This window comes from Perca flavescens, chromosome 5 (genome assembly GCF_004354835.1).
Source record: "Perca flavescens isolate YP-PL-M2 chromosome 5, PFLA_1.0, whole genome shotgun sequence".
In the NCBI taxonomy this organism is placed as follows: Eukaryota; Metazoa; Chordata; class Actinopteri; order Perciformes; family Percidae; genus Perca; species Perca flavescens.
This window is the reverse complement of record NC_041335.1, coordinates 25,224,004-25,367,623: the sequence shown is the minus strand read 5'-3', so window position 1 is coordinate 25,367,623 and position 143,620 is coordinate 25,224,004. Positions and strand designations below refer to the sequence as shown.

The following is a 143,620-nucleotide window of genomic DNA, read 5'->3' as shown; positions in this document are numbered from 1 at the left end:
TAAATCAAATTTGCAGTCAGAAACATTCAACAGTTCTGTGGTCTGGTGTGTTCTGGGGGATATATATGCATGAAAATCCCTCTCCGAGACGCATTAGAAATTATACCCTTGGGATTAGCAGGCCAGACTATGGTTACGCGTATGTACGTTACATAAACCATAACTGACACATGAGGCCCATGTATGGTAAACTGCCGCAATAATTTGTCCAGATGTAGCAGACCTTAAATCACATCTTAGGCGTGGATGAGCACAAAAGGTTCTTCATGAATGAGGGAGGATGTGTCAAAACAAAAGCTCTGCCAAATCACTGAAAACACTCTGCTCATTATCTGGCATTGTTTGCAAAAATACGAGTCTAGACTTCTATGATACTTGCATGCATTACACTGAAAGCTAGGAGGGTTATCGGCATAACAGACTCACCCACAATACCCGGATTCACAAAGGGAATGATTGGGGCTGGAATGTGGTGTGTTCCCAGGAAGACTAGAGAGGGCCATCACAAAAGGAAAACCCACTCGGTGGGCACTTTTTCTTCTGCCACGTACAGGAAGCAAAATGAGAACTATCAAGTTTGACACTATTCACAGAGCCTTCACGGGGCCCTACAATACCTGGCTGGGCAGGCAGAATGCTGGGCTTAAGAAAGGGGGGAAAAAGGCTGGCAAAGTCTCCGTCACGTGAAAGCGTGTCGATATTTCTGACACCTCCAGGCTACGTGCCAAATAAAGAGCATAGGGGCTTGTCGCTGCGGGGCCGCTGGGCCCACCAGAATGCTGAAAGCTGGTACCCCTAATGCTCCAACAGAGACCTGGGACAGAAGATTTCGGTGTACACAAGATTCAAAGATCTCGATATGCTTAAGTGGTGAAAACTGAAGGAAATAACAAGATATCAAAAAGCAAGGAAAGTATAAGGAATAGTTTTCTTGGTACAGAGTTGCCTCTAAATCAAAACATTTGTGGAAGGAACTGCATTCGGAATAATGTGAATGAAACATATCTTTTTCAACTTTTCCATCTTGCTATTCATTTCTCCACTTACAGAAGTTTCCTTCGTATTTGTAAATAGATAGATAGCAGATCGGGAAAATCAATTAAACTGATTACAAGATGTGATATCCATCTTATTCCACTTGGTAGAAACCATTTAACATATTTGAAAAACAAGAGAAAGCTATAATGCTATAATCAGACAAAATTACTATGTTGTTTCACTTAATTATTCAGCATAACGTCCTATCCATGTAAGCTTTTTCTGTTTGAGTTGTTACCAATAAGCAGTGGATGACGAATATTTCCCATCACGTCAGTCAAAGAAATATGCTGATATACATTTTGTGAAATGCATTTGTTGGCTTTCTGGGCTAGAGTTAGATGAGATTATTAATACCACTGATATCGTTAAATATGAAACTACAGCCAGGAAACGGTTAGCTAAGCTTAGCATAAAGACTGGAAACAGCTCTACGCAAAAGTTAAAAAATACAGCTCTAAAGCTCAATATAATAATATAATATATAATTAACATGTTACATCTTAATTATTAAAACCAAACAACATAAAAACGACAGGTTGTGGTTTCACAGGTAGTTTTGTGTTGGGCTATTTCTCGACCGGGAGCAGTAACTACAAGGAGTCTGGTTGTCATGGTGGGGTTGCCAGGCAACCCACTGTTGTTTCACTAAGTCAACCAACAACCTGTATAGCTGCGTCAATCTCATCCATGCTGGACAAAAACAGGGGGCACAGGAGGGTGACATCTCTATTCTTAACCCCGCCTTCAAACCTCATTGGCTCTTGTTTGTCAAACCAGAGAAACAGCTGTCAATGAGCACAACACACGACCAAATTGGGCTGAAAGATAGAAATCATCTTCCTCTATAACTGTATGTGTTCTTCACTGGTCTCCTAGCCACTACTGTACCCAAATAGTTTAATACATTTGGTCAAATTCAGATGATATGCAGGTAAATATTTACCTTTGTTGCAGTTAAAAAGTGGTTTGCCAGTAAAAAGATGTCCCTAAATAATGATGCATCATTGAGGAAAAAAAAAAACATGAGCGTTTCAAGCAGACAATTTTGATGAAAATATTGATTGTATAGAAAGGTGAGGATAACAGATCATACCGGGTACTTGAGCAAATGTAGACGAGGACTTGAAAAAAGGCGGATATCAGGACCTGGTCTTTTGAATACATTACTGTTCATTCACTTAGTGAATTGAATATGCCTGTCTTTTTCACTAAATCACCTGATATTCCCTTTGCACCTATTTAGAAAAAGAGGATAATTTCAAACCTAAAATAAACCATTAAAAAGAAAATTCACATCTGTTCTTGCAATGATCCTGGACGGTTCAACTAGGATTAACTCCCCAATAAACCAGAGAAGTGAGACTGTGTGAGGCAGACATTAAGTTACATTAGTGACTTTATTAACTCATTCTTTGTTTAAGTCAGTTAATGAAGCAAAAACAGTCTGTGGTTACAGCTTCTCCAATGTGAGGATTTGCTGCTTTTATATTGTTGGAAACAAATATTTTGGGGTTTTGGACTGTTGTTTGGGCAGAACAAAACATTTAAAAGACATCACCATGGGTTAAGGCGACAATTTCTTTTCTGTTTTTACTATAATTTTTTTTCAACAAACCAAATAATCAATGAATTGAAAACATAATTAACAGATTAATCTATATAATAATGAAAGTAATCATCAGTTATAGAAGTATAGCCCAGATACAGAGTGAAATTGTCTACTCATCGGTACTGGTGGTCCTTTTTTTAAGGCTTGTTAGGGTTTACAAATCTAAACTTGAGGTACAGAGTGTATTTCCCTGTTAGTACAGTAACCAAACAGTATTACAAATAAACAAACAAAGGATGTCTGTGCACGACTGGCTCAGACAAAACTACTACCACATTGTTATGGGTAATGGTGGACACCGTGACAGCCGTGACACAAGTACAGTGCAGCCTATCTTAGCACAAACACCCGTATGCCAAAACTGCAGCTTGGCAGCCAGGAAGGGTCATAAGGTCAGCCGAGCTGAATCATGTTGAGTCAGCATGTGGTGAAAGCCCAAATACATCACCCTTAACCCCCCCACTGTCCAGGCAATAACCAGACCAAGAGCCTCACTCATCAGCCTCCGCCAGTTCCCACCTTCAGACATCTTTGAAGTGGAGAAAGCGTGCCAATTACTGATTGGACAGAGGGGGCGTCTCTAATAGAAACAAATATTATGTTGCTTCCTCATGTGTGGGAGTGGTTCAACACTGGAGAACGAGAAGCAGCTGGCCTGAGGGTCATCTCGAATCTCACATTACGCATACCAGCGAGGATCGGAAAGGACAGAGAAGGGGGTCATTTATGAATATGTTGGATGCAGACACACTTGTTTGTTTGTGTGTTGTACAACATTGCAAAGACAACAGTTATGTCTTCTTTTTTTCTTTTTTAAGTAAAATGCTTTATAAATAACCCCAAACTAACATAATGTATCAAGCAAAAATGGCAAACATTCTCAGGGTTCAGCTTTTCAAAATTGAGGATGTGCTGCTTTTCTCGGTTTTATATCATTGTAAGCTGAATATCTTTGAGTTTTGGAATGTTAGTCAGACAAGCAAGCAATATAAAGATTTGTCACTTTATTTTTACATTTTATTTTCTAAATGATTAATTAAAAGAAATAGTTGACAGATTAATTGATATTGAAAATAATCATTAGTAAGAAGTGCAATGATAGTACACATTTACTTAGTAGTGCACATTAAGGCTGTTACTAACGACTATTCTCTTTGTTCATTAATCTACCAACTATTCTACCAATTTGTCAATTAATTGTTTGGGCTATAGAATGTCAGCAAAGTTCCCAGAGCCCATGATGTTTTTTTTTGTCTGACCAACGGTACAAACCAAAAAGATATTTAGTGTAATATCATAGACGACAAAATCTCCTTGAATTGGCTAATTGTTCTAGCTTTAGTACACTTGTTAGGTTGTGAAATGAAATATCTGTAAAATCATGTAAAGAATTATTACATTAGCTTTTTGTTGTTATGATTACCTACAATGAAAAGGTTACTTTAGAAACTTTAGAAACCAGACTTGCGATACTAGTTTGTAAAATTAGAAAAAGAGCTGCTAGCTTACAACGAGCATGAATAAATGGAAATGTAGGCAAACTGAAGTAGCAAGCCTTTCTTTATCTGCTCTGCAAACACAACACTTAGCAGCTAGACACTTCCTAAAACTACCCAGCGCTGACAGGGCTAGAGTCCTCTTAAGAGGCTTAATCTCTATGGAAGAGAGTGTTAATGAATGAAATACTATTTAGTGGATGATACATAATAAAGCCTCTTGTCTGGCACTCTTCAAAGACCAACATCCTCTGACCCACTACTCCAAACTTGAGCCGAGAGATTTTTTGCACAAGCGCGCCGTATAAGAGGGCAACCAGACAAAACAGACACTTAAGTTGTCTATGTGCGAAGGAGGGAGAAAGGGTGGGAGAGGAGGATGAGAGGGAAAGGGGGTGGGGTGGTGAATGTGGTCTGTTCCACTGTAGGTCACTCTGTGTCTGAGGCTAGACAGGCTTAGAGAATATACACCCCTGTACTGCAGACTTAAACTGCTTGTGCTAAATATATCCTCATAGTTGGCATAGCTGGATTTTATTGTGGTTCTGTGTCTTCGTTGTCCTACACGCTTATTTTATTGCAATTGCCAAAAGTGAAAGCAAATACCTGTCTGAAGTCGCAATGGTTGAGGGTGCTTTGCCCAATGACACTCTAAAAACATTTAATTCTGCTGAAATTGAGTGTCACTAAGCAAACTGCAAGCTCTAAGAGGGAGATGATCGTATGTTAACCAGCTTCCTTTGAGTGACTTCTGTATCAGGGAAGTTTCTGATACCGTTGCATGATAAATCTTGACTGACAAAGTCAGGCTCTTTTAATCTGATTTCAATTTAGGTTTTTAAAAAAACAGCCAACAACAACCTGCCTTCAAACTCCACAACGTTACCACAATCAAAACCGACATCTTTTGTCCAGATGTGATGTGAGCAAGCAAGCAAGCAAGCAAGCACTGTGCTATAAAAAACAAAGATTTCAGATTAGCAAACTTAACATGCCAAGGATCAAATGGTCCAAATTTAATACTCTCTTCCTCTCCCCGTCTACCTCCCTTCTTCCCCCTCGATTCCCCGCACTCTAATAACTGTCCTCCTCTGTCTCGTAAAACCCTAGTGCCTTTAGAGAACTCTATAACAAGGCTTCACAAGCCCTTTAAGATTATGGTGTTGTCTTTATGTCGAGAGAGGGAGTGCACTTGGCCACAGCTGAAGCAGGAGTAGATGTTCAGGCATAAGTGGGAGATGTTTTATTATCGCATATTGAAGCAGCTGCTAAGGTTTTAACCGCAGTTGTTTCTGCAAAAGGCCAGAGAGTAAGGCGAAGGCCTGACTCTAATTGAAGGAGGTCGCAGACATTCCGTGTAAAGCCGTGTATCAGTGGCCAGCCAGCCGGACCCTGGGAGCTGCCCAGCATGCTTAATCAAACAGTAATTACAAACAAAAGCAGTGGGCACTGTAGGGAACCGCTTTAGGCAGTGGAGCTCCATCACGCAGGTCTTTTTATTCAGGATTATATCTGAAATTCAGACAATGCCTTTAAAGTTTTGCTCGGACAAATATCAAACTTAAGATGGCTTGGTCATTCGTGTGAGCTTTGAAAAAAAAAAAATACAATGGAAGAAAAAACAGTTGAGAAGCGCAGTAGGGCTGCTATAAATGATTGTCCCATTATTGTTTTTATCTGCTGTCTGCGATCTTAATAATCTATCAATTGTTTGGTCAATAAAATGTCAGGAAAAAGTTTAAAAAAAATGGTCATCACATGGTGACATCATTAAGTTGCGTGTTTTTTCTGACAAACAGTCCAAAACCCAAAGATACTTAAACATACAATATGTAATTTTCCGCTGCTAGGGTTCTCTCAATCAAAACAATAACAAAAGACGGAGCAATGCCGCCAGTGCAGTCAGTTTCTCTCCCGGTAGGAATTCTTTATTGGTCATCGTTCAAGAAGGTTTTTGCTTATGCGCAGAGGCAAAAACAGACCCAGGGATTTAAACCATTAAGAACACAGAATAAAGCTGTTTCACGTTAAAAATCTGTTTCTTTGACGCTGTCCGAGTCGGGTGATACTTCCCTGTAGTTATATCACTATGAGCAACAGTAATTTCATCCATTGCTATTCTAAAAACATGTAAAGACCCGTTACTGACTAATGACAAAACAGTTGGCCGTTGTGTCTGTAGCCTCCTGAAATATTGTTCACAAATGCCATTAAAATCCTCTTCACTGGATTTGTTCAAATGTTTGACCTGCAGGAGATTCTTGCCCTCCATAGCCTAAATTTGACTGTAATAGAGAGGACCAAACAAACTGTAGAGGCACAAGTTCCTGCAAGGTTTGCATTTTTTGGGAAAGACGAGAACTAAGGACAACAATATTAGTGACACACAAACATTCAGACAGAGGTTTTTTTGGAGTGAATTCAAAATATAATTTAGCCAGGCCAAATGCAACCTCATCTAAATGAGGTTATTTAGAAATGTTCACTGCACAACAAGCAGCACACCACATTCTCCTCGTGCTACTTGAGGGGACAGCGTGCAAACCCAGCATTACCTATCTCAGTGGATCGAGACTTTTGATTGGTCTAACCAGAAAGCAATTCACACTTATTGACAGCCTGATGAATGACTAGCGTGCCGACATATGCTGAATTCCCAAAAGGGAGAGTGCTCTCATTGCCCTCTTCCATGTGAGACGGAGACCACTGTACTGTAAACAGCTGAGGGCCTCTCTTATTGGTCTGTCTGGGTGAGAATTAGAGTACTTCCCGCTGTCGCCAGCAACAGCATGCCACAAAGGAACCTCTGTGGCCGACAACACTGAAGTGGCCACTGTATTTTTCGTGAGTCTCAGGGTGTCTCACAAACTTTTTTCCATGCAAGCTTCTTTTCTTTCACCCCCTCCCCATTTTTTAGAGGCCCTTTTTTTTCCTCTCCTCTGCTGTTCCTCTCAGTGGCCCCTACTGAGAGGACAGAGACAGACACTCCGCCCAGCCAAAGGTTTGTCTGCCAGTATGGTCAGCTTTGCTTTGGAACAAAAGCACACTGATGCTGCCCACACACAGCAAACCCCCCCAGACAAGTCCACAACAGACTCCCACATTCTCCCCAAACTCCCTCTTTCTCTGTTATCTCCTATCTCCTTCTTTTAATGACAAAACATTCACTCCAAAGATCCTTCGTTTTGTACAGTTGGTACATTTCTAACCATGGCCACTTCAAATGCATGCTTATTGCTGTTTAGGCTGTGCTTTATCACTTCGTCTAATGAAAAGAGGCACCAAGGAAATGAAAAATAAAGCTAAATACAGCTGTGCCACATAATTAATTTGAAGGGTATTTCAGAACAATGGCTTCATAGTCACCCACTGACCTGTGAAATAGCTTTGATTACACATTTTTAATTGAAACTTGTGCCTCAAGTGATTTGGAGCTACGCTGTGCCCAAGCCATGCCAGTTGACAAGAGTAAGACTGCTCTCTGAAAGTCATGAAACAAAGCCACAGATGTTGTCTCCAACTTCTATGTAAATGGACAAAAATACAGAATTTTAGCTTCATAGGAATTTGTGTCAAAAATCAAAAATGTTTTACATGGACTTAAATAATTGGTTACAGTTGGCTTTATCCAGTTATTTTCATACACATAACAGTGTTATATGCATTCAACTAGATGATTAGCGCCACTGCTTTAAAAAAAATCTTGGACTATAAAACTTCGGAAAAATGTCAATCCCCGTTTGTCAAGGTCCAAGGTGATGTCTTTAAATACCTTGTTTTGTCAGTCCCAAAACTAAAGATGTTCATATGTATAAGAGAAAAAAGCAGGAAATATCCACATTTCAGAGGCTGAAAACCAGGTTACTACAGGGCATGTAAACACATTTCCCAATATTCTGTGTAACACACGTGTACACATACAAATTTATTTGCCCTCACAAGATGGGTATATAAATGGTAACCTTTTTTGATAGGGGTGGATAACATATTTTACAAAAATTTAGCATTAATATGTATATGTCTTGGGTAGTTCAACCACATATGTGAAAAAAAAGTTGTGTAAAGCCTTTTGTGGCTACAGAGGTAGCTGTGTGAAATCTGAGAAATTGCTTCAAGTGACGTAACTTCGGTTGGGGCTGAAGACTAGTTTGAAAATTAAACTAATTTTCAAAAAGTGAGGTTACCAGACTTCTGTAGCCCGCTCTCATCTCTGCTTGACGCTAGCAGCTTGAGACTAATAGCATTACACACCTGAACCTCTGACAAAATGTCAACAGTCAAGTTAAGCGTGAGACCAACAAATTCATAGAAGTGCCGTGGAGTACTCTTTTGATCATATTTCATTATTGAGGAGTGTACACAAATCAAAAGAATAGCTACAATGCTAAAGTTCTTGGCGATTCTGGACAAAATCACCAAGTAAACTAGATAATAAGAGCCCAACATGTAAGATTAAAAGGTGCTGTAGGTAGGATTGCAAAGATCCAGGACTTAGCCAAAAACATTTGAACATCGACAACTTCTCTGTCCCTCCCCCCTTTCTGCTAAAGCCCAAAACGGTCTCCTAAGCCCCTCTCCCCACAAGGGAGAATGAATGCATGTGCATTAGCAGTGATTGACAAGCAGTTAGACACCCCCCCTGGCCCTGATTGGTGCATCTGAACAGGGAGTGGTGGATTTTTGCAAATCACACTACAGGCTGTAGGTGGTGCCAGAGGAGCCAGATTCTTCTTTTTTTTATTACCTGCTTCATGTAGTTCTACTGGAACATAGGGTCAGTTTCAGCAAATATGACAGAAAGTTAGTTTTATAAGTCTTACCTACTGCACCTCAATTTTGGGATTTGAATATTCTTTTTTTGGAAAAAAAACATGCATGCAGGCTGAGTTATACTGTGGTATCTTCCTAAATGCACGCTAGCTGCTGGCTAATTTATGCAGCACTATGTCATCCATTTCAGCCAAGAACGGAGGAATGTTGAGTTTCAAGCTGTTTCATGCTGCTATGTTTGTAGAGGTCTGTATGATTATACTGTAGCAGCCTGGTGTCTTTTTTAGGCGATTTAATAAAGGTAAAGATAGTAAGGCCGTGCATAATGCCAATATAGTCAGGCACTGGCAGGCTGAGCATTCGTTCACACACACTCGGTCGTCACTTCTCAGACAGTCCGGCAAAAACACAGGCATTTACGTTTGTTTTGAATGCCTGCGGCAGAAAGTTGAGTCTGATTCAACTTTTGGAGAAAAGCAACCCAACGTCAACCTGCTGTGGGCAATCATGTAACTTTAACCAGCTATCAGACCAATGGCATAGGCAGAATTGTAATTTGGATGGGCCAGTACAAAGTGAGTGGGCCATCTTTTCCCAGAAAAGCAGCACGGTGGCTCAGTGGTTAGCACTTCTGCCTCATAGCAAGTTGGCACTGCAGAGTTCGATCACCGATCTGGGAAGAGTTCGATCCCTGGCAGCCTTTCTTTGTGGAGTTTGCATGTTTTTCTCGTGTTTGCGTGGGTTTCCTCCGGGTGCTTTGGTTTCCTCCCACCATAAAGACATGCATGCTAGGTAACTAGGACTACAGTTGAAAATTAGCTGGCTTGCAACATTTACAGAAATGTTGATTAATGTGCATTGTCCCAATCAAACAAATACATCTTAACTCTTAAAAAAAAAAGACTTGTCTTTTATATCCTATTCAGGCTAAAATATATTTAGACTGGCAGAACCAGTAGCATCGTCTTTACAGTGCACAGCACTGTTGATAATTAACCATTTTATTGCACAAAGTGGCAATTTAACATAAACCCAAACAGCAGAGAAGGTGTTAACATATTGCATGACATAGCATACATCAGACAGAAATCGCACATGTAAGATATCCCTTGTGCATTCATTACAGCATTGTTGCTTCAGTACTATGGTCAGCTCACAAGCAGCCAATGCGCTACCTGATGTTTACACACATCAGCAGTAAAAGAAAATCAAAGAATGAAAACTTCCAGTCGAGCATTGTTTGAATTAAGAAAGATATAATGAAAAGTAGGCCGCACAGCTCCAAATCTTAGACAATGTATTTGCTGCATGGCAGTGACAAGGATCAAAGAAAACAAAGACTCTGTCACTCACAGATAAGTTATCTTCTTATTTAATGTGGTGTTTCAGCTCTGTCATCAGCGTTCACGATTTCTTACTAAACAGGAAGATTACTTACTTACCTGTGAGTGCCGGAGTTTTTGTTTTCTTCTAATTAAGAAAGAACACATCAAACAAACTCCTCTCTCACTGATGGGCTGTCAGCTCCGCTGGGGAAATTTCTGCACATGCTACAGAAAAGTGTGTCCTTATTTACGCTGTATTCCAACCAAGAAAACTGTCCATACCACTTTGAGGAGAAGCCATTGTTGTGTCAGTAACTTTACAGTACATTGTCTGAAAAGCCGGCTAGCTAGCTGCTGAAGGCAGCCCTGAGCCTGTCGGAACCATAAGGAGCCTCATCTCCATTTTCCTCTATTCTTTGCTAATGGTCACTGTCTCTTGAGTGAATAGTAGATATAATTTGACGAACAGCGAGTTGGAAATGTGCAGGTAAACTCAACATCTGTTGCTCCAAATAAATATATACCGTAATTGGTCCGAATATAAGATGTTTTTTTACCTGGAAATACGTCTGAAAAAGTGAGGTCGTCTTATATTTGGGGTCTAGACTTTTTTATGTTTAAAACACCCACAACAACAGATGAAACACGAAACGAGTAAAACCCGTGTCGCCCTCCTAACTGAAGCGAGTCACCGTCCCTCACAGCTAGCTAGTGCCAGGGCCTGAAACATGCAGAGACACAGTGATCGTCTCGAACAAAGTCTCAGCTGGACTCAGGCCAGCTGATGGTCACGCTGCGACTCAGCTGTTCAAGTCGCAGAGGCTGGTTTTAGAACGTAAGGGCCATCACCTGTTTCAACAGCCAATAGAGAAGTCAGCTGGTAAAGTCAGCTATAAACTACAGAAATGAAATGATTAGAGCCGGGACTTTAACGCGTTAATTACGATTAATTAATTACAGACTTTAATGCGTTAATTAATTACACAAAAAATAACACGTTAAATATTTTTTACGCATTTTAAATCACACTTATTTTTGCACCGCGGGACGTTTCTCACTGGATGAGTTTCAGCGGACCGATTATACTGGAGCACCAACTAGCGTTCATGGCTTCAGACCTTTTATATATGTCAAGCTATGCAACAAGGAATTCGCATATCACAACAGCACATCGAGCCTCAAGTATCACCTCGACGCAAAACATTTAGCAGCTAGCGTGGACGTTAGCCCGACTCCGAGTACAAGGACCCACACCCAACATACACTCCACCAGATGACTGGTTTAAGGACCAGGGTAACTAAGTCTGAATGTACTTGAAAGTATTGTGTTTTACTTAAAAAAACATAGTTTACAGAAGGTCTACCTACCTATAGGCTACCTGAATTTCTGAAATGTACTATATTTCTAAATATGCTATTGCTACACTTAATGGCAAAAATTGCACTGGTCTGCTGGACTTGGTTGAACAAAAATAAACAATATTGTGTTGCTTAAGCTTATGTATTCAGTCATTATTCAATGGTATACTAAAAATCCATGTGAAAAAAAATTACTTCTCACTGTTCTCAGGTCTAATATTTATGGAATTAAAATGCGATTAATTTCGATTAATTAATTACAAAGCCTGTAATTAATTAGATTAATTTTTTTAATTGAGTCCCGGCCCTAGAAATGATCCATAATCCATTTTATTTTAATGTTACAAACTTAGAAAGCTGGTCGAAATGACAGAGTTTTAGACGGAGCCTCAACGACCGCCCAAAAGCAAGGTAACGTTATATGGTCAAGCCAGATAGAGACTGAAGAGAGAGAGAGAGAGAGCGCCCAGCGGCGTTAGAACAAAGCAGTGAATTGGAGAAATAAAACGTGTTTTCGCCGATTCGTCACTAGAAGTGTAACTGTAGCAATTAGAGATGGTCCGATACCAATTTTTTGCTTACCGATTCTGATACCTGAACTTGCGTATCGGCCGATACTGAGTACTTATCCGATACCAGTGTGTCAAATATTTTATTATGTTTTAACAAATGTATACTACTATCCTTGTATGGATGTGATATGATTTCTATCTTTGTTGTCGGTCTGGCTCAGGTTAAACTCTCATGAACGAACACAAACAATGAATGCCGTAGAACTTTCTTTTGTTATCCAGTTTGACAGTCACTTATAACAGAAAAAGAAGATAAATAAACTACTTTAATGTAGATTTTCTTTAGGGCTTTATTACGTGGTATCGGATCGGTGCATTAACTCCAGTACTTCCCGATACCAGCGTTTTAAGCAGTATCGGAACATCTCTAGTAGCAATCATCTCACTATTACTAACATTATAGACATTCATATTTAGATGCAACAAATGATATATCCAGCTACAAAAAAAAGCCTAAAAGTTGGAAGTTAGAACGGAAGTACGAGACGATGTCATGGAGATGATACACAAAAAATGCAAACAGCCAGAGAAATCTTAATGATGCCCATTACCAGAGCTGAAGGCCTTTAAAAGATGATTATTCAATGTGTTTTTATTAGAATTATTTTCAAATAAAATTTTCTTCATAAAAACAAGATTTTGTCTTCAAAAAGTATTTTTTTTTTCTTATTTTCAGACCGATACGGTAATTAAAAATTTCAAACCAAATGCTGAAGGTTTTTTTGGGGATGGTTCAACTTCATGATCATTTTGGAGGCTGTAGTTTGGGGTATTGTTAAAAATGTGGTGTTTTATAACATTAAGTGTATCCTCATTGATATAGCTGGGGGAATAAATATAAGAAAACAAAAACCATCATTAAAACTGTACACTGTAACCTGATTGTCTATATTAGTACGTAACTGGTGGTCTTTGGCCAGTGGATCCATAAAATGTACAATATGGGTATGCATTCGTTACTGATCATGAAACTGTTATGTTGGTCCATGCCGCAAATGTTTCTTTTTGAATTTAAATTAAAGCTGATCTGAATTTCAGTGGCATCCAACATTGTCATATTAAACTAGTTTTTCACCTGAACTGTCATTTAGTAAACTGTTTAGTAGTTAGAGTAACTTCTTTAATAACTTCAAAATCAACATCAACAGTAAAAGTTGGGAAGAGTGTGAAGAGAGGATAAATTGGAGCTGGCGAGAACACAAAAAAACAAACAATGATAACTTTTGCCATTAACATCTTATTGTTACAAAAGCCTACTGTCTAATACAAACTCATTTTGGCACGGGTTAGGAGCAGGGGGTTTGTTACAATTTTTCCAGGAAGGTAATTGGAGGACAGTAGATCAGACAAACATCAATCTCTGTGTCACGTTGACCATGGAGGGATCCTTACCAATTTCTCATCAACGGTAATAAGTTGCGTGTCTTGTCCTGGTTTCCCTGCCAGCCTCGATGTTGATGTGCTTGTAGACCTGAAAACCATTAGATAGATGTTACACACAGAGCACAAACCGCCAAAGGCAGACAAGAAACAAGGAAGTAAATTACACAAACAAGTTGCACTCTGCAATCATTGACTATCTTAGAGAAAGTGATGGGTTGAGGATACAGTGAAAAGGAAGAGACAAGACAAGGAGGGAACCCCCCCCGCCACTTATTAGTTCTGTCTGGTGAATCTCTGGCAGACTCTCGCTCTCATCCTAATGACAGGACGTGCTTAATGTTGGCTGTGGTCAACTGTCAGGCGAGGACTGTGCAGCTCTTTGTGAATGTGCAGTCGTGTCCTGTCACAAAACGGCACTGTGCCGTCAAAGCTCAGACAGGGAATGGCTATTCCAGATAATGCTTTGATAATCGCAATTTTACATTTATTTCAAATGTATGACTTTAACATCAAGAATTACCGCTACATAATCTCATATTTCAATTAAAACATGAAGAAAAAAATTAGAGCGGTGGTCTACTTCTTACATTTCATAGTTTTATAAATGAAATGCTTGGAGCTTTTGGTTGATGATAGGATGAAATGTATCATTATACAAGGTTACTTAATATTTTACAAAGCAACTGTTCAAAGGTCAAAGAAGAATTGACTGATCAATAATGAAAATAGTTTTTAGTTGTATTATTCTTCAAATAGGGACCACGTGCAACAGTTTGTTACAATATTTTCTATTGATCTGCCTTTTGCCTTACTTCGCTAAAGACATTTTGTTTCAAAAGCCAACTTTCTTAGCCAACAAACTGTCTCATTATATAAAGGCATCCATTTCTTACCATCAGTATCTTTATGAACTCACATTAAGGCCATGACAACCATAGGACTACACCATGTATCTTTTGGTTAAGCAATGCAATTAAACCGGCAATTAAATCTATTATTCAATTAGTCTACCTCATTTTGTGCAAGAGGAGGTCAATGACTAATTATAAAAGCTGAGGAGGCCATCACTTGTATTGTGTAAATAGAAAGCCTCACAATGTTACATCCTGTGAGGCAAAACAAACCCTAAAAGTAACACAAACTTAATACACGTCTTTCTGCAGCATGCACTATATCACACCTTGGTAAACTGAGTATGAAAAACTGCCCTGCCTAAATGTTCACTATTTAAGGAACCTCTGTACATGACGAAGATCCACTTTAAGCTTGAAATGTTTAAAAAAGATGTAACTTCTTATTAGAGATGCACCGATAGACCGGCCGGTGCCGTTTTTCACATGCTTGGCCATGACCGGCAGGTCAGTCTGACATATGCCGATTTCATGCCGGTCAATGCTACAATTAACTGACAAAATAAGTTCTCAAGGACGCATGGACACACGGACGCGATAGCACAGTCTCTTTTTCCTTTCTCTCAACTTTTCCGCCATGTGTCGCGCGTACCCAATCGCGGTGTAAAGCGCGTGTCCGCACTATTCACGCACATATAGGGAACCTCATGAATTAACCTGCAACATTTCAGCTGTTTGGAAATTCTTCAGCATGTGTTCAGAAGATAACAAGTTTGCAATATGCAACACCTGCAAGGAAAAAGTAGGGCGTGGAGGGACGACACCAAAAACCAAAATCACATTTTTTTTGTTGGATATTGGATGTGAAAAGAAGGAAATGGTTCTAACATTGCACTTTAGATGTGTGTGAGTTTCCCACACCAGGAGTCATTTATATAGTTCTATTTTATAGTGATCCATTATCTGTTCAGAAAATGTTTTATGTTCTGTGCAAAATGTTCTATTAAAGAAAAGATAGAAAATAAATGTGTGTGTGCTGTAAAGTGGTTAGAAAAAATGAAATCGGAATCGGCTAAAATTGGTATTGGCTGGCCTAACTCAATGAAAATTGGAATCGGCCTAGAAAGTTGTTATCGGTGCATCTCTACTTCTTGTAATATAATACAATTAGTATTAATAATTCAACAGTGGCAGGCAGGTTTATAATCCATGAAGGTATATGTCTGCCAGGCCACATGCTTAGAGCTGAGATATACTGACAAAATAAAATATTGTTAATATTCTTGATTCAGTACCTTAATATAATATGGCAATACTGTGGCTAATGTTATTGCTATTGGTGCTTTTTTCTCCAATATTTTGTTTAAGATTAAAGAATTATAATGTGGACTGCAAACTAAATCTGTGTTGATATGATAGCCAAGCAATCACTGATTATCTCATTAAGCTTGTAAAATGAGTCAAATCAGATTTGAAAACCATAATTTAACTGCCCTTGCTGCCAGGAAAACATGACATTGCTGTATCCAAGCAACTGTTTCCCAAAGTCACAGACAGTATCTACTGTCATATAATTATATCAAATGTTATATGGTGTATTTCCCTACTCTATACCAACCCCAGATAACGCACATTCCTATAATGTACCTAAAAAAAATTTAAAGGTAAGTTTTTATTCTTGTCACCAACTCATTTACTGCAGCTGACTTCTGGGTGGTTGGCCTAACTTTTGATTAAATAACGTCTATTTTAAATTAGATAAGATTTTTTTGATTACTGTGGGTAAACCTTTTGGAGCAGCACTGGATAAATTTGTACAGCAAAGGCAAATAACATTACTATGAACAGATGTAATTTCAAGACGCATTTTGCTGGAGCATTATTATTAGTACAGTAGTGTGCTGTCATTCTAAGTGCACATTACACAATGAATAACATAGAAAGGAACAGAATAAGGCCAGTAATGTTATATATTATATAAAACTGTGACAAATAATGCAGGGTTGTGTCTGTTACTGCAAGAAACAATGGATGTATTATAAGAACACGCATTGTGTCTAAACATAACAAGCGTAGACTGTGTCGTGTTATTTTGATGCTAGTTGTTAGCTTCCTCGCAACCACCAGTGAGCCACCTACATTTGACTCTAAGGTTAGCTGTTGAGTTGAAGTTAGCTGTAGTAAAACAGCCAGAGACATTGACCTTTCCAGTGAGGTCTGTTTTTCAAATACAATTCCTGTCTCGCTGAATATATTCGTTTTGGTATGCAGCACATGTGTGGAGCACTGGGCAACGTTTAATTGCGTTAGCTCTTAAACTGATTTCTAGCTAGACCTAGCATTAACGTTAGCTAGCTAGTTAGCTGGCTAGCCGAGTGCTGTAAGGACACGGGATATCATTGACATCAGCTAACACCCTAATCACTTCAAATATTAAATATGCGAGCAAGAACAATATATATGAAATTACCTGATAGGATTTAAGACCAATTTATAAACTGCATTGACCGCAGATAAACGCCCCAAGCCGAGAAGTGACATTGAGGACGCCATGATTGTTGTCAACAATGACGTACGGAGTCCGCGAAGGAACAAACAGTACGAGGAGCGGGTGACGAAGACAGCTGGCAAAGAGATGGAGGACTGATGCCAGCGGCTAAAATTACTTTACATGGATGCGTTACATACAGCGAGACATGTCCAGGCATATCTAGCGTCTATTTACGGATTGGATGTTTGTTTCATATCACAAATAACGATGGGGATGGTGTTAATGGAAATAAACTCAGCACATCCAGAGGAATAAAATGTGCTTCATACTTCTAGAAAGTCGTTTCCCTTCTTTTTATTATTTGCTTCCGTTTTTGCTTGATAAGATTATTAATTAGCCAAACTGTGAAACATGGTTGATTATCAAAATAAATATGAGCTTTCCCAAAAAAAGGGTTCTTCCATTTGGTTTTGTAACTACCTGAAAATGAAATTTTAAATGCATATTCACAGTTTATGGAATTATTGACTATCTATTATTTAATGTAGGCCTAGTAGGCTACCACTAAACATTCTGCAGTACAACATGCAAGGTCATTTTTGTAGGCTGTTTAATCAGTGTTTTTATTGGAACATACAAATAAAAATCCTTTATTAGGGCATATGTAATTTTCTGTAACAATATTGATATATAATCATGATTCTGGCATATCAGTTGAGAAACTGTTTATGAACAAAACCACCGAATTGTTAGCAATGTTTGTTTTTTGGCTCATCCCAATTAATTAAATACTTTATCACATTGATGTGATTTGAATCTATTCCCACCCGTATATATAAAAGGATTGATTCCACCGTATAAATAGGATTTGTAAAATCTCTCATGGTAGATAGATGTATCTTATCTTTTGAAGTAAACACATGCATTGACATTTTGACATGTTAAACTGTTATTTACAAATCAATAATGCACAGAATCAGGAAAAGTATAAGGAAAAAAACTTTTATTGTTTCACTCTTCATATCTGTACAAATACCATCAAACTTTGTATGTACATATGACATTTACATAAAAAATACAAAACTATATATTCATAACAGAATTTTGTATTTCTCTTGTGATGTTTGAAAATAAAAATGCATTCTGAGAAAAAAAAAGAAACAAAGTGATGAAGTCTGATATTGTCAAGAACCGCAGTACGTTAGTCCTATTTTAGCTCTGCGAGAGCAATATGGAGCACATTGGCAAGAAGACAGTACACAAATGTCAATGGCACATTGTTTCCAAAATAATCAAGTATAGTCCAAAAGTTATCTCTGCTCTAATGTGGTGAGACAAAATAAATGCTATTGAATGATGTCTAAAGTTGTCGTCTCTGTGTGGAAACAAATCTAAAGGGCTAAAATGAGTAACCAAAAAATAAGAAAAGAAAATCAAATGGCTCTTTTTTTCTCTTCTATTTCATCACTGCTGTGTTGCAACTTTTACAATGCTCTTTTGAAAAACCATTGAGATAATCCCTTTGGTCAGTTATTATGAGTTGTAAACAAACCAGAAACACTTCTGTACATAAAATGATTGATATATTCCCAATAAATAAACACACAGCCTAAACATGCATTTACGTATGTGTGACATAAACATCTGTGATAGAGATTTGACAGAAACAAGCAGAATTTTACAGCTCAGGGAATGCAATTTACAGCTTGTAGAGGACTTATACTTACACGGTAACATGACAAATAAATAACACTGCTTCTCTTTGGACAAATATAGTTCTTCATGATAAAAAAAAGAAAGTAAAAGGGACAACAACAAAAAAGGGGGAAATGAGTGGTAACACAATATATCATGGTAGATAGTAAGCCTGACATTGTAAATGTATAAATTATAAAACACAAAAAAGTATAAATAAACATCTAGCAGACTGAACTATATGTATACTTCCTTTTTCTTTAAAAAATAAATAAGCATACACATAATGTACAGTATGGACATGATTCCATGCCCTAGGACTGTTCCCCTAGTGATGGGGGCCTATCCATCCAGTATAGAAGAAATATGGACATAGGCCATGTAGTCTGAGTCCTCATCTTCCTCATCCTCCTCCTGGTCTTCTGTAATGGCTATATGAGAGAATATATAGTAGCTGTTGTATGAATATGGACCACAACAGCGCAGAATATCACTGAAAAAAGCTCACAGCAAAGCCACTGGCACACAGCCTCCCTTTTGTTTCTTATTTTGTGTGTGTAAATGTTTATGTTTGTGTGTATGCATGTGTGTGTGTGTGTGTGTGTGTGTGTGTGTGTGTGTGTGTGTGGCTTGGCATAAATAATCACTGTGGCCTCCTCAATTATGCAACTTCCATTTACATAATCTAGCAAGTCAGGGCTGCAACAAGAGAATAAAGTGGGATGATGGAAAAGAGGGTTTGAAGTTGGGGGGGCACAAGGTGGGTTAGGGGGCTTGGTGGCGGGCATGGGGGCAATGGGGCTGAGGACTGATTGTTCCAGTGGCTCGGGTCTCTTTTGGTCAGATTCCTGAAAGCAGACACACATAACACAGAAAAGTGCTCTTGTGTTCCTCGGATTTGCGAGTTTTCTGATTATTATTTTCTGGCTCAAACATACAGGGAGGGAGGACTCTGTGTCACAGCCTGGCCTTAGCAAGCAGGTCAGAGATCATCAACACAGTTCTGAGGTATTTTCTTTTCTTTTTACAGAAGAGATTTACATCGGACACGTAAAAAAAAAGCACACAAGCGAGAGCAAGAGTGACAAAACATTAAAAACACACAAAAACAGACAGTCCCTCATTAATCCAAATAGATTTGTCATTTCTGATACATATTTTGGTAGACAACACATTCACTGGAAACAGAATGTACAATAAAAGTTAGCTGGTAATTGTTAACTTTTTTTCTAAGGATGAGATGAGAAGTAGAGAGGGTGGTTCTACAAGCTTCTGATGCTTAACCTGCACACTGTAAAGTATCACATTTATATTTAGCTCATGAGGTGATCATAAAGTTGGTCCCCAGATTCCATTGCATACCTTAGGCACATCCCATTAAGGTACTCAGTCAGGAAAGAGAAACTAACAAGGAGACACTCTTTAACAGAGCAACTTGGAATGTAAATCTGATACTCCCTTGAGGCTATTGTTCAATTTGATGGTTTACCTCCAGATTTGTGAGCGTGTGAATGGCTCACTCTGGTCTACAGATAGTCAATGTTAAAACCCACTGTCATTATCACTAACATGGCACCAATATTACAATCACCTTATGCACATCATATGAGTATATTCAAAAGTATTCTGTTCTTATTGACATGTTGGCAGTGTGGTGTATGTCACAAGAGGCAGTGCATTTTGAATTGATTGATTACAGCCAAAAGCAACAAAAAGAAAAGAAAATACAAAAAACAGATACACCATTACCATGAAATTAGCAATGTGACCATGGAATTTACAAGCTGTAAATATATAAACACTATCATAAAAATAAACCATTACTGATAAAAAAACAAAACAAAATAAAACTGCATGAGATTTCCGGCAACATAAACTTAGACTTTAAATATCAAGATTGTTCCACTGCAAACAAAATTAGTCTCATTTATTATTTGTGTTAGTTTAATGGAGTTAGCTTTTTCAAGACTCTTACATGGAGTCTGCTGATATATAGCTATGTTTTTTTTCATTCACCTCTCTATTATTTTGTTTTGCAGAAAAATTGAAAATAAGTAAAATTAAAAAAAAACAACAAGAACACAAGAACAAAAGCCAGCGACAAAGACGTCATGCAAGTTCTTCTATTCCCAAGTCCTTTCTGCTTGCTTAAGCTGTGCTTGGTGGTGTGGCTGGGGTGGGAGTTTGGGGGAAGTTGGGATGGGGGGCAATTTCAGGGGAGGTTCTTGTTGGGAAAGCAACATGGAATATTGTCTTTTGCTTGGAGAGGGGGGAGGGTGTTTTTTTTTCATATTTTACTTTTGTTATTTACTTACAGTTGCAAGATCCCGAGTGCTTGACTTCCAGCAGCACCCCCATAGAACAAGCAGCTTGCTTCATGGCACATTCACTGGAATATGTGGTGTTGTCGCTGGCACACACCGCTTCATCCGTCCTGCTCTCCGGACAGGTCTCATCACACAGCGAGCAGCGTCCCCGGCTCATCCGAGCATCCCACAGACACTTTTTTCCCTGTGCTGCACTGGATGTCCTCACATGACTTGGCCTCTAATAGGAGAGAAGAAGAAGTTAGCACGGGAAATCTTTGATTAGTTGGATTATCATGAATGTCTTTCAAGCAGGTGACTGCTGAGTTTTTTGAAGAACTAAGCTAGGAATAAAAATTAAATCCTGTTTTATAAGGTTAGGGTCTTTGGGCGGGGAACATAAAGTAATTTTTTAGTTTTCATTCAAGACTCAGATTGACTGTTTTCTGGATAAGAATCCATCTGACTCAAATATTAACTTGAAGCATGTCTTCATGGCCCCCAGCACTCTCCTGTTTGGCTCTCTTTCTCCCTCCCCCTCTATTTCCCTCTCTCCCATATGGGATAGTGCTGCCAACATCAGGAAATAATAAGATGTCTATCATTTCTTGAGCAAACACAAGCAACTACCAAACACACTCGCTCTCTAAGACCCCCTCCTCAATGGAATGTTGGCAAAAACGAACAGTGAATAACTGCAGAGCTGGCCTGGATGAAAATGCACTCAAACAATATTCAAAGTCAGTGGCTGGAGGCGCTTTCAGGGAGTAAGGTCTCGCACTCTCACGTCTCTAGTTGCAGACTTACTGATGCATTTTCCCTCATATGCCACTCCAATAGATCTGCCGAGGAGACACGTAGCTCTTCTCAGGTGACACGCACTGGCGTACATGACCCCGTCGTTTCCACACAGGTACTGCTCAGGCGACGTCAGTTCGGGGCAAATCCGATTACACGTCACACAATATGCGTTATTAGTCTGGTCCACGACGCAAGTGGAGCTGCCGGGGCACAAGACGTCACGGCACGTTTCTGTAGAGACAAAGAAATTGGAAGATTTCATGAGACATGACACGAAATATAAGAACAATAAGAACAAACTGTTGGATTCTTGGCACATGCACTTTAAGAAATGCAGAATCTCATAAGTGAGCAGAATATAAAAAATAATATTTACTTACTCTTGCACTTTCCCTGGTACTGCACGTCCAGGTCGGGGTGGCCTTTACATTTAGCCTTCAGCAATGCGCATTCGTCTTTGTAGGTCTTCCCATCTGAACCGCACACCGGTCCTTTCCAGGTGATGTTGGAGCAGTCTGGTGCGCACACGCAGCGTGGCTTGCTTCTTCTGTTCATCTTGCATCTCTTTCCAGGCCCACAGTCAACATTATCGCAGGTTTCTAAAACAAAAAGTCTGTGTTAGGTGATGCTGGTGAGGATTTTGGCCTTGTGTGTAAACTTACTCATGTGCATAAAGTACACACTATAGTTTACGCACTTTTGTATGCGTAAATCAGATCATCACGAGTATTTATTAAACGAAATGGCTGATGATGTGAATTATGAGAAAACCAAGGGAAATGAGTGCACCTCCACCTTTGCAAGGTATGCAATTGGGAGCTCCGCCATTGAAGATCATCCACCTAAAGAGCGTGCTGTTGGGGACGTCCTCCTCGGTCCAGGACGTCCCCAGTCTTCCACTCCGACAGCACTCCTCCCTGCTCATCCCGGGCATGTAGAGCACCTGGCACCTCCCGTTCTTCCCCTGCTGCAACCAGCAGTTCCCAGCTGTAAACAGGAAAACAAAAAAAAGCTCAAACGTCGCATGTTGAATGTCTGAAACCGCTGACCCAGACGCACTAGACACACACGCAGCCCGTATTATCCGAGACACTCTCTCCCTCCCTTTCGACCTCCTGGCAGTATTCTTTTTTTCTCGAGACTGTTAACACTTGCCTATCCCATCTGTGACTGACAGCCCTTACAATCCTGCCACAAACCAAAAAAGTAAGAAGAATCTTTGGAGGGGGGGTTGTCCTTTATTCCTATAGCCTTCTTGTTATCAGTGGACATGAAGTGAGGCGTCTAGACAGCGCTAAATAGCAGCCAATCTCCTTCAGAAAACCACGGTCATTAGCCAAACAAACCACCGTCACACCAACGCCTCAGAACAATATCCCAGACCCACCAGACTATGCCTTGCTTATTAACAAACCAGTGTAAAGTTTAGGGTTAGGGTTATCCAAATATAAAGGCAGAATAGTTATCCTATTATTGTGGAACAAAAATATCCTTTAAACCGACACAGACAATCATGACATGAAGTGTGAACTGGTGTTTTTTTCTTAAATTGAAGACTGATTTCAACTATAAGATCCCGAATGAAATGATTGCAAATGTCTCCAGCTTTATTCATCTGTCAGAACTAAAGATGTGAAATTGCGACCAAATAAATCCATTTTTTGCACACAATGCTGAGTGGATGTGTACGGAAAAGATATAGCCTAGGCTAAATAACACGCCCATAAACTCACGGGGGATATTCTGAAGTTTGTTATAGGTTTGACACCATCGTGAGACACTAAACGCTCATACAAAACTATCAGAATATGCTCAGGTATTATGGAAAGCTGGCGCTGCCAGCAGCACGGCGTTGCGGCTTTGCGCCTGGCGAGGGCTGCAAAACTTGCCATATAGTCGCACTTTGAAGTGTCCCATATGGCACCTGTTTTATGGACGCTTTACGCAAGCACTGTCTGATGCATAGAGAGTTTTATCAGCGGGGGAAAAAGCAAACTCACTTTGAAAAGTTTCTCTGTTGCAGCAAGTATTGGACACTCGCGTTTTGTGGCTGACAGCATGCTGAAGTTGATCAAAAACGGAAAGAATAAAAGAAAACTGATGAAGAGAGCTTACCTTGAACTTTTTGATGTTCCATGAGGTGACAAAGCCATATGAACAAGAGAAAAAAGCCCGGGTGAAGGTGGTGTTTCAGCATCCTAAACATGATGGAGAGGCAAAGTGAACTACGTATTTGACACAGGCAGCGCAAAAGTAATCTGCTTAAGGTGGCAGTGTTGAATAAGTGTCAGTCTGAGAATGCAGCCTCTCTTTTTAAATCTATAAGGGGTCTCGGGTTGACTGTCTCTGGTGGGCGGTCTCCTCTTCTGTGGGGGTGGGGAGATTTTTTTTTTCTTACCAAAGTTCTTTCAATCCTAATCAGGTGACATGGTTACAAGCAACTTTTCCTTGCCACAATAATCAAAGAATATAAAGATATGTCTGAATTTGTGCAAACACCACACTTCGGAATTATGCCGCTTTGCAGTTAAACAAAAGCAAAACACAACAGATCAGGCAATATGTTTCAGCTGATATGAATTTGTGTATTGATGATGGAGAATAATATTATTATTGTTTCATTGTAATGGTTTTAGTTTTTTCATCACATTATGTCAGTATGCTGCCAACAGCTCTGTTTTACGCATGGCTAGGGGTATGCATAGTTAGAGCTATAAAAAGAATAATATCAATAATAATCACAATAATAATAATAATAACAATAACAAAAAACAATACAATAATAATAATGAAGGTCATGCTACTCATAAATCAAGGTCTTTATTACTGTATTATAATCAAACCCACAGCCAACATGCCTATCCGGGCATACCATCAGTCTTTCAAATTAAGGGTACTACTTGTTGGTAATTGATATATTTTCCACCAACTGCGGACAAACGTGTTAATCTTTTGGTGAGAGTTACCTTTTGGAATATATCCGAGCCCAGACAATAATAGAATTCATATATGTAGTCGCAGCCACACTGCTAATATTAGAACAGACAGTTGTTTGGGTTTCTCCCGGGTCAAGCTTTTAAATATAATCAAACCTGTTTCCGAAGAGGCTTCAGACAGAGGAGCGGGGTGTTGCATTTCATTGAATGAAACACACACACACACACACACACACACACACACACACACACACACACACACACACACACACACACACACACACACACACACACACACCCTGACGCACAGGCTGGACTCCGTCAGAAGTCCTTGCGCGACCTCTTCAGCGGAACTCTGGTTACAGCTCTCCAGAGCAAAGTGTCTGCTGTGGGAATCAGACACCAGATAGTTCATTATCTGTCGGTCAGGAAGCAGACACTGTAATCCTTTTTTTTTTTTTTTATTCAATACCACTTAGATGTCGTTGATCCACAAAATGAGAATGCAATAAACTATAAACAATAAAATTACAATTTTTTCCTATTTTTTTTAGGTTTGTGTTCTTGTTAGTGCATTTTTCATTACAAACAGCCCTGGGCAATAACTTTAGTTTTATTAGGCCTATTGATGTTATTACAAATGATCATTTACACAGAGGATTACTGTAGAAGCCATAACTGAAACAGGAAACAAAGTGGTAATTACACAATTACACAATAAAAATGGCATTTCTACAAAAACACACATTATTTACAGATATAAAGATAATCAGACAGTCTAATACATGTTGCATTCATAGTCTCCTGTTACATATTGTTCATTCAGACCACCCACCTTCAACACCAAAGGGATACTATTTGATTTATAGTGCTAGTGACTAATTTTATGGCTATAAAAAAGAAATTTCAATCAAGGATGCAATCTTTTTTTTAAAGGTCTTAAATACCCAGACTATGAAACTATTAACACATATTCTCTCCAGTACTTACTTTTTTGATTCTTTGTGGCAAATATTTTTTACATTTTGCCCTCCATACTGTACTTCCAAAGTATCTGGAGTGATCTTTTGACAACAGAACATGCCTATTAACATTATTTTCCAGATCCTGTTGATTATGAATCAATTAGACATTATACAATTAAAGAAATTTCACATTTCCGGATTTAGACTGAACAGTGTTTTGATGTGAAAGCCAGTCCGTAAATGTCTTAGGGGCACATCTTCAGTAGACTCATACTTGAATGCCACACTTGAAGATGTCTACTCCTTTATTAAGCTTTTTTAAAAATCTAATCAAGCAGAGTAAACCACATGTTTTTTTTCCATGTTGCCCATGAATCCCTTATAGTGAATTAAGAATCTCACTAATGTCACAACAATTGAATGTCTCTCAAATTAGTGAACAGGACCATTTCTGAGCCAACCGAAAGCTGCACGAACCTTAATGTTTTCATGTCACTTGTTTTTGTGACGATTATTTCTTTCAACAAATCTAAAAATGTTTATTTGATGTTGAGTTATGTTTGGCAAATCCTTCAGCGTGTGGTATGTGTGATTTGTGATATCAGAGTCTTTGAAGAGCAGAAGCTTCCAAAACACTTCCTGACATGCGAGGACATTTCTGCCCTGCTGTATCAACTTTAAAGTGCTGGCTGTTCTCCTGAAGCCATTAATGGCATCAGCAGGGGGACAACCAGTGCTCCCTGTCCCAGGCTCTGAGCTGAATTTGGTTCGAACATACCCATGCAGCGAATGATTGATGAAAGCACTGATAGGATCTGTTCGCAACTATAAGTAAAATCACTGTCACAGATTATAATACAGCACTGACTGGTTGCACACACCCCTGATGCCATTGGGGATGATCATTATTTTGTTTTACTTTGATACAGATTTGTTGTATTAAAAAAAGTCTAAAAAAAAGTTTAGGCTGTAGCTACTCCAATCTACTCTGAACATGCGTAACAAATTGTTCCAAGTTTTTATTATCAAATCAAATACATGTCAAATTCAGGACCTGTCAAGTTAATGACAATAGAAGGAAAAGTAAAATGTCTTAAAAGTAGTTACAATGAAACCGATAGGTAACACTAAAGGTCTTTCAAAGTGCAAAACAAGGCAAACAGATATTAAATAATTTGCTATGACATCATTTTTGATTTACAACAACATTGCAGCAATTTGTGAGCAATCATCCCATTGTGGCATGGGTCATTTTGGCTGGAACTGCAAATCATCTGCAGGAAACCCAAGAGGGATGAATCTACAAATGTGTTCAAACTCTTCCATTGTATCACATTTCATCGACCATTTCCACAAAGCTCCCTGCACACATATAGATAGAATCAAAAGGCTATTTCACAATCAGTACATCAGTAATTGTGAAACAGAGGATTTCAATCATCAAATTCTATATCCCCTCCAACAAGAAAAGCTCAAGCCCAGGCTCCCCAAAAAATATGCTTCTTATGAGAGACAAATAGTATATTCCACCTTGCCAGATCCAGAGAAATGAATGCTAAAGACTCTGCTGGGTGCTGGAGTTACTTGGCTCATTCAAAGGAAAAACATTCAGAAACACATTCCAACATAGTCAAGGGAAAAGCTAACCTGACTGTGGGAGAACACGACAGTCAAAAATGTGAGAGGAAATTAATTGAGTTTGAGGGAAAACTTCAATTGTACTGACATTTGGAAGGAAGTGGTCCAAGTACGGTTCCTTGCTGGGTCAGGTTAAGAGAGGGGACCAGAGAGGAGAGAAGAGGAGAAACACAATCCAAAATGGGTCATAAATTCGGATGCATTAATTGATAGGGGTATGGAGTGTTTAAGTAATCAACAGAGCAGTGAAAAAAATACTCAACAGTACCAACATGTCATCTATATCATGCTACCATCTAGTGGCAAAGCTGTGCCAATACAGTTAGATCCTGGAGGATTCACTTCACTCTCTCAAACTGCCTACTGTAAGAAAGAAACAAAGGTACAGATTAAGTGTTTTTAGGGAGTAAATTAACCTGGTTGGTGTTTTGGCAACCAGCATGCACCATCTATGACACTTTTTCTCTGTAGTGAACAATACTTGCACATGGGGCACTGTGTCCTTTTGGCCTAAAGATAAACATTACTAGAGCTGAATCAATTAGTTAATTAACAGAAAATGTTTCTGCAACTATTTTGATAATCAATTTAATGGTTAGAACCAAAAAATCCCAAACATTTGCTGTTTCAAATTGCTTTCCTTTGTCTTACAGTACAGGCCAAAAGTTTGGACACACCTTCTCATTCAATACATTTCCGTTATTTCCATGACTATTTACATTGTAGATTCTCACTGAAGGCATCAAAACTATGAATGAACACATATGGAATTATGTACTTAACAAAAAAGTGTGAAAAACATTTGCTTTTTTTGATAACTCTGCAAACCCTTAGTTGTTCTCTCAATGAGCTTCATGAGGTAGTCACCTGAAATGGTTTTCACTTCACAGGTGTGCTTTGTCAGGGTTAATTAGTGGAAGTTTTTCCCTTATTAATAAAAAAGCAAAGGGTGGCTACTTTGAAGAATCTAAAATATAAGATATGTTTTCAGTTATTTCACACTTTTTTGTTAAGTACATAATTCCATATGTGTTCATTCATAGTTTTGATGCCTTCAGTGAGAATCTACAATGTAAATAGTCATGAAAATAAATAAAAACACGCATTGAATGAGAAGGTGTGTCCAAACCTTTGGCCTGTACTGTATATGGCAGTAATGTAGGGTTTGGACAACAAACAACGACCAATTTGAAATAATTCACCTCATCAGGAAACTGATTTTTAAAAAACTATTTTCTGAAATTGAATGGGCAAAACCATTAATCGATGACTCAAAAAAAAAAAACAGCATATTATAAAAAACACAATATGCTACTAAAATATTCATACTTGAAAAGCTGTTCCATTAGTGGTGAAAAAAACAACAAAATATCAATATCACAATCAATCAATAACAACAACAACAACAACACCACCACAATTAGCTAGCCCATGGACCCATATCACCTCTAATCTTTTCATGTATTAAACCCAAGAAAGATCATTTTATCTTACAGTATATACAGTACAAACACAATGGAACAGAGGAATGACAGTTTTCACTCTTTCCAGGATAGTTATTGTTTCCTATTTGCATTTAAAATACTGATATCAATAGTCTTAATGCAAGAAAGTGCCAGAAGTGACAGTTAATCTCAAGGCAGTTTAGACAGTTTTGACAAATGAGCTATATTCAATATAAGATTGTTTGATCATTTTGCCCAGAAGTTGTCAAAACAAAAAGCAATGGATGAATTAGATCGCTTTACAGTGTAAAACTCAAGTACAATACAAGTACTGTATATGGTTCTGTCATGTTGGGAAAAAACACAGTTCTTACAATTATTCAAAGTCAGTGCATAACAGCAAGTAGTCAACGTACAGGCCACAAAGCTTAAAAATAAAGACTAATAACATTAATCCTCTCTAAAAATGGACAGAGTATCGAATCCCAGTTATCCTCAAACTGAACAGCTTCCATTTTATTCAAATGTCCAACTTCCAGTGATTGAACTGTAGTCCATTTGTACTTTACGAGAACCAGTGACAAGTACCAGTATCCACACTGGAAACATTCCAGTGAAGAGAAAAGGCAGCAGGTTTTCTCTTCAGTTCACAGCACTTCGTCAACATGTGCGTGGCTCTGCGCGTCGTCATCAGCCTCCCTCTGAAGCTGCTGATACTTTCTTTTGAAAAACCCAAACTAGAACGTAAACAGATTCAGTTTAGACACATTTTATAGTTTTATAAAAAAAACAAATCAATAAAACAAGTATTTTACAAGAGATTCCAGTATATGGTCAATTTTCTTTAAGAATATATCCATAATGCACATTACGTAGCCAATTTTTATTGTATCCATAATGCATACTGTATATAAATTATGTTGCATAGTAGGTGATAAGCAAATCAAGTTATCCTGTCAATCTATCCAGATGCACATTTCTACAGTATGATAACAAATCAGGTTTATTCCCCTTTCTCAACTTGTCAGAGGTAAACTGTTCAAAATTATCTACTGATGTTCCTCTCTATGTTACTATTACTTTCACCATATTGTAAACAGACAGTTACCTTCCAAAGCAGTCCAACAGCCAGAGCCAACAGCAGCAGTCCGGCAATGACGCTGCCAACTACCACTCCCACTGGAACGTCACCTTTCTCTCCAGGTTTACTGACTGTCACCACCACCTGGACAGCAGCAGCAGGACATTAGAGGTCATTACATGGTCTGTCCCACTCAGATATGGCATGATTAACAAAAAATAAACAGACACTTCACACGTCAGACTATGCCAAATGAATTTGGAAAAAAAAAACAGAAAAGGACAGAAAAAAACTGAAATATCACAATGGTGTATGTTACAGATAAAATGCGTTCAATATCACAAGTCTCTTCCTTCTTCAATTAATTTATGTGAGACATTTAATCCAAATCTTACTGGCAAGTGTTTGAGGTCGATAATGAGCAGATCGGGGTCGGAGGTCTCGACATCAACAGTGGAGGTCAGCTCAATGGTCTGATAGGTGGCCTATGATACATTTATACAAATGAAAAGCATTGGTGTGAATTCATTCATCAGCAACATATAAGAGAATTAATGGTAATAAAAGCATACAAATCCACCAGACCAGTATTATAAAATGAATTATTAGTGAACATATTTACCGAAATAAATGTGCCACTCCAGATCCTTGTTTTAACTTTCACAAAGTAGTCACTTTTGACTTCAGTGTCCTTGAGGATGCATTTTATATACTCGCATTTTGCGCTTTTGCAGTCCTGTCAGTTAAAAAAAAAAAATAAACAAAAGGAAATTAATGTATATATTTAATATTTATATTACTAATTTCTTCTGCATTTTGGGATATTTGAAAACAAAAAAACAATTATATTCTGCTATAGATACAGTCAAAATTATATGAGTTAGCTGATTTAGAGGTACAAAGTAAAGTACAATATACATTTAAGGTATTATGTTCTATTTAACACACAAAACAAAAACATAATAATTTATGCTTTTTGTAGCTTTATAAAAATATAAAGCTACATGAATTATGCATCAAATCACAAATACATGAGAGACTGAAACTATTTATCACATTATTATATTACATGCTGAATAATCTAGGCTACATTAGGTACCTCATTGTGCAGATTTAGATTAGTGCATCACTAGTCTGGATCAACAGAATTAAATTTCCAGGATAATTGCCTAACATCCAATGCGTGTTTCAGGCGCAGGACTGTCCCTCACTTTCCCATCTCTGTGTGTTGCTGTTCTGAAACTCCGTTTGCTTCGGTGAAACAACAACAAACTTTGCGCTACACACTGAAAATGGCAGGCCTGCTTGGTTCTTTGGGGGAATGATTGTAAAGATTTACAAAGAATGTGTTTACAACATTTACTCTCTAACTGGGACGTTTTGGGACCGATTGGTGTGAACTGCTGTGGACGAAGTATGCACGGCAATACACTGGTAAGAGAAAATTACGGTAAACAATGTATCCAGTTAATTTAAATAGCTGACGTTATTGTATTGTGTAAACAGTTAACTTCACTTATTTTTGTATGTGGCGTTTTCTTTAGCAGGTTGCAAATGTTCCACCAAAACAAGGTCCTTGCAGAGCCATCGTCGCTGCGTCCGGAGCTTAGCGCCGCCCAAGACAATTGTGATTGGTTTAAAGAAATGCTAAGAGCATTTTTCTTCTCCTATTTCAGAATGTATGTGTGGAGGAGCCAGACCTTACTTCATAGCTCTGTGGAGATAGGACTGGCAATGCAAGACTAGTGCATGACTAGCTTCTCTAAGATGCATGTTAAAATGTTACACGAGAAGCTGTCTCCAAAAAAACGTCTCAGAAAGTTGACATGCATAAAGAGAAAAATATGCAAAACATTAAATGACTGACCAGTTTCTGCATGCCTCGGAGACTCTCCTCAGAGAAGGACACTTTGTGGCTCTTCGCTCCGATCTTCAAAGGATCAACCAAGCTGCTGGAATCACAGCTGACAGCACCTCCCTACAGGTGGAGAAGCCTTGGGTCATTTATTCTATCGATAATTGACACACTCCGAATCATACAGTACAAGGCAACTGAGTACTCACAGTTTGTGTGTCCACACTGGTAATATAGAGGAGCTGATTTCCACCTTTAGTGGTCATTGGCAGAGCAATGGTCATATACACGAGGTTGATGGGGAAGTTACTTGTTGAAACCTTTAAATACAATTTGTTTTAATACATTTTAAATATATATATATATATATATATATATATATATATATATATATATATATATATATATATATATATGTATATTTTTTAGTTTTTGTGATTTGTAATTATTATAGTTATCTGTTGATTGTTGGAGCAGACGATGCAAGAAAATGTTTTGTGTGAACGGACAATAAAGTTTTATCTTTTCTAATGTCTTATGTATTGCACCTTCACTGTAAAGTTAAACTCTGGGCCGATGTCATCTAGACTCGTCACCGTTGTTACCACGGGAACTGCAGCATCTGCCACGTAGAAATCGATATTTGACTGCCTAGGACAAAGACACCATAAAAATCAATATTTTAACGTATTTGCCATCTTCAATTGTCAATTTTAGAGTGCGAAAATTATGTTAAGGTGACAAAATAATGAAATCACCTAGATAAAACAATCCCTGCATCATATCGAACAGGAATGGATATGTCCACTTTGTTGTCTGTAGGTCTTTCTTCTTTACCATCACTGTAAAGAAAAAAAAAGTACAGAACATTATTACATCTTGATCATTTCAATTAAGAGCCACAATTTTTCATTGAATTTCTAATTCATTCAGTGTACCTCTTGGCCTCAAACTTCACCTCGGCTCGGTTTTGCAACTGATCAAGATTGTAATCAAAATTTATCCGAAAATTCACCTGGAATTAAATAATAGGATGTTTTGCATTGTTTACCATAATTAGTCAAACAAAGAATTTTGTATAGGCAAGTCAGTCCAAAATAGTTGATATACGTAAAGATCTTTGCACTTACCTCTTGGTCTTGTTTTAATACTGGGTATCCCACTTGGCAGGTGACTGCTTGTGTTTGTGTTGAAGTGCATTTGACTTCATCCGTCTGTAAATTTTACAGTTCAGAATAGTACATAACTGCTATATGGCTTTATTACACTGACAATACATTACCATAAGGCTGAACATATTTTAGTGTTATTCAAATAATAACAGAAAAGTACAGAAACTCTTTCATTTATCGTTTTAGTAAGTAATAATGGGTTGGATCAATTAAAATTGTTTAATGATATGATAATGAAGCATTTATTTAGTGTAAGTGTGATTTGGTGACTGTTATGTTGCAAACTGCCGAAAAACTCATTAGCATCATGTCAACTTAGACAGTTTTCATTGATGACTCTTTTACTCACAGGAGGAAAGACGGAGGAGTAGTAGAGGTTGTCAGAGTAAGTGGCCAAGACCTGAGTGTTATACGCGTTCTCCATTTTGTTCTTCACAACAACTTCAAATGACAGTTCTCGGTTATTAGCGCTGACCAGAACGGGAGCTGAGCTGCAACACAAGAGCTCAAATTACTGTACTCTGCATTCACATGATTGTGTGTCACTGATTAAAGGTGCATACTCACAGTAGGAAAGTTGTCTAATGAACAGAGGGACAGGAATAAAAAGGAATTTATTTATATTTTTTAAAAGATCTCTCTTTTTTCCGTAACATCTACAAATACAGTAGAGACATACAGTACCTAAAAGTGAAGTTATCTAGATAAACACTATTGAAACTACCTCCACCTTAAAATGCACAATACAGTCTTTATGTAGGAATGGATCACATGGCCTTACTTAAGATTGAGAAGCAAAAACAGAAGCATACAGCCAAGTCTACAAATGTGAAAATGAATAGCAGTTGCAAAACCACAAAAGATCAAATGTGTGTGAAAGTGTTTAAAGTCTCTGAAAAGTCCTTGTTCTTATCCTTTCATCTAAGTTCATTCTTTGGGCACATATCACCTAAACATTGTAAGTTCTTTCCAAGCTCTCAAGTCTGACCCGACCATTTTATGGGCTATGAAGTTGCTGTGTAAACTGAAAAACTAATTTTCTGCAGCTATTGGCAATTAAGAGAGACTCATAAAACAGAGAAAATAGAAAATAGTGTAATGGTTGTTAGGAGTTACCAGGGCATAACATTACATTTTCAAACATTCAGCCAATTTGGTCTTCACACAATTCTTTTCTCTCTGTTAGATAAATGTGTACACAATTAGCTGCCTTTATGTGACACTATAACTATTTCACACTTGTCGTCAAGATTTATAGCCCTGCTAGGAAAATACAGGGCTTTGAGGATGGTAGTGTAGACGGTAGTGCTGAGAACAGCCTCCAGGAGCTGCTAGAGGGGCTTTTAGGTACATAGTCCTGTTTAAAAATATGTGACAGAAACAGTGAGAATTTATCATTATAGTCTCTGACTTTGACTGTAAGAATCAGTTTCACACCTTCACATCAAAGGATTCAAGCCCAAGAAAACTAAGTCTTCATAACATTAAATATTCAGGTCCAACAATCAAAAGTTAAAGTTCAGAAAAAACATACTTTATTCTCTCTAGTTTTATACATTAAGAGTTTAACACATAAACCTTACTTAATTTGTCTTTTTCAGAGCTGCACCACCCAACTGTCGTCAGCTTCTGATTAAAATATTATTACATTCTTACTGGTTGACGGATGTACAACATAATTTCACCTTTCTTCAACAGAGCTCTACCCAGCTCAAACTTGTGCGAAGAGCACAGATTAAAACATAACTACAGAAGTATATCATGTAAAAGAATCAAAAGACTGGGTTTTAAGGCCTCATTCCTTATAGTAAGAAGCTGATTGAGAAAATAGGTCCTCAGGGTCTGTAAGTTAAACGCTTATGCTCATTTCACAAATGACTCATAGTACAGAAAGACATTGTCATTGCCAGAGCTTGTTCTCTCATGTATATCATTATTTCTACTCTCAACATTAACCCTGAATGAACAACAAAATTCTTTATCCTGAAGATACCATCACACATTAAGAGAAACCATGAAACAGAGAATATCTTCTAAAGAGTACAATATACATATAAACTGTATGTTGTACATGTAACGGACAGCAGGTATGACATGTTACATCTTGCATTACACACAAACAGGTCAGGGATTCTCACCTGGACGCCTTTGTGGCTGTCTTCACACTCAGCACCAGATCACTGACACACACATCATCAGAGCCGCAGTCTTTTGTGAAGGGGATCTGAAACAATAACATTATATTACTATACTATACTATCTATATACTATAATTATGTTAACATTGTACAAAAACATAACATTCTTCAAAGGCTGTATTTTCAACAGAGGTCTATTCTTCTAGAATCTCTACACATAAAGGAAATGTATTATATTTTACTGCATTGGGTGAACTTTAATCTTGTTGGTGAAAAACACACAGTGTGTAAATCTGAGCGCTTGCGTCACCTAATCTGTTTTCCTGTAGACCTTTGAAGGAAAAAGACTATAAACAAATACACCCAGATTCAGAGCTACCATGTATTGTATGTTACAGTCACTTACAAAGAATTCCCAGGCACTTGCAGAAAACACATCGAGGACGGGGTTCACATCTGCATTCTGCTGCTCGATTTCTACTTTCAGACTGAGGGAATTGACAAAGTCTGGTGCCTCCTGTTGAAGAACCAACACATGGACAAATGAAGCTGAAGTAATTTCTCTACAAGCCTCATCATTGAAGACTGCAAAACAAATGATTTTCATCCATTACCTGAACATAAATCTGGTAGTCCCGACATAGGGACGCAGATGATATTTTTGCCTTTTCTGTGAGGAAGCGTTCGTTGTTTTTAGTGAACAGTCCTCTTGACGTCACTCGTGAAGCCTGCAAGTCCGCATCCAGAGTCAAAGTGTAGGATATATCTAAAAGAAGAAGAGTACAACATTTTTTTTTTTTTGTAAAAACTATTAAGAGTGGTTTTTGAACATCTTTCAGGAATAGTATGACATTTTGGGAAAAATTTGATTTCTTGTCGAGAGTTAGATGAGAGATTGATACCCCTCTCATGTCTGTACGCTAAATATAAGGCTATAGCCAGCAGCCAGTTAGCTTAGCTTAGCATAAAGACTGAAAATATGGGGAAGCAGCCAGTTTGGCTCTGTCCGAAGGTAACAAATCCACCTACCAGTAAATTGCAACTTGTCATTTTTGCACTGAGCTTTAAAAGCTGTTTAAAGGTGGATTTTTGTTACGTTTAGACACAGCCAGGTTTGCTGTTTTACCTGTTTTCATTCTTTGTGTTAAGCTAACTGACTAGTGGCTGTAGCTTCATATTTACCGTACAGACATGAGAGTGGTATTGGTCTTCTCATCAACTCACTGCAAGAAAGCAAACAAAGCAAAGCGCATTTCCCAACTATTACTTTAAGTAACAAGAATGTACTGTACTTATTCTTGAGAAGCCTAACAGCTAATCAGATTTACCAATGGGTCCTACAGGGTTCTTGGGCCTGAATGCAGCACTGAAACAGAGGTTAGTGGTGAAACATGAAAGCTTGCGTCCATTAACGTCACAGGGTTTGTTGAAAATGTTGATTTTATTGGGGTTGAAAGAAGCTTTAGCCGAGACAGACGCCACACCTCTGGACCTGGAAACCAAGTGGAACTTTAAATTATCACCAGCCTTGCAGATTCTATAAATAATGGGTTAATTTACTGAACTTGATAAAAATAATATAATGTGGTAAATCATTACATCATTTTTAATCATTCACAGTTTATTACACATTGCCTTACTTACCAGAGCTGCACCACTTTGCCATATGCACCAATGGAAATATCAGGGAGTGTATCATCATTCAGATCCATGTAGCTATCCATGGACCTTCCAAAATACTGCAATTGAGGATCCAGTTTGGAGCCAAAGATTCTCTGAAACAGATGATCAACAATGACGATCGCTCTCATTATTACAGAGTTTAATGAACTAACTGATATACATTCAGTTATTAATTTCTCTCTGTACCTGTGAGAACTGTTTGTTTAATGCCTTCAGCTGCCCGTTGTAGATGTAGATGACACCTTTACCTGTGTCTTCTAGTGGGGCTCCTACTACAACATCATTGTAACCATCGAGGTCCAGGTCAGGAACGGCAGAGATGGCCATCCCAAAACGTGCGTTCTCAGTTGGGGGCGGACCGTTGAGGAATCCTTGCTCATTCAGTATACCCTTCAGATCATAAGACAGGGAACATATGTGGCAGGTGGAGCTACACATCATGCTACACTTCCTTTAAATTCAAGAAAACTACAAATGTAATCCAGCTTTGAGTACATCTCTTTAACCTTTCTTACAGTACAGTCAGTGTGTAACATGTTTACCTTGGTGACAGAGAAGAGGTAGACCCTGCCTTCCTCTCTCTTCAGATCGCTCATGAACATGGGCGCACCAACCAGCAGGAGGTCCGTCACCCCGTCTCTGTCCACGTCCAGGGGGCACAGGACACTTCCAAAGTATGACCCGATCTAGGACAACAATTGCCAGCTGTTTTAATGATGCCGAGTTAAATTTGTTTCTATATGTGTTTCTGGGGAAAATGTGAATACCACATCATCTAATATCACTACCTGTTTTCCTCTTTCTGAGTCTATGATGGCAGATTGCTTCTGGGCATTGACGGTGTACACGATAACTTGTCCAGAGTGGTTGGAGCGAGGTGCACCAGCCACAAAGTATTCTGTAGACCCATCGCTCAGTGTGGTGACAGAATAACCTGGAAATTACAACAAATAATGCATTTTACTAGTCGACATACATCTGAACTAAGTACATTTAATTTCATTGTACAAGGAAACTTGTTTTTAACCATGATAATGACAATAAACGCTTTGACTTGACTTACTCAAGAACTGTACTCTGCTGTAGAGTATTTAATTTATTTATTTTTTGCTACTTTTACTTTGCTACATTTCAGAAGGAAATATTGTACTTTTACTCCATACAATTATTTGAAAGGTATAATTACTAAAATACTAAAATCAGGAAATATATCAGGACAGGAAAGGGAGATATGGTGTGATGTTAAAAATGTGAACTATCTAATGAGGTTGACTTATTTCTAAATTTCAGTTACCAGGGCACAGGAAACATACTGGCTTTAACTATGTAGCATCTGCTACATAGTAAAAGTAATACTCAGTATAGAATGATCAACATCCTTGACTACTATTCATGAATTGTTTCATGCAAAGATTGGGGCGTTTTCACACATGAAAGTCCGAACCAAGGTCCGGACCAAGGTTCATGTTTTTGTTACATTGTATACATTTGATCGGGTAAGTTGTGGTTTCACACTGCAGTTTTGCAAGCGCACTAAAGATCTATACATGACAAACCTACGTCCTGCCGTCATCACATACGTGAGCTACGTCTCCAGATACTTCTAACTGATTGGTTTGTTGAAGGGCTTCCTCGTCCTCTCATATGCACGCCCTTACAGAATCAAAACTTGGTCAAATAAATGCAGAGGACAACTGTAAACTCATACCCAGTAATGAGCTGTGGTTTCTGTCTTGAAGGGTTCCCTCAAAGGCTGAGAAAGGGAGAATGTCTACTTTTGACCCTGTTTGATGGACGACAGTCCCGCTCCAAGCGTAGGCTCCCACTGCTCCCAGCATCATCACATCCTTAAAAAGCACAGGTCAGAGACCAGTCAACAGATACCAAATACTACTGTAGATCACAGCATTCATATTTTATCTGGGTTGCTCTACTGAGTTTCCCAGTAAAAACCACAAATGGAGAACATTCTGAGAACAGAACAGAACAGAGTCATAAAAGGCAACCTTTCTCTTCCTCTTTCTTTTTAGTGAGCACGCTGCGTTGGCACAGCAGGAAGGCTGTGGTGAAGGGGTTGTGGGTTCCCATTATTCACCAGTCAGATTCTGTGACTTGCTTTATTGTCACTTCAAACTATGTTCACATATGGTATTTTGATAGCTGTTATAAATAAGGGATACATTACTGCATTTAGTTTTTATCATAAATATTTTCATAGCTTTGATAGTTGAAACTGGTGGCCATCCATCAACACACTGCTTTGGCCAAATACATGCGAGCGCACAAAGCAGGCACTGTACTGTAGAATACCATTTAGCATGTACCTTGTGGAATTGTGCTAATTTTTTTCTTTTCCTCGCAAGCATTGACACTTAGGAGAAGAATATTGCTGCTGTAATATTTTTACAGATTTGTAAAAAATCTCTCAAAGAAGTACAAACCCCTGTGCAGGGCTTTGACATCAGATGAGCCTTCAAACTGGACTTCTTTTATCTTATTTCACACTGCCACAAGCAACACACAACCATTACATGTTCTGCCGCAGTGCTTTTTTAAGTTTGAATGTAAAAACCATGTCATCTTGCTTTGTCACAATTGATAGAAAAGACAGTACAAGACAGTGTTCTGTACCTGTTTGCTGGAGTAGTGAGCACTGAATCCAACCTGGGACATCTCCATCTCGAAGTTTCCCATCCCTTTTCCAGTGCCTGTGTGGGAACAGAGCATCATGTTAAAACAAGGATCAAAAACAATGGACCAGATCAAGAATCAGACAAAACACAAGATGTGTAAATAAAAAAAAACATTTTCTCTTCGACCTCTCTTGGGATCTTCAGCTATGACAGACAAGTTGTGACAAGCTTGAATAAGTTTCTTGGAAAGAGTGCATGAATGAACATGCAGCGTCAAGTAAATTACGCATACAGCCTGTGCAACAACAAGAAGGGAAAAAGAATAATATGCACCTTCTATGTTGAAGATGCGGCTCCCCAATGTTCCAGCAATGGTGGAGAGGGCCGCCTCTTCCGACACATTGAAGAAGTACTTCTCTGTGGGCAGACTGGCAATGGATTTGATTTCTTTTATCAGGTTGTCTGTGTTGATGTTGTTTCTGGTGTAATAACCCAGGACCTAGAAAACACCACATATTCAGGATTGCAAAGAGGAAAAAGAGGTCTAGGTAATTAACACTGGCACGTCAAACTGCAACTCAATCAGAAATGTAGGCAATATAAGCTTCAGGCATAGTAATTTTAGTTTAATTAGTTTATTTATGTCATTTTTCACTATTATTATTATTATTACGCCAGACCCTACGCTGTAGCCTGACATGCACCTCTCAAAAAATGTAACTACACTTTGCGGCGACACACGTCGCTCTGCTGTCGTTTGGTAGCGCTGCATTTCCCCCAGCTCATTTCCGGGTTCTCCTTCTCCTTAAACAACAATACAAACTTCAAGCCACTTTTGTAGGCTACGGCGAAAGCTCTACGTGGAGCCTCCGCAGAACCATAAAACAGCCTTTAGCTTATTATCCATAACCTTTTTACATTATATTTTTTATTACAATAAGTTTGTACAGCTCTCCTTTAGATTTATACAAAAATACATGTATATTATACATACCACAAAAGTCCCAATCAAAGATTAAATTACATACTAGTGTTCATACCTCAGTTGAATATTTGTTAATCATCATATTTTTGTATTACACATTTTCTTTTCGATTTAAAAACTACTCCACAAATTACATCCTTTGACTGAATGTTCTTTATTTTGCATTCGTTTTAATATTTTTTATTGTAAACATGCGAAATCCTCCTAGTTCATACTGACTCATTCTAATTTGGAAAAAAATTTGAATACAGTCTGGAAGTATTTATTTTTTTCTTTATACATTTATTGTGCAGTTTTAAAGTCCACCAAATCTCTAAATTTGAGAACATGTGAGAATTTAACAAGGCCATCCAATGCTACTATATGCAATCAGCAGGCATCATTCACATCTACAATGATAACTAAAAATTATGAAATTGTAAGTAATTGGTAGTAAGTGGCAGATCATTACTTACAGCGATACCGAAGCGGGTGATGCCTTGTCTCTCACAGTCGCCAATAACTTTATCTCGGATATCCTCGTCGTGAGACTCCCCATCAGTGACGACCACCAACACCTTGACAGCACCTGATCGACCGCCGTTACTTTGATGGAATCCCTGCTGACTGAAGCGAGCAGACACAGTACTGTTTGTGGTTTTATAATAAAACAACTGTTCATAAAAGATTTTTAAAAACTCTTTTCTTTTTAATTGGCAGACCAAAATCAAAATCAGTACAACTTCAATCAGGTAATAATGAAACAGACAGACAGAGTAACAGACAAATTATAAGAAAAACGTATGTACTGAACATTTGTTTTTTTTAAGTACAAGGCCTGCAAATGGTCAAAAAATGCATTTTCAATTCAAAATGGCTGACTTCCTGTTGGGAGTAGGGTATGGCTCCAAGAGGTTTTTTTGTAAGACTAGTCATGATAAATATGCCAAATCTCTTACATCTAGGTCAAACTAATAGCAGGGACTACTTTATTTAAATTTTGTAGGGGGCACTATCAAGCCTATTTACCACGCCCAAGACCGAGACCCCATAGACGTAAGAGAAATGGACACAGCAAGGTACAAGGTAATGGATCCATCGTGTTTCTTTAGAAATAAACAATAGGCAAACAGAGTCTTTAATCGCTTCAGATGTAAAGTTATTCGCTGTCAAAGTGACGCCAAAATGAATGGGAGTCAATGGAATGTTAGCGGAAGGTGATGGCTTGTTAACCTCAGAATCTCCCCATAGGAGGTACGCTTTCCGGATGCTCGCTTACCCCCTTGCGAGACCCCGATGATATGTAAATTTCCACCACTTCTGGTGAGTGTGCAAAGTCTCATAACTGTTTGAGCATGTTTAGCCCCTCAAAAATGGGTTCATTCATTCATTCATTTGGGTTAACAATAATAACAAACCGATGATATCGGTGCTCGGGCCTTATTAATAAAGCCATCAACCAAAACATCAAACATATAAGTAAATAAATAAACAGATATGCATGAAAGGCAGTTTTACTGTAACACCAACCTGGCATATTGGATCGCATGGAAGGTATTGGTTAACTGACCATACATTTGTGTGATTCGGGACGTTGCATCGATCAATGTAGCTTTGGTTTTATACTCGTTTAGTCTGATTTGAATCTTGGGATCAACAGCATACTGAATGACGCTGACCTGGCATAAGAAAAGGTGTGATAAAACAGAAAGCTGTCATTAATGATCAAAACATCATCCCCTGCTTCATCTCTGCTTTTATTTCCTTTTTTGTCTCTTGAAACATGATGTCACCTGTGTGTTTTTGGGCCCAATGTCAAGTGCAGGTATTAATTTCTTGAGGAAGGAGACCATTGGATCCCAAGGATAAATGCTGTTGGAGCCGTCCAAAACAATCACAATGTCCATAGGCCCTCCACATGCTAGAAATGTCATGAGAGTGGACATGATTATACATGTAAGCAGAAGTTATGAACAGAACTGATGTCAGTTTATTTTCTCCCTTCCCTGTAGCACAGAAATAATTTTGTACCATTTTGCAGTCTTGAAACTTGCCTAAGATAGGACATATATCGCATTTACCTGTTAGTTGCCTTTTTCATTTGTTAAAATTAGATTATCATGTGGTAAAATGGCTGCAAGCAGAAACACTTTCTTCTTGGTGGGTTCAAGAAAGCTCCAACATTTAGGAATTAAAAGTAACTGATGAAAGGCAGAGCATTGATGAGCCATGTTGTAAAAAAAATATACACCCAGCAGACATATAATAACTCAAATTGGAAAGAATAATTTAAACTTGGCCAGGTCTTGCATTAGATATGTTGCTGTTTGTAAGCCAACTCTAATGATGGTGGCATGATGCAATGAACACATACTGACATAACATTTTAACAGACAGTTAAAACAGTCTCTCTTAACAGTCTCTGTGATAGTTTTATACTATTCTGATATGAACTGAAGCCTGTCATGAAAGATATCTTACTATATACAGCTAAAAAATATCTGTAGTCTTACTGTATAAAAAAAAAGACAGATCTTACTCTGGACAGCAGGAGAGAAAGCAGGTTGAGGTTGAAAGAGGGGGCTCATTTTTGCACATATTCCTGGGTAGAAGTCCTGATCGCCACAGAGCTGTCCCCAAAGAGGACCGCACATCTGTATCAGATGAGAGGAGACTTAATGGAAAGTTTGTCATTGCCTTTAAAAGCTCCCAATAAAGTCTTATGTCTGAATTTAACAGTGAATTAAACTGTTGTTAATAACTAATTATGAATTTGACTTAACTCATATTAAACTGTTTGTAGTGTTAAAAAACAAAAATGTGAAACCTGCAACACAAGTAGTTGTGCAGTGGATTGGCACTACTTCCTGCTGCAGTAATTCATTTACTGTAGCTAAGCCACTGACACACTTCCTTCCACCTATATATAAGATTTGTATGTAAATTTCAAAGGAAAATATGAATCAAAGTGTGCTCATCTTGTGAATACAATATTTCAGACAGGACTTTAAGGCTGTGTTACTAAACATGTATTTTTATGAATATTCCATTAATGCACGTAACATAATCAATTACCAAAAATAAAAACAAGAAATAGAATAATGAGAAATACTGTATGTACTATTTCAGGTTAAAAAGCAAAGATGAAATCTGCAAGTCTCTGAAATAGCATGATTTCTTTAGTATGAAAACCCACGCAACACGCAAACACACATACCATCAACCCTGCAGGCATCCGGGTAAGAGTCAAACCCAGGCACATGTTGTCATTGATGTTTTTAACATCTGGAATACTGACAGAATCTGTGGATAAGGTGGCAAAGAAAACAAATGAGCGCTTACTGTACATTAAAGTTCTGATATTAGTTGTTGAATCTGAAACTTATACAATTATATTAAGCTCAATGTATGAATAAAATAAATGCTTTGCTGTACACCCCTATCATTTGTATCTACCATTTAATTTTCAAAACAGAAAAAAAGATAAATGTCTGGAGACCTCCTAGATGTTTTAAGACGACACATCTTTTCAGTTCTGTTTAGGAATTTTAAGTACACGACCAATGTTTGACAGATAGGTCAAAGGTTAAACAATAAAACACCAAACCTTACCTTGAAGATTGAGCTTGTCACAGCTGTTTCTGGACCCTGAGACTGGACACTTGTAAACATCCCCCTTCCTGTTTCCACTGAAACCACTCCGTGGGGCACTAACGAGGAGCCTACAGAAAACAATAATATCCATCTCTTCCCCACTCTCATGAACATGCAATAAGAGTCATCTCTGAATGTGTTTGTGTAAAGTGCAGGACCAGCTTTACATACAGAAGTTCAATGAGACTCATCCAATTAGTTTGATGCTCTCTCTATATTTTAACTTCTTGTAATAACAAAAATAAAAGTAATTCTACAACTTTATGTACAAGTTAAAATAATATAGGAACCAAACTTTACTTCAGTAATCTCTGGGTGAATTGTAATACAAAAGCAATACAAAATATACCTAAACATCAGTCTCTAACAGTATACGTTTGTGTGGTCTTGTTCTTCTGAGCAAGTGCCAACAAGACAGTCGAGGCATTCTTCTAACGTTTTAAGAAACAGCAAACAAGATTCTACAAGTTCACACAGAAAATAATACTTCAAACACCTTTTCCTAATTAATAGAATTCAGATGCTTGAAGCTGTTAAATCCAGAACCAGCAGTAATAGAAATCCCAATACTGCTATAAGGCTGACCCCGGACTTCGACCCAATTTCAAGACAGTGTCATTTCCCCCACAGTGTCAAACAAGGCATGAGAAGTGGGACAAACCATTCTTTAGGGGTGCATGATTCAGAAAATGTCACGATTCGATTTTATTTTCAGACTCAAGATTCAATTCACTATCGATTTTCGATTCAAAAACGATTCTCGATTTAAAAAAACAACTCACAGTATGTAAATGTAGTTACTTTTCCCATGTGATTGCAGTAGACATACATTTATTTTATTTTTTATTATAAAATATGAATAGATTTTTGGAATTCTATGAATCGATTTTGAATCGGTAGAGCTAGAATTGCGTTTTGAATGTGAATTGATATTTTTGCACACCCCTACCATTCTTCTTCATTAGTTAAGGCACAGGATGAAACACTGTTGCTTCATCTAGTAATGTGGAATATACAGTCAGATACCACTATCAGATACACTTCCTTCAGTTACGCAAACGGGACACACCTCTACAAGACAGTGAGTTACTCTATGAGTAACTCTATGCTACGTTATTACTACTGTGACTCAGAGTGCACAACATCCAGACATCACTGAGAAGCCTAGTTACTATTTAACTAAATGTTACAAATGGCTAAGAGGCTCTAAACAGGACAGGATTGTGTGACACAATCATACAGATTGTAGCAGCTCAAAAAAATTTGCACCAAGAGATTTTTAAGACTATAGATCCTACAGTTTACCCAGGATGGTTTTAGAAGATTCAACAATGTATTGCATTATCAACTTGTCAGTAAAGTTAGACCGATAAAATTGAATTTTTAAAAACTAAATATTGGTATTGGCCTCAACAATCTAGTATTGGTTGTGCTAAACTTAACTGATAAAACAGACTAAATCCATTTCCTGACAGTCTTGTAAATGAGAGGGGTTGGAGGACTTTGCAAAAAAAACTTGTTCAAGAACAAGACTACTAAGTCCACATGCTAGCGGCTCTGTGAGGCTGTACTCAGGCACACTGGTGCTTTGACGTACAGTAAATGCTAACACCGGTATGCTAACATGTTCACAATTCAGTAAAACCCACAAATGTCAACCTTGTGTTATTGCTAAAGGAAAAGTCAATGGATGATATATCTGTTCCAGTCTGGACCAACGTGGACTGAGCAGCCAATTGACAGATCAACATTGCCATCCACAGAGCCAGCTAAAAACAGGTGGTGTACAACAGTGTTTAGCAGACACACAGCATCTTGAACCTTGCAATGCATCAAGCAAAAACCCATGCAATTTTCATTCCCTTCAGTAGAAACACAAAATGATACGGCTGAACTGGCCACGAATGAAGTGCGATGGGTTTGTTTAATCATGGTGTCTGTGGCAACAAACCAGTGACTAGGTCACAATTTGGTAAGAGAACAAAACCTGAGCTCTATGTTGTAAACAACACAGGCTGGTAGTGATGGTAGTGTAACAGTAAGGACAGTTGTTTACATGCCACAGAATAGACACTACTGATAATCAGGTCCATCTCTTTACAGCAACAGGCCTTCATTTGCAATATGGTACTTCTATCAGGAAAATTCTCCCTGACGTGACACAAATGCACATATCAGTTCAAAAAATTCTGAAATATGACAGTTGGTGTAGGCTACACAGCTTCTCAGTTGTCATGCACACAACTGTTTGAAACTCACTCAGTATGGACCAAGATCGAACATGTCAGGCACCTTATTGAACTTGGAATTCAGCCCGTTCTGGTGTACAGGCTTGTACTAAGGAAGTGTATCTATAAAGGTGGCCCACTGAATGTGTATCTGCAGCTTATTTCTTCTAGAGTTAACTGCTCTCTGCATATGTATATATCCTGGGGATTTCATGTCATTATCTTCCTCACATTTATTGCTATTTCAAAGAGGTGGCAAAGAAATATCAACTAAATAAATGACACCACTTGAAAGCTACAGCACCTGAACGGACAGGACACAGTTTGTGATGGAAACGTGATACAAACAATGTAGTCTAGGACTCTAAGACGATGAAACACTTAAATCAATACCATTTGCCTTCATGGTTGGTCGCTTGTTGGACTGTGTAGCCAAACTCTTCCGCAGCTGGTCCACTGAAAATCTTGGCACCTGCAGTGCCGACGTTGAAGGCCTGTGAGTTCCAGATTCTGTCAGCTGGTGAAGGAGAAAGATGAAGTTGCATGACAGTGACTGATCAACATCATATAAATCTCTTTACTGATAATAATCAATAAGTAAACAGTTGTACCTACTATACAAACACTTCCAATTATATCATCCTTGTTTTGCATATTATTTATTTGTGTATCTAAAATTATTATCCTGACTCTGCTTGTTTATGGGAGAGAGGTTCGATGTTTTATCTCCAGCAACAATTTAAGCCATCCTGACTTCCTCCTTTGAGTCAAGTGGGTGTTTTTTGTGGCTGAATCACGTACGTTTTAAAAACCACATCGGCTTGACTCATGAAGTCTAGGCAGCTCACTAAAAAGCTTTACAACACATGAAGGTCATTCTATTTACATAGTGTTGTTGTTATAGTCATTGCTCTCCCGAAACACTGTGTTTATCCACAATCCACCTTCAAACACAGTCCTTTTGAGCCCCCTCATGACATGGAATTTGCTTGTCTTCCTGCAGAATCAGAGCCACAAGCCCATACAGGCCGAGCTCAGCTATCAGCCTGCCTGAGGGGAACCTCAATCAGCAGGCAAAGGAATGTACTGGATTCGACAGACATTCACTTGCACAGCCTCCTGCTGCCACGCCTGTTTACCTGCAGCACAAAGTAGCACTTTGCCTCCTCTTGGGTTCTGCAAAACCCTAGAACACATTAACATTTCCTTTCATTTCAAAAATGGGGTAAATGTGCTTAGGAGAATAATTCAAAGTCTCTGGCTGGCCGCTGTTTAAAAGCTTCCACAGGTTACAGAGCAGAAACCTGTGATGCACAGTAAAACAATCTATCTGGTCCTATTTAATCCATGTGGGCTGACTTTGGATCATGCATCGTTGGCAGAGGAAGAAACGCTGCAGGGTGATGAGAAATCGATTTCAAAACAAAAGCACTTCTGGCAGATTCATTAAGCAAAACACTCTGTCTGCTGCTCTTCGGGCGTGTTTTAGGTGTAAGAAAACATTTAACAATAACATTAAAAGCTATAACGACCGACTTATAAACCTTACCGACTCCACTCTTATGAAAACGATATAAAACTCTCGCTATTTGTGGCGAAAAGATATATCGTTTTACGCGTGAGAGAATGGTAAAACAATAAAAATAACACGTTCAAAGTCCAAATAACATGTCCAGTACTTACTAATGACTACTATTGTGAAGAAAAAATGCCTCCAGAAGAACTCCATCGTTGTCTTTATTCCATTTGTATGAGGTGATTAAATGAAGCCGCCGCACTTGTTAAAGTTGTGGCTGCGCAGCGCAGCGTGGAGACTCAGCGGTGACGCACCGGACACGCTTTCTAAATAAGGACTTGGGCTCTGCCTCTTACCTGCCGATCCAAACTTTGACCCAAGTATTGTCATAGGGTGTGAAGTGAAGTGTGTAATAAAGTCTGACTGGGTAAAGGCAATTGGGACACATCCACATCCTGTAGCTTGAAATCCAGTTGTGATCAGAACTGAAAAAGAGCCTCAGACGGATGAATGCTATCACATGTTTAAAGTCCAAATCATGTAATGTTACTGCTTAAGGTGAACTCTTATCTAAAATTCAAATTGAAGCAAAAAATAATAAGAAGTCCACACCCATCATCCCTAATTTAAAGCTCTTTTAATCGTCATTCCAAAGCCACATCACGAGTGGACAAACAACATTTAAATCAAAAGATGTCAAATAAAAAATACACATACACATCATCAAGTAACATTCAACAATTTGAGACTAGTTGTCTCATCTCTAATCATCCTGAACCCTACTACTTTCTGTATTTACAACTCATTGCAGAGCAGAGACGTATGGTTGAGACAAGAATAATAAGACATTTAGAATATGAGGAACCTATAAACTGAAGCCCAAACAATAGTAAGTCTATTATGAGAGATGTTAGAAGAATAACCAAAGCCTTCTTGTTCACTGGAAAACAATGATGTAAGACCTTACATATGTGCTCAAAAAGAGTGTAAAAGAAATGGGCAGGATGGTGAACGAGTTGAAGTAGGCTACCTTTACTTTTCAATGAGTGCATTTTGGAAAGAATAGCTGATGTTTGTTGCTTAATACTCAGACAGATTATTATACCATCTGATGTCATATTGTTTGGTTAGCAAATAACTCAAGATGTAGTTACTGTAAGTAAGAATTTCAATATTATCATTTAAAGGGAAACTCCACTGATTCTAAGTTTAGTCACTGGAGGTGGGACTCAGCCTGTGAAAACTGTTGTATGATGGTGTCTGGGGCTCTGGAGGAAGTCTGAAAAGAATGACCCTGATGATGACATCATCATCTCAGCTACAGCTTTTTAACAGAAAGCCTGCATTGTGAACTGGGGTTGTGGAATTTAAAAGATGTGGGCACTTAATGGGACAGGAAGGGTCAAACTAAAAGCTCCTAAATTGGTTGCATTATGGAAAATATAGGATCCAGCACTTGTTGAGCTTGACACATAAAAGGGAGTAACATTCTGGATATCTCAGCCTCAGCTGTTATACAATTTTTAAAATGTAACCTTCACTTACTTCACAGAGAGTCAAGCTGTCTTGCAGGAACGCTATGATCACACTTACACAGTTACACCAGGAAGCTGCCCACTACAGTCTGATCTGTTGGCCACTGAGCAGCTCGACTGGAGCAGTTGGGAGTAAAAGGCCTCTTTAAATCCCCTGTTCAACCATTTTTACAACACTCATTTTACAGGGTAACACTGGTGGTTATAATTATGCCATTTAGTTATTGAACACAGTGTGGTATTGCTTTGAAAGGTCACTGTTGTCCTAATAGGCTACAACAGTTCTACTAATCACAGTCTTATTACCTCCCCTTGACTTGGACACAGCTAGTTGGAAAAGTGATGACAGTCAGAGCAAAGGAGCACAGCAACAGTTGTTGATGTAAAATCTGAATTTGACTGAACTCACATCATATAGGGAGTCCAAGGCAACTTGAAGACTTAATTATTTTGTCTAATTCAAATGAACTTATTCCATACAGTAGGCTAACAGTATTACCCTATCCTCTTTCTTTTGCTTAGACGCGTTTTGGTGCTTCTGCGTTGCCGTCCTTGCTTAGACCAATGAAATGACTAACTAGAAAATGCATTTCCTGCAGAAAATGCGTGGGAATGCTGAATAGCTGAATTGCTAAAGCTAACTGGATGAATAGCTCAAATCCGTAAGAAGAAGTTGAAATAGTGAGAATAGTTGAAAAAGTGGAAATCATTAAAAAGTTCAAAGTTGACGCTAAACTGAATTGTTGGCTATAAAAGTTGAAAATGACAAAATATGTAGAACATTGTGAGGTCTTTAGCTGAAGCTGAAGAATAGTTGAAAAAGTGGAAATTGGTTCAATAAATATGAATTTCATTGAAAAGTTGAAGAACACCTCTAATAAAACATAATATAATATATAATAATAAAATAATTTCTTGAAATACATTTGTAGAAAAGTGGTAAGCTAAACTGTAAAACTGTTAAAAGTGGAAGTTTCAATAAATTGACTAAAAAGACTTATTATCAGCCATATCCATTGCATAGAACAAACAAGAGAGAACGAGAGGGATAGAGAGGAAAGGAGAGAGAGAGAGGGAAAGAAACAGAGAGATAGAGAGAGAGGGAGGGAGGGAGGGAGGGAGAGAGGGAGGGAGAAGGAGGGATGGAGAGAGAAGGAAATAGAGAGAGAGAGGGACAGGGAGAGAGAGAGAGAGGGGGATGAGAGAGAGGGGGAGAGAGAGAGAGGGGGATGAGAGAGAGAGGGAAAGACAAAGAGAGAGAAAGAGAAGGAGAGAGAGGGAGAGACAAAGGGAGAGAAAGAGGAGAGAGAAAAAGAAAGAGAGAGAAGGATAGAGAGAGAAAGAGAGAGAGAGGATAGAGGGAGAGAGAGAGGCAAAGGGAAAGAAAAAGACAGAGAGAGAGAGGGAAAGAGAGTGATAGAGAGAGAGAAAGGAAGAGAGAGGGAGGTAGAGACAGGGAGGGAGAAGGAGGGATGAGAGAGTGAAAGAAAAAGAGAGAGAGAGAGGGATATAGAGAGAAAGAAAGAGAGATGGATAGAGAGGGAGAGAGAGGCAGATGGAAAAAGAGAGATAGAGAGGGGGAGCGAGAGAAGACAGACAGACAGACCAGAACAAGAGAATAGAAGAGAGAAGACAGACTAAAGTTCATATTCCTGCCTGTAGTATCTGGGTGTGTATCTGTTGTCATGGTAACGACTGGCCAGTGAATGTTTGTAGTAGTTGAGAGTAGTAGAAAAAGTGGAAATCGTTTTAAGAAGTATGAATTTCATTAAAAAGCTAAAAGTTGACGCTAAATTGAACTGTTGGCTTCAAAAGTTGAAAAATGACAAAATATGTAGAACATTGTGAGGTCTGAGAGGGAGAGACAAAGAGAGAGAAAGAGAAGGAAAGAGAGAGAGAGGGGGATAGAGAGAGAGAGGGAGAGAGAGAGATGGAAAGAGAGAGAAAGAGCTAACTGGATGAATAGCTCAAATCCGTAAGAAGAAGTTGAAATAGTGAGAATAGTTGAAAAAGTGGAAATCATTAAAAAGTTCAAAGTTGACGCTAAACTGAATTGTTGGCTATAAAAGTTGAAAATGACAAAATATGTAGAACATTGTGAGGTCTTTAGCTGAAGCTGAAGAATAGTTGAAAAAGTGGAAATTGGTTCAATAAATATGAATTTCATTGAAAAGTTGAAGAACACCTCTAATAAAACATAATATAATATATAATAATAAAATAATTTCTTGAAATACATTTGTAGAAAAGTGGTAAGCTAAACTGTAAAACTGTTAAAAGTGGAAGTTTCAATAAATTGACTAAAAAGACTTATTATCAGCCATATCCATTGCATAGAACAAACAAGAGAGAACGAGAGGGATAGAGAGGAAAGGAGAGAGAGAGAGGGAAAGAAACAGAGAGATAGAGAGAGAGAGGGAGGGAGGGAGGGAGGGAGAGAGGGAGGGAGAAGGAGGGATGGAGAGAGAAGGAAATAGAGAGAGAGAGGGACAGGGAGAGAGAGAGAGGGGGATGAGAGAGAGGGGGGAGAGAGAGGGGGATGAGAGAGAGAGAGGAAAGACAAAGAGAGAGAGAGAGAGGAGGAGAGAGAGGAGAGACAAAGGGAGAGAAAGAGGAGAGAGAAAAAGAAAGAGAGAGAAGGATAGAGAGAGAAAGAGAGAGAGAGGATAGAGGGAGAGAGAGAGGCAAAGGGAAAGAAAAAGACAGAGAGAGAGAGGGAAAGAGAGTGATAGAGAGAGAGAAAGGAAGAGAGAGGGAGGTAGAGACAGGGAGGGAGAAGGAGGGATGAGAGAGTGAAAGAAAAAGAGAGAGAGAGAGGGATATAGAGAGAAAGAAAGAGAGATGGATAGAGAGGGAGAGAGAGGCAGATGGAAAAAGAGAGATAGAGAGGGGGAGCGAGAGAAGACAGACAGACAGACCAGAACAAGAGAATAGAAGAGAGAAGACAGACTAAAGTTCATATTCCTGCCTGTAGTATCTGGGTGTGTATCTGTTGTCATGGTAACGACTGGCCAGTGAATGTTTGTAGTAGTTGAGAGTAGTAGAAAAAGTGGAAATCGTTTTAAGAAGTATGAATTTCATTAAAAAGCTAAAAGTTGACGCTAAATTGAACTGTTGGCTTCAAAAGTTGAAAAATGACAAAATATGTAGAACATTGTGAGGTCTGAGAGGGAGAGACAAAGAGAGAGAAAGAGAAGGAAAGAGAGAGAGAGGGGGATAGAGAGAGAGAGGGAGAGAGAGAGATGGAAAGAGAGAGAAAGAGAGAGAGAGGGAGAGAGGGAAAGAAAGAGATGGAGAGAGAAAGAAAGAGAGGGGGGAAGAGAGGGAGGGAGAAGGAGGGATGAAGAGAGAAGGAGAGAGAGAGAAAAAGAGAGAGAGACAGGGAGAGAGAAAGAGAAAGAGATAGAGAGAGAGGCAGAGGTAAAGAAAAAGAGAGAGAGAGAGGGGGAAAGAGAGAGATGGAGGGAGGGAGAGAGACAGAGAGGGAGGGAAGGAGATAGAGAGGGAGTGAGGGAGACAAAAGAAAAAGGAGGGAGGGAGGGATACAGACAGAGGGAGGAAAGAAGACAGAGGGAGGAAGGGAGACAGAGGGAGGAAGACAGAAGTAGGGTAGGAAACAGCGAGAGACGGAGAATGAGGGAGGAGGAAGGAGACAAAAACCAAAAAACAGAGGAGGGACAGAGAGAGAAAAGGAGGGAGGGAGGGAGGGAGACACAGACAGATTAGGAGACAGACAAGGCAACAGATCTAGACTACTGTTCATATTACTGCCTGTAGTATCTGTATAGACTACTGTTCATATTACTGCCTGTAGTATCTGTAAAGACTACTGTTCATATTACTGCCTGTAGTATCTGTATAGACTACTGTTCATATTACTGCCTGTAGTATCTGTATAGACTACTGTTCATATTACTGCCTGTAGTATCTGTATAGACTACTGTTCATATTACTGCCTGTAGTATCTGTAAAGACTACTGTTCATATTACTGCCTGTAGTATCTGTATAGACTACTGTTCATATTACTGCCTGTAGTATCTGTATAGACTACTGTTCATATTACTGCCTGTAGTATCTGTATAGACTACTGTTCATATTACTGCCTGTAGTATCTGTAAAGACTACTGTTCATATTACTGCCTGTAGTATCTGTATAGACTACTGTTCATATTACTGCCTGTAGTATCTGTATAGACTACTGTTCATATTACTGCCTGTAGTATCTGTAAAGACTACTGTTCATATTACTGCCTGTAGTATCTGTATAGACTACTGTTCATATTACTGCCTGTAGTATCTGTATAGACTACTGTTCATATTACTGCCTGTAGTATCTGTAAAGACTACTGTTCATATTACTGCCTGTAGTATCTGTATAGACTACTGTTCATATTACTGCCTGTAGTATCTGTATAGACTACTGTTCATATTACTGCCTGTAGTATCTGTATAGACTACTGTTCATATTACTGCCTGTAGTATCTGTATAGACTACTGTTCATATTACTGCCTGTAGTATCTGTAAAGACTACTGTTCATATTACTGCCTGTAGTATCTGTATAGACTACTGTTCATATTACTGCCTGTAGTATCTGTATAGACTACTGTTCATATTACTGCCTGTAGTATCTGTAAAGACTACTGTTCATATTACTGCCTGTAGTATCTGTATAGACTACTGTTCATATTACTGCCTGTAGTATCTGTATAGACTACTGTTCATATTATCCTGTAGTATCTGGGTGTGTCTGTGAAAGTGTTGTCATGGTAACGAATGGCCAGTGGATATGTTTATAAACATGCTTTGATGTCTGTAATCAAGTTGATGAGCAACACCTGCTGAATCTGTCAGCTGTGCTGTGCTTCAGCTATTCAGAGTCCCTGAGAGCGAGCTCTCAAACAAAGCCTCACAGTGGCAAAACGATAACTGCTATCAGTCAAATGACGTCATCCTGAGCACCACAAGGCCTTTGTGAACGTATCGGTATAAAATTTATATGGATAAACGTAAAAATGTGGTCATATCAGCGATTTCAAAAAGTGGTTTGTTCAGTGTTTCGCTGGGAAATATCCAGGAGTTTTAACATTAGAGCCAATGGAGAAAGATATGGACCTCTTGTCATTTGGAAGCTCAACCAGCCAAAAGTAAAAGGCGTATCACAAAACTAGACAAAAATACCTACGTTTTGATGTATAAATTGTGTATGACAAGTAGATATTGTGGGCGTGAGAACAATTTATTGAGAAGGGACAAAGATCATTTTTTTGAAGCTTCACCCTCTAGCTATGACATCATCCACTCTAGCTCATGCAATACACACTCTGTTTAATCGATAAAATTTCCTGAAATGATCACTAAACTTAAGCTTTTTCACAAAAACTGTAAAAGATATCAAACTGAAAAGCACAAGCCGGATAGCAGAATATTTTGTGAACATTTTAAAGTTTGTTTGGCGTCTGTAGGTGAAAGTATGAAGGAGCTGAAAATTTTGGGAGCGGAAGAAGATTTTAAGGAGTTGAAGGCTGCTCTCATTCACTTCAATGTTAAAAAAGTGTTAAAAAGCTTAACATTTTAAAAGTATAAATAGTAGAAAAAAAGTTGAAGAACAGCATTCACACTAATAACAAAGTTCAACATCATTAGCTATCTCCACCCTTCGGTCAAATCTTAAATCACAGTTATGGACTTAGGTGTACCCTATAAGTTGTCAAACTTTAGGCTTTCATATCATCAACCACAAAAATGTGTTAAAGGCTCTCTCTCTGGTCTTCAAAATCAGCCTGCAAACTTCTTTATTTCACACAAGCGCCACAGGGAGTTAGGAGGCAAATTAAATTGGATAAAAATACAAAAAAATACAGTTTTCTGGAATTCCTGATGCAATGTATCAGACTTCAGTGTCCAGATACACTCTAGTCTTTGGGGAGGCAACGACCCTGTGAGTCAGTTAAGTCAATTCAATAGGTTCTTGGAGCCTGGACGACGCAACATACAACCTTATTCAGCAGCTGAACCCCTACGCTCATCCTGTTTGTTACAGTCATGATTCGTGTGTAAGTCATCTGGTGAGCCGGAGCACTTTGAGAATTCAAAATGATCCAGTTCAAGCATTTGTGTGGTAGTGACACAGCACGGTTCCTGGAAGGTCTAATCTTCCTTTCTGATTTTTTTTATGTTGCCAAGACTTTGACAAACTGAACCATTAACTTTTCACAGAAGTGAAAAAAAGTTGTGACTTTACACAAAGCAAACTACATCTGTTATATCCCTCTCCCTTTAACAGGATACTGCATTGCTTCATTTGTGTACATTATTCCAGACAACAGTGCAGAGTTTTAGGCAGCTTACTCTATTAAATTATGTTGAACAATCAAAGGAAGGAGCTTTAAACAGCAAAGCATGTGGTCTATTTTCCTGTCAAGGCCCCGTCATAATAGAGCAGTGTGGGCATGTCGTTTGGCATGTCATTAAAAATCCCCACCGAGGAAGACCATGAATCATTTGAAGTTGGCCTGGATGTCTGGAGCCCATTTTAAATCACAGGACGAGCCTTTGTCCTTTTTTTATTTATTTTTTTATATATTGTAATACGTTATAAAAAGAAAGTATTTCCCCAGTTGCTTTTGTTGGCATCTTGCTATACAAGTAGTTTTGGTTTTACTGTATTTCTTCCACCACTCTAATACAATAGAGGTGAATTGAATTTATTTGTGTTGCTCAAACACTACTCTGGATAATCTACCCCCCAAAAAAAACCTCTGTCAACATTTTTCATTGGAGCTACTTTCTACCAGAGAAATAGCCCAGATGAAAACTGATCATGTAGAGGTCTTTACTTTGGTAGTGTGTGGTTTTGCGTAAGGCGATTTGTCTAAACTTGTTTCCAAGTTGAATCAACACCTCTCTTACATTGTCAAAACACAAGGCTCACAAAGGTGTTGGTCATTGCAGGGCTATGGCATTACATTTTACAGATATTCAGACTTCAGCCCTAGACTCCATCTCAGGCAACATAGAATAGCTCTCAGACAAATGCTCACAGGAAGAAAACCATTGCTTTTTTAGTGATTTTGTCACTAATTCCTGTTTAAAACCACATTATGCAACATACAGTATGCAGAGAAATGAATACAAAAACAGAAACACACACACAGAGAGAGGTCTGGGTGAGTGGACTGTCGTACAAAGCTAATCCCTCTTTCGCACCCGTCTGCTGACCAATGGGAATTTAAGGCCCCAGTTTTCCATGTTTCCATTGTGAACCAGACAGTCACATCCAGCAGGCTCAGATGGGCTCACGAGTCAATGACCGCACACAGACACTGTGGTAATGTGACTTGCGGGTGAAGCTACCGTCCTTTCACGTGACCAAAAAATTCTTCTTTTTTCTTTAGATTTGTATAGGTGCATTTTCAACAATCCTCGAGAGAAGCAAAAAAGTAATGAATGCAGTTCATCTGAGCAAGAGGATGCATTATTTTATGCCAAGTCATGCGTTGGCAACCAGTGTTTTGCAGATTAAGATATCAGCTGTGTGCAATGTGCTTCCTCAACAGCCTTATGGATGACACACACTCACACACATTCAAAATGCACTTTCATGCAAATTAATTATATTATTTCTGTTTTCCCAGATAATGAAACGACCAGATACAGTATAAAACGTTTACGGTAAAACAGCACGCAATGATCAGTCCTTGGTCTATTTAAGTGCCACAACGGCTTGTTGGCAATAAATTAGAGACAGACTTGTGGGAGAGTGTTTCAATTTGAACAAAAAAAGGTCTACAGTAGTAACAATTGGCAGATGCTAACAATTTACATAAGCTCACTGGGAGGCATCGTTGATACAGTACAAAAACAGTACAGTGAAACAAAATGCTTTAAAAACAATATCTTACATTTAAAATATGATGGGACTACCACATTAAAGTATGCTACCTAGCTTCAAGCAGTGTCCCAAGACTGATTTTTATTTTTGACACCCGATGTGACAGGGGGTGACATGCAACTACACCCCAAGCAATGCTGGAACCAGAATTGTTGTGGTTATATGGCATGCATCATCTTACACCGCTGTGTCACCAGGATGCTTGAGTAAACTGTACCCCTGACAGACATGAAAGAAACATAGACTGTATCACAGAGAAAAATGCAATATTCTTAGATGTAATCCAAGATGTGAGTCTTACAATATCAACATACATGCATGCTTGGTGCTGGGAGTTACAAAGTACAAAATAGCTACTTTATTGTAGCAAGGAAAATAGCTGTGGTGTGTCATTGAGGGTAAGGCAATGTCACACCACATTGCATGTCTGAGCTCAGGCCACCACTAAGAATTTTCAAGGCCAATCTGAATACAAGACAAATTTCTGACATGGCAACTAAGATGCTCCTTATCTTTTCTTTGTACGATAAAGGTGCCTGGATGAGCCAAAGGAAGGGCAGAAGCTTGCATAATTTGAACAATATTAATGGTGTGACAATTAGAAGATGTGGTGGTAAGAAAAACTCGAAAGGCTTGAGACTAGGTTGTAATCTTGAATGTTTAAATCTCTGAGGTTTACCATCATGTGCTTCCTGCAACTGACCTACTGTACATTGTACAATTGTCTCAGTTGTAACAGAGCGTGTGAAGTATGGTGTATATGGTGTTGCTTCAAGTGTTGATGGAAAGACTTTATTTACACTAACCTAAAACCAGCATTGTGAAAATAAGTGAATCCTTTCTTCAATTAGCAATATCACAATGGAAAAATGCTCAATTTAAAGTATTTTTTCTTCAGAATTTTACTTGGTACCATATGTCCTGAGTTAAATAACTGATGCCGTTTCTTGACAGTGAATGACACCATGTGGTGCAAATGTGCACATAGACAGATTTTAACATGATCTTCCTTAGTAACTGGTGTTCATTTGTCGGAATTTGTATTAGATTCCCAGTTACCATCGTCATCTTATTCTGCATCTTGATCCTTTTTTTAACCCTTTGGTAAAATGGGCCTTTGCAAGCCTAAAGCACTTTAAACCTGAATATTACAATTTAATTTAAACACTGTCAATGTTCACCCACTATGCAGTGGAAATGCTGCAAACATGGATACAGTTAAGTGTAAAACCAAAATAGCATGTGCAATCAAGAAAATAAGTTATTCAGTAATCAAAAATGACTGTACTGTATGTACATAAGCAATTTATATTTACACATACTTCTCACAATCAATTATGAACAACTTAATACACAAAATTACCAACTGCTGCCATACATTAAAATCAAGACAACACTAAAGGAATTTATTGCAGTTTTGGATGAAATTATTAGAGTGGGATGGTGTTTTTTTTGTGTGCCTCCAAACCCTGAATGTCTGGGTGAAACAAGTGGTGAGCTATGACTAATTCACGCTTCAAATATAAAGCAACTAACTTGTATTCATGTCAATCACGTATCATCAATTACTATCAATATTTCAATTGTTATTGTTCCTGATGAACCAGATAGATTAAAGGTTTGTATAATGCACAAAACAATAGCTCACAGGGCCATTTGCCAGTCTGAAACCTGTAAATTAAATCAGCCTCGTCTTTCCACTTACTAGTCAACTGTAAATCAGCGCGCCAGAGTATCTCTGCGCAAATCTCCCACAGAACTGTAAATTCTGTCATCTGACCGACAGATACGGTAATGACAGAGAATGCATTTCCAAAGCAAATGCTTTGCTGTCATCTGGGAAGTTTTGCACAAACACAAAGTCACCAGATGATGGCAGAGTTGGTTCAGACTGACTTGTTTCTAGTTGGGAAATATTTCTGTAATCATTACACAGGAGAGAGAAGTAGAGTAAGAGAGGTTATGATAAAAAGAAATCTAAAACAATCTACTGATTACCTTCTTGCAGCTTGTAGTGCAATCAGATTATTTTTCTCCAATATTTTCATTAGTCTTAAATTAAGTGTGCACTTTCTTGCAAGAAACCAGGGACTTGGGATTTGTCACTTTATTTTCATTTAGTATGGAGTGATGGAGTCGTAGACTAGAGGGACAATTTATAGGTAACATCTATACAGAGGGTATTGGCGCCAACAGTAAATTAAACAGTAATTTTTCTTTGAAACACCACGGACAGTGTCAAAAAAAATTAAAAATAAAATCCCTTCACAATTAAATCTGTTGAGCCAAACATTAATGTGGGCATACCAAATAGATGATGCATATCTGCATATATCTCCTTCAACCTCAAAAAGGCTCAAAGACAAATCAAGCAAATAAAATCTCACATTATAAAGAGTTTATTGCAGGCAAACAATACCATAAATAATATTTACAAACTACAGAACAACATTCCTTGGGCGCTGCATGGATGGCTGGTAAACAGTCTTTCAGTCTTGGGATAACAATTCTTCCTTTTTATGTCACACTGACCACTGATTCTCAAAATGTTTAATATTTTACTTAGTATTTTTTAAAATGCTGTCTTTAGCCCCAGAGAGATATAAAAAAAAGTTTTATCTATACTCACTTCTCAGTTTGACAATTATAATTTCTTTTAGAGCTATAATGCATTTTCCAAAGTGCACAACTTTTTGGCCTATACGTAACGCATGGGGCATTAATTAGTATTTAACAAAGTATGCACACCTCTGATGAAACGTATCTGCCTTTCAGAAAAGAACTCCAAAAAAATCCACAGCAAACTATTTCCCTCTTGGCATTTTAGTTTAGGCGTTTAGGAAATACGTTATGAAATTATTAAAAACAACAAACAAAGAACTTTCATGTCCAAAAAAAAACTTAATACCTCAATATTTCGAACAATTAACCCTGTTGATTGTCCCCATTTCCTAATCAACACTGACGGAAAAAAAAAAAGTGTCAGAAGTGCAACTATGAACAGCTCTTATTTTAAAATGCTTGTTTGCAGTAAAATGAAAGTTTGAACCTATCTGATTCTAGTTTCCTTTGCTTTTCAACATTCCAGTGGGAAAAGTACAATATGTGCCTGTTGAGTCTTACAGATTCTCACTCTTGCGTCATTGTTGTCGTTTCCTCTCTGCTTCTAAACAAAAATTCTCAAAAGCTTCTTCTATCTCAGGCTCCATCTCATCTTCAGAGTCGTATCTGTGAACACAACAAAACAAGTGATTAATTTTTTTTTTTTTTTTTTATCTTCAAGACAAATGTGCTCCTGAATGTATAATGGTGTGTGTAACTAATATTACATTACCAACAATTGGTGTAAGAAACTGCCATTTACACGACACAAAAACACAAGCTCACAGCCAAACACTAACACAGTTCTGAGAGAGAGGATAGGAGCGGGCTAAGCCCTCTTTCATACCTAACTGCTGACTAAACTGAATCTGAGGCAGTGGTCGACCATGTTGCATTGTGGGCCAGTCAAACACATTCACCAAGCTCAGGGGCCCACAGGTCAGTCGTGGTCATATGACCTGTGTCAAGCCACTATGCAGACATATAAACGAAGATGTGCCAGCAGCACGGTGCTACTGTTGAACTTTTAGAAGATCCGGGTCTAATTAGAACCACGATCTAGTGTTGAATAACCCAGATAATAATTACTGTAACATCAGTTACCAGAATATCTCATTTAAAAAATTGCAATGCGAGTACTAAAATGATCCCAACTCATTACTTTGATGACATCCACGTTATCTGTACGTTAGATGCTCGTTTGCCAAAAGCAATAGAATATATTGAAATAAACAAGAAATAAACAAATAAACCACGTCAGTAACTTGTTTGTTCACTGAATATAAGGTTGTCACGATACCAGAATTTTCAACTTAGATACAATTCTAGTTACTCAATGCCTCTTTCGATATCAAGGCAAAAAAAAAAAAAAGAAAGTCCGTTGCCCCAGCTAACTCTAGCTTGCTTTTGGAATACCAATGACAGGTGGCTGGCTGCTCTGACATCCACTTGCGTAGTGCTGCCTGCTTGTGCCTCCAGTCACGCGCTGGGTTCATTGCTGTAGAGAATGCCGTAACAGCCACAGCCGTTGTTTCTGATCTCTTTTTATTTTTATAGCTTCGGTACTTTCGATATTATCAAATGTAAAATTAACGTAGATCGTTATCGTTTTAAACACGTGGTAATAGAAGAAGTATCAAAGTATTCTTTTGGCAACCTTAAAAGGTTCAGTGTGTAAGATTTAGTGCCATCTAGTGGTGAGGTTGCAGACTGCAACCAACTGAAACTTCTGCTGTGTGCCAGCGTGTGGGAGAACTACTGTCCAGTGGCCGACGCAAAAACGCGAATGGCCCGACCTAGAACCAGCGTTCGGTTTGTCCGTTCTGGGCTACTGAAGAAACATGGCGGTGCGACATGGCGGCCTCTGTGGACGATGACCCGCTCAGTATGTAGATAAAAACAACCCATTCTAAGGTAACGGAAACACAATTCTTATTTTCAGGTTATTTTGCACTAATGAACATAGTTACTAATATTATATTCCATTTCTGCCAATAGATTGCCCTAAATCCTACACACTAGTCATTGTACGCAGCAGGTGGAGATAATTAATTGGTTAATCTTAACTAATGTTATGCATTAGGTAGGAAAGCATTATACTATCATTCCTAAAGTGGTGTAAATGCATGTATTCAATCACTTTGTTTCAATTTACACAACACAATTGACTTCCTTTTTGAATCACATAATTATGTCTCTATTTGGACAATACCTTGCACTGAATTTATTGTAGCTGCTTGCTCAGAGTTTTCACTATACAACCAATCTAAAAAACACATCACAAAGCGGTGACTGGCATTGATTTTAGGTATTCTGATTATGGTTTAGGATGTGATAGTTATTTCTTTGAATGGTACCTTTAGGCCCACAGTAAAGTAGGTGGCTGTGACGTAAAAGAAAGGTGTGCATGACCCATCTATATATTTTTTCATCCCTATGATATGTACTTACATTTCATTTCCATTTTCTCCATCAAGATCATGGAAATAGTCCTGCCTGTCCAGGATCTCTTGATATTTCTCAGCATATTCTGTAAAAGCAGAGAGGCCGACGTTAAGGAACATAAGAGGTAGCAACACGGTTATAGTAATGGGTGATAGAAACGATATGCAATAATAACGATACAAAATTGGCCTACGATAGAGATTTTAATTATAATGCACTATCGCGATTTTATTGATCCCAAAAAATGGGAAATAACGGTGTTGCAGCAACAAAATACCAGACACACAGCACACATACAGAGTATACATTAAATAATAGGAAACAATATACATGAAATAATAATTGAATACTACACAAGCAATATTTAAAATATATACAATTTGGAAATAAAATGTACAACTGTTTCAATAGATATAGATAAACTTAATGTGCAAGTTGGGGAGCAAAAATGTACAACTGTTTCACTAGTAATGATAGGATGTAGATAACCCTATTGTGCAAGGTTGTGCAAGGTGCATTCAGTGCAGTTGCGTTTTTTTTTGATCGATCAATGATTGATTGATTGATAGATTGATAGTGCATGTTGATGACGCAATCTACCCGCGAAATTTAGAGCCACGAGCTGCAACCGGCTTCAAAGCAGTAAACACGGCTGAAAGCGAAACGGAGGAGCTGGTGAAAAAGCCCGTGCAACATCCATTATTTGGACTTGGTTCGGATTTAAGCTGCTACAACGGACCTGTGGTCGAGCCGTACCATGGAGCCTCTCATCAGCCTGACCATTCACTATATAACGGACGATTGGAATCTTGGCAGCCGGTGTTTGCAGACGTCGTACTTCCCCGCTGAACATACAGCCGTGTGCGTGCGCGCATGCGTGCTCAGTCACTGTTTTGCACTTTTTACTATCTATGGCTAGGGTTGGGCATCGTTTGGATTTTAACGATTTTGATTCCAATTCCGATTTTTCCTTTCGATTCCGGTTCTTATCGATTCTCGATTCCAATTCTTTGAGAGGTGGAGTTCAAACGGGTCACATGCCTACTTTCACAAATAAGAGGAAAGTTTTATTTTGATTCAACAGTGGTTTGCAGTTTTACAGCTTTTTCAACGTAAAATAAAGCCAGACTAGAGCGCCGCTTACTGTGCTACATGGCTGCAACACAACAAGCGCCTGGCTGCTACGGAAACCCAAACTTGCGCATGTTAAATTGGGAAGTGATGATCGGATTTGAAACCAAATCCTCCAATTCCAAAATGATTCCAATACAGAAACGATTCTAATGGAATCGTAATTTTTGAAACGATTCCGATTAGGAATCGGTTCTCAATGCCCAACCCTATCTATGGCATGGCACTACTGTAAAGAAACTTTTATACTTAAAACATTTTCTTTAGTTGAGTATATGTGCCTTATACTTGAAGTATCTTCTTTATTCAAAAGAATTATTGTGCTTTCATTTTGCACTTTATTATGTTTTCATTTGAAGTATCTGTGTTTACACTAAAGGAAAGAAACCCAATACTTAAGTCTGCAACTAGTGTACTTGAATTTTATTTTATCTGCAACATTATGTTGTATAATTACGGTTTTGCACAATAAATGTTCTCAAAACTACATACTACGTTTCTTTCTCTTTCCTTAGGGTCTATGTAACCTGTTCTGAAATGGTTCTATTATAATGTATATATCATGATATATATCGTTATCGCAAGAGGCTGCAATCTATATCGCAATATGGATTTTAGGCCATATCGCACATCCCTAAGTGGTTACATTTTTTTTCTATTTAAATTAGGAAGGACTGCTTCTTTCTACCATTTAAATGACTTATTCAATTATTAGTCTGAGGAGAGTAACCAGGATGAGTTAAGCCAAGATGCATATTTATTAGAACTATTTGTGAAATTATTTTTTGTCTTCTAGACTTTTCATTTGTGTGCATAAACTATACAGAAACCACTTTACATTATTCTTGTGGGTTTTTAGATCTCCATAACAGACAAGATCTTACATGTCCACTGTGCATGTGATTGACTGAACAGAAATGAAAACATGGTAAAGAGAAAACCTTTGTTGCTCGCTCCTTATCTATCACAAACGTGTACATAGTCTCACCTGGATCTGCTGCTGTAAAAGGAGTACCATCTTCTGTGTAGAATGTAGGTTCATTCTGAGAGGAGAAAAACAAATCCATGAAAAAACAGAAATGCAGAGAAAAAAAAAAAATAGAATTAAAAAGAAAAGAAAAACGGGGAGTATAGTACAGTGGAGACTCACCATGAAGTAGTTAGGGTCGTTGTCTGGCGTGGCGTTGCTGGCTGCTGCGGCAGCACGGACTCTGCCCCAATCACTAGATCTCAACTCCACTAGTTTAAGAAGCATCTGTCTGACATCCCTGAGGACAGACATGCTCATGTCAGAAAGTTTTACACAGCATCTATGAGGGTTTAACTCTGAAATGTTCTGCTTTTTGGCACTTCAGCATTTTGCCAGTTTATTGCGGACTTCTGAATGATACATACGTTCCCAGTGTGTGTGTGTGTGTGTGTGTGTGTGTGTGTGTGTGTGTGTGTGTGTGTGTGTGTGTGTGTGTGAAAAAGCTAAAACTCTTTGCTACACGTTGGTTTCTTCTGTTGTTTTCTAAAACTCTGAAACATGATATACTTGATGACTTCATTTTTTGTTAGGGCTGGGTACCGAACGTTGATACTTTTATGGTATCGAAAAAAAGCTTATCTGTCCTCTCTGCATATTGACACAGAGGGGAGCTCCGACACACACACACGCACGCACATGGAGAGGTTCGGACGGAGTAAACTGTCTGCAGTTTTGTTGAAGTCACAGAGAGTCACGGTTGGTTTTAGGTGTGGTTACAGTTTTTTAAAACTTCACGCAGACAGCGTTTGCTGCAATATGATATTAATGGCGAGCCGAAAGCGGTTGCGGTGCTGTTTACGTTACATTTCCTCTTACAAGCAGTCACAACAGTGGTTTCTCTGCCCTGATGACTGACTGACAGGCTGAGCTTGCAAGGCAAGGCACTTTTATTAATGTTACTCTGAGTGAGCAGTTTTACCAGAATTTTTAAATTTAATTTAATTTTACATTTCTTTAAACTGTTTTGATTCACAATTAAGGTGGAAAATAAAAGCTTTGTGTTTAATGTATTTTTGTTGATGTTGAAATGGATTTTAAAACATATGGTATCGAAAAAAAGTATCGTTAGGAATCGGTATCGAAACTGAGGTATCGAAATTGGCACCGGATCGAAAGATTCTGAACGATACCCAGCCCTATTTTTTGTGAAAGAATATCTATTCTTCCAAAGCGTTTGATTACACACATGATCATTAGGTGCAACTATGTTGGCAGACACCTCTGCAAATATCCCTGCAAGTTTGCAGCATCTCAGATGTCTAGGCATATTTCAAGCTTTTTCATATCTAAGGTTATCTTAAGCGTAGGTATTGAGTAGCAGCACAAAAGACCACATTGATATACACACCTGCTGCAGGTGGCATCCAGTAGAATATTTTCTATTCTTTGGATCAATTCCTCCATGTGTGGTTTTCCACTCTCTTTCCACGTGTCATCCAGGACCGAGCCGGTCAGCTGTAAATTTGAAATACATTCTTATTACCTTCCAACACAGTAGAACTACCTGGAAAGCGTTTGATACAAATCTGTAAACATATCTCATTGAGATTTGAAACCTTAAGCAGTTTGACAGCGCAGATGAGATTTGCATCCACAGGCTTGGAGAACAGACTGATTAACAAGTCTTTCAGCGCAGTGAGGAGGATATTTGCTCGACTTGGAGGTCCTTTTGGTTTCTTTATCTAAACAAACAAAAGAAGATTGGCACAGATAACACATGACTGACGCAATGAGAAGATTGAAGGCATGCTAAGTAGTATTCTGGTGTTGGTATCTTATGAACCCAACATGCACAGTTGGCCCCCCTTGCCTAAGATCTACAACATATATAAAGTTGACCACAATACAACGGAATGTGCCAGCAGCAGCAGCAACAGCCATCCTAAATGTCTGGCAGCAACTCAAACAGGACATGAGTGACAAGTTGATACAAATAGGCATAAATAAAAGTGTATTTAGCTTGGTCTGTTTTTTTTATATGAATGGACTGCTTAAATTAGCAAGTACACTTAGCAAGTCCAGCGAAGTGTTCCCCAGTGCCACTGGGGCAGCATGTAGGCCCCCCAACAAGCTCACAACCTGCAGCATAAGCATTGCTTGCGAGGCTAAATTCAGTGCGAGGTATTGTCCAAATAGAGACATAATTATGTGATTCAAAAAGGAAGTCAATATAGAGCTGTGTAAATTGAAACAAAGTGATTTAATACATGCATTTACACCACTTTAGGAATGATAATACAATGCTGTCTTACCTCCAGGTTAAGATAGAGCTCTCCAAGAAAGAGCACAAAGGAGTGGAATTTCTTCTGAGTCTCCAGGTCTCCTCGAACCGCTACATCCCTCTGTTCATACTCTTTTCGACATCTACGGAAGAAAACGTTCTTCCTTTTTAATGTTGATTTGACTCAACAATGACAGTTCACGCTGCTTTGCATATTGATATTCTCGCCCAATAACTAGTCTGTAAAAATACTTCCAACTTCTAGTACTGCTTTTGTGATACCAACATTTGTTACTGCTTCTACATCGTCTAATAAAAAAACAAGACCCTTTTTCATCCATCTAATTATCAAGAAATTGTATTGAATGAAAGTTTTTTTTTTTTTTTTTTTTTTAAATCATAAGATCTAGTCTACTACATCCTGATATGAACCCACAGTAAATACGATACAAACTGAAATGAATCACCTTTGCAGGAGCAGCTGACGATAGTTGCCACTTGGTGGACTGACAATGAGGTGATGGGACAGGTAGTTACAGAGCCTGGCACCCGTGTAAGAGAAGTTTGGAATGGCAGTAGACTGAAATGAAAAGAAAACTTAATACTCAGTAAGGTACCTTATACAATTGTTTGTTTTGTCAGAAACATGCATTTATATTTAATATGTATGCTGTGTTTAGGCAGGTTTGGTATAAAATCACAATATTTAAAATGTATACAAACTCCAAACCTGTGTGTATATCAGTTCCACCAGCTCCTTCAACAACTCTTCAGTAGTAACCCAGGAATTGAGCATGCCAGTTATGTGTTCAACATCCGACTCAAAGGAGCCTGGTGAGGAGCTCAGGTGGGCCAGGAAGCCTTTGACTGTATCAGCCAAGGTTGGTTCACCGTAATAGCTGCTGTCGTCGTCATCATAATAAGAGGGGTCCTATACAAATATCACAATACAAACGAAATAAAAACCCAATGCAAAATAATTGAGTAGCCTAACATATTAAAATAAAAAATAAAAATCTAAGTTCACAAAATAGTAATGATGGATGCGCTACTGACACAATTCCCGACTCCTACTTGGAAGAAAAGAAGAAAAAAAAATAGTGTCAGAATAAAGGCAGTGATGGTGTGAAAATTCCTCTTACTTCATATGTGTTGATTCCAGAGGGGACAAACTCTGGGGCACTGGCTGAAAGCTTTGATGACTTGACCAAAGAATCCACTTCATTACAACCTGTGGAGGCAGACGTGCTGTCAGCATTTGTACTTTGTTGGGGTTTGCTCTGTCTTTTAAAATCTGAAAAAGGAAGAAGAAATAAGTTTTCAGTCTTTGTTACATGTGACACTATTCATCCCATTGTTACTGTTGTAATCTATTAATTCAAAAATGTTAATCTTTCAAAATGGGTGTCCAAATAAATATATATGTCCTTTTGTAAAAATACTGACTTATTCAGCAAACCTTGTTCAAACATGGCTCATTGATGTGTATTGAATAGTATTTTTTGGCAGCAAAGAAAGTCTATGGCACAGAGGAATATGCTATATCAGGCATGGATACACAGATAATAATTGTTAATAGGATCAATTATTTGTTGGTTTTAGTCTTGGGTGACAACCCTATTATCCCAGATGGAAATTGGTTTGCAATGTGGGCACAAAATGTGAAACACAATTAAAAGATATACACAGTAAAAACAAAACAATCAACAGGACATAAAAGACATAGTCCACTCATAATAAACAGATTGCAATACTAAACAACACTCTAACGAAGTGCTTATAAACTTATGTTGAGTCTAAAGACGTAATACATCACCAAATAACACACATTACTTTCTAATACGTATCATAGTGCTGCTGTGTCAGTAATAAGAGTTTCATGCGGACTAATGGCAAGATAGTGTGTGTGTGTACACCCGCCCCCCAGTGCTGCAACTGATGCATGTGTGCTGGTCGCAGGCCCAATCTCCCAGACTTATCGGTTACAGTTCATACTGTAAGGGCTGCTAAAGTACAGTGTAGGGCTGGGCGATATGGACCAAAAGTCATATCCCGATATATTTTGGCTGAATATCGATATACGATATATATCCCGATATTTTTCCCGCAAAGTGAGAGCAAATGTTCAGTCAAAGTCAAAGCCAAATATGACATGTCACAAGTAGTTTCATAGCAACCAGCTATTTCAGTGAACAGTTACAAAAAGTAATGAATAAATAATGAACAGGTTTCTTCACCTGGTTCATGATTAAATGCTCAGCTGTTCAAATAACAATAAAATGTAAACTGTATAACATATAAATACTGTATAACAACAGGAGTACCTTTATTGAAATCAAAGCTCCATATGGTGCACATTTAAATAAAAAAATATCTTAAATAAAAAGCCTATAAAAAATAAAGAGGGACAATCCAAAAGGATCAGCAGCTTGCTTGCTTGCTTGGAGCAAGGATCAAATTTGAACTATATCGATATATGCGATATGGTCTAATTCCATATCTCATTTAAAAATATATCGATATATTTTTTATATCGATATATCGCCCAGCCCTAGTACAGTGCACATCAACATAGTGGAGCAATATCTGTAATTGGTTGGCTGTCATCCCAGAAATTAGTACCGGATCATGCTGGCTATTAACTGTAGTGATGAAGTGATATTTCGTTTCAATCATTTTTTTCAGAAGGCAATAGCAACACATTTTTCACCATAATGGTTGATACTAATATACTTTTAGGAGACGTTCAATATGCATGCAGTTTAACACAGGTTGTGCTTTTCAGACCTGCCTATGTCATCATGACCATACAGAGTCCTTTAGAAAAAGATCACAATAGGGCATCCAATTGTCCAACATAGTACTCATTACAATACAGAGTTTTATAGCTAAAACACAAAGAATAAGGTGACATCTATAGGTACAAAAACTAAAAGAATAAAAACTATCCAAGAGTATTTGGAGACAAATTACATAATAAAGTGACAGTGGTGTGATTAATAGCAGCAGAGTCAACAGGTCTCCGTAAACAGAGTACACCAGACTGATATATGGTTAAATAATGGAACTCAAATGTTTGTCTGTATTAATTTATTAGAATATAGTGCAGGAGTCAAGGTAACATAATAACATAATGTAGTATAATATGTACATTATGATATAGTGAGGGTGGCACGTTAGTGTAACGTTAGTAGTTATAGTATAGAACATAACTATTCTATTTTTATATGACTATTATAACATAACGTTTTCTCTTCAAAGTGTTAGCTGGGTATTCAGCTTTAAATGTGGCAAGTAACTAATCAACTAACTACGTGACATCTGAGTGGGAGCTTTATTTAGACGCTGCGTTGCTTCACGTGAAAGAACAATCCAACAGGTGCATTTCGCAACGTCAAAATTTGGCTAGCGAACATTAATGGTACTAAGCAGCTAGCTAGCCAATTCACGTTACAGAACCAGATTAATACCATGTTAAACTAGTAACTTAACCCCCATAGGCTTCTCAGAGGAACTTTCAAGCCGGAGGTAATTTGTGTGGCTACTATTAAATATATGCAAACACAGCTCTGGCCTTCCGTGATCACGTAGCTAGCTAAGCGAGTTGTATTTACATGAACTCGAATCTGAAAGTAGCTAGCTAAATTAGCTCAGTTGTCGTTAGCTAGCGTTAATTGACAGCTCCCTACCTCCACCACCCACGACGTTGGCCGTGCTAATGTTGTTCTCGGCAAAAGGCGGGGATGTTCGCGGCTGTCTCAATGGTTCCCTTTGGTTGAAAAGCGTTGTTTTGGTTTCACAATCCCCGGCGGCGCCTCCCGCAAGCCCGGGGTCCGCGGGTAGATTTCGGGTTCTCCCTGCTCCGGGAGCTCGGTCGAAACTGTCGTTCATGTCTGCTCTCTTGACTCTCAAAGCAGCATTAAAAGAAGAAATGCTGTTCACTGCTTTTTGTTTTGCGTAGCAGCAATTGCTTGCTTTTGTTTTATCACAACAAAGCACCACCTATCTCTCTTTCATGATGGCTTTTTTCTCTATGGGCTAGTATCATACACAACTTTTTTTTTTGGTCACTTCCTTTAACAACAAACTCGCTGTCGCTATCCACAACAGTGTGTGATGTGGAAAAAAACGGTATCCCTCTAGTGGCTTGGAGTGGAAGCTCAGCCATAAATTGTGCATCGTGCAAATTCAGAATACAGCACGGTGTTATCAGTGATTGTAAGATTATTCAGATTCTTAAGTAATTTTAGACATATCACAATTAAGTATGCATACATATTATTATTTTAGGTATACGTGCAGTTTAGTGTCCGAAATTCCCCATACAATGTCCTAAATTAATTATGAACCTGCTAAACCACCTGTGCTACCCTAACCCTGACCCTAACCTTAACCTGTCTCAGATAAGACCCTCATCATTTGGGGCACTCAGTTTTTGGAAAATAATTTGGGACACTAAACTGCACATAAGCCATTGTTTTATAGGTAGAGTACAGTACTCATTTTACTCGAGTACTATACACAAATTGTTAGGTTTACTCACTAACAATTAACAAAGTAGGGGAGGGTCCAATGAACATATAGTACTTCAGTTCCACATGACACGCCCACTAACACATCCACACAGAGTCTGGACCTGTCACGAGTACAGCTAGTGCCTCACAGGAAGGTGAATGAGCCTCCAACCTTCAAAGGGGATGGCACGGACACTGTAGATGTGCATGAGTGGGAGGACCTGATGAAGAACTACATGAAGAGGATGGATGTCAGAACGGAGCAACAAGCGGAGGAAATACTCATCCATCTCAGGGGTAGGGCTAAAGATGTTGTTAAGTTCGGAATGAGGAACAGTGGCATTGATGTGACCCGGAACCCAGACGCCATCTATGGTCTTCTCCGTAAACATTTTGCTGCTGTCCCCTGTTCACCTCTCCCCCTAGCAGACTTTTACACTACACTGCCGAGGAGTAATGAGGATGCGTACGACTACTGGCTGAGGCTCAACCAGGCTGCGGACGTTGCTGCTGATCGCCTCAAAGAGCAAGGCAAGGAACTGGACTGCCCGAGCCTAGAAGTGACGCGTATGTTTAACAAGAACTGTCCCTCCAAAGAGCTCGCCATAACATTCAGGTCAAAGACAATTGACAAGTGGTCTGCGGTGGAGGTCCAGGACGTGCTGGATGCGTACCACTCAGAGATGGGTTCGAAGAGTCCTGCTACTGCTGCTGTGAGTAGGAAGCCCAGCGAGAATGTGTACGTAAACAAAGTCGAAATGCTTCACACTGCAGTGCCTCCACCTGACACTTCAGACTCTCACACAGCCAAGACGACAGACCTTGCTGCTCTTGAACGTGTCATCACCATGCTGGAGAAAGTTCTACTAGAGAGATCTGCTCCGAATAGGGCCAGTACTTCTAGACAGCCTAGGTCGAAACCCCCCAGGATTGAGGGTCTGAATAACCTGCCATGTGCTGTCTGCGGTGATGCTGCCCACTCTGCTCTCACTCATTGCCGTGACAATAAACTCTGCTTTCAGTGCTGTTCACCTGCTCACTCCAGACGCAGCTGCCCTGTACAGACAATGTCCACCACACCTGCACAGTTGGGAAACTAGTGGGTCTGCATCCAGGGGAGGACGATGCAGATCCTATTAGTGTACCTCCCAGTAGTGATATGGATGATTTTGAGTCAGTGTTCGAGTCATTCAGTTCCACAGCAGCCCCAGGCAAAACTTTTATATTTCAAGACACACAAAGAATCCAGAAGTTAGACAGTTTGTTCTATACCACTGTCACTGCAGGAAATGTTGCTCTGAAGGCAATGATTGACAGCGGCTCGACAGGATGCACGTTAAGTGATGCAGCTGTATTGCGCCTCTTGCAGCATAATCCAGACATGAGACGTTACTCTGCAGACGATGTCGTCATTATTGGATGTGGTGGTCACCAGGTCACGCCTTCAGCAGTATGTGATGTGGAAGTAGTGGTGTATGATTGCAAGATGGTTGTTCCTATGTTTGTGGTGCCTGGTCAGACTGACAATGTTATCCTGGGCAGCAACGCCATCAAGAAGATTCTTCAACTGATGAGGAAGACAGACAGCTATTGGCGACTCATGTCAGAGCCCAGCAGTGTTTCTGATGAAGACTGTCATCGCTTCTTCTCCCTTCTTTCCAACACAGAGAGATGGAGAGGTGAAACAGTGCTTGACAAGGTTGGCACACTGAAGTTACAACGGTGTGTGACGCTACAGCCACGAAGTGAACATCTTGTGTGGGGTAAGCTTCCTGCTTCAGCACCAATGTCAGTTGGCAGTGCAGTGATTGTTGAACCAACTCAATCAAGATGCAGATCCATGAAAGTACTGGTTGGTAGACTCATTACACCAATGTGGGGCAATTGATGGCTGCCCATCAACCCTTCCAGTGAGCCCATAGTGCTGAGGAGAAACACTAAGCTGGCAGATGTGTTTCCCTGCAACGCCGTGGAGGATATGTCTCAGCCTGGCCACATCCAAGTCCACTCTCAATCCCTGACTGATGCCACGACGACAAGGACCAGGGAGGATGTCAGAAGGGCATTAGACAAGTGCAAGTGTCTGACCTGATGGACAGTGACGGTGTCACTCTGCAGAAGAAGATTCGGTCCTTCTTGGGGATGGTGCTGTACTATCAGCATTTCATCAAAGATTGCTCCACTAAAGCCAGGCCCCTTTTCAAGCTCCTCTCAGAACAAAGGACAGGGGTGAAAGCCCAACGAGGGAGGAAGCCCAGAAATAATCTCTCTGGTCATGTGAAGCTGTCGGCAGAGGATTGGACAACCGAGTGTCAGGGTGCTTTTGACACTTTGAAGCACGATCTATCGCACAGTGTGACATTGGCCCATCCTGACTTCGGGAAGCCCTTCATTCTTGCTGTGGACGCTTCTTTTGATGGGATTGGAGCTGGTCTTTCCCAGCTTCAGCCTGGTGAGAAAATTGCGAGGCCAGTCGCCTTCGCCAGCAAAACACTGTCACAGGCTCAGTTGAACTACCCGGCTCACAGGCTAGAATTTCTCGCTTTGAAGTGGGCCATTTGTGACAAGTTCTCCCACTGGCTCAAAGGAAGGCATTTCACTGCATGGTCTGACAACAACCCCTTAACCTACATTCTAACAAAGCCCAGGCTGGATGTGTGCGAACAAAGATGGGTGGCGAAGCTTGCGGCATATGACTTTGACCTAAAGTATGTCCCAGGGCCAAAGAACACCGTTGCTGATGCCCTGAGCCGTGAGCCTTTTGTCCGGTCCAGCGTAAGCCATTGCCGGGTGAAAGAACCTTATCTGTCTTTGTTGGATGAGGTCAATGGAGTTGTTACTGGGACAGTACAGGATGCCTTCCGACTGACCACCAACTGTCAAGCTGTCCAAACCGCTGAAAGCCATACTGATGGAGACCTTGGTCCAGAACAAGATTTCTGTCCACCATCTAGAGGTGCCATCTGCGCTGAGGAAGTGTCGGCAGTCTTGGATGTCGCGATGGTGGTGTCTCTCAAATGTCTGGCGCAAGCCCTAAGTCGCTGCAACTACCTGAGGAAGACCCATCCATTGTCCTCCCACACAGTCATTTGACCAATCTACAGTGGCAGGATGCTGCAGTGAGCAGAGTTCTCTTCTATGTTCAGCGGCACAGGAGGCCGAACGCACATGAACGGGCGACAGAGTCGGGCTGTGTACTCAGGCTGTTGAAGCACTGGGAGAAGCTGAAGGTGCGCAATGGAATTCTCTACAGAGTGAAGAGTGACCGTCGCATGAACAGAAAGATCTTTCAGTTTGTCGTACCAGAGTCTCTGAAACGACAAGTCCTGCACAGTGTTCACGATGCAGCTGGTCACCAGGGCCGTTCAAGGACTCTCTCTCTGGCCAGTGCACAATTCTTCTGGACAGGCATGGAGAAGGATATTGTGAGGCATGTGAAGCACTGCCAGAGGTGCATCTTAGGGAAGACTCCTGAACCAGCTGCTTGAGCCCTTCTTGAGATAATTTGCACTTCAGCTCCATGGAGCTAGCGTGCATTGATTTTTGGACAGCGGAGTCAAGTGATAAGAAGACTACTGATGTCCTTGTTGTTACAGACCATTTCTCCAAGCTGGCTCTCGCCTTTCCCTGTAGAAACCAATCTGCAAAACAAGTTGCCCGCTGCTTATGGGACAAGTTTTTCTGCATCTACGGGTTCCCCAAAAGGATCCATTCAGATCAGGGGGCCAACTTTGAGAGCAGGCTCATCAAAGATCTACTTGAGATGGCGGGTGTGCATAAGTCCCATATAACACCATATCATCCCATGGGCAACGGCATCACAGAAAGATTTAACAGAACCCTTGGGGGCATGATACAGACTCTTCCCCCAAAGTGCAAATCCAAGTGGCCGCAGATGCTCCAGATGTTGACCTTCTGCTATAACTGCACGATGCACGAGACCACAGGCTTTGCGCCGTTTTACTTGATGTTTGGGCAGATCTCGCGCTTGCCTGTCGATGTCATGTTCCATCATGTCCTGGAGGATGCTGACGTCGTCAGCCACCATGAGTTTGTACACCATCTGAGGAGAGATCTCTCTGAGGCTGCGCAGATTGCTCAGCAGCATGCCCTTGACGAGCAAGACCGTCACGCAGAGATCTACAATCGCAGGGTCAGAGGATCGCCGTTGACTGTGGGTGACAGGGTGCTGCTAGCCAATCGAGGTGGGAAAGGCAAGAAGAAGGTTGCAGACCGGTGGGATTCAACCCCTTTTGATGTGGTGTCTGTGAGATCCGGAATCAACGTGTACAGGATCCGAGATAGCGTCACAGGAAAAGAGAAGGTTGTGCACAGGAACATGCTGCTCCCAGTTGACTTTCTGGCTTTTCCTGAGCAAGATGGAAACCAAGCAGCCTCTGGAGAGTCACGGTCTGATGCATCACACAGGAGTGCTCAGAGCTCGCACAGGACTGCTCAGAGTTCCGTCATGCATAATGAGGAGGATACTCAAGTACGCACCATGAACTGGCTCATGCAGTCGCCAGCCCAAGTGGAAGCAGAGAATGTTCCTGGAGGAGATGGCCTCGACGATGCCTTAATGGTGGATGTCATGGAAGGAGACCAATTGGATGAGTCGCCAGACAGTGTTCCTGATGATTCTGAACATGTCCACATCACTCATGCACACACTGATTCATCATCAGACCCGGTACACGACACAGCACACTTGCTTGTCAATGAACCTGTAGTCATAGGTGACCCTCTCACTGCAGTTGAGGTTGAGCTAGATTCACAAGATTTGGGAGGAAATAGGCTTATTTGTGAGATGGCAAACCAGAGACTTGTGGGGAATATTGAACCTATAATAGGGTCTGCGTTTAGTGTTATTGCAGTGCCAATGTGTGTGTACTGCAAATGATGAGATTTGGTGACAAGTAGCACCCTTTTGTTTTTTATTTATCAGTCTGTTTTGGTTTATGATTTGGGAGTATGAGATTCTCTACACTAATAGGGCAAAGATATGTACAAGTATGTGAGATGTAAATGGCATCTTTGTTTGTCTGTGATAAGTATGGGTTTTGGTTCCATCCTGTCCTTACACACTTCTTAAGGAAGAATTTCTAACATTGACTTTTTCGTACGTCAGTGCCCGAAATCCACAGTTTATTTATTTGTTTTTTTTTTCTCTGTAGTTTTATGTGTTGCCCCTATTTGGCATAATTTAAGGGGGGTGTATGTAACGGAGTAGAATATACTTGGTTTAATTATGGCAAAAGCGGGGCAACAATGCCACCTATTGGCACGGTGGTAGTTATGACATTGTGTTTACGGAACTACACAGAGTGATGCGGGAAGTGCAGTGGTAGGTCACGTTCTCCCGCATGGTCCGGGATAATTAATAATTTTGTGAGATTTCAAATGTTCACTTTGTATTTTACCATGTAATGTACATATATTGACGTTAGATAACTATCTTGAGCCCAGACTATAAGCTATCTAGTCTTTAAAATGATATTTTAGAGACTTACTGAAACGTACATTGTCAGTGTTAGCCTAGCATAATCATTTGCATCTGTTCCGTGTTTTGTTCAGACTGTTATCCTGAGACCAATGCGATTGACATGCCACTGCTGTACTGTGTTATAGAGCAATAAGGAAGATATGGTGCAATAAAGACCCCTGTAATACACCTGGCTGCCTCTGATGTGTAGGAGCGACAGTAGTGTGGAGCTGCATTTCATCACATACAGTTGTGACCCGTCACATATATATATATATATATATATATATATATATATATATATATATATATATATATATATCAGAAGTATTAGCAGGAAAGTGTCACTCGCGATGCAAAAAAATTAATATTATTATTGATGCTAACGTATGCTATATATAGCATTTTATTGTAGGTGCTGGTGCTAATTTTAACTAAGGTAGTTCATGTTATAAAATGGTTTAATGTCAGATGCAGTAGAGTAAAAAATACAATATTTCACAATGAAATGTAGTGGAATAGAAGTATAAAGCAGCGTACAATTGGAATACGAGAATGTATTCCAATTGGCCTGGGCGACCATTTTATCCTCTGGGTCAGATTATTATATTCATCCCTGATGGCCTCAGTTCAAACCAACGACACGTTGTTACCCCTTTTCTCACTCCAGAGAGGTACCAGGCAGGGCTGCCCTCTCTGTCGCCACTTCTGTTCGCCATTGCAATACAACCTCTGGCCATTTGGCTTCGCTCGGAGGAAGGTTTCGAAGGCATCACATGATCTGGCACAACTCATAAAGTCTCACTGTATGCGCACGACCTGCTCCTGTACATTTCTAACCCAGCCGTCTCGTTCCCTGTGATTTTAAACATTCTGGAACGGTTCGGTGCGTGTTCTGGCTACAAGCTCAATTATCAGAAAAGCGAGCTCCTACCGCTACATTCTCTGGCTATGCAGCTCCCACGCTCTTTATCGTCATTTAAGTGGGCAGAGGACAGATTTCGTTGCTGGGGATTTTTTATTACAACGGCCATATCAGACATGTTCTGCAAAAACTTCTTACCTCTGGTCGAAAAAATTTAAAGTGATTTTGACCGCTGGTCGGTCCTACCACTCTCCCTCGTGGACCAGATACATTTGATTAAGATGGTGGTCCTCCCCAAATTTCTTTATCTTTTCTAGTACATCCCTGTACTTATCGTTAAATCTTTTTTCAACAAGCTGGACGAGGCAATATCTAAATTTCTATTGGGGCAGCAAACCTGATAGGAAAGGCAATATTACAGTCACCGAAGGCTGAGGGGGGTCTGCCGCTCCCTAACTTAAGGCGATACTACTGGACAGCTAACTTGTAAAAACTCCTGTACTGGATGAGCAACGACTGTGCCTCTCTGGGTACATTTGGAAAAGGCAGGATTGCGCCTTCCGCTGCAGTCGGTCCTCTGCTCTCAGCTCCCTCTGCCTTTAAAGTCTGTGGGCGCACACCCGATTGTATCCCTTTCGCTCAAGATCTGGAGTCAAGTTAGGAAAAACTTTCACTTACAGGGCCCTTCCGTCTTGAACCCACTGCTTAAAAACCACGTCTTTACACCCTCATGTTCAGACCTTGCATTCAGGGCCTGGCACAATAATGGTGTCATCAGCGTCAAAGACCATATAAAGATGGCATATTTGCATCCTTCACAGAGCTCGCTTCCCTTTATGATTTGCCAAAGTCACACCTCTTTTGTTTTTTCCAGATTAGGGACTTTGTGAAAAAGACATTTCCTCACTTTCCAAACCACCCCCCCGAAATCCTTACTGATTCCCTCCTGGCGAGAGACCCAAACCGAAAGAAATGTGTTTCTGTATTGTACGACTCATTATGCTTGTCCTCAGTGAGCCCTTGTACTTTGACAAAGGCTGCATGGGAGAGCGATCTGAATATGGTTATTACGGACCAACAATGGGACCTTGCTCTGGCTGTGGTTTATTCTTCCTCCATATGTGCACGTCATGGCTTAATCCAATGCAAGGTCCTTCATAAAGTTCACTATACAAACGCAAAATTATCCAAAATATACTCCACTGTCCGGGACGCCTGTAACAGGTGTAACCACTCTCCTGCCAACCATACTCATATGTTCTGGTCTTGCCCTAAATGAACTACTTTTTGGATGAGTATTTTTGACACCTTGAGCAGAGCCTACGATCGCACTATCCCCCCTAACCTTTTGTCAGCCATTTTCGGCATTTCCTCTGACGCTGACCTCCCTGTTGTACTAAGGCAGGTCCTGGCGTTTACATCTCTGCTAGCCCGGAGACTGATCTTGCTCAACTGGCTCTCCCGCCTCCCCTACACACGACCGTTGGATTAAAGAGGTGCTCGACAATTTAAAGCTTGAGAAGCTTAGATCTTCACTGAAAGGTTCTGTCTCGACATGGAACCCTTTCCTAGAACTCGTTGACTCCCTCAGCTTATCTCCAAACTTGGAGGACTGAGCTCCTTCTGGACTGTTCCTATTGACGCCAGCTTTTTTGGTTTTTGTTTCATCTCCTCTCTTCTTGTATCTCTTTTAATTTGTCTATCTTTGTCTGTTTTGGACCTGAATTGGGTTGGTTTGTGGGTGGGTAGGGGAATTAAAGGGAAGTGACACACTGTTTTTCACTATGCTTTGTTCACCATGGCCCGTGCTGTATGTCACTTGTGAAAATTTAAATAAAAAAAGTTGAAAAAAAAAAAATCTGTTCACATGATATTTATTGATTCAACTGTTCAGTTTTATTTATACATGTTATCTGTAACATGATCTGTCTAAATGTTTTTTTAATAAAAATCTCTGTACACTGCCAGGAATTCTGGATCCCTTGATTTTATTTTAACTTGTTTTGCCTTTTGTCACAGTCACATTTATTGAAAAACAATGGTCTGGTTTTGCCCTAAAATCCCTGTGTAAAATGTTTGATTTGATGTAAACTCCTGGTTAGGCTGTGTACTTTTTTAGAAAAAAATGCTGAGGACCTGCAGTGTTAGCTACTGCTCTGTTTGTGGGTTTATAGGCAGTGGTTGTCTGCACAACATGAGTGCGTAATGTCTAGTTGAATGGGTTAAATAACGTTAAATTGATCTAAAATATTTGCCAAAGCACACATTCATATTTATTCACAGAGCAGATTCTGGACCAAGTGCTTTTCTCCCCAAATTCTCTCAGTAGCTGCCCACAAACATGTGTTGCACCAGACCTCTCAGTGTAAGTATTCATTAGTTGTTTTAGCCTCCAGTCATTTTCCACTTGTTTCCCAAAGCTGGATCACATTATGCCACAGAGAATTCCCGTGCCAGAAATGAGGAGACCCACTTTGATAAACTGATTACTGACCCTATTTGCTGTTATTGCTGCACCCCTCCATGCCAGTGTCTTGGAGGGAGTTCAAACATTCACAAATCTCAGGAATGCACAAGGTGACAAATAACTATAGGATTGGTGTTGAGGGGGGATCATATATGCATACTCATTACCACATCACCGCACGTTTTAAATGCAAAAAAGTGCACATTATGTAGATCATATCCCTGGTGATTTATTGACTGCATCATGAGGTTACATACAGACATATTAAAGACAATTCTAGGAAAGTACAGTGCTACTGGAGACCAAAATAAACTTTAGTTTAGAAATATAAGTAAAGTAAAATAAAAAAGTTTAGTCCAAAGACATACTTCTTAATGATTTCATTTGAATCCATGCAGGACTTGCACCCAGTATCCCCTGAGTTAAACTTCCTAACCCCAAAGAGAGCAGAGAAAATGTAATACAGTGCTGTGTAGCCCGTGTATGGTGCAGAGATGATCATAAAATAGTGTTCCATATGTTGCTGTTGGCCCTGACTGTCATGATGGAATGCACTGCAGCATTCCTCTGTATTAATCATTCATCACGGTGATTCCTTAAACGACCATTAAAAGACAATATACTGTAGCCTAAAGCGGATGGTTTCCTGGACTCTGGATTCCTATAGTTCACATCACTTTTGTTGTTTCCAATCTGGAGTCACAGTCACGGGCCAACTTGGATACATTTGGTAACGAAGACAGTCTTTTGCATTCCGTCTTTCACCTTCTTGTCTTTTTTCAACTCTCCCAATTTTTCATGCCTTTGCTGAGATGGCTGTTCAGAGAGGCGGGATAAGAGAACATGAGGGCCGGAAGCCTGTGGTGTTAATGTTCTCCCCGTGGTCTTTTGATCTGGCATCAGGGCAGCTGTCATTGATTAGTGTGTTTGTAGATGATTACTGAGGGAAGTGGGTGGTCAGACACAGGTCATATCTCTCTTTCTCCCTCATTCACATTTCTGCCTCCACACACATTCAAATCCTCCAGCAACCTATTGGCAGTAGTGATGCAGACCAGCATGACAACGTTCATATTTTCTGATAGTATTATCAGCAACTTTACTATTCAAGCTCTCCTGCTATCTGGGAATGTTGCAGCTCTAGAGTAATGGGGTGATATTAGGAAATGATGTCAGCATCTACAGGCCATGCCACGGAAGTTACCTCCCTCCCATTTTGTTGTGGTCTGTCTGTATGTTTCCCGTTTGTTTGGGAACTAATCATTAGTGCAATGGTTGCCACATGGAATATCTGGCTAGGCATTAATGGTTGCCTTTTGTCCCTTCCTACCTCAGAGGGCCAGATAAGAATAGACTTACCATGACCTGAACATTCACCAGGGTTTCTCACTACTTACAGTTCCCCACCAGTAAAGTCAGTTTTTGTAAATTGATAGAGTAAGACAACAGCATTGCAGAGGAGAAAGTGGTATTTTATTTTCACATAATAGAGTTCCTATAAAAAGTAAAGAATGCAAAGGAATGCTTGCCTTGTAAGTGTTCCCTTCCAGTTAAATATTTCACAAAATAAATAAATCATTACAATACAGTCAAAACACAGTGGTTAAGTATCAAACATTTGCTTTAAATGTGTTGTATCCTCTATTATTTAATGCTGTCGTGATAAACTGACCGATCATTTCCCTCACCTTATCCATTTCTATTTCTCACCTTTATGTTGCAGATTATGTGGTGTCTCAGAGGAGAATATGCATTATAAATAACATTGTCTGCATCTACCGCAGTACATTAGCTGGGACAGTATCTTCTGTGTTGTCCACATTACACAAATCCTCCAATTGCAAACTGTTTGGCACAGAAAAAAAGGATAAATATTGCATCCTGTGCCACAGAATACACAGATATCATCTTCACCCACTAAATAAAACTGTAACAGTGTTAGTGCCTTGTTTCCAAATGAGAGATTTCTCAGAAAATGTCTTTATTTTACAGCTTTTTTAGTATTGAGAACCTCTCTGTCCAGTGCTGCATATCCTCCTTCTCCAGTTAAGTCCTCCAGTTCACACCATAATTGGAAGGAAGTGGGTGGCCGTGTTCTTCCTGCGGGTTTTCTTCCCTCTCAGTGGCTTCCCGTGGACATTCAGACCCACAAACATCTGCCTCTTCTTGTTCCTCCACTCAGCTGATGCATACGTGTTGTAGCCATTCTCCTCAATCCGCTCCTTCAGGGTGCAGTCGACACCAAACTCTCTCTGGAAAAACAGTAGGTATCATGTTTCATTGTTATAACCCCGGTATACGAAGTTAAGGCAAAACCCAGATCATTTTCTTGTGCAAATCCATTTTGGTTGCTCATGGCATCTTGTTTATTTACTACTCCTTAATCTACATGACATTTTTTTACTTTGTGTGCTTGTGTAGAAACTAGTGTGCACGTTGAAAATTTCACAGTTAGAGGTTAACATGTGTGCACTGGCCTGGTTGTGATTCAGAGTTGACCCAGCAGTTAGGGAAGTAAAGATAAGGCCTCTTTTGATAAGGACAGAAGAATTGAAAACTATCTCTCTCTCTCTCTCTCCGGAGCTTTTAGATTGACCCCTGACCCGGATACTAACCGCTCCGTACAGCTCTCCCTTCCTGTTGATAGCCAGATAGTAGTTGCTGTTTAGCCCTTTGATGGCCACCACTCCCACGTCCACCGATGTGATTTCCAGAATACCTAGGATTCAGCAAAAAAGATGGTTATATCAATATGTGTCAACATTCGGAGTGAGCATAAGTGCTTCTATCATTTGTGCAAGTAAAGTGATTTTCCAGGCATGTGTTTCTAAGCAGTTTGAGCTGAACTGACAGAGAAAAAAAACAACCTTTAAAATGTTTTTAGTTCAGAGAAACAAATAGAAAACAAAGGAAGAAAAGATGGTAAAATGTTTTCCCGTCTCATAGTTACTGTAGATAAGAATTTATACTCTGGGATAAATCCATAAAGTTTAACAGACATCGGTGAGAGTAACTAATGGATAAAACGATTGCATGCTCATTCCAGGACAGGGAACACACAGTGTGGGAATTTTGCGTGAGGCCACAATTATTCCTTGAGCACATTTATCATTTCAGTGATATTATAAAGTTACTTTACAACCTACACCTGTGTAACAGATTCCAGCTGCACAGGCCATTTAGTTTGAAAATTAATAGGTGGATACCGCAGAGATTCTAAGGTTGTTTATGTTCTGTTTGGTATTTAGGTTTCCAAGTCCCTATGCAAGCAATTCAGGTTTCTTATAGGCTATTAGAGTGGCTAATTTATACCCAAGTTAACAAAGGCTTGCTTTTGCCGCAGACAGCTGTCGTTACTTGTGTAGTCTAAGTATCAGAGGTCAGAGAGATATAACTTCCTAATGTGTCCTTTGACCACAGAACCCACTTGTCTTGTCTTATGCTGATGTGTGTGTGTGTGTTAACCTCCCCTGTTCCCATGACATGTTTTATTTCATGCCTCCCTCCCTGACTTCCTTTCCCCACTTCCTGTGAGCTGTCGTTATTTTATCCCGATAAGCACACACGGTTTGTATGCACACACACATTCAGACACACACTTCAGCGTGGGGTGTGAACTCCAGAGAGTCGACGACATCCTTTGATCAGATCAGCAGCCCCCCTCTGTCTGATGACTGTTTGTGTGGCAGCCTGCTCCACTGTCAGACCCACTCTCCGGTGGCTGGGGGGCCAGTGGAGGATGCAGGTGTGCCCCCAAAGAACAATCCCCCTCCTAAAAACACATCAGCTTCTCTCCTCGTCCGTGAGGTCTTGACTGTATCAGTTTCTAGTTCAAACAGTGGCACCTCGGGGCAGTGAGGTCTGAAGTGGCAAGGCAGTGCTGGTGACTGTGACACAACGGCCATTGAAGATCTGAGAGGAGCTGGTTTCTCTATGGGATCGAGTGTCAGGTATGGAGTGAGGATGTAAGACAATCTATGGCAGTCTCTGGCTGCTCTGTAAACATGGGAGGGATGAAAGGAAGGAGAACAGAGGAGGACAGAGGAGCCATGACAGTGAGACTGGGGGTGGAGTGAGGATTAGTAAGACTGTAATGATCACTGATCAAAGTCAGCCACCGGAGGCAGGGGCGAGACAGGTTGTATATACACACGTGTGTGTGCGCGCGCACACACACACACACACACACACACACACACACACACACACACATACACACATGCGCGCGCGCACACACACACACACACACACACACACACACACACACACACACATGCATACACATACATACAGAGATGATATTGTAACAGGTGAATGTGCACTTGCACACAACTTGCAAACGCTACCTGGCTGTGAAACTACAAAATCTCCATTCACTGCTCTCTGCTGAATGCTCAGCTTGGCCGACAAGTGAAAAGTAATGAGTTTACGGCTGTGAGTATAGGAAAAAGCCATTAGCGTCATCTAGATTACAACATTAGGCCTTAAATGTCACACCAATGCTTTGTATGTGGTACATTTTTACAAACCACATATGGAACATGTAGCCTTAAGTCAGCCAAGTTCAGCTGTTTATGTGGGGAGACAGCCGTTTTTCTTTTGCATGCTGTTTGCTTTTTTTGTGTGGCTTATTTGATACGCTCTGTTTGGAGTTACAACAGTAAATGGTGCGTTGGTTGTGGAATAGAAGCAGACAATGCCAGTGAAAATTAAAGGTGGTTTTTCCACAGTGAGATGCCAAAAACCATGTGCTTTGCAGCTTGCATTGTTATTCTTTCTCACTCTTACTTCACTCCTTTTTTTAAATTAATGTTCAGCAGCCCGACAAAATAACCTTTGGACAGATAAATTAGAAGCGTAAATCAGGATATATAGTAATAAAACTTGATAAGGACCACACTGAGTGTATTTACACAGAAGGGATATCCATCTTCTTCCCCACCTCAGAGAAAAGTTAAGCATCTCTCCTCAAACCTCCATAAGAGCACCATCTGTTTTATTTGCCCACGCAAAAGACTGTTGCTTTGATTACAGTTTTCTTCAATTGCTAAACGACAGTGGGCACAACTGAAGCCACATGTGCAAAACTCAAACTACAGTCTGCACTACCAACAGGCACCTGAGCTAAACAGTTCACATCACTTGCAAAGCTCATTCCAAGCAGCACAACTCTTCACACACGTCTCTAAACACTATGAACAATCCTCACTGAGATAACACACAGAACACACTGAGAGTACAAACACTAGCGTCAAACACCAATACAGAAATTACAAACATTTCATCTTTACAGTTTGAGTGACTTCACACTACTCAATAGCTTCTTTAAAGAAAAGATATTGATTTTATAATATACCAATTTTACGTAAGGTAAACAAGAAGGAATGGAAATCAGCAATTTGCCTCAATATAGTATTTTGTCTCTAGTAATTTATGGAATTACTGGGAAAAAAAACTGAAGGTACATAACAGTAACAAAAGAGTTTTCTTCATCAAATTGGATGTCTGCATCATCTCTAAATACAAATGAATGTGGAGTTTCCATTGTTTTCACCTCCATTACTTTCTGAAAAACAGTAAGAATGCAGTTTTACTATCATAAAGATATAGTGTCTTTCACTTTTTTTTTATAGCTGTGTATATAACCTCAGACATCTTACCTGGACGTATTGGTATCTTTGCTCTTTTACCTGTTTCTCTCAAATGGTACAGTGTATAATTGTTTCATTCTTATTTGGTCTTTCTGAACTTTCTCTGTATAAATACCGTACATGTTCCCTAACTTGTCTAAAACAAGACACCTGCTTAGGCTTTCAGCTAAAATTGCAGGCAGCAGTGTTTGATAGGCACCAGACTGAAATCTATTCTGTTTTGGATGTGTGGTTAACAGTTTTGACAGAAGTGTGGTAGCATTTGAACAAAGTGCTGTAAATCCACAATGTTGTGCAGGTTGTGGTTAAAGTCATGGGATAAGTGTGTAGAGTTTTGAAAACTGTGTTCAAGCAATGAAAAACGAACTAGATTTTGGTCCCCATGAACTGCTGCTGTGCAGACTGTAGCTAGAGTTTTGCACGTTACTCCAGTTGTGCCCACTGTCGTTTAGCAATCAAAAAAAAAAAACTAAAAGAGATGAATGTGCACAAAGATACACACCTACACACACATTCACATATACTCTGTACATACGCAAACTTCTTGAACCATGTCCAGAAGCATCTTGCGCACATGGCCTGGCCCCTACAGCACAGAAACACAACTGGTGGCCCGACACAAATACACACACACATTTACACACATGATCTTGACAGGCTCACCCTCTCACACCATCACAGCCGTGGATAATTACCCACACTCTTTTTACCATCAAGCTTTTGTCTTTAGTCTTATTTAGCAATGTTTCACTCAGAGCTACTAGTTGTCTATAAATTCAGGAGAACTCAGCTGAGAAGCATAGATATTTTAACTAGACCACGCAGATGGCTACTTAGCTGACTTTAACATAATCTCCCTCCCTTTCTCTCTGCCTCTCTGTAACCTCAGCACAGGCTCCCAGCGGGTTGGAAAGCCATGTGGGACAGTTTTGCACTGGCATCCCCATAAATCTGTGGGAGGCTGGATACTGGCTCTTTAACAGACAGTGAGCCGGGTCCTCGCAGGACCACAGGCAGCACCCAAAACTAAAGCCTCCCCGTCCGATACACCTCTTTGACAACGCGTTATTATATATAAATTCATCCATTGTAAAATGTAAATGCAGTGTGTCTTTGCCCTGAAACTTCTGGCTCAGGAAAAGGCAAGCCGTTCTCGACTCATCGCAAAAAAAAACCTGGATATTTTATTACTTCAAGGGACCATCGAGGGTCTACAAAGGACGTCAGCCCTCAGATCATGTCTAGCCCTAGGGGCCAGAGCAAAGACTGAAGCTGCTGTTGTGTAGTATCCTTTACCGTGAGAACCTGATATAAGGGCACATAATCCACACAAAGTGTCCTCAGAACCCCTCAGGACACAGCTTTTTGATGGCACCACCATTGATACAGAAGACATGTGGCTTTGATGTGGCCACAATGACGTTCAGCCATGTCATTCATGAACTTGTACCTCTAGAGAGTCCCCTGGTCTCCCTTTCACCTCCATCCCCAATTCTCTATCTGCACTAACTCAAACTGACTTTTGAAAAAGGCAACATATTCTTAAAACTGAGACGTTGCAAGTCAATAAAAAATCAAGACATGGGGGTAAATCATCCTCTAAACATACACAAAGTTTAAGGTGAATTAACACACCACTATTATGATAAATGGAGTCAGACTTCCTTTTGCCACTTCAGTTTTACAGCTTAAAATAAACTACTACTGCTATCAAAGACGGCTGTAAAGGCATCACGATGTAATACGGTCAGTAAATAAAGTTGCCTCTGTCATGACCTTGTCAAAACAAACATCTCCCCTGACAGTCTGCCTCCCCGTGCCATTTCCCCTAAGTCACTTTGATTGAATGTATGGTTTAGCTCTCCCAAGAGGAACATTAAAAGGTTCCACATACACTGACTCGCTATGGGGTTGTGGGACAGAGAGCGAGAGAGAGAGAGAGAGAGGGAGGGAAAGAGAGAGAGGGAGAAAAAGAGCAAGTGAGAGATGCGTGTGTGTGTGTGTGTGTGTGTGTGTGTGTGTCAGTAATAAGCGAGCACATGTGTCTACGTCGGCTGCTATATGATCACACACCCACTGGAGCATGTGAGTGCCCGCTTGCTGATAGGCACACACACGTAGCTCGGTGGGAATGCTGGAAGACTAATGAGAATACTGACTGATATCCCAAAACATACAACATGTAATCACTTTAAAGACTTGTTTCTCCGAGTGAGCACGTCAAACTGCTTTAAACAAATGTCTGATCTGTCACTGAGGGTATGTAATTTGCTCGACGTTAGCTGGCAGGCGGGCAATCTGAGTGGGAGAGTGAGAGAGACACAGACACGGAGAGGCATTATGAGGGTCTAAAAGCATCAGTGAGACAGACATCTATATCCTTAACCCCCCCTCTCCAAGCCCTGTTCTTCTGTGGTTGTTATCAGTACTGTTTACCCAGGGCTGTGAAGACTGCCTGATAATGACCTGGTTATCTGCCCCTGCTCCTTTTTAAGCCATCTGAGAGCTACCATCATTGTGCTGAGTGTTTGGACAGGAGAGATATCAGTGGGATGTCTGGTTTACAACAAAAATACGACTCTAATTGGGGATTGCTTCATTCAAACTACCAACCAATGGACAGGCTGGCAGTCTCTGGAAATGAACGAAGAACTGTTTTTTATTTAAATTCATATAATGTTACGGCAAGATATACATCAGTTAATATATTTGTGTTGGTGCTCTGTAACTTTTTTGGGGGTAAGACAAGCTTTTTTTCCCCTAAAAGAATGAACACCTGATTTCTCAAAATAGAAATAACCAAACATTTAGGGTTTCTTGGTGCCAGAAATGTCCCTGACTTAAAGTAATCAACAGGTGCTTTTTGTTATGCGTAATATACTAATTCCTTGAAATCCAGACAAAGTCAGAAATTCTGATGGTTGCAAAGGTGAAAAGCTTTGATTTTACACTGGCAGTTTGAAAGGTTAAACTGGTGTTTTAGCTCAAATGAGCATTGTTTACTGTGGGTCCCATTTAATTTAGCAGCCATCACAGGCTCAGATCACTATTTGTCTTCTGATTCCTTCTTTTTTAGCTACTTTTGTACATTAATCAACACAGTGAGTTACTTACTGAGGGGGTCATCCTTGCTCTTGGTTCCATTGACCTTTCCGTTCTTATCGATCCTCAGGAAAAACTTCTGGAAGGAGAACAGCTTCCTCCTCCGCATGTCCCCTTGGAGATGATTGTAGCTGCGCACATGCCTACCCTGCGGCACCCCAGTCCGACCCAGGGGGACCCCAGTGGCCCTGGGCCTTGAGACGACCTCAGTCTCAGAAATGTTCAGTGGAACCCTGAGAGTCCGTGGGTTGGCGAGCCTCAGTCTGTCTCTGCGAAGCTGATGGCAGGCCGCCTCGGGTAGGGAGAAGGAAAAAAGCACCAGGGCAAGCAGGAGAGGCAAAGACAGGGAGGAAAGCAGTGCTGATGATGGCCTTAGTCTGGAGCTGGTTGCACTTCCAAAAAGAGCCCCGAACCCAGCCCTGGAGCAGTACGAGGCAGAGGCAGCCTTACTCCCTCCAGCAGCCCATCTGATCATGGTAGTGTGCTGTGTGGAGGACTAGAGGCAGCCTCAGAGCCTGGGACATGCTGCTGGGGGCGAGGATAGGCTGGGAGGGCAGGGAGGGGAGCCCTCCACAGTCCAGACTAGGCGAGATGGTTCTCCTGCAGAATCCAAATTATTTAGCACCTGGATGAAATTCTTAGATGTCCCTCTGAATAATGTTTGACAGCGTAATGACTGTTCAACAAGTCACTGTGTCTCAAGCTGATATTCCACTGAGTTCTCTTCTCCACTGTTTTCAGATCAGATCAGAAAGTCTGTTTTGGAAAAATAAATCGGTCTGAATGAACAAAGATTACATAAATAAAATAAAACTACACACCAATTACTATTTTCTAGTAACTAGTATTCCGGTAACAAACTCTGTTTTTCCACTTATCTTGTGTTTTCTAATTCATTCTAAATTGTTTGTGAAATTTTGACTATTGTCCTTGGCTGCTCCAGTGTGTATTTCCAGGCAGTTGCTCAATTTAAGAACAAAAGAAAAGAAAAGAAAAAAATATGAAGTTCACTGATATCCAGGTAGAAAGTTTGCCATGTGTAAAATTCCTCAGTACCAGTGGAAATTAAAAAAGGTGTATCACACAATCTACCTGTCCAATAGCTGCTACACTCCACATGTGCAGGAAAGCATTTTCAGATTTCCCTCTGAGGAGGAAAAACAGGAATCAAGATTTAAAGAAGAATGCTGGTCAATCCAGGCGCATGTCAGATAATCCATCTGTCTTCTTCTGTTGCTCTGCTCCTTTCTCACTCTCCTCATCACTCTCTCTCGCTCGCTCTCTCTCTCTCTTTCTCTCTCTACCCCCAAATGACTCCACCTTCATGCAGCATCGAGGTAACGGTCTGAGGAGGTCTTTCTCTCTGTCTAGGGTTAAGTCAGAGTTGTTCGCCTCCAGTTCATTAGGTCCTTGATATGAGTCCTGGTGTGATCTCTTCACATGAATGGTGATCATAGAAAATGACTGTAGTGTGTTGTGTGTAGCTGTGTGACTCTGTTAGTTATTTGATCCCACCCTCCTCTACTCAACTTCCCCTCTCACATATGGGAGCAAGTACTGTTCTGCATGTGTGTGTGTGTGTGTGTGTGTGTGTGCCATACAAGCACATCTTACGAGAGTGTGTGAGAGGTGATAGCAGGGTTTATCTAAGTAGATGCAGAGCAAGAACAAGCTGTTTGGTAGTATTGGATCGGTCCCTATGGCTACAGATTGTACTGATGATTGCTGTATTGAATTATCAAAGAGTGGATTTGTTTTTACTGTCTATGGTTGCTATAAATTGTGTCCACACAGTATATGTCATGTTTTCCAGTACATAAACGTGCCTCTATGGTTGAGCATGAAGGGGGATAAGTGTGACATATTGAAATGTATCCACTTATTACTCATTACGATGTGATAATCCTGACAAGTGGACATCTTCCTCTATCTCTTCAGATAAGAATCATATTGAGTTACTATTGCCGGTTCCAGTCTGGAAGTTGCCTTATCACAGCCATCTTCTGTTCTCTCTCTTTCCCTCGTGGCACTTTATCGTGTGTTATCTCTCCTGCAGCGCTGTAATGCAATGAAGCTCTCCAGTTTCACTCACCAGACCTCTGCCTTCCTCTGTGACTCAGGTGTCTGAGTGGCCCTTGGTCAATGAGACTCTCTTTTACGAACCATGCATAATTTGCTGCTCAAGGCAAGGCAGGCACAGGATGGACAATGTCATAGTGACTAGACAGCAATGTACAGTATGTGCAGTGAATGTGCAAAATATTACAAATAGTCACTGTTCTCACGAAGTACAATGATGAGGCAAAGCCAGATTAAAACTTTATCTCTTATTGGTTTAATTGATTTTCCTTATTAAATCAACACTGATACACACAAGAAGTTCGACAAAACATTTCAGACATTGGATGGTGCAAAAAGGGCTGCAACCCAACACCAGTAAGTTATTTAGAGGCTTATTAAGATGCTAACAATGATGGGGCCATATAGTGACATTTTTACCAATCCACTGTGATAAACACAGCGTGTGCTGGCAGTCTTATCTATCCTCCATGATCCTTGTGTCTTTAATGTTGGGTTCTGTCCTGTTCTTTGCTTTCTTTCTCCTAAGTCCTAGTTTTTAGTGCCTGCTTTAATGTCTGTCAACGATCTACGACCAGAGCAGTCCGGTCTTAACTCTGGTTTTGGCATGGCATCTGGGGATACAAACAAAGCTATCTTATCATTGCTTCCTTTGTGGTGTCCCTTCCCACTGTGATAACCTGAATCAGTGCAGAGGAAACAGAGCTGGGAGGAGCACGCATCATTCATATTGATTATTGTTGCAGCAATAATAGTGGTAAAGTCTTTTTAGATTTACTTGCATTACAGTACCTAAACTAGCCTCCACCTAACCTAAATTGTATTGGAATTATTTAATCTAAATTTGAATGTAGATTTCTTGAACTATATTCAAGGTTTATAACTTCTTGTTGTTAAATAAGAATATGTTTTTTCAAATTTTACAGTCTGCCATTTGTCTGCAACACATCTAGTTATACTGTGAAAATAAACCCTAAAGACATTATTACCAAATGCACAAATGTCCATTTTAAGTAATTAAATCTAGTGACGTAATTGTATTTTATTTCTCTTCTTTAAAAAATTCCCACTGAGGTTAAATACTTTATTTATGCCAATTCCCAGTGCACTTTGATTTTTTAAAGTAAATTAAGTGACAACTTCTTGAAATAAACTCTCCTGGGTCAAGATAGTATCTGCTGGGTAAATAAAATTCATGAACCATGTTTAAGAAATAAAAATAATGTTTTGGATACAAACCCTATACTTTCCATAAGCAGTGTGAAAGCTAAAATACTGTAACATGGCTCAAGGGACAGCTCGGACCAGAGTGTTGCACTCTGTTCAATAAATCAGATTTGCATTTGAAATAATTTCACATTGAAGCCATGTGTCAGATTCTCAGATCAGGGTTCAGAGACTGAAGAGTCTAAAACTGTGCAGATATACCTTCAGCTCTTAGTGTTCTTTTCACTAAGACAGTAATGTCCTCTGTAAGTGCCTCAGAGGGATGTAAGCCTGCAATGATGCTGACAGACTTGCAAGATTCGCAGGAATTCTGTAGAGGCCAAGGAGCAAATTCTTTGTAAACGTAACCGTGCCTTTGTTTTTTTCTCCTAAACGCAATATAAGTGAGATTTGCAAGGTTTGGAGTCTCATCTCCTTCCCTGCTCTACAGCTTCAGCATTTAGTGTATCTTTATAGATCTATCTCCTTGAATTGCATTTCAAAGCAAAACAATAGGCAATAGAACAGACAATGTGCTTCTGATCCCGCCCTACAGGCTGTGGCTCTAGCTGGGTTCTTATGCTACTCTAAGAACATAATTACAATAAAGGCAATGAAAAGTCAAATACCGGAAATTTATACGCGTCAGTAGAGATTTGATTTCACACAGTACCAATTGCCAAAAAGAAAAATGAATCAAGGCGAAACACATGGAAAGATTCCCTGTTTTCCTTTTAGTGTGTAATGTCAGTCAGTTTCACAAAAGCAAACTCGTTTTTCCACATTTGTCTTTGACAAAATAGTAAAACTATCAGGTGTTGGTTTTGTTGTATTCAGATTAGTAGACTTTTACAATGACCTTAACTCACTACTTATGTTATCACTGCAAATACCACAATTTAGGACAGTTATACCATTCACTGAAAGTCTTGTGTTTTATGGTATTATATTTGGTGTGCACCTGCGAGGCACCTTGTAACCCCAGTTATAAAATGCACTATAAAAATAAAATTACTTATTATCAATGTTGTTGCCCCAAACTTTGCATGTATTCCAACATGATTTATTGGAAGAAACCAAGCAACCCCCATATAGCCCAGTGAATGATCCTTTGTTTCATAATCACATTTTCAGACACTGCAACGATTTGACTATGAGATTGGCAGTCGAATCAGGCTCCTTAGATTGAACAATCGACTATTTGGGGTCACCCCTACAAGAAATACATATGAATATATCCAAGATGCATGCAATGATCACGTCATGCAACTGCTGAATTAGGATACTGCCATTTTTTTGGTCCAATTCACGCACTGATCCACATCCAACTTAGTTTTCGTTTGTTTCTAAAGTTAAATGTTGGCTTGTTTGTTAAATCCTGATCCTTGTGGCAGCAGGTGGATACAGCACCGAGTACCATGCAATCTGTGGTTCTGTCTGCTCAACATACTGGTGCATTAGCAAGTTGAACTGTGGAAATTCATGTTATTCATGTCATGTGTCTTTGATTTTGCTTGGCCTCATTGTGAGTATAATGCCCCTTCCCTTTTGGAACACTATCATTAGGCAGATGTTTTACGAAGAACAGCACCTCACTCCCAGTCACTTAAACACAAATCCATATGTGGCATATGAGGGAGTCAAACGCACAACTCAAAAACAACCAAACTGACCTATGGGAACCATGTGTGTGTCTGTCTGTGTTCCCTGGGGCCCGCTCTGTGTGTGCTGGGTCAGAGGAGGCCGAGGCTTTAATAAAGGAACAGGCCTGGTACAGGGATGCCAGTCTGACTGCCTGGGGACATGCAACCTGATGGGGTCCAGATGAGAGCCACCAGACCGGACTTCTTCCTCCAAACCAACAGCCAATTGGTGCATGGATTATGTTCCACTGCCTTCTTCCTCAAGCCTCTCTCTTGGTTTACATTGGGATCTGTGGGGTAAACCACCAGATTAAAGTAACATTCTCCTTTAATGGTACTTTAAAGTTTTTCATAGATCACAGGAAAATGTGTTACCTCATGTTCCAAAAAAATATAACATGCAAACATATGCTCGGCTCACGCTGGAGGCCTCTTTTCTTCTGTTGGTCATCAAATGTAAATATTTAATGTGTTCCTGGCCGTTGTGTTGGGGGGTGTCTGGTAACCTACAAGATGAGGTTGCTGCTTTACGGCAATCAGTAGATGTTTGTCATGTTATCTTCCCCATCCTGAACAGGCACTTACATCATCCTCCTCTGCTGAGTGTCCGTTTCAGCAGGGCAGAGGAATTTACTTACAGGTCAGACACTGGATCACCTGATGTGCACATACTGTTTATACTGTGGCAGCTGTCCCTTTGATATCTCTGGGTGTATGAGGTGAATTAATGAGCAGGACTGCTTTATGGAAGAAGAGGAGTTCTAGTATTTTTTTGCATGTTATCAGGTATTTAATTTAAAAAGAAGACAATCCTGTCATGTTATCTATTTGACATTGGTTTGGTTGCAATGTATTATATCATGATATTGATATCATGAAATAAATAAATAAATCAGTGGGATAAAGGATTGTATCCATGTTGCCCAGCCCTAAAGATAAACATCAAATACTTTGATGCACACAACTCCTGACAACGTAACAATGTGATATAGCAAATGCATTGTCAGATGAAACTAGATGAGATATATTATAAATAGCTTATTTGCGCATAAATGAGAATTTTGCATTGTGCGCTGAAGCCTAACACTTCCTCTCTGCATCCAAAAGTCCAATATTAAAAAATTCAATAAATACATTTGTTTAAAAGTCCAATATTTACTGAACATTTTATATATGTTCACAGAGCTTAAATTGCACAACAGCAATCTGGTATTTTGATATACCAGTTTGATTTTCTAGTCCTTTTTTGTCAGAAATAAAAAGAAACAAACACAAGCAATTTTCTTCATACTTGTTTAAAAATAACAAATGGAACGCACTAGTTGCTGAAACAACAGAATACACACCTTAACAGTTAGATTTAGCATTTACTACTTAGCTGCCAATCGGGCATGCTCTAACCATTATTATAATATGCCCCAAACCTTAAATGCAACACCTGTTTACTACATTGTGAAGAGAAAGTCTGAACATCACAAACAATAAAGTAGACCCTTAACTATTGAATCCAAAACCACAACTGTTTGGCTTTAGAAGACTTGCAATGTGTTGCACAAGCTGTTCAAAATTATTTTTATGGCCATTCTTGCCCTTTTAAGAAGTCATGAGCCACTTACTGTATGATAATGTTGTTTACAGCTGAAATGAGCTGTGCCAGGTAATTCACTGTCTGTTACACTGACATCCGCATATTAGTGATTTGATTTTGATGAGTAAAGATGACAATATTTTTTTAAATGTGAATGAACTATTATTTCATTCTTTTATACACATGACTTGCTCACTGACTTTTTTTTTTTTTGCTCTGCTCTACAGTATGTCTACTGTTAACCCCTTAACGCCAACTGTCGCTAATTTGCATCAAACCCCTTCCATTCCGACTGCAGGCGAGATAGCGTGTGTATTCCCCCCAATGCCGGTGTGTTTACATGCGATACATACCTCGGAACCTTTTGCATGCACTGGTTTCTCGTAAAACCGGTCGGAGTGGGAGATACATCCGGTTCACGGAAGCGAAATTAACCATAACCCTAACCCCTAACCCTAACCCTAAACCTAATCCTACCCCTAAAACTAACCCTAATCCTAACCCTAAAGAAACTATTGTCAATGTTAGGGAGTAGGAGAGTGTTTTCTTTCTTGCCGTTGTCAAGATCCATGTATTTGTCATTTACAGTTTAGAAGTTCTAACAACTTTGTGACATGAATGAAATCTACTATGTGTTTTATTCATTTTACCATTTTGTAAAGAATTTTACCATAATGCCTGTTGTCGCTAATTTGCATCATACCTAAATTTATATCTATTCCATATGCTATAGACAAATTAACAATCTCAACTTAATAGGCATCAGCTTGGAGCCAGAAACACACATAATATTTTGTTTATATAATTGTGAATAAATTCAGGCGTCAAGGGGTTAACCATCCAGGATTCAGTTAGGAAAAATTTCTAGAACACTGGTAAGGAAATTTCTAAATCATAAATAAGCTTTAAAAAAAATAAAGCCACTGTGAAGTCAGAATCTGATATTTTCAGGCATTTCCTGATTTTGAGCTCAATCTTTTCTTTCCATTGTGCAACATGAAGCAACACACAGTGATGTAACAGAATGAGAAATGTGGTTAGGTAATACAACCGGATGGTGTTTGCCTAGTCATGATAACACACAAACACATACACACACTGCTGGTTTTTCAGGACATCATGCTCCACATTGACCCAGTATTGTGTTACTCCTTCCATTACTGCTGACTAACTCTTGGTCTCTAGCTTGAATGATAGCAGCAGGGTGCATGGAGCAGGGCAGCGTCCGTCCGTGTCAAGTTATCTGGCACAAAGGAGCCTGGGAAATAGGGCCAGCTGAACCTGATCCCTGACACAGAGCCTGGTGCTGCTGATTCTGGTGTTATAGTACACATCCAGCAGCATCTGGCACTCTCAGGTGAGAAGGACTTTGTTGACATGAAAGGTCATAACGCAGAAGACAATGATGCAATGGAGGGTTATTATTGTTGTAGTCTCGCTTTGCCAGACCTCCACAGCGCTGTGGAAGAGGGTCTGGCTAGCCCACACAGCATTCCGGGATGGGAGAAAAACGTTCTCTGGTTTATTTCCATTTCTTTTAACCAATCACAATCATCTTGGGTGGCGCTAAGTGCCGGGAAAAGCCGCAGTGCCTCTGCAAAATATCCTCGGGAAGGAACTGGTTTTGGTGGAACATGTACGATCAAAAGTTGTTTTAGTCGTGCAACAGAAAACCCAGATTGGACAGATAGTCTAGCTAGCGGTCTGGATTTACCCTGCAGAGATCTGAGAAAAGGTTGACCATAGTCCTCGGAGTTTAAAATGCCAACACAAAGGAAGCCCAAGGCAACAGCTATCCGGCCTAAATGAGTGAAATCTGGAGGAATTTCCGTCGGCAACGGAGCAATCATGGAAGTGGAACGTCGAGGATGTAGACTATTACTGTTGTATTCAAGCAATGCTATTGTGCATCTTACAATATCAACTTCATTTTACACCAGGAAGTACCTGGCTTCAAACCTGAATAGGATACTGGATTTTACTTTAAATGTTGGGATGGATTGAAATCACACAGACTAGCCTTCATGCATAATACACACACATTAAAGATACTTAAGATTATTTTTATTTCATGTCTAAGTTACAAAGCAGTTTTGTCAAGAACATCTTTTATCGTCACATTACTGATGGAGACATGTGAAGTACAAATCAGTCAAGGTGATATACCATTTGCATGTACAATGGTAATGCCTGTCCTGTACAACATCATACAAACACAGCGGCCATCTTTAGAGGGACCTGAGAGGGATGACCTGCAACACCTCTTTCTCATTGGTCAATCTCACACCAGAGGAGGAGTACCTAGGTTCGACTACAGAACTGTACATGTTCTGCAACCAATTTAATTATTATTGACAATCAAAACAAAAATGACTAAAGCAGGAACTTGCACCCAGGAAAATGTAAACACACAGTGCCAGCTCTGAGGACAAAACCACAATTGAAGCAAAACAAAGCAAAATATATGAGTTAAAAAAAAAGATTATTAAAACTATTAACAATTTAATAGAAGTCTAAAAAAAATCTTTATTTACATTCTGTTTTTTACCAGTTCCCTTTGATATAAAAATATAACTGGTAACTTGACTGTTGAGCTGTAAATCATCAGCACCATGATTATAAAAGCATCTTTGGACCAGAAAGATATCTACTGTACTGCAGGTCATACGTGAATTTGTTTACTAATAAAGAAGGTGCACACTGTACTGTATGCTTGTGTTATTAATTAATGTATCACAACTGGAGTCACTCTTGTACTGGCTTGAGCTTTTGTAACTTTTGAATTGTGTTTCTTGATTATTTTTTAAATTAGTAATTTGACTATACTTTTATATATGCCGGATTTCGCACGCTGTCCTTAAACATCATTAAACTTGCCTGTTAATAAATTCTCACATTTTTTTCACAAAAGAAATATTTTAATTCTGATAAGCATTTCTTCCCACCTTAACATGGCTCCATGAACATTAAGCTCTAACATTTGTAACAGTTCACATGTGTATTCATCATCAGTGTTTAGGCTGTTCTCTCGCTCATTTAAAAAAAAAAAAAAAAGATTTCTAGCAAAATTTTCATTTGTGATTTAAAAAAAAAAAAATATATATATATATATATATATATATATATATAATTTTTTTTTTATATAATATATATGTAATATTCTATATATATATATATATATATATATATATATATATATATATATATATATATATATATATATAATCTTATTCGACCTAGGTTTGGTTGTGCTGATTAATATGTGCTGGTTATGGTCATACGCACTTTGGTCTGGACGTGTCAGTCCAGTCTGTGTATTGCAAGAGGATACAGTATGTATTACTGTAGTTGGGATGTGTCCATTGTAATTTAAGTGGGTGTATAACCCTAGCTATGACCCACAGGTGACACAACACTGTCTTTGGACCGACCTGAGAGAGCAGCGACCCAACAGCTTCAGCTTGTCACAGAAGAAAGAAGATATGGTGTTTTTTCTGCAAACTGGACCTGCATAAGAAGGAACACAACACAGAGGTCAAATGCCATAAAACACGGCAGTACAGATAATATTTTGTTTATTAAAAGTGATTTTAACCAAGAGGTTTGTCACAAAAAAACAATACTGTAGTGTAATACTGCAGACTTACTGTAATGCCATAGTTTGTGTGTTGATATTGAATCTGCGAGGCCAGACTAACAGACATACAGATTGAGCGTTGCGTACAAACCTGTGTTGGTCTTGCATTCCTGCATATTGCACTTCCTGAGTGTTTCTGGTTTGGAAATATTCTCACAGAGGCTGTTTGGCATCACGGCCAAATCCTGCTCACTCACACAGTTGACTTCACGCTGCTGCTGACCCCCCCCACAACTCACACGGCACTGCAAAGTCACACACAAACAAAGTGATAATTTAGACCACTACTAGCACTATTACAACTTTGTATTGCAAAACAACATTTAGAAATGCCCTCAATGCTTTGAGGAAATGTCAATCGCATGTGACTGACCTTCTCCCAGTCCTTGGCCTTCCAGCGAGTGCAGGGCTTTAGACTGCACGGCTCTGTGCTGTTTGGCCTCAGTGTGGCGCTACAGCGATGAGGCTCTGGACAGTACACCAGCCTCTCCCTGACGCCTTCACCACAGCTGCCAGAGCACTGAAGAAAAAACAAGGATTTAGGGGGGTAACTAGTCTGAACAATAACCTGAACAATCCCGGAAGTGGAACGTCGTGGATATACATTAGGGGGTATCTAATTGGAGAAGAAATTCAATATCCCTACACTTGTATAATATGGAACATGAATGGGACAATATTCACAAATTTGTGGAGCTGGGTGTGACTACACAGGTGAAATATTCTAAATCCTCAATGTAATATACTGTAGTAGAGGCTACGTCTTGCAATAGAACAGCAATAATTGTAAACCTTGGTGGAAATGGTTAATAGAAAATGGGATGAAATCCATCTAAATAACTTGTAAACAGAAAACCAATTATTCACATATACAGCAGATTAGTTATCAAAAGGTTAAAAAAAAAAATAGGCAATTTTTTGTAACATGTAACAGTGATTTATAATTTTCAGTTCCCCCAAATAAACATGTATAATTATTTAAAGCTATACCAAATGAAAATTGAACATATAGAGATTTGATATGTATAATGCTCCTACCGGTCCCCAGGGTGATATACTCCAGTTCATACAGGGCTTTTGGGGGCATGTCAAGGTGCTGAGGGGTCTGCTGGACACAGCTTGACAATGGAAAGGTCTGAGGGGACGTTTACTCTGAGAATCGACACACTGGACATCACGGTACCTCCTTCCCACCCCTGCACAGTAATCTGGACACTGTGGAGAACATCACAGTGCAATAAATGGCTCAGGCATGGCAAGTGAGAACTGCGACAGAAACAAACCCATTTCATCATATGGAAAAGTAATAGATAATAAGTGGAATTATAATTAAGTATTAAGTGGAATTATCAAATTCAGTGACTGGAGGAAATCTAATGTTACTCACCTTGCTCCAGCTGCCACTGTGCCAGGTGGCACAGGGCTGCATGTGACATGTGCGTGCAGGCTCAGGTCTCTTCATTTTGGCACAGTCCTCATCATTCTGGGAGCTGCACTCTACCATCCTCCATATTGCTCCAATCCCACATGTTGTTGAACACTGGGGAGGAAGAGGTATTTTCTGATTAAAACTCGCCTTGGGTTTACGTGTATACTTGGGTGAGAAACTGATTAAAGTGACATGTCAGGCAATAATATTGTAAAGTAGACATTTTAAGAAGCTCAAAAACAACAACCACCTGAGAAATTCTGTGTCTGAGGTTTTACATGTTCTAGCCAGAAGCAAATCCTGCAACCATTTTCTAAATCATACATCATTTGATTTCCTATTGCTAACACCAAAAGCCATTGGAAATAACTTTTCACTAGACCATAAACATTAAAGTGCAGCTAGCTAACCCACCAACCAATTGTCTGTTGCTTTTAAACCACAAAAACAAAAAAAAACTCTTGAATCCCTTTGAATGAAGTTTTCTGATCTAGGTAGCCCACAAAAAAATGACTGGTTATCTTATTTCAGTTTGTGGGTTGGTAGGCACTCCAGATACTCAAATCTATGTGCACAAGCACTGAAAAAGTGAGTTTTTCATGACATGTCTCGTTCAAACAATTTAAACAGAAGGCAACTAAATGTTCACTGTGATAGATTATGTCAATTTGAAGTTCCTGGAGGTCAATTTTCAAAGCTTTCAATTTCATAGCAGTCATTGCATGTCTGGAAGGGAGGATCCATAAGTTATAAGGTAGGCCATGGAAAATGGCCAACATTAAAGCTGCAGTGGGTAGAAAGCAAAAAAAACTTAATTTGTAGAAGAGTGAGACCTCTTCCTGCAGTTCTCCCTCTCCCCTCTTTGTTGCACGGGCAATGCATGTTCAGAACAGCCAATAGAAACATTCTCTCGCTTTGAAATGACCTGTGAGTGACAGTCACATCTAAATTATCTAAAGCCTGATTACAGAGCCAAGAGGAGGTGTAGAAGCCTAGTTTTCTCTCAGACCACTTGAATTACAATATGCTGAAAGATTATTATGGAATTGTCGCCCAACAACGGTAAAATAAAGTTAAGGTTTTGTATTTGGGCTGCAAATGTACTACTTTCTTTTTGTTCTTTCAGATAAAATGGTCATAAAATGTCTGTACCCACCTCGCTCCAGTTTCCTACAACCCAGAATATTTCCTTGCTGACCGGCTCTCTGGCCTTCAGGTTGCTCTGGTCACTGACGGAGCTGCTAATGGGATGTTCTTGTCGCTGGTTTTGATTGTTGGAGCGACTGCCTTTGGACCAGGAAGAGGGCTTTTTAGCACGAGAGACAGAACTGGTTTTTTTGGGTGTCACCACAGGCTTCTTTAGTTTAATGATCTTCACTGTGGACTGGGGTGATGCTGCAGTGGTGAATGGATGAGTTGCAGTTGTGGGAGGAGCTTGTGTTGTGTGGAAGCCAGCTTTCGATGGGACTGCGTGGTACATGGGAGTGGTAAGGGGAACCCTGTGTGTCCAGGGCCTGTATGGATTGATATGAGGGGTGGTGTGAGGGTTGGAGAAGGGATAGTGGTGATTGGTCTTTGCCCATGTTTTAGTACTGGTGTGTAGGGTGGAGTGGGTGGCCGTGGGTGATTGGCGGTGGGTGCTGGTTGTGTGCATTGTAGGTGGACTTGTTTGTAAAGTGGGTGTAATGAGTATATGTGGTGTTAGTGTGGTTGATTTAAGAGGATTTTTGAGGGATGCAGATGTGGTAACATCCAGGTCAATAATCCCCTCATCCTCTGTTTTCCTATCCTTAACAACATAATCATATCCTGGAGTGTACATCACCACATTTGGCGTACTTCCCTCCTCTCCCTCCTCTCTCTCTTCTACCTTTTCCACTCCAGTTGAATTTATGTCCTTTTCAGCAGAACTGGCTTTAGATGGGAAAACCTTTCCTCTCTTATCCTCATTTTTCCTCACTTTAACATTGAACTCTAAATCATCTGTGCCTATGATTTCAGGGATTGTGGTTTGAGGGGTTAAAAGGGAAGTGGTGGTTGGGATGAAAGCAGTTGTAGTTTCTTTGGTGGTTGTTTTTTCTCTCACAGTGGGATCAGCTGTGGGTGCAGCTGTGGCTGTGGTGCTCGTGGGAGCCCAGTAAGGTGTAGGTGTAGGATGCTTGATGGAGTGGCTCTTAGGTGGGTAGATGCTGCGGTACTTAGGAGGAGGCCCAGGTCGTCTACGAAGACTTGACTTAGGGCAGCTCTGAAGGGCACACAGTGATCTTGACCGAGGTTTGGTTGAGAGGTCGCAAGTCTTGGGTGTAAGTGCACATGTGACTGTACGTGAGCGAACACCTCCTCCACATGTAACTGGGCACTGCAGGAAAGAAAGAACACAAATGACACATTAAAGACAAGGCAGAGATCTGTAAGATCAAAGTCAGAGAGAGAAAAGCTACAGAGAAGCAAAATGGAAGTAAAATGGAAATGAACGTGCCTCGTCCCAATCGCCAACATCCCAGTCCTGTCCACATGGTACATCTCTGTTGCATGGTACTACAGGTTTGGGTTTAAGCAGATGCTTGCATTCAACAGGGTGGAGCACCCTTTCCTCCCCTGAAACTGTCCGAACACAGAGAACTGTTCGCTTGCGTGCCCCTTCTAATCCACAGGTGGCTGAACACTGCTGCCAGCCGCCCACCCACCACCTGAAGAAGATGGGATAGACAGGAAAAGAGGTTAAAAAAAGAGAATGCTGATAGAACTGATTTGATGGCATTCAAAAACAATACATGAGGAGCATATGGCATGCAGACATTTGTCATCTTCTAATAATGAACAGGCCTGGGTATCAATTGAAAATATTTGATATTATTGCCAGAGTTTTGGTACTGAAACCAAAACTTTTTTTAAAATACCTTGCTTTAAGGAAAACACATTTTTCTGCAAAACCCTTTTTTCAAAGAGCCAACATTCTAAAATGTTATATATTCTCAAAACATAAGCAACTGTGCAAGTACTTTGACTTATTAAAATACAGTCCAAAACAAGCAAATATTGATGTTAGAATAAGTAAACAAGACTATAAATCTCACTAGGCCATTGATACCAACTTTTAGTAGCCTACTCAACAGTTTTAAATATGTTCTACAAACACATTTTATTTGTTACCAAAAAAAGTATTGAGGTTCCATAACCAGCCCTAAAGATGAAAATATCAGTTATTAAAATAATTCGTTCCATTGGTTGAATTTCTAAATTGTTTGTTATTACAGTGAAACCCAGGGGCAAGGGGGAGAGAACACAATATAAATCTTGCGACTAAGTAATCCTAAAATCCTAAAAAATCTAGATTAGGCAGTGAAATACTTCCTTTTACTTTCAAACCAGCCATAACATTACAGTAGTTAGTTAGATAGCCTGGTGACTCTCCAATATTATGAATGCAATGATCATCAAACAATGGTTATATAACTAAAACCACAGTACAATATATTTCCAGGCACAATAATACTGACATTGACAGAAAAACAGTTAAAGAGCGTTTGGGAGTTAAGGACCTTGCAGGACAATCCATATTCTTGCATTTTCGGTATCTCCCTTCTGGACGGCTGTCTGGGTCACACAAAGACTCATCCACTACACCCACGTCCATTTCAAAACACCGCACAGGCTGGTACTGCTCCCCTAAAACAGCCAGGAAGTCAGAAAGCAGATGGCCAGGTCGTAATTTAAATGTCACTGAAATCCTCCAACTACCATACATTTATGGAATAAGCAAAACCAACCTAAGCCACAGGTGGTGCTGCAGTCTGTCCATGCCCCATGCCTCCAACTGTAAATGGGTTCAATGACCTCATTTCCTGTCTCTTTGGTCTTCTTGATGGTGTACTCATACTTAATACCTAGGTTCTTCTCCTGAAATAGTAACTGGATAGCCATATGAATTATTATGCATCATTTAAACATTACATATTTGACATACAGTATATAAAAAAACACATTTTTCAATTTCTAAATCAAGAACAATTTCCAGTATATGATGTCTTTAAACAGATGAGAAAACTATTGCTTAGAGACATTTTATTATTATCTTTTCATTCACCCAGAAATGTGTAGGCTGCTTTGGAAAACATGTAACGTTTGCATGCTGTGATTGGTTGGCTATATTTAAAGTCGCTTTTCTCTACCCTTATTGGTTGAAATCACCCTACACAGACACTGGGTAAAAATGTAAATTACTGATTACTTATATACATCTCAGAATACTGAAACATTTAAAAAACTGTAAAATCCTTTCAAACACATTTAAACCTCTGTATATTATGATGGCCTACCTGCAGCATGACTGGCTGTTTGGTGGGTCCAGGAGCGGTGAGGTTCTCCATGTTCCCGCTGCGTTCGTAGTAGAATGTCGTTCCACCGGCCTCGTACTCCCCGTTCCACTGGATGATGAAGTTGCCGTTGAGGAAGTACTCCTCTGACGTCTCGCTCTTTAGAGCCAGGAAGTTACCTGCCTCCTCCACTTCCTTTACCAGGATGTCCCGCGCGCCCTCAGGTATCACACCCACGTCCACGTACCCTGGGAGAGTCGAGAGGGGAGTCAGAGACACAGCGAAGTAATGGATGGCCCACCATGGCTGCTGCCACACTCACATCCAGACTACCAGACAGTTTCTCTCTGATCTTTAATAGAGGGTGGGTTCAGTCTGTGGGGGTGGTTGGCATGTGTGTGTGAGTGTATGTGTGCGTATTCTGTGTGGGGGGCACTGCCCTGTCTCTGTTTTTTATTGTGTGTGGATGGGGGGGCTGGATGGGGAGGACTAAAGCAGCTATGAGTAGGTCTCTGGAGTTTAATGATGTTTGTGGGAAGGTGTGTGTGTTTCTGTGTTTGTGCAAAGGAGGGGGAGGTCTGCCCTTGGTCTAAGCCTTTTGAAGTCTAACACATCTGGGCTGGTTATCTGGAAAGGATGCTGTGCGAGGCAAACACACACAGACAGAGAGAAAGAGAGAAGGAAAGAAAAAAGTTTTTTTATTGTTTTAGAGCCTCTTTCTCTATTAATCTGTATTTGCCGTGACTCTGCATGTGAGTTATACTTTTCCAAGCACAGCAAAATACACTAAAGACATGTCAGTCTTTAGACAAATGCAAACATGTAGCTGCAGGCGCACACACATACACACACCAGCCAAGTACAGCAGGACAAACAGCTGCACACTGTGGACAAGAAGGCTGCCATGACAACAAAGTATCAACACAATGGCGTAATGCTAATGAACTGTCCTGAAATGACTTTTCGCCTGTAGACATCAATTTGAATTCTGTGCTTTTTCACACTCTTCTGGTGGGTACATCAAAGCTTCTCCTCATTAATAGGTTGTCTGTTTTGTGTTAGTGCAATTTTATAATTGGATCAATTCTTATGTCTGGATAATTCAATTTGTTTCCAGCTGCTCAAATATCCTTTGTGCTAAACTCACCAAAGCCATCTCCTTCATCAAAAGACTTATAGACTGTCTCACAGCTTGTGCCATCACCCAGACAGACTCCACAACGATCCTCCACAGCGTTTGAGTCAATGCCATAGTCACAGCCGACCGCCTACAGAAGAAACACATGCACAAACCCATCAATATACAACGAGACACATTACAGAATCACATAAGATGGAAGTTTGCACAGAAAAACTCCACCCTCCATGATACTATCGTTACACTGCAGCTTGTCTCATCTGGCTCCACTACAATCCCCCCCCTGTCTCTTTTAGTCTCTTACCCAGCCACACTACCTTGCACACTCCGTTGACGCAGATGTTTCTGGACTTGTTGTTCATGAAGCACGGTGTCCCGTCTGTCACGGCGTCAAGCATCTTCTCCGAAAAATACTCAACAACTGGTCGACAGTGCAGCTCACAGGGGTTTACTAAAGATGGTTAGAGGTAGGGGAAATAGGAGTTTAATTCCAATTAATTGCCGACTCTGAGTCTAGTCTACTAATGTCAAGCCCAACTATCAGGAACGGATGATGAAGCATACTTTTCATTGATGACAAGACATTTTTGGATCTTTTCTAACAAACAAACACCTCACAAGCCCAATACAAATTACATTTATTATGCAGAAACAGTGATTTGAATTTAGGAAATGACACAAAGCACAAAAAGAATGCGTGCAGACTTTAGCAAGGACAAGTAATGCACTGAACTGTACTGTAACACTGTATGCCCCTGCTAAGATACAGTAACTGGGGGTTTATCTGTGTTTTTTGCCCCCAACAGTGCCTTCCAGGCAGCGCTGCCTGGAAGGCACCGTTGGGAGGCACTGGTTATGGTTGGGGTTAGGGTTAAGGTTAAGGTTAAGGTTAGGGTTAGGTGCCTTGTAGGCAGCGGTCGCAGCGCTGCCTGGAAGGAGCAGTTGGGGGCGCTTTCTAGTGTAATGCTGCCCTCTGTTGGGTGACATACACAATCGCAGATACAGCTCTTCTGTGATATGAACAGAGGGCTACTAGCATACTATATATGTATCTATCTGTCTATCTGTAGTATCTAATTGCATATTTGAGGCTTTGATCACTTACCTGGGTTAGACACAGGAATCCACTGGTAGAGCTCATTGTGGTAGGACACAGTGTCAAACTCACTGCACAGCATCTCTCGAAAGGTTGGTTTATTCTTCTGACAGGGTTTGGTATTACAGGTCCGATAACGCTTCCTTTCCCCAGTGCAGTACTTGCCCCCGAACTCTGGTCTGTTGATACAGAGTAGCACACTTTAAATCAACCATGTGATCAGTTTCAGCGTGTCATCTGTTTTTGAAGAACCAAGACCGGTTTGATTCCAAAAAGAGTGTGAGAAATATTTCAATGGCAGATCTGAAGTCAGATCTTACTTGGGGTTGTTACATTCCCTCTCTGCTGACTGAACTCCAGTTCCACAGGTCCTGGAGCAGTGAGACCAGGTACTCCACTGTCCCCAGCCTCCGTTCACCGTCTCTGGCAGTTTACCCACAATCACACACTCTCCTGAGATACACCACTGCAGGAGAAAAATGTCACAAATAACACTGGTAATATGACACATTTAATACTCAAGGCTCTGCACCAGAAGCACCCTCATATCCATAGTAGTCTACCATCCTCATCCTCAGGCTAATGAAATCCACACCCTAACAAGATAAAGCAACTGGCACCACCCACCTTCTCTGGTCCACAGCGAGTGCCATCTATAGGCGAGTCCAGTTTGGAGCGACAGGAGCCGTTCACTGAACACCAAAGAATCTGGCAAACGTTCTGAAAGAAAGACGTAATCCACAAACAATGAGACTTTTTACTAAGATTTTTGACATTTTTAGTTGATGCTTAGATGCACAGTACTCACATCAACCTCATGGCAGAAGGTAGCATTTGGGCCATACTGGAGCTGGCACTGGTGGTGTGTGGTGTAACGGACACCGAGGCGAGCCAGCGGGGTGGTTAGGTCCCTCTTTGAAGGGCGGTCATCAAGACAGAAACCCCAGCCTCGACTAAAATAAACGAACAAAGATTGGATATTGAATGTGTGATCTTTTGAAAAAGATGAAAAAGAGAAAGAGTGCACAAGGTGTGGTGGTTGAGTCATTTGTGCAAGTGTGACCGCCCTCTAATGACCCTTACGCTTCTCTTGCTTTTCTGTTATTTGCTGGATTCTCTGGCTTTTAATGAATTCAGTTTGTTCAGCATCTTTGCACTTATGTTCTTTGCTGCTCTTTTGAAAAGTAGTTTGTCATGGTTTGCTTCACATGAATGTCTTCATAACTTTGTTTTGTTCCAACACACACCCACTGCATATTTGGGGGTATACGTTTCCACTTCCTCCCTTCAAATCTGCACCAGCATATTCACTTTATCTGCATCCAGCAAGACTCACTGCTTGTTTTAGTCCCATTTTCACAATGATTTTATAACTTCGGCGATTCACACAATTTGCAGACCTCTTGTGTGTTCCCCACAAAGAAAAACAATACTTAAACTGAGTGAATCATGTTATAATTTTATGATTCATGGCTTCAGAATAAGGTATGAATTCAGCCTTACTCGAGGAAGCGTGTGATATATTCTTTGGAGCAGGAGGACCAAGTGAGAGGCGAGCTGTCGTACATCAGCTGTCTGGACATGATGAACGGGTGCCGCCCTTCCAGCTCACAGTCATTCCCCTGACCGTCATGATGAATTCCAAAGCTGCGTTCAAACACAACCAACACGAACAATTATAATATTATCTTTACACAAATAAATGTTTCACAAGAATACATGGGCTTCAGCTCTTGGATCTGCAAAAACATGATTGTGCCTCTGAGCAACTTTCTAATCTCAATAGATTTCTACAGCGATGTGTCCCAGTCCCGTGATACATGCAAATAACACATTTGTTTTAAAATTTGAAATCCAGTCCAAAGTCATTTGATAACTTTTGTTTGCGCAACCAGTACCTGTTAGTACAAAGCAGTAAAACACATTAATTACTTGCCCAAATAGAATACTGTAAAGATTTGTACATCATTTATACATTATAATAGCACATACAGTGTGGAATTTGATCTCAGCTCAAGTGTAAAAGTTAACTTTAGCTGAAAAATGAAAAATGTTTGCTCTGGCCGGTGGGCGGTGCTTGGTTTTGGCTCAACTTGGTCACAAACATTCTCATTTTTCAGCTCAACAGGTACACTAAAATATGTTTCGGAAAACATTTGAGGCAAGATCACGTGAATCACAGTTCACGAGCAGTGATTGACACTGCGTAGAGACTCCTCTGCTCTAATGGTTGTTAACTTTTGGGCGCAGTGGAAACTTGCATATGCCAATAGGAGAACTAGGGGGAGGCAGAGGAACATGAATTTTGTTTTACAGATTGTCTGCCTAATGTGCTACTGTAAGGATTGAGTGACAGTTTGAGCAAATATGACCAAAAGTTATTTTTAAAAAAGTTACCTACTGAACCTTTAAACCATATGCCTCTTGGCTCTTACATATTTTTCCTGCTACCCTCTATTTCAAATTTGAAGGACCACTCTTCCCTACATCCACTTCATTCATTCAGTCCTCATGGTCAGATGTTAACTGAACACATGGGCGCCAACTGGGATTAAAGATAATGTGGTTTTCTGTGTCACAGTAATCCAAAAATGTTTTTTCTTTTTACTGTTACTAAATGATCTCCGCACAAATCACATCAATCTCAGGTATCAATCTTTTGTCCGTTTACCAGATACTAACCATTATTTGCATTAGTCCATTCCCTAATGATGAAACTGTATATTCCTCTTTAGTAACCGATCACGGGAACAAGATGCTTTCTTTGTCACATGGCCTATTGTTATTATACTCTATTATTCAGGGTTTCACAAAAATTACAAATCAACACACACACACACACACACACACACACACACACACACACACAATCAAACACACACAGACCTGTGGCCCATTTCATGAGCGATGGTGAAGGCAACAGGTAGTCCTGAATCCTCATTGATGTTGCAGCTGCGGTGCGGTTGACACATCCCAGACAGATGAGACAGACCCAGGGTCTCACAGGGCTGGTTCATTCCAGCACAGATGTCTTTCCTGGGGGGCAAAACACAGGCACATTATGTAAATGTCATATCTCCATCATAAGCGCGGCCTGGCATCAGAGCATATGATTTGTTAATTTCGTTTAAGTTGTCTATTGATATAGCTGACCTACAAATGCATATGTGTGTGTCACTTGCCTAGTGACCAACACAGCCACATCATGATGAGCTGGATGTGTGTCACTCTGGGGATTGAGGTTTTTCTGCCAAGCACAGAAACTGGACAAAGTGGCGTCTGCATGGTGAACAATCTTCAACTCTTTCTGCAACAAATAGCATAATTACAAATAACAGTCTGCATGTTTGTCATCATTTGGCTTTCTTTTTACATCTTGTCATTTGAAAACATAACATTTTTAATTATTTTTTTGACCCTGAAAAAAGAATTTTGTTTCCATCTTTTCACAGGGAATTTACAGAGTGCAATGTCAGTTGCAGAGCAGTAACCTGTAGAGGTAGTTTATATTTTATAATGGACATGACTTTAATGCAAACAGCTCACTTTCATTCACTTTATTTTCTAAACAGTTCTGTATTACACTACCGATAACATGGATTTTTTCCAATGGAAGCCAAGACATTTCTGCTGAACAAACAAGATTTTGATTTGTTTTTCGTGATCGGTCCAGGATTCTTGTTGAATTTTGTTTCAATTGGTTTTCCAGTTTTTCACACTTATAGCTATACGTGGAAGGTCTGATGTAAACCAAGGTGAGTACATGATGTTCAATGGGTCTTGAATCTTCAGGTAGATACTCAATGTGCATGGAGGTTGAACCACAGCCAAATGAAGGAGTCTTCCAGTTTACTTCAAGCTATAGTGTGTAGTTTCTGCTGCTCCCATGAGGAATTCTAAGTAATGACAACAAAACTGTCGGCGCGTCCACATGATACAAACCTTCCATTGTTCCTAGCAGTTGCTAGTAGCCAAGGAGGACTAAATAAAGGATTAAAAAAACATGATGGACTCTTCAGAAGAGGTAATTATCTTCACTCGAGTTTCTGCGCGTGAAATCACCGGACAACACCATTTTCTGAACATAGCCATACTGAGAAATACAGAGAGAGTTGTGTGGAGCTGATAGTCTTAATTAACTTTGTAGCAACTCATTTGGCAATGGCTTGAATGTAACGGACGTTCTATAATATCAAAAAGTTACGCACTAAAGCTTTCACCTCCTAACTACCCTACTGAGGAATGCTTCATAGATGTACATGTGCTTTTCTTGTTACAACTTTAATACATGCATTGTTAAAAAAAGAAATCACATTAAAGTTTCTTAAGAAAACTTGTTTGGGCAAGTGTTACCTCTTCTCCCTGGAGTAGAATGAGGCGAACCAAGATTACATGGATGGCATTCCCAATACTGGCATCATGAAAGATCCCTGCCACCTGTTAAAATAAAATAAAAATGTAACCGTAGTCTGTGCGTAAACAGTATAATCGAATTCTAACTCCTCACCATGTTCATGATGGTGAAGATGTAGGACTCCACATTATCAGTGCCGTGGTATTCTATGAGTTTGGCGTCAGCTACCACCATGGTCTCGACCCACCGCTCTCTGCTGACTGAGCGCTGCGAGCGGGACTGAGCCTGATCCTCCCCCCTCTGCTGCTCCCTCTCCCATTCCTCCCTCTCTCTCTCCACCTGGACAGAGTCACTTGGAGCATCTAAAGCGTGGATAATGGAAGACTTCACTTGCAGTACACTTGTGACTTATCCTTACTTGACACAGACGCAGACAGAGAAAAAAATGCTCATTTACAGTATGTATATTTACACAAACATCTGCCATTCCATACACATACACACACACACACATTCAGATACACACCTTGAACTCCACAGGGGCTGGGTGTATCTTTGGACTCAAAACTGCGTTTTTTTCTCTGGCTTTCTGTTGTAACTCTTGGATAGACAATATGGGGCTCTGGAGTCCCTGCAGGATTATCAGGAGATTTCTGGAAAGGTTCGATAAAGTAGTGTCCCTCTGGCAGGGAAAAGAAGCCTCTCTGAGGGAAAGAAAAATGACATCAATGAAGATGCATTGAGTAGAAAAGAGTGAGCAAGTTAAGATTTTGGTCAATCACTTCCTGTGCACAGAAAAGTTACTGATACCCAAATCTGAAAATAGGGCAAATCTATTATCTCAAGTATTAGTTCTGCTCACTGCTGTCACAGCTCCCAACTGTTAATTAAGATTAAAAGGATTATTCATTTTATCCCAAAATCTAGCCTAATGCAGCTTTAAGTCTCTTTTGTAATGTAATGCATTCTCAGACTGTGACTTAAACAGAAAAGTTACAGCCTAGTACCTAGCATGCTTTTGTTTTATAACTTTTACAAGTGCAACAACAAATCACTAAAAAGATTAAACCTGAGAAGTCTCTTGGAAAGCATGCTGAAAGGGCCATTACTCAGTAATTTCCATTTGGTTGGAATCCATCATTAGTCAACAGATCTGAATATGAACCTTTCTCCTTCCCTGAGGCACATTCTCTGTCTGCTGCAGCAGCAAGACTTTTTCCTACTATGCCATGCATGTTCTTACTGGTGCAGACTATTCATTTGCTGATCGGTGAGGTCTGCTGTTGAGACTGACATATATACTACACCCCCGCCACACACACAAACACACCTACATGAAAACACAGATGCATGCAAACACACAAAAGATGCTTCTGTCAAATCTTGAATTTTCCTTGTAAACACACGCAATATGAATGTTTTCCCTCCCACTAACTGTTTGCAAGTTCTCATCATTAAGTTGATTGTGTGTGTGTGTGTGTGTGTGTGTGAGCCAAAACAAGCCCAGGCTGTTCCAGGATGAACCCCTCCCTTTAACCCTAAACCAACTTTGAAATTGACAGAATGAGAGAGGGATACATAATTCTTTCAAGAGCCAAACGCATTATTTGACATGTTAAAATGTGCATGCACATGAATAAATCTATCAAGGATATATAAAAAACTTAACATGCACATGTATTGAGTCCAACAAGACCAAAGAATTCTAAGAAAATGATTGGTGAATCTGATTCTTGGATCTCTTCTCAGTGTTTTAGGAGCCAAAGACAGATGTGGAAAAATAGGTCACGCAGTGTTTACAGTTCAGCCAGTTGTGGTCCCAAGGGTCTACCCTGCTGTTTACTGCAGTTACTCACTATTCAGCCTTCTGGGTCATCCTGACATGTTTTTTATGTTTTTCTTGGGACATGCGTTTTAACTACATTCATTCAGCTGTCTGCAGAGCTCTGACTGAGTATCTAATTTCTACATTCAGGGAGTCCAGAAAAATCTAGAGAAGCACTCCCTTTGGAAAGACTATTTTACTCCACTTGTTACACTGAACCTTGTAACATAAGATAGTGTCCACAAACTGGAACAGAAACTTTGTAGGACACAACTAAGCTGCTCAGGCTTATTTTGTTCATGTAAAACCACCAGAGGAATAACAATAACGTTGCAAATGATAAACAAATGGCTTCTTTTTTTTAACACAGATTAAATAAAGTATTGAGAAAGGGTTTTCCACTGACTCAGAGTGTGGCCTTCATCCAGGGGTCCCTAAATTGTGATGTCTCATCCAAAAAGCATGCAGGCTGATATACAGTATGTCTATTGTCAGCTGAGAAAGCTTCCTAGGGCAGAAAACACACATTTCACCAATGCTCTGGATCTCACCCACACACTCTATTTGCCTGGGTTAACATATTACTAGATAAAGATTTGTTTTTGCATTTGCAACATCTCACTGCAAAACAAAACAAATACAAAGGTGTATGATACATAAAAGGGCAGATTCTTGTTATTATGCTTCCCTGCCATCTCCTATCTGTTTTCCTGGGCGTTAAACTTCCAAGTGAGTCCCAGCAGCGAGAAGCAGGTGGTGGAGTGCAGATCAACCAGGAAGGAATGCTACAGAGAGGCCCATCCAAACATTCAGACCCTTGCCAGCATGATCTGTATGATCTACATACCAATTGTAGTCCTGCAACGCAACCGGCAAGGCTTGGCTTGTACAGTGTGGTTATGGTATTACTTGTGATCCTTAAATTACCATGTACAGATCCTGTGTGATGTAGGTACTCAATAGACAAAGACATCTTATAAGGATACCAACTAGGACTTTGTTTTCCATTTGAGCAAAACCAGGGGATTATTCTGTAACAGTTTTTGCTCTAAATCCCAAATGCTCCGCCAGCTAAAACAGTGTTGGTCAGAAGTTCACTTTCGCCACCTCTTCTCCCTCTGCCACCTTCTGCCCTTCTCCTCCTCCTCTCCATTAATCCCCCTCCTTTGACCTAAAGGAAGCGTGTTTGGGTGTGAGGTGCCAGAGCCAGGGGAGGTTACCATAACACAGGTCTGTGTTCTAAATACATTGGCCATGTGGAACTGCTTTACTTCTGTTTCCTGCTTCTGTGGGTTTTGTAGTGCTGGCCAACTGGGTCTGGAATAAAGTCTTTGCTGTTATACAGCCTGTGGCCTCAGCAGTGATTAGTGGGACAAAAGGAGAGGTGGGAGCGGATGGTGCTCATTACTGCAATATGATCAATCACAACAATTTTCTGCATAACAAACGTGCATTTATTCTTTAAAACAGTTTCTTGATCATTACCGGTTTCACTACACTTACCTGCCTTTATGTTGTTTCTTTACTTCACAGGATAATTCTGCCTGTGAGCTAACTTCTTTCTTAGAGGTCAAAGACATTATAATTTTTCATCTGCATAGTGCAAGGAAACAGGCATTTAAGTGAGAAAAATACCAATATAATAGGTCTGAACATGAGTGATCTTTCTTTGTGTTGGGCCTCAGGGATCAAAGACTACTGAGAAAGCTTTGGCTTGGCTTGAATTGAAGGTTTTCCCAGGGAAATAAAAAAAGGACACAGACAGCAACCTCCATCCAATTACTCTGGTCCTCATGGTTTCACGTGTACAGTAAATAGTAAAGGTGAAAGGTAAGCTGAACTTTGTAAAGACATAATCACTTGTAAAGTAAATAGCGCTCACTATTTTCCATCCCCTTTACCATCTACATGCATATCTACATACATACTGTACATCATTTGTCAGATCATCATTAGTCGATTCATTTATTTAGTTGATTCATTTATCAGTACATTGACAAAAAAAAAATGTTTTCGACCATTTTTATAAATGAGTAATCGTTAATAATTAATTCTTTTTCAAGAAAAAGGGTTGGTTCCAGCTTTTCAAATGAGAGAATGTGATGGCAATTTGAAGACGTCGACTTGGGCTCTGGGAAATTTGTATGCGCCTTTTTCATTCTTTTCTAATGTTTTATAGACCAAATGAATAATCAATTAATCAATCAAGAAAATAATTGGCAGATTAATTGATAAAGAATAATCATCTCTGTGGTTTTAGCTGCTATAAACCGTCTTCCACAGTACAGCAAATCAGTGTAATAGATCATAGTGGTTTCCCTGATTGATTGACGAGAAGGGACACACCGGAACATTTGGGATTGCAGAAAAAAATCTAAATGCGGTAGGTTGTAGATAATTGGACTTTAGAGTGAACTAACACTTTTCAAATAAACTGCATTTACAAGATTTGGCAGGAAGAGGCAGGGCAACCCATACAAACATAACAGAGAAACAGGAGGCATGACCATGCAGGAGAGGCATTCCTGCTGTGACACAATCAAAGACGAAAACCCAAACATTCTTCATGACTAAAACTGACACATCCCATCATTTCAGAGCTGGAAAGTTCCTCTTTTTCCACCACCTTTTCCTATTTGGTTGTTTCAAAATATTGGTGTTAATCAAATGAATCAGTTATTATTTCCAAAATGCTGAAGTATTTTTTGGTGAATAAAGGACTTAAAAACTCAAATTCTTAGCAATGAGCAACCATAGTATTCTCCAGAAATGTTCATATGCCACATGTCACTTCTGAAATAAAATTCTTCATATGTTGAGCTGCTCTCTTGTCTATCTGCGGTCCAGCTGTCTTCTAGCCTTTGTAGTGGAACTATTTATCTGATTAGAAACATTTCAGCCAAAGTTTAAAAAAAAAGAAGCACAAATTCTCTGAACAAAACGTATGGCCCTATTTCCTGTCTCTCCATCTGTCAAACTCTATTGTTCCAGTATATAACAAAATTTGCCAAAATCTATTACTGAAGCCCTATCTCAGCATAGAACAAAGTAAGAATGCACATCCAAGGGTGGGGGTTGCAGAGAGTTTCTGCAGGAACAGACAGCAATGTGAATGAATGAATGAATGAGTGAGAGTGAAAGTACAGAGGAAAACATCTGAAAGACAATGAAGACGGAAAGGATCTCATGGTTGGCCAAGAAGCAGCAGCCGGCAGCACAGTCGTTCTTCAAATCAGGAAGTCTTTGAAGGGCAAACTAACACACAGGGCACTGTCAGATGGAAGGGTTTGCTCAACAGCCTATGCCTGCCTAAACCACATACCAGCTTCCCCAGAGTGATGCTCCCCTTCCCCTGTGTATTAAAAAAAAACCTGCCTGCCAAAAGCAAATACAGATTTTTCAAAGAGATATGACATGGAGGGAATAGGGAGGATTTAATTTATGAATGAGACAGAGGTTTAAATGTACCCTTATGCCCTGTTATGTATGTAAAACAATGTGATTCCTTACCAGTCCTTTACAAGAGCTGATGGCAGCAGTTCCTCGCACATCAGAGGCTTCCACAGTGCCAAGGAGGTGACAGGAGTTCCCCTCAGAGCGACGATGCTCAGTCCTGTTGGCACTGCCGTTCCTCCTCTCTAGGATGTAGTCACTTGAAACCAAGTGATTGTTTGCAGTCAAATTAAACATTAAAGTGCGACCCTTGTAGTTGACCTTGTAATAAACCTGTCCATCCAAACCAAGGGGATGTAGGTCACGCGTGACTCGCCCACCCTTGAAGTGGTGAGCCAGAGAGTGGGAGATAAACTCTCCATCAGCGCTGGTTTTCACTGGGTGGACAGTGGACAGATCTGACTGGGACAACTGACCTGCAGAATAAAATAAAACACAATTGAAACAGGGTTGTGATTGCAGAGCTTTTTTTTTACCTTTAGAGTATATTGATATTAGTATATGCACTTAACCATACAGACGTTTCCAGTCATGAGTTTAATTCACACATGCACAGAAAGGCAGCTTTCATCATAACTGCACCACACTGACCTTGTTCTGCAATGAGGGAGAAGAGCTCTTTGTGGCCGGCTGCCAAAATGAAAACAAAGTGTAGCAGAAAAAGAACCGGGCAGTCCTGCGAACATCGCATATTTCATGTAACCAAACACAAACCACTGCAAAAGAGTCCTGGACATTGGGGTTTCAGTTAGAGGCGACCACTTCGATGTTGAGCTGCAATGTGTCATGACATGAACACGCTCACTAATATCCTTTCACAAAGGCAAGCACGCACCGAGGGAAGACTGGGAGCCTGATCACGGTTATTGGGGGAGAAAGCTCCGGCTCTGTGGAGGAAGGAGGGGAGGAGTGTACTTTGGGCCAGCGTCTACTTTCCTTGCAGGAACGAGGGGGACTAGAGCAGTGGTGTAGTCTACGTGATACGCAGGTATGAGTAGGCTATAGCCACTAAGAAAGCTCCAGGATTTCCATATACCCATTTAAAAATGCGCAATGACGCACAACATACTTTCCATTATATTTTTGACATATTTTAAATTGTCATCTGTGGGGTTTTTTTCTCGTTATGTGTGCGTTATGTGTGCTTTTTCAGATATGTATCATGCACCTTTCGTCACATCCCTTTCAAATTCACAATATTGCTTGTAGTTCTGCCCTTTGCACAGGATATTTTTAAGTGGTGGGGCAAGAGGGCCAAGGGGAATCGGGAGAGGTTAGGGGGTGGGGGGCAATAAAGAGTTCTGGGGTACTGGGGTAAAAGTCTCAGGCGTCAGGTGAGTGTCAGGGAAAAAGGGTTTAATCTCTTAGTTCGATGAGGAAGAAATGGTATTAAGTCAAACAATAGACCAATTCTGTGCAAACACATGCATTCTTTAGTTTTAGTTGAGGTAAAGGGACAAATATTTGTTCATTCCATATTGCTGCTAAGGCTTTCCAACAATGATTTCTATACAGACATGCCTTTTTGCTAACAGAGTTGATATCCGTTTGCATCAACCAGGAATTAGATTCCAGTGGGCTGGAGTGTTTGGGTTCAGAGAAACTGGACACTAAGGATACTTTTACTTAAATACCTTATATTGGCTATACAGCCTCCATTGAGTTCCACTATTAAAGTAGACAAGCGGGTCTGATATTAGTGGTGCACTGTGGAATACCCCCCTGTAGGACATTATTTATTATTTCCAGAGAAGATTTAAAGCCCCTATGAAACATGGCATACATCTGTAGCTCAGGGTAAAAGGCTTTTCTGAAGCCTATCCTCTGAAAGCTTTAACCCCTCTTGGTAAATACTGCTGGGGTTCAGTTGTCTAATATTTATCCGGTGAGCAGATTAATGTGTGACTAAATACTGAGACATGACACATTCCCTCCTTCATTGTCTCGGTCCATTAGAGACACAGAGGTAGACAATGCAGTGAACTCATTAAACTATGGAGTCTAATGGCATCTAAGATTTATAGTTATTTTTCATACAAAGGATTTAGCTAGAAGTTGCTGGATAATGGGGCAGTGGATTTTAAACAGTGAAGCGTTTGTTAGATTTTCTCAATCTATCAGAAATCTGTTTAGGAGAACAGGGAAGATCATTTTGGAACATGAAGGGCCCCTGCTAAAAATAACTTAGTAAACCACTGATTGCACACAGTTCCACACAGATTATGACAATTGAGCTTTGAGTTGGCTTCAGTCGACCATACAGCAACAATAACAACACTAATAGGCCACACTTGGGGTTTTCCCCCAACGGGACTCAATAAAAGCATGGGATAGAAGCAGTGTTGTATGCTGTTGTATGAGTTGTTGTGTTTGTGTTGAGGTGTTAAAAAAAAGAATAAAAAAGATTAAAAAAAAAGAAAATGTTATTTTAGAACTAACACGCATTGCCTTACTGGAGAGAACACACTCTAACAGTAAAGGACAAATAGTGTGTTGTTAGTGTTTTACTACACATCTGGAATGTCTACCTGGCGTAAAATTGCAGGCTCTGGGCATTTTGCCTGATTGATCAACAATGGATGAAGATATAACACTTAATTGCTCACAAACTCACAAAGTATGTTACCTTAGCAGGCAGTTTTCTTTTGAAAATGCATCTTTGCTGGGTGCCCAGATAGCTCAGTTGGTAGAGAGGGCGCCCATATGTAGAGGTTTACTCCTCAACGCAGTGGTCCCGGGTTTGATTCTGACCTGCGGCTCTTTGCAGCATGTCATTATCCCCTCTCTCTCCCTTTTCATGTCTTCTACTGTCCTATCAGAATAAAGGCTGAAAAAGCCCAAAAAATAATCTTAAAAAAAAAGAATGCATCTTTGCCAAGTATCCAAGTATTCACCTTCTTATCATTCCCATAGACATTACCCTAACTGTCCCCTCCCCCCCAAGTCCCCTGTTACAGTAATGTGCAACAGACTGTGAAATGTCCAACCTGGAAAAATAATCAGGACCTTTTGTTAGGTGGGAGAGAGAGGCTTTTAATTTACACAGAGAGACTTTGGCCACATTCTTCATCAAGGCTTCCCTGTGTTATGGTGAGTAACATGTCTGAGAGATCGGTGGCATTTCAATGTAGCAGATCTATTGTTTCCCAAAATGCATCAGTTCAGGTCAGTAATCATCCTATCACTCAAAAAAAAAAAAAAAAAAAAAAAATATATATATATATATATATATACACACACACACACACACACACACATTTTCTACAGAAATAGTATAGTAATAGTTTTTTTAAATCTAAAACCTCTTACCAAAAGGTCTACATGTTCCTGAGCTATTTCCGGAGCTTTCAGTCATATTCTGTGGTCTTCATCAGTGGACAGAGTTAACTCAGAGCAAATTGCTTCCACGGAAAACTCCAGAAAAAACAAATATTTGGACCTTGTAATAATAATTTTGCCATTCTGCCATTTCCAAGAATAAACCATCTAGTTCACATTTTGTATTTATTTCCTTGTATTCTATAATTATAAGCTGTATTTAAAAAGGTAATCTCATTGAGATTAAAATTGTAAGAGAGACCTGAGTACAGCGGAAGACGAACTAAGATAAAACACAAACAGCATCAGAAACAATCACAAAATAAAATTTGAACAAACAATAACAAGTAGGCTATTTCCCTACCAAACATGAATACTGAGCCACGTGTATGCGCTTCCTTTACTGTCCACACGGGGCGCTGTTGGGCTCTACTCCCTATGGCTGCTCCGTGAACTTTGTTCTAGTAGTAAATAGGCGTGTTTGCTCTCGGTGCTCAGACTTTTGAGTTATTCGGGTATTCCTCAGGAAGGACTGTGACAGGTAAGATGAGCTAGTGCGACTTGAAAATAATGCTGGTTACTGTAGAAAACGAACCGATATAATGCAGTCCTTTACAGTCTTCTAGTCTAAATATAGAGAAGTCCTGTCAGTTATTCATAGATCGTCAGTGTTTCTGTGAAGTGTAGCCTACGTTGCCTCTTGCAGCTTTACTCCTGATTAACTCAACTGTCAACGTTGTATTTACATTTGTTAGCTCCCTTTGTCATTGTGGTTGTTGTTGTTGACAGGGTGGATCTTTTGTCTGTACTTAGGTGACAATGGTGAATTTATATTCAAAAAAGACTTTTTCCCCCCCACATACAGGATTGCACCACATCTGAGCCAAAGGGCTGCTGTACCCCTTAGGGAATAAGGTAGAGATGGAGGATTTCTGGGCATTTGCCCTTTGGGCACTAAGGATTTGGCTGTACCTCGTGATCAGCCTCATCATGATCCCAGCCATGTTTGGCTTCTCACTGGGCATCTCTGAGACCTACATGACCATCCTGGTGAAAACCTTAGAGGTATTGTTGCTATATATCGTTTTTTTTCCTTGCAGATGTACATGCTTTTAAGAAACACAGATACTTCTCATACAGTGCTCCACATAAAAGACATGGCCATGAATGTCTTCTGTCTGTCCTCCACAGTGGGCCACTCTGAAGATACAGAAGGGATATGCAGATGAACAACTGGAAGCCTCTGCATCTAATGGTGAGTAGAAAACTGTGTATGGAAATGTTCACTAATAAGTAGATTGTGTAAGGGCACTCTTCTAATGAAAAGTTGATACTATCCTTTATTGTGAAAGATGAAGGTTTAGTGACATATGTGAGCCATAATGCTGGATTTCACAAGACACTTTACAAGTCTGGGCAAGCATGTTGCAATGATATTGCCCAGTTTTGAAAGAGTAACCTGATTGTAGGTACTGGGTGCGTACCTACAGGGTACATCTTAAGTAATCATGGTATTACTTATTTCGCAGTTGTAATGTGCTATCAAAAGATAATATACTAATGAATAAACTACAATACAAACAAATGTTGCCTATTTCAGGGCAGTTTACTGCACTGTTAATTGTCTTCTACTTCATTTGGAATAATAATGAGACAAGAACTTTGTATTGGGTCTATATTTAAAAAAATTAGCTCCTACAGCAGCAGGCATGTTCATCCATTACTGTAGCAGCTCATATCGGTTAGGCTGAAATAGAAAACAAACTTACCTTTCTCAAGTGCACAGCTATGAAAGGCTTATATTGTCATTGAAGGACAAAAATACAATACAGTAAAAACACAGTACTGTACACGTAACAACAGAGTATGCACTGTTGTGTTCTTCTTACCATATAGTACCCTGTAAAAACAATGGAGCCGGCTGGATTATGTAGTATTTGCATACTACACAGTTCTCCTGTCTGACTGACATGGGATGTGCATTCTTTTTAGAAAACAAGTAGTTTTTAGAAATGTCTCATGATATATTGTCTCTAGAAGTGTATTATTGAACTTTTTTTTTTAAAGAAAAGAAAATCCCAATACTCAATACTTAGAATAGAATTGCATAAAGGAAAATTGCAATACAAATCAAATCAGCACCCATGTTTTGTGAAAAAATTTGAATTGGGACAAAAGCATATCATCCCAGCCCTATTATTGAAATCAAATTATTAATTTCCTAATGACTATTATTTAAATCCATTAAATAATACTTAGGTCTTGCTTTTTTATTGTTGTTTTGTTGCTCTTCTTTTTCCTCTAATGAAGATGTGAATGATGAAGAGTTCAAGGCTTTTTTGTTACAGTATGGCTTTTGGCCATAACAAAAAAAGAACAAATGAATAATTTTACTTTTCAGATGTGATTTCCTTAACACTGCTTCATAGTAAAGTATTTTGCAGCTTCACAAATAACTATTTTTACATACAACACATAAAATGTATCTATGCAATTGGAAAGTGCTGCTAATGATACTTGGAGTTAGTAGGGAGCAAAACAACTGCAATAGCTTACTTGTGCAGTAAAGTTTACTTTAAATTGATTCACAACTTTTAACCGTTACATTACAAAATTCGCTCCATTATAACTCACAGGGTTCACAGACTAAACAGTTGTATTTTCCTAGTCACGTTTTCCCCGTACAACATGCTAACGTTATAAGCATAAGCCCAATGCATCTTACGTAGCATAAATTAGCCTAGTGGCTAGCAGAGATAACTAACGAGCTCCAGAAGCACACATTGTTTTCATTCCACCGCCAAACCTAAACTCAACAATTACATAATATTCAACTAACAAATTGATGTATTGTGCTTAATAACTCTTAACCAATATGTGAATAGGCATTAATCCTCTCACTGTCGTCGTTCCCATGGATGTAACATTATAATAAAACTGTTGTGGTGGTTCTCGGCAAAATAACGCAATGTGTTTACTTCCTGTATTCCCTCTGCCTTTTGACCTCTGAGCAAGCGGACTGCTCTCAGAGATGGTGATACTATATCCCCCTGTGTATAAAGTCAATATGCGCACAGGACTGCTGCAGTTGGCAATAAGTACATTTATCCTTTACCCCCAAAATACCCCATAAGTACCCAGTATTTACTAAAATACTTCCAGTAAGTCATTATTCCTTTCCTCTCTGAAATACCCCATAAATACCCAGTACTTACTAAAATACTTATATTTATAGTATAAGTTATCTCTCTTTTCCTCTAAAAGTCCCAATTGTTACTCCTTTGTTCTGCTGTAGTGATACATTAGAGTACCAGTAGAAACTGTAAGTATGTATGTACTGATTCATATGTCAATATTGAACTGTAAGTTAAGAGGACTTACCCTGTATTATAGAGTGTTATCTAGAACTTTTATGATAGGTAACAAAGTGAAGTTGCTCTGGAAACTGCCTCACAAGAAGCTATTACTCAACTCTTTATCAGTCACTAAGCTGCAGAGGGAGATATCTCCCTCTGCAACACATAAAGACAATAGTAATGTCAGCTAAATGTGGCTTCTGCAAAGTCCGGAGTATGTCAGTGGTACACTTTTAAAATATGAATGATGAATACAAAAACTGAAAGTACATCATATACAAAGATAAGTCATACATTGTTCTGAAAGTGTGGATTGAATATTGAAGAAAGAGTTTGTTACTCTAGGTTTTGGACTTTGCCTGCTGAGTTATCTGATAATGTGGAGTTTGAGCTGAGGCCAACTCTTAACTGTTCTGACAATTGTTAGGTAGATAGTGTTAGATACCAGGCAGTACAACCTCCATTACTTAAGACAACTCTATGGACAACTCCGTTATCTTTTTATTATTGTGTATTTCAGGTCAAAATGTAGGTTTTAGGTTGCTTGTTGACAGATGTTGTTGGTTAAGGTGACTTTTCTTGGTAAGTCGGTGCTGTGAGAAATGTAATGCAATACCTCTTCAAAGCTCTTAGTCTATCAGTGCCAATATTTCATTTAGAAATTTGTAGATGAATCCGCTTCATTATGCCAAATGACACATGCTGTACATCTTTATGTGAAGCAAAGTTGCTGTTGATTTTTCTTTTTCTGCATGCTTTAGAAATGGTTTAATGCTTTGATTTATTGTCATCATTTATTGTAGTTTTGTATTTTTATGTCATTCTTGTCAAGTACAGTATCCAATGTTCTTCCAAGAAACACATTGCTGAATGAACTTTGATAAATGTTCTTAGTTGGCTGAAACTATTTCATCTTCTGAGCCTATCAACACAATCTTAAAAGATATTGCAAGGCTGACTCATTTTCCACATTGCTACTAAGAAAATAATAATCCATGTGTGTACGTGTGTCAGGTCTCATCCAGAGGGAAGATGGCTCTATGGAGAAAGAGTTAGAGGAACTTAGACGCAGTCGACCCAAACCACCAGTGGGCGGTGATTTTACACTTAGTGACTGTTTCTACTTCACCCGGAGAGGAATTGAGAGCATTGTAGAGGATGAGGTACATTTTGACTTTATTAGCAAGAACACAATTTATTATGTAAATGGTAATAGGTGGCCTTGTTTTGCTAGCCTGATTTTACATTAAATTCTAAATGTAGGTGACCCAGCGGTTCACTTCAGAGGAGCTGGTGTCCTGGAACTTACTGACTCGCTCCCACAAAGATTTCCAGTACATCAGTCTGAAGCTAACGCTGGTCTATAGCCTCGGCATCTTTGTGAGATACTGCATCCTTGCCCCGCTCAGGTACACCAATACTGAGACTGAAAAATTAAGCTGTAGTGATACAAATGCAGTGTTGCCATCCAGACAGAAATAATTCTCAAAGGTTGAGTCAAACCTTAGTGGGCGGAAGCATTTGTTCTGGTATATGATGTATAAGCTAACATAGAAGCCCATTTAAAAATGCAAGTCATGGAAATACAAAATCAAAATCAGATTCACTCTTGTTTTGGAACAAGCTTTGCCCGCTTGGCGTTTTGCCTTGCTGCATTTGCATTTTTCCACCGCTGTGTCCGCCATTTTTGCAGCTTCCACATGGATGCATGCTTACTACCTGGCACCTGGTCACTACATTTTTATAGAGGTTGACGGCCAGAAACGTTCCAAACACAGCAAAATAAGAGAACACAGGCCGAGGGCAGGGTCTTATAAGATATAATATATATATAATTATAATATGATTGAGAGGGATTATTTTTATATTAGTCTAAACATTGTTTTTTTAGGAAAATCCTACTGTGCCTTTAAAGCTTGACCCGCACCAAAAATTGTGGATGTTTGGCTATTGGATTCAACTTCATAAATAGCATTGTTGGCACATTCAAACCCACTCTTTGCTTGCTATCAGACCATACTTGTGTATTTTGTGAAGGCTTGTTTCAATTAGCATTTTTTATTTTTCATTTAAGTTACAAATAAAAAACCTAAAACTTCATACACCTATTTAATTTGTGTCTAACTATTCAGTATTTTATTATGTGCATTTTCTTTTTCTTTTTCTGCTGAATAATTGAGTAATAAATGTGTTCCACTTTCTCCAGGATAACTCTGGCCTGCATTGGCCTCACCTGGTTGGTCATAGGAACATCTGCAGTTGGATTACTTCCAAATTGGAGGTGACCACAAACTATAACGATCCAAATAATAGTCATATTCCATATCTATCATATCATAACTATTTTCCTATGGAGATGGTTCCCTCCTCATGTGTTCTTCTTTGCGTATGTGTGTTTTCAGGATGAAGTTCTGGCTCAGTGAATTGGTCCATGTGATGTGCTACAGGATCTGTGCTCGAGGACTCTCTGCCACCATCCACTATCACAACAGGTAAGTGAGCCTCCTCACCATGTAACTTTCTAACAATCAGATCGGGAATATCATCTGATAATGACTCCATGTCTTCACCTCGCAACAACAGGGAAAATAAACCCCAAAAAGGAGGAATCTGTGTGGCCAATCACACCTCTCCTATTGACGTTGTGATTCTCTGCAACGATGGGTGTTATGCTATGGTACAAAAACTTTTATTAAAAAAAAATGTTTATACCGATAGCTAATTTATCATGCTAAATCATGAGATGCTGCCATACCTGTCAAAATGTGTTTATCAGGTGGGTCAGGTACATGGAGGTTTGATGGGAGTCCTCCAGAGAGCCATGGTGAGGTCGTGTCCTCATGTCTGGTTTGAGAGAGCAGAGATGAGAGATCGCCACCTAGTGACCAAAAGGTCAGTTTTCCACTCCTTAACTCCAACACTCTTTGCAGGCTTGTCATTGCTTGTCTTTCTCGCCTGTATTTTCTTTTAGAGGCTGCTCTGGCTTTCAGAGAGGTTGGCATTTTCCTGGCAGTAAAATCTCTTATTATCCAAACACATTGGAAAGTGTATCCTGTACAGTGACTCATGCAGTTTGGATTCCAGTATCTCATAATATCACATCTTTACCCAGACACTCCTTCCAGATGTTTGATGTATTGTCCCAAATGTGAATAAAACACTCTTCAAAGGTGCAATATATAGATATTTTTATAGTCAGGAAATGGTTTCCATTACCTCTTTGTGTTGCTTCCAGATTGCAGGATCATGTGAATGACAAGACAAAGCTTCCCATATTGATATTTCCTGAGGGTAAGTGTGACCATGTAAAGAGACAGAGTTACGTTATCCACAGCAGTTGTATGTTTGTCTTCGGAACATCAAAGATAAGACTCAGTAAGTGTTGTTATTTTAGCCCAGTGCCTGATGGCAGTCTGGCCACTCAGATGTGACAAATGAGCAGCTATTTCATGTGGGTTTGGACAGAGCTCACACAACTCTGTCCCCTTTAATCTCTTGATGTCTGGTTTCCACAGGAACCTGTGTCAACAACACATCTGTCATGATGTTTAAAAAGGGAAGTTTTGAAATTGGAGCAACGATATATCCAGTAGCCATTAAGGTACTTCAGTCCTGTCTGTCAATCTTCATCCCTTATTCAGATGTTTTCTGGCCTACTGGCTCACATATATTTTAAAGTACAGTTCCTTACTGCATGTCTATGTATTTTTTATTTTATTTCTCAGTATGACCCAAAGTTTGGAGATGCTTTCTGGAACAGTTCCAAGTATAGCATGGTCAGTTACTTGCTGAGGATGATGACCAGCTGGGCCCTCGTCTGTAATGTCTGGTACCTGCCAGCCATGCACCAACAGGTTTGTATGCCGTGCCGCAGCACGTGAGCAGACGCATGCATTAAGCCGTCTACACATGATCTGCGGCAAACTGCAAGGTTGGGGCGCAGAGCACAGAGGCAAAGCGCAGGTATACGTCATCTTTGCTTCTGGAACTGATTGCGCCTTGAAAGGCCAGCGGCAACGAGGTGCAAGTGTAAATAATTTTAACTTTGAGCGCAGCTCTCTGCGGCAATTCCGAGCGGTGCGCCAGGGTTAGCGCTGCGCCTAGTTGGGGGGCACTGCTCTCCCCATAGCAAAACAATGGAACGGCCAGCACAGAGCAGTTTTATCACAGATCATGTGTAGGCGGCTTAAAGCCATGTGTCCAGCCCATAGGTGCCACCCCTACCCCTCCACATTACACACACACACACACACACACACACACACACACACACACACACACACACACACACACACATAACAGTAGATAGAGTTGTTGAGATGTTGAGTTGTTGAGTTGAGATTGTTCATTCAAAAATAACAGGAGGGGGAAGATGCTGTCCATTTTGCCAGCAGAGTTAAATCAGCCATTGCTCACCAGGGAGGGCTGGTAGATCTACAATGGTAAGATTCAACCTCTTTACTTTCTTCAGTTGATTGTTATTTCTTTGTTCTGGAGTATTTTTCTTCTCATTTTGACTTGTTCTGTAAGGACTTTTATATGAAGAGTATATGAAGTCAGGGCTCAATCTGTGACTAAGAATAGTGTTTTACCCAAGCGAAAAACCTTTGGTGCTGAAAAATGAAGCCAATGAGGAAGTGCCAACATGAGGCTGGCCCCAAAAGGGAGTCATTCCCCATAAACCCCATGTTAAAATCCCCAAAGTTACAGCAGAAATAAACATGTTTAAAGCCTGGTAAAAAAAAAACTGTGTGTGTGTGTGTGTGTGTGTGTGTGTGTGTGTGTGTGTGTGTGTGTGTGTGTGTGTGTGTGTGTGTGTGTGTGTGTGTGTGTGTGTGTGTGTGTGTGTGTGTGTGTGTGTGTGTGTGTGTGTGTGTGTGTGTGTGTGGGCGACGGCTGGAGTTATTGGGAGCCACCCACTTTAAGCATTTTTTTTGTTCTTCACAGACCTATTGGTGACGTCACGGAGACTACATCCATATTTTATACAGTCTATGGATTTAACACACACACATTCATAATTTTACCATTATATTACAGCAACTTAATGGCTTTTTGAAAAGGTTTCCAAAGAAAATGTAACGTTTTTTAATCCACAGAAGAACATGCATTCCTTTAAGTCAATGTCAAACATGAAAAACACCAGAGAATAGTCTTTTTTTTAGCTTGACATTGATATTCATTTACATTGAACAGATGTTGTCATATAATTAGCACCACTCTCAGTTTGTTCTGTCTCCACCTGGCTGCCTCCGCAGGGATGGAGGCCTGAAGAGAGCAAAGGTGAAGGAGTCATTTAAAGAGGAGCAGCAGAAGCAGTACAGCAGTATGGTGGTGGGAGAAGACAGCAGCAGCAACAGTGACTGAGATCCCCAACCGGTATGCTGTACAAATTCCTGCCATGGTTCTGGAGAATATACACTGGAAACAGGCCTCTCTCCTCGAGTATGTTCCCATTAGCTGGACCTGAGAGGGAATACTTCCAAGTGGACACACTGTGAAACCTCAGTTAAAGCTAAAAGGAGGAGAGTCTCAGTGATTCACAGAAAAGTGCAATATTGAACTTTATGAGGAGCAGACTGTGACTGTGAGAAGGGAAAGCTCTCTGTTTTTACTGCTGCTGAAGATACTGTAGCTACTGTTGTAATTGAATGTTAATGCTGAGAAAATAGCTTAGAATGAAATGTCTGATTGCAGCACAAGCCATTTAGAAAAACTGGATTCATGAATGTATCACAGACATGTCAACTCATTCATGTGCTGTTTGTTGTTTTTTAAGATAAGTTTTAGTTTACAATTTTAATACCCATTGTCGATTATGCAATGGCAAAAATAACCTGGAGGTATTATGTAGATTTGCTGTTTTATAACATAACGTGACATTGTTTAAAAAATATAAGCAATTTGAAGAAAGAAAAACTGTGATATTTGTGAATTAAACATTTAAATATTGGTTTTATGTAGATCTTACAGTGATGTACTGCAAAATAATTAACACTGATAAGCACATTTATAACATAGTTTTCACTTAAAAGATGAACAATCATCTGTTATTGCATTTAACACTGATAGACATGATACACTGATAGTTATTCAAAAAAGGAAACTACTTGCACAGTGTTTTGGTAACTTTTGCCCCCCTCACATTTTTTCACATTACTGCAAAAGTAAAGCATTAACACAAGAGACACAGTGGTTTGGCACTTAAATAATACTTGATAATGTTGAGTGTGAAAGATAGTTCATTAAATGTCCACATGACATGTGACGGCCTTAGAGGATAACACACAGCTTAGACTTTCTGGATTTCTCTCCACTTGGTAGTTGTACTGGAGAGGGAATCCCACTGCTGCCATTTTCCTCTGGGGTTTCCTCTTTGGCTCCTTAAAGCAAATTTAAAGAAGGTTCACTCACTGTAACTGTGAATTTTGACGTAATCCTGATATTTCTTTAGTTTCAAATTGTCAGCGTCCTCACCATCATTCTCATTATCACTCGGATCTGTGTTGTCCCGAATGCCCTGTGTAAAAACATACATCACTTAATCACATGAACAACAGTCACAGTGAAAGTCTCTGAATCAATCAGCTGCAAGCCTCTACTTGATGACAGTACTCACCTGCAACAAGTTACTTTTGTTGTTCTTTCTCTGTTTCAGTTCCTGATATCTGCAATATCAACAACGAAAATAGGTTTACACATGATTGCCAAGAAACTCAGCTGAGTGTAATTTATTTACAACGTGTTGTGGAGAACAGCCAGTGCGTCTTTAAAATGGGGCTTCCTGTGTCTTCCTTTTAAGTGAACTAGCCGGGAGAAACAAATGACGGTGAATATTTTATGAGCCTAAATAGTGCCTCACATCAGGCATCTGTGTCTACTGCACGGTTTAAATGACAAACAGGTTGCTGTTGATTCAGACAGGCAGTGTTTAAACTAAGCTGCTTTTATCTCTTGGTAATAAAAGCCAATAAAGCCGCTCCATGGCAAATCTCCTATGGTTTTACCAAACTAAATACAATGGTTTCTACGGTCAGAGCAGTCCTTGATTCCTCACACTCTATGTCTTGTGTTTATTTTAGACTATGATTTTAAATTTAGCTAGTTATTTTGTTAGTTTCCATCACTTATTCATAAACATAATTTAAAGTGGCAATCCTTATCATATCAGTCCTGGTTGATTTAGAATTTCTGTTTGAGTGAAAACAATTGAATTGTGCTGCTTAAATCTACCCACCGTTGCAGATAGGAGTCACAGTTCCTGTTGGCAGGTTCGGTCTTCCTCCTCAGTCCATCTGATGTCCGTGTCGTGCTCGTATCTACTAGTGTTACTACTCCCACCCTGCCTGCAGCTCCAGAAGCAATAGGCATATCTGCCAATTACAACTACAAATTACAAATTTCAGAAAATCCAAAATAAAGTCACAATCATTTGGATGAACTCTGCTGTTGCAAATGTGCTGAAAGTGGACCTTGCCGTGCAGTATTTTCCTAGTCCTCTTGTTGTTGACTGGCTGTTTGCTGTGTGAGCAGGAAAATGTGGCCGGGGAGTTTATGGTGGTGTTTGTTGTTGTATCCATGGCAACAGTTTTCCCAAAGAATGGAACATCAACACACAAGCCACTGTGAATGTGATGGAACCACTGACATCCTCTTTACTTTACTTTACTTTCAGAATTAAGGTATGTATGCCTTTTAACTGTTTACCAACCAGGAAATATAGCCTTTGTCTTGGTCGGCTCATCCACTTGCCTCTGAAAGGAAGTAATTACTACTAACAATTATTTGTAAACTGAATTGAAAATTTGAGTTAAACCCATTATGTAATTCTCTCCTGTCTTTATGCCATTTTCCTTTACTTTTTTTTATTTATTTATTTGTTATTCATTGTGTACAGTGTGACCATGATTCTTATTAAAGTTACATATATTTGGTTGCTCAGTTGGTAGAATAGGCGCCCATATATAGAGGTTTACTCCTCGGCGCAGCGGCCACGGGTTCGACTCCGACGTGTGGCCCTTTGCTGCATGTCATTCTCCCCTTTCATGTCTTCAGCTGTCTTGTCTATTAAAGGCCTAAAATGCCAAAAAATAATCTAAAAAAAAATAAATAAAAAGTTACATATATTTTGATGAGTTGAGTTAAACTTATTTATTCTTCTTTGTTAAATAATCACAGACAGGACTTTTTCTCTGTGTGATGTTCATGTTTTTCCATCGGCATCACAGCAACAGTAAGGTGTTTATAGTCTTATTCCATATACAGCGTTGCTTCACAAAATGTGCATTTGTAATCAACCAAGAAGCTTTTGAGGAACACTTTATTCTCAACAGCATACAAACAAATTAGGCAATGTTTATACCGACAGAACTGCAGCATTTATAACCGTAAGTTGAGGTTGAGTGAATCAGATATTTTAACATTATTCCATCAATAATTATGTTTCTGAATGATAACCAGCCAGTGTAAAAACAGTTATCTGCATGTTTAGATGACCTGTACGACCTGACTACAGTCCTGGTTAGGATTCTTCCTTCTCATCTCCATGTGTGATGGTGTAGCAGAGGGACTTGTAGTCGATGTTGCCAGTTGGGTCAATGGGAGCGAGAGCGAAGGCCTGATCCACCTAGAGGTTTATGAGATGACAATTTTCCTGATGAAAATTATTTTCTTAAAGAATGGTTTGAGAGTTTGTGTTAAGATAGAAAACACAAACCTCCTCTGCTGTGAATTTATCAGCCTGGTTCATCAGTAACCGTTTAAACCTGGATAAACAAGACACAAATCATGTAAAAGGAGAGAATAAATAAGATACTGTAATTTTACAGCTATGGAAAATATGAAAAAGAATTAATAAAATCTATCTTACTCATCCTTATTAACAAAGCCGGTCCCATTGGGGTCAAAAAGTTTGAAGGCAGCAAGTATGGTGTCTTCAGGATCGGTGCCTGGAGGAAAACAAACCATCATCGAGCATCTTCTAAAAGTTCATAAAAAAAATTCAAAGGTGTGTTTGAAAATCTGTGAAAAGCTCTCACCATTGAGTTTCTCCCCAAAAAGAGTCAGAAACACGGTGAAGTTGATGGGACCCTTCCCCTCATTCAACATCGCATCAAGCTCCTCATCGTTGACATTAAGTTTCCCTGGTACACAATCAGGAATCAAACACACATACACACACACAAACCAATAAAATTTAAACAAATATATCAAATGCAATAACATAAGCAGGTTACATCAGTGGAGCCTTTTTATTTTTAGTTGAACATAAAGGTAAAGAAAATACCCAGCTGTCCATAGGTCTCCCTCAGGTCCTGCTTTTTGATAACACCATCTCGGTCTTGGTCAATGCAACCAAAAGCCTGTGGGACAAAGTCGAAAAAATAATAATGATACAGAATTAAGATTAAAAATTATAGAAATACTAAAAAGGAGATATTTCACCCTGCACAGCTTACAATAATCATTTATTTCATAACCAGATGTAAGAATGTACGTTGAGTTGCATTTCAGGCTTTTCTTTTCTTCTCAATGACAAGAAGTGAAACTAGTCATAAAAAGCATTATTAGTGAATAGTAAAAAATGTTTTGCTCATTCCAATCTGTGCATCTCCAAGGGACCCTCTACATCATTCACAATTGTTGAAAATTTAAATCGTTGAATTGATCTTTTATAAGGCTTCTTGTTCAAAGGAGCTGTTTTCTAAAAAACAATAGCCTGGGTAATTATGGCATAAATTAATTTTAAAATTTAAAACATTCATTCTATTTTCATTGTTCTTTGTAGAAATTTACAAAATGTAGGTTGTGCAAAAATGAACAACTGCTTTAAAGAATCAAGCTATTAACTCAAAAGTCCCTCTTGCATGGGGTAAAAAATCATTCTGATAGAGATTAATTAAACTAAATAAGTTAAAGCACTTATATTTCCATTTCCCTTCCCTTGCATGAATTTGAAAATCAAAAATCACAGGTTACTACACAAATTTCCTCCAAGAGATGTTTTAAAGGGAGCTGTTTGGAGGCAGGGCAAGATGCAGTACTGTACCTCCTTGAACTCCTGAATCTGGGACTGCTCAAACATGGAGAAGACATTGGAGCAAGACTTCTGTGCTCCCCTCTGTCTCTTATTGGAGGCCTTCTTACTTGCCTGAGAAGATGGACACAAACTCATTCGGTTTACATACTGATATTTTTGGACTCCAGAAGTATACAAAACAACTGCAATAGACAATAACAAAATGTGCTCTTAAATACACAGCAACCTCAATATGATAGAATAATAGTAATCCTTAATTGGGTTTTCTTCATCACTGACTCAAAGTATGGAAAGACCAAAACCGCTGATGACTTACCATGTCTGAATGATCGTACGTGGACTCCCAGTCGAGGTGTGATGTGGGGTGGGTTTTTATATATGGCCCAGCTTATCTTCTTCCTTCCTATAATAGCCTGTGGTGGGCAGCACAGCCCCTTACATGGCCATGGGTGCTCTCTGCGTGTCACTGAAGGTACCTGATAAGAGGTGAAGCAGACAGGATTCCTCTGGGCTAGAAAATGGAGATACGAACAGCAGAGAGGGAGAGAGGAGACAGGGGAACGTGACCTCTGACGTTTGACAGTCACTCAATCAAATAAGGTTCTATATATATTTTTCTAAATTCTATTCTTATGTTATCACTCTGATTTTAAAAATCTGTTTAAATGAAAATGAAAAGACTGTGATCAAATAAAACCATCTTAACAATATAGCAGCTGGTGTGTTATAAGTGAAATAACACTTCTCTTAAAACTCTATTGATTTACTTTGGACTGCACTTTCCTGTTACATTATACAGATGTGACAAAGAACCACAACTTCAAGATTTGTTTACAGGTTCACATAATCTAAAACACATTTGCTAATCCATCTCAGTCATATGGCAATTGGAAAAAACAATAACATAAATGTAAAGTGTTTTAGTTTAGTTTAATTAAGCAATGTAATTTACAGTTAAGCTTATTCAGATCCAAAGCACATTTCATCATATATGAAAAACTTCAACCTACTGGCTAAAACACATAAAGTTGTAAACATAATGTTTAAATATACAATACCAAGAAATATTTCATTGCTCACAAACCTGAAAATACTACAACAAAGCAATGAATTTGATTTAGTCATAGTTTACAACAGCATTCACAAAAAAATCCTTGTGTTATGTATGAACAAGTTTGCACAGGTATTATGATATATATCATCAATAATACATCAGCCATTTTTGAGATGGGCCAGTTCATACCCAAACACTATCAACAGGCAGTGATACGCAAGTTCAGAAACATTGAAATTGCTCAGGTTGGTCTGTTGCGACACTGTAACAAATGTAGTTTTTACAGCATTATTACTGTATAATGAACAGATGTTACTGTAGAACATGTATACAGCATGTAGATTTGCAAAGCATCATGGTCAAAATTCATTGGTGGGTGCATTAAACAGTAAATATCTTTTTGCTGTGAATCGAAATTTTGTAATTTTAACGGGATATTTTTTTCAGCAACAAAAACAGTAATCTGCCTTATATTATGTCATATTTTTGCACTATGCTACTACACTTTATTTAGTGTTGTCAACAAAAATGGTCATAGGGCCATCAGTCTAAAAATGTCTACATCTGTAAATAATTCCTTTTTATCTTTCCACTGCAGAGAAGAAGAACCCAGCCAAGGAAGAAGAATCCAGTTCAGAAACAATAAATGAAGTCTTAGACATTTTATTGTTTAAAATTCTACTGTTTTTTTTTTTACATGTTTTTATACATTTCCACTTTTAACTGAACATTTTAATTGCTTCCAGTGCTAGGATTTACGGTTTTGTTTGTAAAAAAAAATTACTTGAAAATATCTTGTGTCACAATTTTGTACAATGTCATGTTTATGTGTTTTTTTCACATTGAATCAATATTACTGGAATACATGTGACTGTCTTCACATGCAAGTCTCAGAAAGCAAATGTAAAGCAATATGGGACTTGCACACATCTTTATGATGAACAACTCCTTTATTATTACTATTTTTCTTTTTTATGTCTCTACAAGTACAGTCAAATTAACTATATCTCCTCAAATAATAAAACAATACATTAATCATGTTGAAAATCTTGAAATATGCATTCAAGATAAACAAAATAATTCCAGGGCATGCAGTTTACAGTCAGGGTGACTTGAACACAGAGGAAAGAGTTGTACCTTCAGGAAAGTAATTTTGTTGTTTACAAAATGAAACATGTTTACAAAATGAAAAATACAAAATAAATGTAAATTCAAATGATGAATGAATGTTGAATGAAGTGATACAATAAATATATAATATATTTTTGTGTGTGAAAAAAAGTGTCTTCATTTTACAGTATGTCATTATTTTACCGTTACATATTTACAGTACTAAAATGAATGCATTAACCCTTGTTACAGTAAAAATACAGTACCCTGTTACTGTTATAAGAGTTGCAGTACTGAGATTATTATTGTAATAACAATTACAGAATTTTACATGTACTGTGATTAAATTTACAGTAAGGATACTGTGAAATGGACTACAGCAACTTGCACGCTAATTGCTGCCAGCAAGTTTCTGTAAATGTCACAGTTTTCTTGTTACAGTTTACCAAATACAGTAGAATACAAGTTGCTTTCTTGTCTGTACATCTTCCAGTCGTCCAGTTTGCTGACATACATCATTCAGAGCCCGAAAAAGGTCAAAGCTGCCGACTGTGGATGACGTGTCATCAATGTTCTCAGATTAGAGTTCAGGCTTGCTTCACCGCTCTTCTGCCTTGAGACAGCTCAGTGCACACAGCTCCCTTTACTGTGTCAGCATGCATGCTGCCATCTTACAGGCCACTGCTGAGATAAGGGCGGCTCCACGACCGCTCCCCTCCTCCGACTGGATGAAGGTGATTTCACTGTGAGGCGTGAGGTCCCTGACTATTTTGTGGAACCTGTCACGGAAACTGAGATAGAGAAACAACATGTTTAATGCACAGAATCAGTCAAATTTCCATCTGTCCCACAGTTAAGAACATTTTAAAGCACTGCATTTTGGGCAAATCTTACCACATAATCATGTATTTCCTTTGCTTAGTAGGCTACTTGCATACAATATATTCGAAATCTAAGACATTCTAAAACATGGAGCATTACTCACCATGGGTGCAGCTTGTAGACAGATCCATCAACCCCCACTGTGATCTTCAGGGCTTCCTGGCTGCGTCGCTCCCGCATCAGGTTGATCACACCAGCAAGCCCGGCGCCGCACATATGAGCAGAGCGAGTGGAAACACTCTCACAGACCAGACGCACAATGTCACAGTCTAGCTCTGACGGCAGAACACCCAGCGAGGACAGGATGTTGTAGATTTGTTTTCTGTCCCCAGTGTCACTGAAGACAAAATGGCAAATGGCAAAAGGCAAAATTAAAAAGAGCCATAGTTTCTAGACCCACTATGTTCATAATATATAAATACTGATATTACTACTATGTTGATATATTATAGAAGTACCTTGTTACTGCAGGTAACCAAATTGCTTCCCCATATTTCCCATCAACCCAGTTATATAAGCTTATGTCATTAGCATACACATAGCGCAACAGGCTTTATATTAGTATTTGTTTTTGTGCTATTCCCCCTCTGTGCTTGTGAAAATGCAATGATTGCATACACATACATGAATAATGTCTATCAATTTCATCATTACTCATCTTTTGTCTGATTGTCTATAGTGGGTGGCCAACTGCAGCCAGGTTAGGATTCAATGGTTCTCACCTCTCCATCTGTGAGACGTAGCGTGTCTCAAAGCTGCCGCGTGTCTTCAGCAGCTCTGAGGCTTCACCGTTAAACAGAAGGTCTTCATTCACCAGCTTCATCAGAACAAGTCTGACCAGCTCACCCATATACTTCCCGCTGATCAGCTTCTCATATCTATAGGAGGCAAGAACAAAAGAAGTGACGGGTAACTTTAAATAAATATTGAAAGGAAGGGTACATGGGAAGAAGAACATGATCTCAAGAGAGGATGTTTAAATGGTGGAAGAAACAGGAAGGATATGTACGTCACAAAACACATGAGCAAACAACTTTCTCTTCTTTCAAAGAAAGAGACATGACAAGGATGCCAACGTCAATGCTAAAGAGGCTCAATGAGGCTGGGCTCAGCAGTTGTCTGTGTTAAGGGGCTGCCAGTGCAAAAGGTAAACAGTCATTAGGCCGACAGGCACTATGGCAAGCAGCGGAGAGGGGTCATTAATCTGACACCCCTACACGCTGACTGACCACTGACGTTAAGAGGGCTCTAGCCATTTACAAACATCTTCAGGAAAAACAACTGGTAGCCTAGCAACTACAGAACGACCTCAGGTGAGAGCATTGCCACAGAAGGATGATTAATTCATAAAAACAATAATAAGAGAATAAGGGAGGGAGAGTGTGGCACATTTTTAAATAACAGTGTGAATCTCTCACTCCCAGCACCTTTAATGACATACTACAATAAGCTTGAACACTTGAGTGCATACAGTAAAGGAAGTCAAAAGACATATAGAGTTGGGTCAAAAAAAGCTTTCCTATGTGTGAATTGGACTGCATGAACTTACAGCTGCTTTCCAGGGTTAATTGAGGTCTCGTCCACCACTCTGTCGTACTCCAGTCTGAACTCCTCCAGCTCCCCATTGTTTCCAAACGCCCCCCACTCTGTGTTCACACACATGCGGCCCTCCTCCCCTTCTACCAGCTCCACAGTCCTCATCTCCTCCATGTAACACGCATTACAACCAGTGCCTGGTAAACAAAAAGCAAAAATATGCACCATAGGTGTGCTTGAGTCCGCATGTCTCTGCACAGACGATGAGTGCATTTCAGTATCGCCTTAATTCTTGTGTGTGTTTATAACTACTTACCAACAATCATCCCGACTTCGCAGCTGCGATCCTCATAATAGCAGGAAATCATGGTGGCTACTGTGTCATTCACCATGGCAACCACATCCATCTCAAAGTCCTAAATGAAAACACCAAATCAGAATGCATTTAGAGTCATCCAGCTGTGAACAGGTGTTACAAATGAGTCTTGTGTTGTCTATTAAGAAAGCAGAGATTCTAATATGCAGTAACTCACCCCTCGTCTCTTGATAGCATCCCTGAGTAAACCCACAACATTGTTCCCTTCTGCTCCAGAAGCCTTGAAGCCTTTGGTCCAGTTAAGCAGGATACCCTGTGGAAAGGAAAAAAACAAACCTTAAATATATAAACCTTACAATACAAACGAAACTAAATCTGGCAAATATAGTGAATCAAAAAGAGCGATCTTAGTATTGTTTTTAAAGTATGTCCAATGTAAAGTATGACTTCCTACCTTGTCAATGTCCTCATGCCGTACAGGAAAGGAGAAGGTAAAACCCAGAGGAAGCTTCTTGTGCTTGATATGATGTTTGTCCAAAAAGTCTGACATACACTCTGCTATGTAGTCAAATAGCTGCAGAGAGAGTGAAAGAGAAGATATGATATGTGGAGGAACTGCACTATAATTAGTGCTAAGTTCATTCTGAGAACGCTAGAACATTGTTTACAGAAAAACACAAAGAATTTTCTTTGCCACTCTAAGATAGTTTTGAACAGTCACATAAAAGTGAAACTACAAATAAAAGCACTGATATCGCAAAACAAATTGCTTTGTAAATAAAAGAGGAACAGCTTACCATTTCAGCAGTGCCTGTCATGGCATCTTCAGGAATGGAGTACATCTGGTTCTTGGTCTCCACCTTCCAGCTCCTCTCCTCATCTTCACCCACCTTCACAAGCATCACACGGAAGTTCGTCCCCCCCAGGTCAAGAGCCAGGAAATCTCCTACCTCTGTCAAAACACACACTACATCTGAACGTGCACGTACTGGCTTTACCTGCACAGGTGATAATCATTACATTACATCTTGGTGACATCTGTGTGACTTTACCAAAAAAAAAAACTGATAATCTTAGAATGGAAGAATGAGTATCTACCTGATCCTTCAGGGGTGGAGCAGACATAAGTTGGAAGCATTTTGACACTGGCCTCTTCATGCGTCTCTAAACGCAGTCCTCTGTCCATCTCGCACTGCATCCTCTTCATGACTTCTTTTAGCTCCTCCTTCTTCAGCCTGAACTCTGACAGGATCTGATCAACCTGCAACGAGAGGAGAAAAGAACAGGTCAGGAGCTCGCACAGGGACTTATTATGTAGGCTAACTACAAAGAAAAAGAGAAGTGAGGTTTCACTTTTGAAAACAAGAAGTAAAAACCAGAAGAAGTAACAGCAAAAAAACAAAAAGGAATCAGAACACAGACAAATGAGATGCTAAAGAAAGAAAAAAATTATAAATACAAAACGATGAAATGAATGTGCAGAGGACTCTATGTTCTGCTTCAGAGTTCCCACATACAACCATATTTTCAGTAAAATACAGAACAAAGTAGCATCTGAACATCTAATACAATCAAGCTCCTCACCCAAAGTTTCTTCTGAAACAACATGCGTATAGACTGTGTGTAAAGACTATGGTTAATTCTCACATGGGATGAAAGCAATCATCCACAGCAATACCAAAGTTACAAATACTTAAACCTCAACAAAGTCTTACTGGACAGAGAAGTGAATCTTACCACGAGGATCTTATCAACCACAGAGCTGTAGCTACAAGGCATCTTCACCATCTGGTCGAGTTGAGAGCTGACACAAAGCATCTTCACAGGTTTAACTAAATGAGCCTCTGTGTGTGTTTCTAGGTGTGTGGTGAGTGTGTCCTCCCTGTGTGTGTGCAGAGTCAGTGAAGTGTGGGTAGCACTCAAGGAGAACCTCAGCTGTTTTTATGCTCAGCTGAAGTGGGCTGGCCACACCAGACGTAAACGCCAACCCTTTCCCAGACTCACCCCATCTGGCCATCAGGAATCAAACACAAACACACACACACACACACACACACACACACACACACACACACACACACACACACACACACACACACACACACACACACACACACACAGAAGTATAGCCTCTGTTCAAAAATCATGAAGTTCTATCATGATTGAATATACACAATTATTTCCTATCCTTTCTTGATAAAACAAATTAATTGACTTATTAAATGCATGCCCTATACTGACAATAAATTACATTCTGAACTATATGATGTGGCCTTCTTAATAGCTTTACAAATGTTGATCATTAATCAATTGATTTTGTGATATATGTTTTATGTACCATACATTAGGTTGTTTGTCTGTTATTCAGTTTAATTACTGTAATTTTGCCAGGACAGCTCTTTAAAAAGAGACTTTTCAGCCCAGTGATGTTATGCTTGTTTTAAGGTTATATGAACAAAAAAAACACATCATAATCTCAAAAAATCACTTTGATTTCGCAGTGTGAAGAACTGAATACCAATTACTGTTAGGGTATCTCAGATGGCATTTTAACCTAGCAACAAAGAGTTCAGATAAATTTGGTAAATCATTCTTTGCTTTCATGTGGCAAGGTATAACCTGTGACCCCATGCTCACTTAAGACAAATCAAATAAACTTGAACATGAACCCTGTGAATTTAGCTCTTTTTATTTACAAGAGCAATCTAATCCAATCCAATGCCACAGGATTGCTCAATCAGGGAACCTCAGAGGTCTAAAAGAGTTACGCATATATTTGTAAAATTAGTAACAAGTCTAAAATTAGCATCAGTAAGGAGTGAATGACCTCTAAAACTAACAATAGCATGCTGCAGGTGAAGGCCGCTTGTGCTTATCAGCTCCAGTAGTTTACCTAACCAGAGGCCAGAGCTTTTATTAGCTCTGACCTCTGGCTGTGGGGTGACAGTGACCCTCTCCCCCAGTGCCCTGATAGTAGGATTTCACACTGGGCTAAAGACACATACATTATGTAAAATATTTCAATATACTGCTCATAATGTATAGCCTCTAGCATGCAATATACCTCTTCAAATGTGTAAATGACCTCTTAAGTAGACAACATCACATCTCATCAAGCTTCATGTCACTTAATGAATAAAATCTTTAAACAGAAGATGCCATGTCTTGTACTGATGCAACCTTACAACACTCACTTTTTTGTGCAGTTGCCTTACCCACAATCTAATCACTTTTTGCAATGATTTAATGGCTACATATTAACTTAAGTATATTGGCTACTATTACTGTGACAGTAGTAGTAGGCTAGATAGATAGATAGATAGATAGATAGATAGATAGATAGATAGATAGATAGATAGATAGATAGATAGATAGATACATAGATAGATAGATAGATAGATAGATAGATAGATAGATAGATAGATAGATAGATAGATAGATAGATAATGAATGGATCAAAAACAAATGAAATTGCATGTATAATTCTAAAATGTACAAGTTGCTCTGCTACAGTTTGAGAGCTTTATCAAGATTACTTTTGTCAATCTGATTTTTAAATGTGTGAACAATCTCGCCCCAGCTGTACTTTCTGTCCATATGTCACAAAAACAAATAGCAATAGCTACTAGGGAATTATCATATGGCAACTGCAGGGTGGCACAGTGCAAAACTACTTTCAGTTAGTCATCTTTTTGAGTAAAAGAAATACATTTTTGGAATTCTCTACCAAAGGAAATAAAGACAAACTGATCTGAAAATGTTTAAAGAAAAGGTGAAACAAAACCAGACCTGGTCATGTATAGGCTACACACAGAGATACACATAGATAAACATACCTTCTCATGAAGACTTTGCATGCACCCATAAAATGATGCACATACACATGGAATGAGGGAACATAGCCTACACACATGCACTATGTAAAATGATTGTAATGTAATGTAAATATTGTAATTGTAGCCTATACAAGCCTATGCCACTATTTATAATGTTTGGTCAATTTAACTATTGCTCTTTTGGTAACATGTTATGACCTTTTTAAGTAGAAAAAGCCTAACCAGGGATAGGTGTCGCAAATTAGCCTTGGCTAGAAATCCTATAATTAACTATTTTTTTTTGGTATTTACCTTATCCATCGTACCACGACGAGGATTAAATCCTAAATGCCCCGCCGACCATCAGTCGTCTGCAGTGGAAATTCCGTCGTTCCTCCCAAGTTTCTGCTGTTATGGTGTTTTAACTCCCCGTCCGTAAAAAGAAAATGTTATCCTTTTATGGGAAACGTTATTATATTCCCAGCACTTCTGATCTACATAATGTTCAGCAGCTAGTCTGAATGACATTTACATATCTGCAGTATTTTCAAGGCCTATAGTGAACAGTGAAAGGAAATCTTTGGGAAAGCAGTGTAGAAGAGCTAAAGAAAAGCCCATGGATTTTTCTTTTCTTGCAAATATTTTAAGGGGAAAACATTCTTCATCTTCATTCATACATAAATCTATGCATCGATTTTCATTATTAGGCCTATTGATATCGTACGAAAAAAGATATAGGCCTACTGATTCATCTTCATTCCTGTAGATATATTATGTAAAAACCTTTGGATTTATCTTCATTCTTGCAGTTAACACGTCCAGTTAACTACCGCATCGGCGCACTGGATGTGCCATCTGCTCCAACAGGCATGCAAAAAGAAAAATAGATTAAAACATTGGATTTCCTCTTCAAAACTTCATTGCAGAGATGTCAGCCTTACAATTTAGAGCAGAAAAAATATTAGGCAAACCTCCAGTAAGCTGGCCTTAATGACCATGTTACCTCAATATCTTAACGCAACCAAAACTAGTTCCAGGAAAGGATGCCTGGCTGGTGCAGCTGTCCTGTCAACGTATGCACCTAAAGGCTTAGCGGTTTCCATGCCAAAACAATTTCAATGCGTTGCCTTGGAAATGAATTACCCGCACACTTCTGCCATGGAAAACACTTACCACTGAGTTAAGTAGCCAGGAGGAAATTGTTAAATGGAGCAAGATCACCAGAGAAAACATCAATTGGGGGTGTCACGTTTTTGGTAAAAACGCTTTAAAGCTTTAAAGCAACTTATGCTCAGTAAGAAATGGGCTATTGGTATTATCCCCAAGGAAGAAAGTCCCCCCCCGGTTAGACTAATCAATAAATTAATTAATTCAGTCAACATAGGCTACAATGACAGATTGTCATTAAAATACAGAATAAAGGCTGCTTTTGAAAGAAAACTATGTTGATGCTGAGGTCTCTCTGCAGCCAACAGTTAAAACCTGTATTTTATTTTATTGTGCGTTTGAGGAAAAGTTAATATTATCCGTTTCAATTTGAAAATTATTTAAAAGTACAAGATCGTCCACTGATTGACTCTAGCATTACATTACATACTTTAAACAACATTTATCTTGTATCCAGTCGGAACTATGACCATACCGGCGTGTTTGTTTCCTCCGGAGCAAATATCCCGTTGAATCGTCTGAGGATCTTGTGACGTGGTGATTGGTCACTGAAAACTACTTAGCCGGCTAGTTAGCGGTAACTACATTGTGATCAAGCCGCCGGACGTCTGCTATACGCATTAACGAGTTTTAGTTTATATGGAATAAAAAGTTTATTCGGTTGTTTTACGGGAATCAAACTATTTGCTGCTGATTTGTCTGGTAAGTAAGCTAAGGC

At 39.6% G+C, this 143,620-nt stretch overlaps 10 protein-coding genes across 22 annotated transcripts in view; 2 read left to right on the top strand and 8 right to left on the bottom strand.

Moving 5' to 3' along the window:
* Positions 1-17,045, bottom strand: part of ndufs4 (NADH:ubiquinone oxidoreductase subunit S4) — a 23,503-nt gene extending 6,458 nt beyond the window's left edge. The window contains exons 1-2 of the mRNA XM_028578701.1: positions 16,877-17,045; positions 13,565-13,643 (exon numbers count right to left, since the gene is read on the bottom strand). Of these exons, the coding sequence (XP_028434502.1) occupies positions 13,565-13,643; positions 16,877-16,959 (162 nt within the window). The 5' untranslated portion in view covers positions 16,960-17,045. The remainder of the gene's footprint in view (positions 1-13,564; positions 13,644-16,876) is intronic.
* Positions 17,046-17,885: 840 nt separating this feature from the next.
* On the bottom strand, positions 17,886-24,028 carry fsta (follistatin a). The gene is given in 7 exon segments (XM_028578962.1): positions 17,886-19,023; positions 20,908-21,106; positions 21,108-21,139; positions 21,706-21,930; positions 22,080-22,298; positions 22,495-22,686; positions 23,815-24,028. Coding segments are annotated over 7 exon segments (1,047 nt in total). The 5' UTR covers positions 23,906-24,028; the 3' UTR covers positions 17,886-18,934.
* Positions 24,029-28,337: 4,309 nt separating this feature from the next.
* On the bottom strand, positions 28,338-48,036 carry itga2.2 (integrin, alpha 2 (CD49B, alpha 2 subunit of VLA-2 receptor), tandem duplicate 2). Of its 3 annotated transcripts, none has more exons than XM_028578487.1 (30): positions 47,964-48,036; positions 46,485-46,608; positions 43,822-43,931; positions 43,427-43,512; positions 42,749-42,863; positions 42,003-42,130; positions 41,740-41,888; positions 40,686-40,836; positions 39,579-39,744; positions 39,244-39,320; positions 38,321-38,459; positions 37,401-37,546; positions 37,155-37,298; positions 36,799-37,002; positions 36,574-36,704; positions 36,258-36,421; positions 35,544-35,695; positions 35,336-35,446; positions 34,930-35,015; positions 33,141-33,282; positions 32,750-32,833; positions 32,558-32,634; positions 32,378-32,461; positions 32,168-32,270; positions 31,829-31,939; positions 31,632-31,742; positions 30,387-30,500; positions 30,160-30,249; positions 29,792-29,908; positions 28,338-29,420 (listed from the first exon to the last, which is right to left on the bottom strand). In XM_028578487.1, the coding sequence occupies exons 1-30, from the start codon at positions 47,995-47,997 to the stop codon at positions 29,331-29,333; spliced, it is 3,540 nt and encodes a 1,179-aa protein (XP_028434288.1). In that variant the 5' UTR covers positions 47,998-48,036; the 3' UTR covers positions 28,338-29,330. The 3 variants fall into 3 exon arrangements, 2 of the variants coding, with proteins under 2 accessions (XP_028434288.1, XP_028434287.1); XM_028578486.1 differs by lacking the exon at positions 47,964-48,036 and adding an exon at positions 47,775-47,883; XR_003692590.1 differs by lacking the exons at positions 28,338-29,420; positions 29,792-29,908; positions 30,160-30,249; ... (1 more) ...; positions 31,632-31,742; positions 47,964-48,036 and adding an exon at positions 47,775-47,883 and having other exon boundaries at positions 31,848-31,939; positions 32,168-32,266.
* Positions 48,037-59,419: 11,383 nt separating this feature from the next.
* Positions 59,420-70,554, bottom strand: paip1 (poly(A) binding protein interacting protein 1). Of its 2 annotated transcripts, none has more exons than XM_028578115.1 (11): positions 70,154-70,554; positions 67,607-67,695; positions 67,195-67,395; positions 66,932-67,044; positions 66,496-66,607; positions 65,800-65,925; positions 65,592-65,698; positions 64,364-64,481; positions 64,202-64,256; positions 62,089-62,167; positions 59,420-60,264 (listed from the first exon to the last, which is right to left on the bottom strand). In XM_028578115.1, exons 1-11 carry the CDS (start codon positions 70,353-70,355, stop codon positions 60,177-60,179), a joined length of 1,290 nt encoding a protein of 429 aa, XP_028433916.1. In that variant the 5' UTR covers positions 70,356-70,554; the 3' UTR covers positions 59,420-60,176. The 2 variants fall into 2 exon arrangements, with proteins under 2 accessions (XP_028433916.1, XP_028433915.1); XM_028578114.1 differs by having other exon boundaries at positions 67,607-67,758; positions 70,154-70,553.
* A 10,828-nt stretch (positions 70,555-81,382) lies between these two features.
* Positions 81,383-89,020, bottom strand: fgf10b (fibroblast growth factor 10b). Its single transcript, XM_028579156.1, has 3 exons — positions 88,558-89,020; positions 82,408-82,511; positions 81,383-82,044 (listed from the first exon to the last, which is right to left on the bottom strand). The coding sequence occupies exons 1-3, from the start codon at positions 89,018-89,020 to the stop codon at positions 81,853-81,855; spliced, it is 759 nt and encodes a 252-aa protein (XP_028434957.1). The 3' UTR covers positions 81,383-81,852.
* Positions 89,021-98,302: 9,282 nt separating this feature from the next.
* Positions 98,303-117,194, bottom strand: adamts12 (ADAM metallopeptidase with thrombospondin type 1 motif, 12). Its single transcript, XM_028578295.1, has 24 exons — positions 116,901-117,194; positions 116,367-116,725; positions 111,558-111,735; positions 111,185-111,393; positions 111,031-111,114; positions 109,860-109,984; positions 109,564-109,713; positions 108,181-108,324; positions 107,486-107,630; positions 107,305-107,397; positions 106,998-107,143; positions 106,687-106,856; positions 105,899-106,032; positions 105,591-105,711; positions 104,447-104,691; positions 103,898-104,039; positions 103,670-103,796; positions 102,607-102,817; positions 101,284-102,486; positions 100,086-100,238; positions 99,737-99,913; positions 99,072-99,218; positions 98,790-98,943; positions 98,303-98,568 (listed from the first exon to the last, which is right to left on the bottom strand). The coding sequence occupies exons 1-24, from the start codon at positions 116,998-117,000 to the stop codon at positions 98,453-98,455; spliced, it is 4,833 nt and encodes a 1,610-aa protein (XP_028434096.1). The 5' UTR covers positions 117,001-117,194; the 3' UTR covers positions 98,303-98,452.
* agpat9l (1-acylglycerol-3-phosphate O-acyltransferase 9, like) lies at positions 117,046-128,936 on the top strand. Of its 2 annotated transcripts, none has more exons than XM_028578297.1 (14): positions 117,046-117,297; positions 120,493-120,692; positions 120,819-120,882; positions 123,998-124,146; positions 124,247-124,392; positions 125,190-125,264; positions 125,386-125,475; positions 125,567-125,660; positions 125,760-125,875; positions 126,219-126,274; positions 126,499-126,584; positions 126,709-126,837; positions 127,346-127,425; positions 128,242-128,936. In XM_028578297.1, exons 2-14 carry the CDS (start codon positions 120,549-120,551, stop codon positions 128,348-128,350), a joined length of 1,338 nt encoding a protein of 445 aa, XP_028434098.1. In that variant the 5' UTR covers positions 117,046-117,297; positions 120,493-120,548; the 3' UTR covers positions 128,351-128,936. The 2 variants fall into 2 exon arrangements, with proteins under 2 accessions (XP_028434098.1, XP_028434097.1); XM_028578296.1 differs by lacking the exon at positions 117,046-117,297 and adding an exon at positions 120,016-120,168.
* Positions 128,937-131,504: 2,568 nt separating this feature from the next.
* Positions 131,505-133,157, bottom strand: myl7 (myosin, light chain 7, regulatory). Its single transcript, XM_028578048.1, has 6 exons — positions 133,032-133,157; positions 132,270-132,345; positions 132,022-132,126; positions 131,853-131,931; positions 131,700-131,748; positions 131,505-131,609 (listed from the first exon to the last, which is right to left on the bottom strand). Exons 1-6 carry the CDS (start codon positions 133,155-133,157, stop codon positions 131,505-131,507), a joined length of 540 nt encoding a protein of 179 aa, XP_028433849.1.
* Positions 133,158-134,807: 1,650 nt separating this feature from the next.
* Positions 134,808-143,620, bottom strand: part of gck (glucokinase (hexokinase 4)) — a 9,085-nt gene continuing 272 nt past the window's right edge. The window contains exons 1-12 of one of the 9 annotated variants that reach the window (XM_028578127.1): positions 143,378-143,620; positions 142,519-142,590; positions 142,048-142,189; positions 139,019-139,181; positions 138,718-138,887; positions 138,375-138,494; positions 138,138-138,233; positions 137,921-138,020; positions 137,618-137,801; positions 136,791-136,946; positions 136,172-136,405; positions 134,808-135,977 (exon numbers count right to left, since the gene is read on the bottom strand). The exon at positions 143,378-143,620 is cut by the window's right edge and continues 272 nt beyond it. In XM_028578127.1, the coding sequence (XP_028433928.1) occupies positions 135,830-135,977; positions 136,172-136,405; positions 136,791-136,946; positions 137,618-137,801; positions 137,921-138,020; positions 138,138-138,233; positions 138,375-138,494; positions 138,718-138,887; positions 139,019-139,181; positions 142,048-142,056 (1,380 nt within the window). In that variant the 5' untranslated portion in view covers positions 142,057-142,189; positions 142,519-142,590; positions 143,378-143,620 and the 3' untranslated portion in view covers positions 134,808-135,829. Of the gene's footprint in view, positions 135,978-136,171; positions 136,406-136,790; positions 136,947-137,617; positions 137,802-137,920; positions 138,021-138,137; positions 138,234-138,374; positions 138,495-138,717; positions 138,888-139,018; positions 139,182-142,047; positions 142,190-142,518; positions 142,591-142,706; positions 142,866-142,908; positions 143,032-143,377 lie in introns of those variants that run through there. The other 8 variants (XM_028578128.1, XM_028578126.1, XM_028578124.1 and 5 more) reach the window with 8 other exon arrangements.
* The window catches only part of ykt6 (YKT6 v-SNARE homolog (S. cerevisiae)), a 4,929-nt gene continuing 4,682 nt past the window's right edge, over positions 143,374-143,620 (top strand). The window contains exon 1 of the mRNA XM_028578130.1: positions 143,374-143,604. The gene's annotated coding sequence lies outside the window, so the exon portion shown is untranslated. The remainder of the gene's footprint in view (positions 143,605-143,620) is intronic.

Bases quoted from the DNA above. Each gene is read 5' to 3' on its own strand.
- agpat9l (XM_028578297.1), top strand. From the start codon at position 120,549: ATGGAGGATTTCTGGGCATTTGCCCTTTGGGCACTAAGGATTTGGCTG. The intron at 124,393-125,189 runs GTACACCAATAC...CACTTTCTCCAG, and splicing joins TGCATCCTTGCCCCGCTCAG to GATAACTCTGGCCTGCATTG. The intron at 125,661-125,759 runs GTACAAAAACTT...TGTGTTTATCAG, and splicing joins ACGATGGGTGTTATGCTATG to GTGGGTCAGGTACATGGAGG.
- paip1 (XM_028578114.1), bottom strand. From the start codon at position 70,355: ATGAACGACAGTTTCGACCGAGCTCCCGGAGCAGGGAGAACCCGAAAT. The intron at 62,168-64,201 runs GTGAGACTATGT...CTGCTTTTACAG, and splicing joins TTTTACAGCAGCAGATCCAG to AATATGCTGAGAAATATCAA. The intron at 60,265-62,088 runs GTAAGTACATAT...TTGTGTTCACAG, and splicing joins GGAGAAAATGGAAATGAAAT to ATACGACTCTGAAGATGAGA.
- adamts12 (XM_028578295.1), bottom strand. From the start codon at position 117,000: ATGCGATGTTCGCAGGACTGCCCGGTTCTTTTTCTGCTACACTTTGTT. The intron at 116,726-116,900 runs GTCAGTGTGGTG...TTTATTCTGCAG, and splicing joins CTCCCTCATTGCAGAACAAG to GTCAGTTGTCCCAGTCAGAT. The intron at 102,818-103,669 runs GTCCTTAACTCC...CATCTTCTTCAG, and splicing joins AATATGGATTGTCCTGCAAG to GTGGTGGGTGGGCGGCTGGC.
- itga2.2 (XM_028578486.1), bottom strand. From the start codon at position 47,820: ATGGAGTTCTTCTGGAGGCATTTTTTCTTCACAATAGTAGTCATTA. The intron at 40,837-41,739 runs GTTGGTGTTACA...TGCTCGCTTCAG, and splicing joins CATGCGATCCAATATGCCAG to TCAGCAGGGATTCCATCAAA. The intron at 31,940-32,167 runs GTGCAATACATA...TTGTATTTAAAG, and splicing joins AGTTTAACTTTACAGTGAAG to GTTTCAACAAGTAACTTCCC.
- fgf10b (XM_028579156.1), bottom strand. From the start codon at position 89,020: ATGATCAGATGGGCTGCTGGAGGGAGTAAGGCTGCCTCTGCCTCGTAC. The intron at 82,512-88,557 runs GTAAGTAACTCA...GCTGAATCCTAG, and splicing joins GAGCAAGGATGACCCCCTCA to GTATTCTGGAAATCACATCG. The intron at 82,045-82,407 runs GTTAGTATCCGG...CTGTTTTTCCAG, and splicing joins AGGGAGAGCTGTACGGAGCG to AGAGAGTTTGGTGTCGACTG.
- myl7 (XM_028578048.1), bottom strand. From the start codon at position 133,157: ATGAGTTTGTGTCCATCTTCTCAGGCAAGTAAGAAGGCCTCCAATAAG. The intron at 132,346-133,031 runs GTACAGTACTGC...TTTGTCCCACAG, and splicing joins AGATTCAGGAGTTCAAGGAG to GCTTTTGGTTGCATTGACCA. The intron at 131,610-131,699 runs GTTTGTGTTTTC...ATAAACCTCTAG, and splicing joins ATAAATTCACAGCAGAGGAG to GTGGATCAGGCCTTCGCTCT.